Source organism: Prionailurus bengalensis, chromosome B3, assembly GCF_016509475.1.
Source record: "Prionailurus bengalensis isolate Pbe53 chromosome B3, Fcat_Pben_1.1_paternal_pri, whole genome shotgun sequence".
Taxonomy (NCBI): domain Eukaryota; kingdom Metazoa; phylum Chordata; class Mammalia; order Carnivora; family Felidae; genus Prionailurus; species Prionailurus bengalensis.
In genome coordinates, this window is record NC_057355.1 from 137,566,859 (window position 1) to 137,707,088 (window position 140,230).

Here is a 140,230-nt window from a genome sequence, read left to right on the forward strand (position 1 = left end):
CCTGGGTCACCCTTTAAAACTCAGAAACAAAGCTAAACCCAACTTAGCTGCTGGGAACATGTTTTCCATGCACATGAATGTGTCCATGGCAGGCCTGGGAGCTTTCTATTGCCTCTTGGCAGGAGAGAAAGGCCTCTCGCAACAAGACCACCATGTAGACCCTCCCACCCATCTTTCCTTCCCAGGGATGAGCCCCTGGTTGTGCCGGATGCTGGACAGCCTGCGGGGTGCAGCAGCTCCTGGCTGGCCCCTCACCATCTACGCAGAGCGAGGGCCACGTTGCGTCCCATCCCCCCATCACTGCGGTGACAAGGAGAAGGCAGATACCTCTCGCATGCACTCCCTGGTCCCGCCAGTGTGGACGCGGAGCTCACAGGGAGCGCGGTGGCTGCCCCAGGCGTGCAGCTGTTACCAATTTGGCAGGCGAAGAGCAGTGGACCGCTCCCAGGCTTCGGCTTTCACCTCGGCCTTGCTCCTTGGGGAATCCAAAGTGACCGGTGAGGTGACATCACAGAGGTGTCGGCCAGCCCCGCCACTCTGGGGTCGGCCCCGGGCTTGCCCTGATGAGGAGGGCCTGGGTTCTGGGTGTGATGGGGCAGGGCCGGGGGCAGACCTGGCATCCCGTTGCATGGTGAACTCCGCGACGGTGACACGTCCTCCCACTAGCCCGTGTCCCACACAGAACTGAGAGAAAAGAATGTTGGAACTGGAAGGCCCTAGGAGTTCATCCGCCCCAGCACCCTTTTTCTGAGGGAAGGGAAACCGAGCTGGACAGCGAGAGGAGTTGTCAAGGCTTTGCAGAGGCCACAGCTTCCAGAAACTCCTTCCCTGCTTCTCTGCAGCTCCCTCCCAAGCTTTCGGTGTGATCTTAGCGGTTGATCGTCACATCGTGCTGCAGACCCTACCACCCAAGTTGTTGGGCAAAGCGGCAGGAATCCCACCACACAGGAAGACGGGCTGGACTTCCTCGTGAGCACATTTACGATGCCTGTTACCCCTGCAGACTCCCAGAGATGCTCCGGTAGGGAGGATGTGGTTTACAATAGACCACAAGACCCACTGAGCAGCCGGAGGCTTCAAGTATAGGCAGTTTGGGTGTCAATGTCAATGTCATTGTGCCTCACTGTTCCCCCTCCCGAAGGTCAGGTTGGGGCCACTTCCTACAGAGCCCAGTGGCTAAAAGTCCAGACTCTGGAGTCACCGGCCAGCTCCACCGCCACTTGCTAGCTGGGTGACCTTGGACAGCTCACTTTACCTCTCTGAGCCTTGGCTTCCTGCTATATAAAATTGAAAGAAAAATGATAGTACCCGTAGCTCATAAGAAAATGTATTTATCTTCCTTAGAATAAAGCCTTATAAATGTTGGTGGTTTTTATTAGCTTAAACTTCCTGATAGAGACAGAGGGGATGGGGGGTGGCTGGAAACAGTGGTTCTTAACTGAGGACAATTTCCTCCCAGGGGACATTTGACAATTCCTGGAGACATTTTTGGTGGCCACAACTGAAGGGGGGTTGCTACTGGCATCTAGCGGGTAGAGGGCAGGGATGCTTCTAAACATCCTACAAAGCACAGAACAGCCTCCCCAGTGTGGAATTCACTGTCCAAATGTCCACAGTGCTGTGGGCCAGTGTGAATAGAATGAGGTCTGCACTGAGTGGATGAGGGGAAGGGGCAGGGGTCTCTCCTTTGCTCCTTGGGGGGCGGCTTTGGATTCCAGGAATAGCTGCCATCAGGAGGGCCGGGTGTTTGGATTTCAAATGCCCTTGACTATTATAGGCATGGCTCATTGAATGTGCTCGTAAACCAGCCCTGAAGGTCACTGCAGAGGGAAACGCCGTCAGGTTCGAGCAGGGAAAAAAGAACGGCCTTGGTGATCATTATGCAGTTTGGGGTTTCTCCATTTAGCAGGAAAGGGGGGACCCTAGGTGGGTCTCAGCCCTGCCGCGGCCGGGCTCCTACCGGCGGCTGGTGCATGTGGACACGTGCACACAAGCACACTATGCACACGGAGCTCACACTCTTCAAGTGAAGACAAGAGGTGCATTTGATCCACAAGCTGGCACGACAGTTGGCGAATGAGCTAGTCTTATAAAAATATTAAATCAGTGTTGAAGTCTCTTGTTCTTTAAAAATACGGCTCTCCATGTCTTTCTCGGTGCGTGTGTGCGTGCACAGGTGGGGTGGAAGGCAGCTGACACATTGACAAGAGCTCCTACCTAGCCACCAGGGTGCTGGGTCTCGGCCCCTCTGGAAAGTTCTATATGACTCTAGACAAATCGTTCCCCTCTCTGGGGCCCTAAATGGAGAAAGGGCACTGTTCGGAATACAGGGCCCTCCGAACTCTGAGTGTGAAACCGGAACGAGCAGTTATAAGTCAGCGCGTTCGTGTGTCTTTGTTCTCTGAGATCAAGAATTCTACGCGTAAATCAGTAGAAATGGAATTCAAATCAAGCCTACCTACGTATTTTCAAAACAGAAATTAAAAAATGGGATACGGATGATTTTGGAAGAGTCTGTGAATCGTGGGATTGGGCCCCTCATCACATGTAATTTCAAAAATAATGGCTGCTGGCCAGAACTCAGTTAATGTGCACAAGACACTCTCTCTCACATGTGCACACCCACGGTCTTGTACGTGCCCCACGGGGGCTGGCCCCCCGGAAGCCCCCGGGGACCCCTGGCACGAGCCTGACACGGGGAAGAAGGGCGTGTGATGTCTCACACCGTCCTGGGGGAAAGATGTGACCGTCTCCTTTTCACAGCTGAGGAAGTAGATCAGAGACTTTGAGATTCATGTCCAAGTTCAGTTAGTACAGGGTTCGGATTTTTAAGATTCCTTTCTCTTTCTCTGTTCTTCCTCTTTCTCCCTTACTTCCCAGTTTTCCGGGGGCCACAGCCGACAGCCAGCAGCAGCTGTAAACTGCACTGTCATAGCTCCTGGCCTGGTCCCCGAGGAGCATGTGACCCGGGCACGCACCCACGCCTGCCACAGCCAGAGTTCTGCTCAGGGGGTGGACGCCGGGCCTGCTGCAAGGTCCTGCCAGCCTCCGGGCTCCTGGGATGGGAGCCGACTTTTCTGTTGCCGCAGGGCCTGTTTTGTAGCCCCTTCTGGCCGGCCAGCTCGTCCCTCAGTCCTCGCCCTCCCCTCAGGGGCCCCGGGCCTATGTTGAACAGCAGCGCCTGGCCGACAGGATCAGGTGTCTGTTGTGCTACACGTCCCGGGAGAGAGAGGCTTGGGGCCTAAAGATCATCTGTGGGCTACAGTGCCCAGCGGCCTTTCTGACCCGGGGCAGTCGGTGCCTGTCTGGCTGAGGGCTGCTGCCTCCCCCGGGGCGGGGGGTAAACGGGAGAAAGGCAGATCCTGGGAGAATGTAAAGAGGCCGTGCGGCCCGGTGGTCTCGACGGGGCCTCTGAGGCCTCTGAGACCAGCCCCGCACACCTTCCTCGCCCCCCTTCTCCCTCGGTGCCCCCACCCTCGCTCCACCTGTCTGCACAGGCGTGCCCTTGGACCCTCTTGCACTTGGAATGCCCATTCCCTCCTGCCGTCAGGCGGGTTCTGCGGAGCAGTGGTGTGGGGCTGAGTGGCTGGATCGCCGGTGGCCCGCTGAGTGCCCCTTCTCTGCGCAGGCCCTTCTCACCTGTCGGTCAGGAGTCATAACTGGCACCTTCCTCGTGGGGCGGCTTGGGGTGACCCGAGTAACACGCCCAGACAGTCTGAGTCAGTGGCTGCTTGAGACAAGTGTTCAATAAATGCAACTATTACTATTTCTATCCTCAAGACGCAAATTAAATGCCAGGAGCCCTACTAAGAGCCAGAAGCAGTGTCAGCTGCTGAGATACACCAGAGCTACCTGTCAGGAGGCACAGCCTCAAAGAGAGGGAGGGAGGGGGGGGCAGGGAAGGGGGGAGGGGTGGGGACAAGGAGGAGGGGCAGGAGAAGGGCTGGAGCAGAGAGGGGAGGAGGAAGGAGGGGTGGGTTCAGGGAGGAGGGGTGAGAGGAGGGTCTGGGCAGGGAGGAGGGGTGGGGCAGAGGGAGGGTGGAAAGAGGCGGGGCAGAGAGGGGTAGAAAGGGAGGAGGGGTGGGTCAGGGAGGAGGAGTAGGGGAGGGATGGGGGCAGGGAGGAGGAGTGGGGGCAAGGAGAAGGGCAGGGAGGAGCGGGTAGGGGAGGCCTGCCAACGAAGGAGATGCCCGCCACCCTGAGTCTTGGCAGACGAAGCTTGTCTGGTGCACAGGTGGGTGCAGGGCACCCCAGGCGGAGGGTACGGCACGAGCCAAAGTTTGAGGCTGGGAGGGCTGTGGCCAGCTTGGCAAGGCCAGGAGATGGGCGTGGTCAGAGTAGGCTGTGGGGAGGGGCAAACGTGCAGGGCTGGATCTGGAGAGCTTTGTAAGGCCTGCTAAGGGCTTGGACTGTATGGGAGGGTGATGGGGGGGGGGGAGTGGTGGTTTGGGGGGGACTGGCCTACAAAGAACAGCCCTTAGGTGCCGGTCCATATATCAGGCCGAGACCAACTTTCCAGGTTGTAGCCTTGCTTTTCAGTCAGTGCCCCCCGTGTTGCTTAAAGCCTGTGGCCGTGGCACCTTGTGTTTGTTGCCACGGGCTCCAGAGTTCTGGAGGCCGGGAAGACCGAGATCAAAGTGTCGGCTGACCCGGTGTCTGCGAGGGGCCCCCACCCCTGCCTTGTAGATGGCTGGCTTCGAGTTTTATCCTCCAGGGGCAAGAGCAGCGTAGAGAGGTTTTTAAGCAGTTCAGAATTCCTATCTTTTCTTTCATTTCTACAGCCTAGTGCAAGACACAGGGGATCAGGATGGATGGGGCGGGGGTGGGGGGTGGGTGACGAGGAAGGAGAGAGGCGGAGGGAGACAGAGAGAAAGAGAGAGCTGGGGGTGGGCGAGGGGGAGACAGCTGTCTTTGTTGCGAAATACTTGGATGAAAATGTGGGGTGGACTTGACTCCCACCTCCTCAGGGCGACAGGGTGATGAATTTGGGCCAGGGAGGAGGACAGAGGGAGCAGGGGGTGTGGAGGACAGGCCGGGCTCCTGAGTGGTGGCCGCTATAGACCCCAAGTCTGCCGGAGGAGGGGCAGGTCTGGGTGGAGACAGCAGGGGGCTCATGGGCCCCAGGAATCGGTAGAAATCTTAGGGGAGGGTTTGGATGCAAGAGTCCAGAGAACCTGATGAGCTTGGAGTCAGTCACAGCCATCCCGTGAAGGTGAGAGGCACCCCCACCCCCGTGGACATCTGGCCACCTGTGCGTGGCCTCCACTCTGAGCCTCTTGCTGGGCTCTTAACAGAGCTTCCTAAAGGAGGATTGGGGGCCCGGGTGTGGTATCTGTGACTGTCCCTGTCCGTCTTGGCAAGGAGTGTCCTCTTTTAAGTACCACCAAGGGGACAGAGCCCAAGGGAGATTAAGAAACCCTAGTTTCCTTTTCTGGACAGAGCTGGCTTCCTCATTTGCTGTCAGGTCCCCGCTCTGTCCTTCTGTGCCCAGCTCTGTGCCCGGCAGGCTGACGGAGCATTGTCCAAGCGTCCTTGCCTTGTGGCTTTTGACTGGGTCCACCAATGGGAGGTCAGGTGGGCAGGACAAGAGGAAAGGGAGGCTATTTATTTCTCCAGCTTCTCCTCTGCTTTCCACCAGGGCTCTGACAAGGTTCCATCCTCCAAGGCTGCAGCGCCTGTTGACAGGCTAGACTCCGGATGCCTCCCTCTGTCTTGGTGCCCTTGATCCTGCCCACGCCTCTACCAATTCATTACTTCTCTTTATTTACTTTACGCGTGTGTCTGCTGCTGGGTTTTGCAGTTGGGGTCGTCAGATAAAACAGAGGGGGCCCAGTTCCATCTGAATTTCAGATAAGCAACGATACTCATAGTGTAAGTATGTCCTAAATATTGCATGGGACATACTTACCCTAAACAATTCCTTGCTTGTTTATCTGAAATTCATACTGAACTATATATACATTCTTTTTCTTTCCAAATCTGACAATTGTACTTGTAGGGTCCCTGACTAATACACTAACATGTCCCTAACGGGTCATGGGGCATTTCATGCCACGCAGAGACGGGACTAAGGGCTGCTTCCTTCTCAAGTTGGGACAGTGGGAGGCTGCCCTGGGGACCAGAATGGGGCCTAAAGATGAGACTGACCCAGACATCACCCCACTTGCTGGCAGCGGCCCCTAAAATGCCCCCGGAACGATGGACAGAGGCATTCCGGCCCCTTTCTCCCATGAGCAGGTCCTGGCCATTAGCAGTGACGTGGCCAAATTCTCAGCAACTTTGAGGTCACAGAGCCTTGAGGGTGTTGGCAACCAGGACAAGGACATTTGGAGAGAGAGGGCATTAGAAAGATCTGGAGTTCTTCCGTGAACTATAAACCGGGTTTGGGGTCAGATTGAATGCCCTTTCTATCACGACCCAACCCTGTGATTCTGGGCCTCAGTTTCCTCATCCATAGCATGGGACAGTGATTCCTATAGGACAGGCTGCAGGGAGATTAAGGACTGCTCAGGGCACTCAGACAGTAAGCAATCAGCACTCATTTGAGGCCTGCCCACCTCCTGAGGCCCAGCCTCTTGTCCTCTGAATTAGTAAATATTTGCTGCCTTAACAAATCCCAAAACATACAATGGCTCAAACACAATAGTGTATTCCTCGCTCTTGAAAATCCACACACAGCTGTCATTCTTCCTGGGCAAATGGCTCTCCACCCAGAGGTGATTCGGGGGCCCAGGCTGCATCTGTGGGTGGCTCCGCCATCGCCATCGGGGCCACCGGGGTCATGTGCGCTGAGGTACAAGCAGAAAGACCATGAAAGATGACACATGGAACATTCTACCAGTCGGGCCCGCCAGTGGTAGACGCTCCTCACGTTATATTGGCCAGCGCTTGGTCCCCTGGCCGCTTGTCCCTTCACACAGGCTGGGAAATGTTTTCTGGCCCCGTTCCCAGGAAGAAGGGGAAACGGGTCCTGTGGCAGCCAGCAGCCCCGGCCACACTTCCTTGCCCCCGGAAACGACTTGAGTGACAACACCCGGGAGGGGTTGCGAGGAGGCCCCAGGAGAAGGTAGCTCCAAAGAAATGAGGCTGTGAGTCTTGGTGTGGGTTCCCCCGGGGAACAGGCAAGAATTTGAGTTTACACGGTGAATGCAGGAAGGGATCCCACAAAACGTGGCGGGGGCGGGTAGGGAAGTGAAACAGAAGAGGGAAGTCAGCTAAGAGAGGGCGCGCTCTCGGGCCAGTGAGCCCTGTGGGCAGCCGAAGCTCAAAGCCGGCTGCAGACTGGAACGCCAGTGTGAGATGAGCCTCGGAGTCATCCTGTTACAGGAGGGGGACGTCAGTCAGTGGTTGAGGGCTGCTCCTGGGAGGGTGATAATTCCCTGGCACTTATGTGGCCTCTAATGTGGCAAAGGATGCTTGAGTGAGATATGCAGGTGCTACCAGGTGGAAGCCTGAAGGCGTGGACCAGGTGGTCCGGGCGGGGGGTCCCGGGCGGGGCATCCACAGTGTCTGCTACACGCAGCAAGTTTGCAAGGGACACTCGATTTCCTATCAAATGGCCCCTTGAAGCAACAGGGCAGGGGTCAGCTCCCAACCTGCAGTCAATGTCCATCACCTGCGCCCTGGTCCGATGGCTCCCAGAAGCTGGGTCAGAGAGCCTGGAGGCAGCTGTGTGGCCAAGGGGTGAGCACTTGACTCGGAGTCCACTGACCCAGTTTGGAGCCCAGGTCTGTCGCTTCCTGGCTCGAGACTTTGGGCAAGTATGTCATCTCTTGTAAGCCCGGTCCATTCTCTGTTCACTTAACGACACTCACTGGGTGCCCACTGAACATGTGGCCATGACCGTCCTGGGCCCTGAGGATACAGCCAAGAACACGGGCAGCCCAGCCCTCCGGGACTCACAGGCGCTTACAGCGCTGTGCCGTGGCCGTCCTCCAGGAAAACAGGCGGGGTGAGGGTCTGAAAAGCAGAGTACTCGCAATCCATTCTTGGAGGGCAAGTTCTGTTCTTTTGCAACAGTATTTACGAAGCGTCTCCCCAGACCCTGTGCCTGCTCCTGGAAGGTGTTCATTCCAGCCAGGTCCCTATGCTGGAGGCGCCCACAGGGTCCACCTGTAAAATGGGTGTGCTCACTGCCCCTCCGCTGACATTCTGGAGAGGGGAGATAGCAGAATGTGTGTGTATATTGCAGGGTCTGGTGCAAAATGAAAATGCAACGCCCTTGTTCAGAGATCGTCAAGAGTCTCAAGGCAGCAATGGCAGAGCATGAAACTAAGTATTTCTGAGTCTGGGACCCCATGTGCCTGCACCTCCGTGAAATCTTGCTGCAAACAAAAGATTTTCTAAAGTGTGAAGCCCGTAGGAAGGGTGGTGATTAACTGAGGACAGCAGGAGTCTGAATGAGCACACGGGGAAAAGGCACCCACTCTGAGTCCAAGCCCCATCCGCTGGCCAGAGACACTGAGTCAGAGCCTCCGTCCTCACAAAGGGCCAACTGGGCCTCTGACCTTAGCCAAGGCCCAGCCACCCTGTTCCCAGGTCAGAGGGGTTGGCAGCCTCAGGACGCAGGACTGGAGGCACAGACTGTCCGAGAATTGCAGGCTGCGTTTAGTGATACACAAGGACACCCGGGACTGGGGAAGCCTGTCTGGGCCTAGGTACCAGCTGCCCGGCTCCACACCGCCCCTGCTCAGGGAAAATGCTGCTCGGAGTGTGGCACTCCTGTGCATCCAGAAGCTATTGGTGCCCCCAGCGTGCTCAGCGGGGTTCACGGATGGCCCTCCTAGAAAGCCCTCACGATTTCACCTGGAAACACTCTCCTGGCTTTGGGATACTTAGAATGGCAAGGTCAAATGATGGCATTGAAACACACATTGACCTTGCTCCTCATCCCTGGGAGGTCCTTAAGACCCCCACAGTCTAGCCCCAAATTCTTAGCCTGTCTCTTAAGGTGTTTCCTGTTCCAGTCTAGACGCTCCGTAGTTCAGAAGTCTGGGTTCTCCAAGTCTCCGAAGGCTGAAATCAAGGCCCGGATCTTCTCTGGAGCCTCTGAGGAAGAATCTGCTTTCAGACTTGCTCACGTTGCTGATGGAGTCAGTTCCTTGCAGCCGCAGGACTGAGGTCCTCACTTTCTCGTTGCCTGTTGGCCGGGGACCCTTCTGGGCTCCCAGGTCTTTGCTCCATGATCCCTGCATCTCAGCCAGTGAGAACCTCCCTCACTTTGAATCTCTCTCCCACGGCAAATCTCTCGGGACCGGGATGCACCTGCTGGACCGGCCAGAGAAGTTTTCCAGGGCTCCTGTGATTAGACCGGACCCTCCAGGGGTCTCAGAGCCACTGATCAGAGCCTTAGTTACATTTGCAAATTCTCAGGAGGGCCTGCCCATCCTAGTCACAGTCTCAGGTGCTGGGCTGTGGGGCCAGGGCAGATCTGGTTCCCCTCCAGCCCTGCCCCCTCTCCCCCTGGCTTTCAGGGCGCTGCACTGTTCTGGTCCTCCTCCTCCTCCCTTGCTGCTACTCCCCACTGTCTCCACTTTTATGACCATCAAGACTCCCTTTAAAAAGCAATACTAAAAGGAGGGCTGGGTCCAGGCCACCCAGGGAGCTGGCAGAAGCCACCCCAGCTGGGGACACTCAGTCCCCACCCCCCACCCCCCAGTACAAGGCATTTTGTGTCCCAGAGGCTTAGGGCCTCGACCTCCAAGCTCAGCAAATGGAGTGACTGCCCAGGGTCAGGTAGTCCCCTGGTGGGGGGGGACGGGGGGCGGGGAGAGAGGTGCTCGGGAAAGTGCTGAGTCCACAGGGAGTCAGCTCTGACGGCTGCGTGTAAAGATGGGGTGGGTGACCCAAACAGACTGGCCCTTTTTCCAGCTCGGCTGGAGAGCGTTCAAGAGAGGGGCCTGGCCTTCACTAGAAATGGCTGTGGACCCGAAAGTTGCAGACGCTGGATCCGGGAGTGGCCAGGCACCAGGCAGGGTAATAGTAATCACAGTGGCTGGTTCGGGAGCACTTTCCCTGTGCCAGGTGCTAAGTCTATGTGTTTACCAGCTGACTTAGAGCCCATGAGTACTTAATGAGGTAGGTACTATTGCTGGCCCCATTTACAGGGGAAGAAACTGAGGCTCAGTGAAGTTAAGGGACTCATTCGAGGCCAGACATCACATCCGCCTTTAGTGCTCCTGCTGTGCCGAAATAGGCTCAATCAATCAACGTGGTGGAATAACAAGAGACTCCGGGGGCGGGGGTGGGGGGTGGGGGGGACGTGGTTGAGCCAGGACCAAAGGAAGGACACCATGGGAGACGTATTTGGGCAGATGTTAGCGGTGGTTCAGAGGTGGACAAGCCCACCTTGGGAGGGAATGAGCTGCCTGTCGTTGAATACATGCAAGCGAAGAGGCCATTCTCATTCTCTGAGGCTCTGCTAATAACAGACACTGTACTGAGCACCTTATACTTACTTAGTCGTCTTTAGACCCTAGTAGCTGCATCGCATAGGTACTGCTGTCCCCATTTGCAGATGAGGAAACTGAGGGTCAAAGACACTAAGAGACTCCTTGACGGTTCTGCAGAAGGTTAGTGGGGAGGTGTCACTCAGACCCAAAGCTGTGTATCTCCAAAGCTCTGTTTGTACCCACACATCTCCTGAGCACCTGCTGCTCTATTCTTCTGGACACTGAGACTCTAGCAGGCACAATTTCATACCAGTCCTGGCCTTCCTGGAGATCACACTCCAGGGAGATAGTCCAGAGTAATGAGAGCACTAAAATAGAGCTCAACAACAGTGAGGTGAGACCAAAGGTAAGCGGGGTCTGGGCTGTTCGACATGGTCAGGGAAGGTCACTCTGAGATGGTGGCATCTGAGCTAGACCTGAAAGGCAAAAAGGAGAAAGCATTAGGAACAGCTAGGAGAACAAGGCTCTGAGCAGAGGGAACTATAGGTGCAAAGGCCCTGGGGTAGGTCAGGGGGGAGAATAAGACCAATGTGGAAGGAATGGCCTGATTCCTGAAGGGATCTTCAGGACGTTTGCAAGCAGGACAGTAAACCATTGGTAGCTGGAAATCAGCCACGGTGAGAATATACGCACCATGGAAATTGGCAAAGGCCACAAACCCTGGCTTTGCCTCCTGGGTGACGGGCCGTCAAACATTTACCTGCCTAAGCACCAGTTTTAGGCAGAGAGATGGGAGGTTAGGTTTGCTGTTGAAGGAGAGCCCTCTGCTGGGTGGAGATGGCCAGTGGGGAAGGCCGTTGTGCTGGGTTTGGACCAGGGTGGCCCCGTGGATGGCATCGGGTGATTTTGGAGGCGGGACCAAGAAGCCTTGCTGACGGGACCATCATTACTGAAGCTCAGAGCAAGGGAGATGACGTGGCCAATGTCACACCCACCAGGGACATGGAGGAGGTGTGATCTGAGCCCAAGTCTGTGGGCCCCTAAACCCATTCTGTCCCCTACCCTTCAGTGTTTTCCACTGAGTTGCCATGAAGTCTTGCTGGGGACCGAGAAGAACTAGTTAATGACGTCCCTAGCTGCCATGCTTGCCTTCCTTACACCCGCCCACCCCCTACACCCACACCCAGGCCTCACAACACTCCACCCCTTCCCCGAAGCCACCTTTGGCAGTCAGCCCCAGCAACAAGGCTGTTAGCTGTTAGGAAAGGGTCCTGTGCCAGGGATCACGACCATTGTCACCTGGAGGGAGTAGAAAGGGAGTGACAGGAATCAAAACTAAGGCTGACTGGGGCGCCCGGGTGGCTCAGTCACTTAAGCGTCCGGCTTTGGCTCAGGTCATGATCTCACGGTTCGTGGGTTCGAGCCCCGTATCGGGCTCTGCGCTGACGGTGCGGAGCCTGCTTGGAATTCTCTCTCTCTTCCTCTCTCTCTGCCCCTCCCCGAATCACACACACACACACTCTCTCTCTCTCTCTCTCAAAATAAATAGATAACTTTCAAGACAAAAACTAAGTCTGATTGAACACCTACTACGTGCCAAGCACTGCGTTGCGTGCTGCTCTCAGAGTTATGATTGTAGAAGTTTCTCCGCATCTCTGCCCCTAAAGTAAGGCCTAAAAATATCATTCGTATCCTCCTAGACTCTCTCCTATGCGCACACACACACACACACACATACACGCACACAGATTTTTTTTGACAAACATGAGATGATGCTCGGTGTGGATTATGTCATCTAGTTCTAGGTTTTCGGGTGATGGCGGGGGGTCCGGAGCCGACGACCGAGAAGGAATCCTTGAAGATGTCTTTGGTGCAAAAAGGTGATTTTTTTTTTTTTAACGTTTATTTATTTTTGAGACAGAGAGAGACAGAGCATGAACGGGGGAGGGGCAGAGAGAGAGGGAGACACAGAATCGGAAACAGGCTCCAGGCTCTGAGCCATCAGCCCAGAGCCCGATGCGGGGCTCGAACTCCCGGACCGCGAGATCGTGACCTGGCTGAAGTCGGACGCTTAACCGACTGCGCCACCCAGGCGCCCCAAAAGGTGATTTTATTAAAGCATGGGGACAGGACCCCGTGGGCAGGAAGAGCTGCACTGGGGTTGAAAGAGTGGCTCCTTATACTCTATGGAGTTGGGGAGGCAAAGTCAAATGCGAGGCCCCCGGAGGGACTTTGATGTGCTAAAGAGGACTCCAAAAATACGCAAGATACTCGACCGACCGAGGATCTGCTATTGTTAAGCTAAGGGAGTTTTCTCTCTCGGAAGGCATTCACATTAGGAGGGTAGAGGGTTCCTGGAGAATGTTACACTCTGGATTCGCCTCAAGTATCTGTCAATGGGCTGCAGGTCAGGAGGAAATTTAATTTTACCGGCCATTTCCTTCTGCCTTCGTTCCCCACATCACTATGCAGGGGTGATGCTGCGAGTCTCTAGGTTTCTGGGGATTCGGCCGATGGGTAAGACTGTCCTTTTCTTGTCATTCACTAAGATATTTGCAAACTGAGGGGGACCCATGTCCCGTAGGACTGTGATCTCTATCCGCTGGCCATTTGTTTCCTTTCCTTTGTCCTTGAGGAGCCAGAAGTGCCTGAGGAATGTCACACGCATCCCGCCTGGGGGGGTGGGGGTGGGGCCGCTTGCTTGCACTTTGTCCCCAGCTCGCCCCAAGCTCCCTCATCACCGTTATCGCCTCCACTTTACGTTTCAAACCTGAGGCTCAGAGAGGTTATGTACTTTCCCTGAGGTCACACAGGTGGTAGCTCTCCTGAGCACCGCCCCCGTGGCTGGGGAAGGGCTGGCCGTGGGGCTTGGGGACATTTGGGGCCACAGGGCAGGCAGGGCTGGAAATCTGGGCAGGAGGCCTGATCTGACCGTCCCTTTTGCTGTTCTGGGAGACTCAAGCCCTGGGGTCAAATTCCAGCCCCAGGAGTGCTTGTTAAGGCTTCAACGGGTGCGGTTCTATGACCATTTAATTGTGTCTCTGCCCTTGAAACGCACCCCCCAGGCCCCAAGGTTCCCAGCTGTCTGTAACACACAGCCCGGTCTTAGATCTTCCTCCCCCACAGCCCAGGAGGTAGAGGAGGTCTAGGGGGTCTGGGACCTGGCCCCTCACTAGCTGTGTCCCCTTGATAGCTCCAGCCTTTCGTGGCCTCGGTCTCCTTTTCTCCTCTAAAGTTCCTCACAGTCCAGGATTCTTCCCCTACTCAGGGAAGGCTGGGGTCTGCAGCCTGCTGGGTGTGGGTAGGGATGGGAAGAAGATAGAAAGAGCCAGAACCCAGAAGAGATTCTGAGGCGGGCATTTGGGAGCAGGAGGTTGGGAGGGGGGAGGAGGGGAGGGGGCAGGGCAGGTGGAGTTTGGAAGGGAGTGGGGTAGAGTTAAATAATGGGTCCTGGGGCCACCTGGGCGGCTCAGTCGGTAAGCATCCGACTTCGGCTCAGGTCATGATCTCACAGTTCGTGGGTTCAAGCCCCCGTCGGGCTCTGTGCTGACAGCTCAGTGCCTGGAGCCTGCCTTGGATTCTGCGTCTCCCTCTCTGTGCCCCTCCCCGACTCATGCTCTGTCTCTCAAAAATAAATATACATTAAAAAAATAATAATAATAATACTAGGTTCCGGAATCACTCACTAGATGTGAGTCCAAATCCCTGCGCAGGACCTATGCCCGGGGCCTGCTCTCAGAAGAGCACATGGTTGGTTTTGTGTTCTACCATTGCCGTCTTGAAAAAATTCTTATTTATTTACTTATTTTGAAATTTTGTTTTCATATTTATTTTTGAGCAAGTGAGAGAGAGAGAGAGTGCCCGTGAGCCGGGGAGGGGCAGAGAAGGGAGACGGAGAATCCGAAGCGGGCTCCGCGCTGGCAGCCGAGAGCCCGATGTGGGGCTCGAACTCGTGATCCTCGAGATCACTGACCTGAGCCGAACATAGATGCCGAACCAACGGAGCCACCAGGGCGCCCCCAAATTCTTAATTTGTTAAATAAGGGGCCCGGCATTTTCAGGTCACACTGGGCTCCACGAGTTAAGCAGTCAGCCGTGCTGCCGGCTGTCAGCTGTGCGCCTTGGCAAGTTCCTTTGCCTCATAGACCCTAAGTTTTCTCCTCTGCAAAACAGAACCATGCTTCCACTACCTCAGAGGGTCTTTTCGAGAAGTAGATGAGAGATTCCAGGCAAAGCGCCAGGCGGAGGTCAATCCATAATAGTTGTCAATCCCTGGTAATTTCGGCAGCGTCGCTCTTTAGGGCCTCACAGGGAGACATATTTCCAGAGCAGCCCGTCTGTCCCCCAGCCTTGTGTGGGTACAGGACACTTGAGACCCAAACTAGAATCCTCTCTGGGAAGCAAACTGTTCCCCCGTCCCCACACCCCCCTGCCTGCGGCCATACTGGGTCAAGTGGTTCAGGGCCCCAGATGACCAGGAGATGGGATCCTAGGGTTTGGGAGCCTGGAGAAAGATGAGGTCTAGGGAGGCCTGCTCCCGGATCTGCTGAAGCCCAGGAGAGGGGCAGTCGTCTGCCCTGCACGTGTGAAGGCCCCACGCCCACAGGCGCTAACAGGGTCTCCCCCGGGAGCAGCCCTCCCTCACCCTATGACCCAGCTTGTGGCGTCCCCACTGGATCGGTTCCCAAGTCCCAGCAACTCAACCTCCGAGACTTTCTGAAGTCCCAGCTTCCTAGATTAACAGCTCAGCTCCTCGATTTCCCAACAGTGAGGCCTTGGGCGTGTGTCTCTCTGTGCCTCAGTTTCCCCCCAGCGAAAGGACAGCTCTGACCTCGTGGCGCGCCACGTGATGTTACGCCCTGCTTGGAAAGCACTTAGAAGTGTCCTGACAAATGTTAGACGCTAGAACTGCCCGCCTCCCTGCCTCACCTCCGCTCTGAGCCCGAGAGCATGCTCCAAAATGCCAGTCTGACCATGTCACGCCTTCTGCTGGGTCCCTCCAGCTGCCTGTTGTCTTCGGGGATAAAGCCCAGACTCGCCGGACTCCCCTGAGCCTCCGTGTGCTGAGCACCTGCTAAGCATCCATTTCCGGGTCTCCTGCCAAAGGCCTGGGATTTGCTCTGGGAAACTTCCAGCCCCCAGTGCAGTTCCTACGATGTGACTGTCAGTCAAGCCAAGGGGCAAGCACATGACCAAGCTTGGACAATTGGGTGCCCTCTCTAAGGACCTGTTTCTTGGGGATCTTGGGGATCGAGGGGTAGGAGAGGGTCCATTTGGGGGGATGTCCCCCCTGAGTTCCTGCTGCCTGGATCTCCAGGGTTGCCATGGGCCCCCACACTCTCCGAGCCTGGGTTTTAGCTCTCCTGCTGATGTTGTGGCCTCCCTCGCACCCTCCACTGACGTCCCCTTTGCCCGAGCAGACTACTGGTTTATGTCGCAGGCAACAGAGAGCCTGGCACGGACACTCTGGCTCCTGCTGACGGCTCCTCCGGCCGCAGCCACTCCGCTCCCACCCTGACCTTCGCCTTCTGCTTTTAAGGATCTGCTTCTAGTTCTCACAGACCTGGATGCTATTTCCTGCCTCTGAACCTTCGTCCCGGCTGTTCCTTCTGCCAAGAATATGTTCCCACCTTACTTTTCCTGGCTCGTCCTTATCCTCAAGAAGCACCTCAGTCGACTCTGGGAGACTCCTCCAGCCCTGCTCCCCACCCCCACCCTCAGGCCGGCTCTGACTCTCTGGGCAACCCCAGACCCCAGACCCCAGACCTCTGACCGTCTGCACCACATGAACCCAAGGCCAGCACCAGGCCCCGCTCTCCGTCCTTCCTCAGTCTGTGCTCCTCAGGTGTTTGAGGGGCTCTAGAACCATGGAGGTCAGACACAGACAGCTCTCTTGAGTCCTGCTCAGGGACTCCTGGGCCGGCAGGGACTCAATCCACTGCCCTCTGATGTGTGGGCCCTTGCGTAGGCCCCACTTCCTGCCCCTGCCCCCTCACCAGAGGCCCCAGCCCCTGCCCCGGGCTCCCCCAGCCACCTTTCCCCTCACTGTGGTCCCTCCCTCCCCCTAGCATTCTCGCCAGGGCTATCCAGGCTGCCCTCCGTGAGACCCTGGCTCTGAGCAAATGGGGCTTTGCTGGGGAGGCCTGGACAGTTAGTAGGGCACCAGGCCCGGCTCCCCCAAATGCCACGGGCCCAGCAGCTTCAACAGCAGGCAGCAGGGCCAAGCCATAAGGCAGGGGCTGGTCCCAGGTTGAGGACCTGAGGCCCCCTCCAGCATTCCCCCTCCCCTATCCTGGGCCAGGTGTGGTTCTGAGCCAGGGGCAGGGCTGAGTCGTTATCGGTTGCTCAGTGCCCCAGCTGGGGAACTGCACAGCCTGCAGCCATGCAAAGTCAGGTAGAAGGAGGTAACAGGGAGAGTCCTGGGGCACGCCAGTGGGATCTGGGGAGCCCGCGGAGTGGGGACATTAAAAATGACCTCTACCTTGCCTATAGTTGACCAGCCTGAAAGGACAAAAACAGCCCAAGTCTCCCTGGGGTCACTGATGCCTCTCCCCCTTCTCCTTGGGACCTGAACCAGGGAGGCAGGGGTAAGGCCACGGAGAATGCAGCCCGCCATCCACGGGTGGATCCTGCAGTGGACATGTCATGAGGACAGAAGCCAACGTTATGATGTCACAGCCCCGCTGTGGCTCTGTGCCCTTGGAGCTGTGAGTGAGTCAACCGGACCCCCTCCTCCTTCCCCAGGCTCACGTCTGATGCTCAGGCCTGGAAAGGCTCACCATGTAGCCCCTCACCTTCTCTCCCTGCTCCACGCACGTGCTATGGCTGGTCCAGCAGATGGCCAATGAATGGCAGGCTTAGGGAGACTTCCTTCTCCTTTGGGTCATAACTGGGAACCGGGCTTAGGCAAATGGTCTGGAAGCTCTTTGCAAGGCTGTGTGGAAACTACCTGTTACCTAGGCCACCTCCCCAGCCTGACTACGGGCTCACTGATCTGTCCCAGCCCCCACTGTCCTTTGATAAGCTCCTATCCGCTCACAGTGATGTCACTGAATGCATAAAGGGGTGGAGGGTGGGTGGGCAGGGTAGGTGACAAAGGTGTCCCCTCCCCATGCGGGCTGCTTTCTGAACCAGCCCCCAGCCCTGACCCTGGAACTCTCTTGTTGGGAACCAGCACCTGTTGGAAGGCCCGGGTATCTTGGTGAATTTGGCACTTGACGATGATGGGACCGATCCCAGTTATGGGGTGGTAAGGCCAATAATGCCACTATAGAAAGGCAAATCTGGCCCTTCCAGAGCTGGGGGTGCAGCTCAAAGACCCCAAACATTGGCTTTAGTGAGCTCAAGTCCATATCCAGTCCTGCCGTGTGTTCCTGGGCTGGTCACAGGCCCCCTTGGAGCCTCTGTCTCCTTTTCTAGGAAGCGGGAATGTACCCTGGCTTTTGAGGACCGTCGGGAAGGTCGGGAGAGAAAGCTGCTGTCCTGCTTGTTGCCATTGCTGTCCATCCTCTTCCCAACTGGCCCACGTGGCCCTCGTCCTCTAGCACAGCCGGGGCAGCGAGGGGCAATGCTGGTGGCCAGGGACACAGGCCAGTGTGACTGTCGACAAGGACAGGGCCCTGCAGGTGCTGTTACGGAACTCTGCCAGCCCCCGGCCAAGTACGAGTTGACCCAGGCCACGCTGGACCCCTGCCCCAGACCCAGCGCCACCCGTGGTGGGCTAAGTGGCCAGGACTGAGCGAACGTTGCAAGGGCCATCAGGGAAGGGACAAGGACACCTGGAAGAAAATGGGGAGGGGTGGCCCTGGTGAGGGCGGTGGGGGACCTTGGGCCATCCCACGCCCTCTGGAGGCTTCGCCTCCTGTCAGAGGCAGGGCTGTGGGTGGCCGTCCCCTGCACCTATCAGCTCAACCCAAGTCAACTTGCAAGGCGACCCTGGGTCCTCTCCCCTCAGGCAGCCCTCCGGTTTCAGCCTGCCCTTAAAAGCCTGAATTAGATGCAAAAGGCTGTGTCTGTGAGCAATTTTATGGAGAAAAGGTCCAACCCTTCCATCAGATTCTAGAATGGCTTCCCGACCCCACTATGGTTTAGCCCCATGATGCGCAGGGCCCACATGGCGTTTGTGGGGAAAGACAGTTTTCCCTGCATTTTCCAGGACTGTATGGATGACAAGATGGGGCACGAGAGGCAGAGAGGCCTGCCTTGGGTCACTCAGCAATCACTCAGAGATCCTACCACAGCCCCTGGAGTTTCAGCCAGCTGACCGGAGAGGGGAGGGGGCCTGCTCTGCCTCTGACCTCGACCCCTGACCTTGACGGGCGCAGAGCAGGAGCCTTACTGGAGACCCATCTTGCTCAGGGGCTCGCCTAAGAGACAAGTGTGGCTGGGCAGCAGTAAGCGGTCATCTCCCCTCTCGGGGTGCTGGGGCCCCCGACCTCGGACTAAGCACTCACCATGTGCTGGGCACCCCATGCGTAATCCCAGGGAAGGGCTTTCACTACTGTCGTTACAGATGGGCTGTCCAGGCACAGAAGTGAAGCTCCTGGCCAGGTCACCAGCTGGTAGGGGGGGCTCAGACTACCTCTAGGAGAGGCTCTGTAGAACCCCCCACCCCCCACCAGACAGACTGGACTCCACTCTCCCCCGTGCCTGACCACGGCAGCTCTTTGAACCGTTGTGGCTCAGTTAGCTCATCAGGAAATGGGTGGAGATGAGGGGTAGAGGCGGGGACTGGCCAGGGCAAGTCTGAGCAGGAGATCCAGGGAAAGCCTTGCAAGAGGTCATGACCTGGGAGCCTCCAAACAAGGCACTGGTGCCTGGCTCTTCCTGTCACTGAGATGTCCCTGCAGGCAGAGGAAGCTGAAGAGCGAGGTGGAGAAGCACAGACTTTTTTGAAGACTCTCTGACTGAGGTCCTTGAGAAGATCCCCAAGGATATGTATGGAGCTTCCCCTCCGAGGCCACCTCCCAACCTTGGGGCCAGGACACCGTGAGACTTGAACTCCACCTGCAGCATGAGGACCCGCAAAGGTCGAGGCCACAGGGGTTCAAAAGGGCACAGGTGCCCAGCGAGCCTGCCTGGTGAACCCCGGTGAGGCCACTGTGGCCTGTGGCAAGTTCTCGAGGTCCTGGTTTCTTTATCTGTACAAGGGGAGCCCCACCGGTCACGCGAATGGAGGAAGTCACCCTTCAGAAGCCCCGGCATTCAGCTGACGCCTGGTAAATGTTAGCTATTATCGCTACTATTTCGTGGGTCTTTGGTTTTGTTTCATGTGTCGCTATGACCGACGACAATGACACAGACACCGGAAATGGGCTTTGCATTTTGTTTTATCCTCATTCAACCCAGAGCCCACTGCCATCCGAGCCAGAAGCTTGTTAGGAAAGGGAAGGGGACACAAGCAGGTATTTTTCTCATCGTCATTATCTCAACATTACACCAATAAAAACAACTATTGCCGTTTATTAACTACTTATTCTGTGCCAAGCTCTTTAGTGAGTCTTTTTTTACCCCTCTGCGTGAGCTTCTGTTACCCAGGCCCAGAGACGTTAAGGAACTTGCCCCAAATGCCCAGCCAGGAAATACTGGGGCCGGGTCTCAGATTCTGGTCTGACTTCAGAGCCATTGCACTAAGCGCTGTGGAGCTGTGAGAGCCCCTCCCAAAACTCTGCCCCGGAGGTCAGGGCAGGCTTCGCGGAGGAGGTGGCCTCTCATTGGGCTCAAATGAGCTCAGCGAGGGGGAAGAGCACGGCAGGCAGGGGGAACAGCCACAGCCCTGCATGACGGGTTTGGGGATGGTGAGTTCCAGTATGCTGGAGCACCAGGACCTGGTTCGGGGAGTTGCTGGGAGATGGCGCCAGAAAGTTGAGCAGCACCAAAGAGCTTCGAGCACCAAGCCAAGGAGGGGTGAGGGCTCCGGGTCAGCGTGGGGCTTGACCAGACCCGGCACCCAGAGCTGCTTCTAAAGCAGCCTCCTGGTTTGGAGTCTTCCTAACTCAGCAGTTCAACCCTGCTCACCCCATCCGGGATGGGTTACCACCAAAGCCGGGGACCGTATCACTCAGGACAGCAACAAATCCTATCCCCTTCTCGTGGGCTCCCCCAGTCAGCACTTTTTCCTGGGGGACAGTCTCCTGTCTCACCGGGCAGTCCGGATCCGGAATCCGGGTTCTTGGCCGCTGGGCGCTCCTTCTCTTGAAGGGGCAGGAGGTGGGCGATGAGGCCGGACAGTTGCTGGACCAGTCCTGCCATCTGGGAGTAAGCCCTGCGTGGATTGTCTGGCACCTGTCAACTTTGGGACTCCAGCTGGGATTTCGGGACCTCAGCAGAAGTCCCACCTGCCTCATTAGCATCACCACTGCAGGGGGCAGGTGGGGGCTGGGCTCTCGGTGCCCACCCATCCCTCCGGGGCACTGTCTCCACAGGCCACAGTGAAGGGGAGGGGCCGGAGGAGGCCCTCGTGGAGACCGTGGTGGAGCACTACGGGAAGCTCTTCGCCATCAACCAGGACATCCAGAAGCATCTGGAGGCCTTCTCCAAGAGGAACCAGGTCGTCCACCAGAGCCTGGGGTCTCTAGAGGAGAGTCATAGGGCTCTTACCCCGGTAACAGCTATCTGAAGCCTGGCCCTTTGCCTTTAGCCCATAAAACCGGGGCCATAGGGGTCTCCTCTGCACCTGCGAGGAAGTCTCGGAGCATTGGTGGGCTGCTGAGAGGGTCTGGGTGAGGCTGTCACTCCAGAGCCTTGTTCTGTCTCCCTTTCCGTCCCCTTTCCCCAGGCTGACCCCTGACAGTGCTTATGCTTAAACGTGTTCTTGGGGGTAGAAAAGCCACGAATTCTAGATTCAAACAGACTGGGTGCGGATCCCAGTTCAGTCTTTGACTAGCTGAGTAAGTGTGTACCCTGTCTGAGCCTCAGTTTGTTTATCTGTCAGATGGCAATGCAAACTAGCTAGGAGGTTGTCCTGAGGCACGGGACACAGACGGTGCCCAAGTTCGTGCCCCAAGAAGTCACCTGTCTCTCCCTTCTGGTTCATCTTATAATAAATAGAACTTTTGCCAGGAGGGCCGGCCATTCCAGAGGAAACTGCGCCAGGCAAAGGCGTGGCATGATGAATTTGCATGCCGAAGCTGGGGCCTGGGGACTCGGAGGGGAAGGGGACTCGGAGAGGAGGGCTGAGGGTGGGTTGGTTTGCAGCGAGCCTCTGCCCCCTAGTGGCAGCACTGAAAACCTACACCATTTGGCACCTTTTCGCCTCCGGAGAACCGGACCCTTTATGGGCAGCCTGGCAAGGTGAGGGCGCTTTACCTGCTGTATCTCATTTAAATCTCACCCCAGCGCCTGGAGGTAAGTGCTTTCATTCCTAGCGCTGAGACAAGGGGAGGTGAGTAAGGCTGAGCGTTCAAGTGCCGGGTTGGATCTCATCTTTCTTTAAAATGTTAATATTTTGTTCATCATGGATTAAAAAAATGTTTTTTAATGTTTATTTATTGTTGGGGGGGAGGGACAGAGAGAGAGGGAGACACAGAATCCGAAGCAGGCCCCAGGCTCCGAGCTGGCAGCGCAGAGCCCGATGCGGGGCTCGAACTGGCGGACTGTGAGGTCATGACCTGAGCCGAAGTCCGATGCATAACCGACTGGGCCACCCGGGCGCCCCTTAATTTTGATTTTTAGACAACAAGTGAATTAAAATGTTCTTCACTGTAATTTATCTTAATTAATTAAGCATAAGCTGAGTTTTTCGATGCCACCTTGAATTTTGCAACTTAGACCGAGGTGGGTTTTTCTTCCCACTTTCCAGAGGAGGAAAGGAAGACTCAGAGAAGTGAGGACACCTGTGTAGGTCCAGGGCCGAGCCCGCATCCCATGGGGCCTTGCGGGGGGGGGGTGTGGCCAGCACTGCATCGACCAGAGCAGGCTGGGCTTCAGGAAGCTTTCGCCGGCCTTGCTCCACGGTGCCCTCCTAGCAGCCTCGGAGCCCAGAAGGGCACAGACTCTTGGGTCTGGTTATGGGAGGAAGCGAGCATTAAGCCCCGGTCAGCCTGGACATGCTCTTTTGGGCATTTCCTGGTACCTTGAACAGCCAGACCACCCAGGACTTCCCCTTCCTCCCTCCCCCCCATCAGGCTCAGATCTCCCTGGGCAGTGAGCTCCTCCGGACCAGGCCCGGGGCAGATGCCCCAGGAGGGTTTGCGGCACCCAGATGACCCAGCCCCTCCCCCCGCAGAGCCTCAAGATTCCGCTGTGTCAGCTGCAAAAGAGGTGTCGCCGCAAGCAGGAACAGCGGTGACAGTTGGAACACCATGTTGCCTACCAGAGAGACGTGGACAGCTGTGATGTGAGCCCACTCTGTGGGATGGGGGTGGGGGCAGGGCTGGGGGCTGCTGTCTCCTCAATAAGCATCACCCCCTCCCCAACACCACCACACACACCCCTGCTTACCTCACCCTGGTGACTGTCAGCTTTCAAAGGGCTTCTCTAAGATGGGGCAGAGGTTACTTTACAGATGGGAACACTGAGATCACAGATAGGTAAGGGCCAAGCTCTACCAAGAACCAGTACCCGGGCTTGGCATGGGCTGGGTGCTTACCCGGTCCTCCGATAATGCTTGTAGGTAATAACAGAACGATGGCTTTTAAGTGAGATCGTCAGTAATTCCTAGGACTGTCTGATGGTAGGCAGGTAGTACTTGGCACAAGGCCTTGCCCGGGACAGGCCCTCCTAAATGCTGCTTGGTTCTTACCTCTATCTGTTTCACAGATGAGAAGAGTGATTATTCGGAAAGAGTAAGCCATGCCCGAAATCCGTGACCAGAGGCCAGGATTTCTGGACTTAAGCTCTCGAGCTCCTGCTTACTGGCCTTTGGAATGGGGACTGGTTACCCTCCGGCCCCTGGGTCCTCACTAAAATCAGAGCCTGTACCTTCCAGCCTCAGGGGCTGCTGGGAAGACACCAGGACCAAGGCCTGGGGCACACTGCACCTGGACTGAGTGTGGTCAGCGAATCCAGGGCCTTCTCGGGCCCCATGGGATCCCGGAAGACGCGATGGTTGGGATCTACAGGTGGCTGACCTCCAGCCAAGGGGCTTAGAGGGGGAGTGGACTGGCCACTGTTTACAGAGCCCCTTCTGGGTCTTTCTCTTCAAGGTGGGAAGCAAGGCTGTCACCGCTGACCACAGCCCCAGAGACCTGAAGCCCAGGACTCCGGGGCTGCCCAGAGTGAGGAGCTCTGGGTTCCTCCAGCCCCCTTCCCAGCCCCTGCTCCAGGTGTGGACCGTGGGGGTCTCCGGCCAGGAGGACCCTCTGGGAAGTTAGTTCAATGTCTCTCATGGCAGGGGAGGACACTCAGGTCCTGCGGTGGGAGGGACTCATCCAAGGCCCTTTGGGAGTGGACCAGGGAGCACAGACCAGGATGAGAAGGTGGCTTCTCTGGTCTGAGTGAGCTGGGGAGGAGGAATGGTGGGAGAGGATTGGGACCTCTTCCTCCTCCTCCCCCTCCTCCTCCTTCTCCTTCTCCTCCTACAGGAAGAGCTGCTCAACTACATGCACGTGGCCATCAACAACATGGTCCAGCAGTGTTCGCCCTCCGCCCACAGCGTGCCCAAGAGCAGGGACCTCTTCTCCAAGCTCGACCTGATTCAGGTGAGGCCTCCCTGCCACCCCAGGTGGGCAATCTCAGCCTGTTCAGGGCCTCCGCTCATGGTGCATTCACGTTTAGCCCCCGTGAGTCCGTCCCTCCGTGGCTACACGCGCTCCTGGGGCAGTAGGTCCTGGTGTCTCTATTGGTACTCAAGAAACTTGTGATGAGTTCCCGTTAGGTATAGGATCAGAGGCAGGTGCAAAGGAACTCCTGTCCTGCCCGGTCTTTCTCTGTGCATATCACACACACACACACACACACACTGTACACACTCACATTCACACGTGCTCTCTACACACCTAACAATACACGTGAAATATACAGACACACCTGCAAACAAACACACCCAAGATGCACACAGGTGTGGCCACACATTTACACTCACGTGTGCACTCGGGGAGGGCGCATTTCAGTGACTGAGGGAGCCTCTGTGCAGGGTCTTCAGTTTCCACTTTGGACTCTTGGTCAAGTCCACTGAGCCTCCCCTTGTCACCGCCCCCCCCCCCAGGACCCCCCCACCACCACCACCTGTCATTCGCTGAAGTTGCAGTAGCCGGGAACATGTCAGACCGGCTTCTACTGACCACAGAGCGTGTCTTTTTCTTCTTTTTAATAATAGCTTCATTGGGATATGATTCACATACCGTAACATTTACCCTTTTATTTTATTTTATTTTATTTTATTTTATTTTATTTTTATTTTTTTTTCAACGTTTATTTATTTTTGAGACAGAGAGAGACAGAACATGAACAGGGGAGGGGCAGAGACAGAGGAAGACACAGAATCTGAAACAGGCTGCAGGCTCTGAGCGGTCAGCACAGAGCCCGACGCGGGGCTCAAACTCACGGACCGTGAGATCATGACCTGAGCCGAAGTCCCGAAGCCGGGCGCTTAACCGACCAAGCCACCCAGGCGCCCCAACATTTACCCTTTTAAAGCGTACCCTCCAGTGTTTCTAATTCAGCCAGAATTATGCAACCATCACTACTCTCCAGAACATTGCATCACCCCCACAAGATACATTTTGCATCTGGTTTCTCGCACTTAACGTTTTCAAGGTTGATCTACGTCATATAGTGTGAATCAAGACTTCGTTCCTTTTTAGGACTGGATAATATCCCATTGCGTGTGGACACACCACATTTTCTTTATCCATCAGTGATGGCCGTTTGGGTTGTTTCTGCTTTTTGGCCGTTGTGGACAATGCCGCTGTGGGCATTCACGTACACGTGTTTGGGTGGACATACGTTTTCGGTTATCTTGGCGACATACCTAGGTGTAGAGCTGCTGAACCATATGGCAACTCTGTATTTAAATCTTTGCAAATATTATCATCAGCTGCAAACTCTTTGCCCAAAGTGTCAGTGATTTTACAATCCTGTGACCGATGTGTGTGTGAGGGTCCGTTTTCTCCACATCCTGTCCACACTTGGAATTGTCTGTCTTTCGTAATGCAGCCATCCCGGTGGGTGTGAAGTCCTAGCTCGTCGTGGTTTTGCTCTGCGTTTCCCTGGTGACAGTAGCATTGAGCGTCTCTTTGGTGCTCATTGCCGATTCGTGTCTCTTCTTTGAAGAAATGTCTATTCAGATCGTTGGCCGATTTTTAAATCAGATTATTTGGGTGTTGTTTTTTTTTTTTATTGCATTCTAAGATATATTCTAGATACAAGTCCCTTACCAAATATACAATTTTCAAATATTTCCTCTCATTCTGTGGGTTGTGTTTTTCATTGGATGGTGTGCTGTGAAGCACAAAGGCTTTTAATTTTGATGAAATCCAAGTGAGCTACTTTTTCCCCCTTGGGTTACTTGCCTTTAGGCGTCGCATCTAAGAAACTATCACAAGGGGCGCCTGGGTGGCTCAGTCGGTTAAGCGTCCGACTTCATCTCAGGTCGCGATCTCGCGGTCCGTGAGTTCGAGCCCCGCGACGGGCTCTGGGCGGATGGCTCGGAGCCTGGAGCCTGCTTCCGATTCTGTGTCTCCCTCTCTCTCTGCCCCTCCCCCGTTCATGCCCTGTCTCTCTCTCTCTCTCTCTGTCTCAAAAATAAATAAACGTAAAAAAAAAAAGAAAAAGAAACTATCACAAAAACTGTAATCCAAAGTCATGAAGATTTGTACCTAAATTTCCTTATAAGAAATTTATAGTTTTTGCTCTAATATGTAGGTTTATGATCCATTTTCAGTTAAAACGTTTGTATATGGTATAAGAGTCCGATTTCACTCTTTTGCATAAACATATTCAGTTGTCCTGATAACATTTGTTGGAAGAAAAAAAAACAAAACTACCCTCCCCTGTTGCATTGGCCTCTCCTCTCTCTTGTCAAAACTCTACTGACCGTGAACGTGAAGGTTAATTTCTGGACTCTCAATTCTATTCCGTTGGTCTAGATGTCTACCCAATGCCAATACCGCACTATCTTGATGACTATAGCTTTGTCGTCAGTCTTGAAATCGGGAGCTCTGAGTCCTCCAACTTTGTCCTTTTCTGAGGTGGTTTGATTCTTCCAGCAGGGCATGGTGGCGTCACGAGTGGAAGCTCAGTGGCCGCGTGGGTTTCAGGAATGGTGTGATCCGAGGCTCCCTGGCTCGTCAAAGATTCCTCCTTTCCACACACTGCTGGCTGCCCTCTTCAATCCTGGCTTCATTCTAGGTCACAACTCGCTCTCCGTACTTGAGGCAGGCTCAGTGGAGACGTTCAAAACACAGGATGCTTGGTTCCTCTGGAACCCGGAACGCCCGCCCCGCCCCGCCCCTCCCCAGGGTTGCCATAGCAACAGCCAACAGTCAGCAAGCCTGCGCCTCCGTTGAGAAGGACTCCTCACAAGCACTTCACATGTATCAGGGCTGCTCAGCGGCCCAGCTCCAGGGACACCATTCACCACGTTGGCTTCCCCTGGGGCAAAACTCATGTTATTCATATTCACATTGTGATATGAGCGATGTCGTTTTCAATAAGGGCACGTTTGTCTACATACTCACAGTACATTAATTTCATCTTCTTCGGAAGAAAAAGGAAGAAATTACACGGTGATGTCAAGGGGTCCCGTGGGTCTCCTGCAACAATCACTCAACCGAGACGTATTGAGTCGCCCACATGTGCTCAGCGTTGTGCTAAGAGTTGGAGGTAGAAGGTCCTTCAGGAACGAATGCCTCTAAGAGAGGGAGGCTGGGGGCAGTCAGGGTGGGCTTCTTGGAGGAAGCGGTGAAAAGAGGCAAGCGGCCGCATCAGGAAGCCACACAAGTACTTGGACTCAGTCATCTAGCTTTGCTACCACTGGGCTGTGCAGCTTCAGGCAGGTCACTTAACCTCTCTGAGCCTCAGTTTGGTCATTTGCCAACCGTCACCTATAGCACATCCTTGGCAGGGCGCTTGTGAGAGTTAAAGGAAGTGTAGGTAACCTTTGATGGTGCTTTGGTCCCTGGGAAGTGGTGTCAAAGCACCTTCAGGCGACAGAGATTTCTTTTTCCTCCCAGGAATTTATGTTGGACAAAATGGAGACGGTGAGATTTATATCACTGCGCGTGGAACCCAGAGTGTGCTGGTCAGCGGACAGTTACAAGAGTGAGGGCCTCAGAAGATACCCCAGGTCCTTCAGGAAATGCCCAAGGGATCGAGATTCGATCCCCCAAACGCCCTTTCCCAGCACCCAGACTTCAGCACGCTCCAGCCCGTACGGACCAGGCCGGCCACCAAGCCAGCCCTGCTAGCCTCAGGACCATCTTCTTAGCCCCTCGGCCTCCGTTTGTCACCACAGTGCCCCCAAGTGGGTGGGAGTCAGCCTGTTCCCCCGCACTGGGGGATTGGCAGGCAACAAGGCTGCGGACCGGGGAAGAGAGAGAGGCAGTTCGCCGGGCGGGAGGCAGCGGGAGGTCAGGGGGGGACCTGCCAGGCTGGACTTGCACCTGGGAGCCAGGGCCGCACTGTCAAGGTCGTCAGTGGGTTTGTCTAAGAAGAGCTCTGGATAGGTGGCTAGCTTTTAGGAATATGCGCGTCACAGAAACTCCCTTAAAGAGCCCCTCAGGGCCTAGGAGGCGCTCTCGAGAGCTCGCCTTGCCCACTGCAGACCGGGGAGCCCGGCAGGCTGGGGGTCCTGAATTTGTTCATCGGGGGCGTCTCCTCAGAAGCAGACGCAGGGTCAGTGCCCTCTGCGTTTCCCGAGGGTCCCAGAGCTGCCCGGAGTGGATGCTGCTCTCGGGGAGAGCTTGGCAAGGCAGAACCCCTCCCTCTCCAGCCTGCCTGGAAAGTTGGGTGAATGGGCATCTAAGGGAGTCCCCCTCCCCCTCCCCAGCCGGATGTCCTTAGGCTGGGGGTGGAAGAGCTTGGTCTGGATGAAAGCACTGGTTTGACACCCTCCTGGTGACCGCCCGCCTGGAAAGAATTCACGTCTGGGGGCCGGCCTGCCTCGGCTTTTTGGTGTGAATAAAAGTCGCAAGTTGAGAGCAACTGACCAGCTGCGAACCAGCGAGTTAACTTTCAAAGAAGAGTTTCAGAAAAGATGCTGCTGTTCGGTCCACAAACGCCGAGGGTCGTCATTTTCCAGGTGCTGTTGGGAGAGGGGACAGGCGGCTCAGAGGGAGGGACGGGAGGAGCAGGAGTAGGACTTAGCTGCGGAATTAGCGAGAGGAGCTACATACAGTGAGGCTGAGTGTGGTCTGGTCTTCTGAGCAGCTTGAAGGGGAACCAAGGGGAGACCGTTGTTTCAAGTTCTGGTCTCACAGGCCTTTGGAGCAAAGAGGACATCTCAGGTAGGCTGGAGTCAGATTCGAGAAGGCGGAGGTCATGGTGGGGGGCGGGGCTCAGAAAGTGAAGGGATCACGAGGGGAGGGGTTTCCAGTCTGGCTGGAGCCGGAAGAACCTGATGGGCGGTCTGAGAAGGTGGACTGCGGAACCATCGTGGGGTCCACAGGCCCAGCTACAAGGTTTGGACATCGGTCCAGAGGCCACACATGGGGATGGCTTGGTCTTGGGCGGCTACACCAGAAGACCACAGACTGGGGGCTTAAACAACGGACGTTTATCTCTCGTACTTATGGAGACCGGAGGTCCCAGATCAAAGCACTGGTGGAATAGCAGTCTGGCAGGGGTCTGCGTCCTGCTTCATAGACGGCCGTCTTCTCGTTGTGTCCTCACAGGGTGAAAGGGGCAAAGCAGCTCTATGGGGGTCTCTCTCATAAGGGCACAAATCCCATTCCTGGGGGCGCCACCCTCATGATCTAACACCTCCTAACACACTGGAGACTGGAATGTGACCATGTGAATTTGGGGTGAGGGGACGCAAGCATTCAGTCCCTTGAAGGGAGCCTCCCACATTCCTGCCGTCCTCTGTTCTCCCTCTCCCCGCAACATCTGCTTTCCAAAGACACCTAGAGTATCCCGTCCATCTCCCTGTAACGTGGGCACATGCTGGGCCAACGATTCTTGGACGCGAACGTTTTGTCCGGAAGACATGTGACCACACAGAGTGTGTCCCCGCTCCCGGAGCTTCTGATTCAACAATCTGGGGTCTTAGAGGCCTTAGAATTTGCATTTTTTTTTTTTACGTTTATTTATTTTGAGAGAGAGAGTGGGAGAGAGAGAATCCCAAGCAGTCTCTGCACTGTCAGTGCAGAGCCCGACGTGGGGCTTGAACCCACGACTGTGAGGTCATGACCTGAGCCGAAATCAAGAGTCAGATGCTTAACCGACTGAGCCACCCAGGCACCCCTAGAATTTGCAGTTCTAGCATGTTCTCACGAGGTGCTGATGCTGGAGGTCCCAGGACCACACCTTGAGAACCGCTGCTTTAGAATTACGGCAAATCCTAACTGCCTAAGGTGGTTCTGCTCCTCCTTGAGCACAACCACCACCACCACCACCACCACCACCCCCCCCCATGCCTGGGTCTCAGTGTCCCGCCTGCGTGATGGGCCTGGACCTGGCAGCCTGGGAGGGCCGTCCCCACCCTGTCTAACCTCCCAGAAGGTACCGGACATGCACTCGCTTCTAGGCCCGGGGCACGGTCCTGTGGCTTCCTGGCTTTGCCTGTGAGGGCTCTGAGGAGTGCTTCCTTCTTCCTGTCCCCTGCCATCCGCATGCTGTGCACCGGTTGTGACTGTGTAGGTCTGGTTCAGATGTTTTGTCACACGCCTCGGGGAGGAGGACGATCAGAGCAGATGCCTGGGGTGACAGTGGCCCGGCCATCAATCTACATTTGCAACGGGCAGCTGAGTCTTTTAGGAGCTCCCAGCCTCCACGGCGAGGGGCTTGGCTCATGAAAGAGACAGATGGGGCCCAGGGCTTAGCCGTGCTGCTGCGGGCATGTACCCGAACGCTGGGGTTCAGTCCTTTCTGGGCTTTTATGTCCGACAGAAGCTCTCTCCGCCCAGACCCTATCCCTTTAAGGCACGTTTTCTTGGGTTCCCTGTCAGCTGGAGAAAGGCCTTCAAGTGCATTTGGAGAAAAAAAAAAAAAAGCAGTAGTTCAGGTACCTTAGGAGATGTCACTTCATCTGACCTCCCATTCAGACCCCGAGACCCCAAGACACCAGTTGGTCCGGGCTTGGACATTTTGTGAGACTGAGAGCTCATTACCTGTCAATGAATTCCAGCTTTAAGTAACTCCAAGTGTGAGAAGATTCTTCCCGCAGACCATCCTGGGAGAGCTGGATTGTTAGCAAGTGGCTGGTGCTGGGAAAAAAAATGGTGGGAAAATCAAATTATGTCCTCTTTTTAGACCACACACACCAAGGTATACCAGTTCCTTTGAGTGGTTGTTTTCCAACTCTCGTGTTCATTAAAACCACCGTGACATTTGCTAAGCACGGAGACATCTAGAGATTGTTCTTGAAGATGCTGGTTCTGACGTGGGGCCCGGAAATCTGGATTTTTAACAAGCTCCTGGGTGGTTCAGATGAGATGGTTCTCCCATCGTAGGGAGAGAAATACTGGGTATCTAAATGCCAAAAAGAAGGAAATCTGGTCTGTGTTGACCTACTCTTCAGTTGGGAAGCATGAAAGCCACAGAAGTGATACCTGAAAATAATTTGATCACATAAAAATTAAAAACGTGGGGCGCCTGAGTGGTTGAGCGTCCGACTTCGGCTCAGGTCATGATCTCACACTCTGTGAGTTCGAGCCCCGCGTCCGGCTCTGTGCTGACAGCTCAGAGCCTGGAGCCTGCTTTGAGTTCTGTGTCTCCCTCTCTCTCTGCCCCTCCCCTGCTCATGCTCTGTGTCTCTCTGTCTCTCAATAATAAATGAACGTTAAAAAAAAAAAAATTAAAACGCATCTACCTCAGAACGCATCCAAATATCTAAAGACAATAAACTAGAGGGAAATGATGACAAATTTGGAAAAGGATCAGTGTTTTAAAGAGCTCTCACAAAGTAGAACAGACAATTGTTCATATTCAGAAAAAAACAAAATGAATAAAAATGGCTATAAACATGAAAAATATTTCACCTTACAAAAAGTAGAATTAAACAATGTAATTTCTGTCCATAAGAAGATTCAAACTAATGATACACTAATGCTTGTAAGACAGGCTGTCTAACAGTGTGATACTGTTTGCATGTATTTTCTAGAGAGCAATTTGATTAGAGGTCTCAAGAGGCTTAAGAAAATGTTTACGTCCTTTGGCTCAATAATTCCAAGCCGAGAAATTTAAGCGAAGAACACCAGAGCTATTTGCTTCCAAAATGACAGCCCAACTCAACTTGGCTTCAGCCAAAAAGAGAATGCATTGGCTTATAAAAACTAGAAGGTCAGGGACAGCTTCAGGCAGAGCTTGATCAGGAGCTCAGTGTCAACCCAGTCTCTCTCTCTGGGCTTTGCTCTTCTGCATCTTGGCTTCATTCTCCAGTTCCATGTAAACAACCTCAGCCCTGCATCCTCCAAAGCTGAAGTCAGAGCAAGAAAGAGAGAATGTCCCTTTGTGGTAAGTCTCAGGGTTCACTCTGATTGACTCACCTTGGGTCAGATGCCTCTCTTTAATCCCTGACTGGCCAAGCCTGGGTCAAATTTTTGAGTTTAGGAGAGGTGGAATATCTTTTATGGCTAGAGTCATTCCCCTGGAGCCAGTGGTGGATGCCACATGAACTACGTGGGCTGAAAGAAGGGGACGTGTGGTTCCCCCAAAGGGGAACCAGGCTACCGTTATCGCAGGGAGGCGGGACCTGATGCCGCTCCGGCAAACCCCAGAAGTGCCCGTTACAGATGCCAGCAGAGTGTTTAAGATGCCACCGCATCGTTATTTAGAGTAGCCAAACTTCAAACAACCTAAGTATCTCGGAGGAAGAGTTTAATAAATAATGCCCCAACTTTAGGATCTGATAATTCTGCAGCCATTAAATTACATGTTTTCAAAGACAGTGTTAGGAAAAATATAGGACGTAAAGTTAAGTGGAAAAAGGGATTCAAAAAATAGAATATAAGCCCCATTTGATAAAATGTATATATGCAAAAGAATGGAAGGATATACACTACATTAGTGCTTCTAAGTGGGAGGCCCCTGACCCTCAGGGTGTTAATTTCCACCTAGTGCAGCAGATTGAATTGGGTCGTGAAATAGATAGGGGTCCCAAAGTGTCCTCTCTCCCGGGGTTGTGTCTACTTCCTTGGGCTTGCCAGAGGCTCGTGGTGGGCAGAACACTCCTCTCCACCTCTTGGCCGGGCTGGCCACGTGACTTGCTTTGGCCAATAGGATATTAGTGAACTGGGACACAATCAGAGGCTTAAAACATGATCGTGCCGTGGGGCTTGGGGTTTAGCGCTGGTAAGCTCTGCCATGGAGAGAGGTGTGCCTCTGGGAGCCCCTTGATTCCAGAGGGACGAGAGCCACGTGGAGCAGACATGGACCCAACATGCAGTTTGGATCCACGAAAATTGTCCAATCCTCAGCCAACGCTGACTGAGAAACAAATGTTTATAATTGCAAGCCAGTGAAGCTGAGGTCGTTGGTTACACAGTATTATAGTGGTGGCTGCTGGATACACCCACACACTCCCTCAGATTCCCTACTGGCTCCAACCCAAGGATCCCCAGTGTGGGGGCGGCCGGTCCACCTGCTGGCCGTGCATTGGGCGCCTGAGGGACGCTGGGATGTACAGAGGTGGCTTAGAGCTCTGTTCTGCCACATTAACCATGGTTAGCTTTGGATCATGGGACTCTAATCTTCCATTTTCCTCTTTATACTTTTGTAGATTTTCCGGAGTTGCTGCAAAGAGCGTGGTTCACTTTTATAACCAGAAAAAGAAAGCTTTGCTGAAGAATTGGAGAGATTAATTGGAAACTAACTCCTCTTGGCATCTCACGAATCCTCCCTTCGGTGTCCCTGAGGAAAAGGCTCGCTGTCCATTCATTCACCTGTAGGACCATCTTCAAGACGGAGGACAGGGTTCTTGGCTTCTGAATATTGTTTTCGGTGACTCTGGCTCCACTCTGAATTGGTCCCCATTGGCCTCTAGCCTCAAAACGTGGTGTCTTAAGCTGAGTCCCGTTGTCCAGCTAGGGAAGTTGGCCAGACGGGGATGACAGGAGACACCTGGAAGAGGCTGCCTTGCCGTGGCCCCAGCTGCAAAGGCACAGGGCACTCCGGCCGTCATTCCCAGCCATGCCCTACCCAACCCCGCTCTTGGCCTGGAAACAGCCGGTCTACTTAGAGGCTTGTGCTCCAAGGCTGTAAGTGCTGGCCAAGCCACCTGGCCCCAGCATGTGCCCCAGTGTCATTACTAGGCGTCTCCAGAAGACGCTGCATTGTTTCCATGTCCCTTGGTGCTGAGGCTCGTTTGTCCCTGGCTGCCGGCTGCTTGGGTTCTCTGCACGGTTCAGTGCTGTGGGGGATGCTGCATTCAGAGTCCAGACAGTGTGAGCCCTGGGTCCCCAGCTGCTCTCCAGCACTGTGCAGGGGGGGGATATGAGGGCCCGAGCTGCGTCTCCTTGGCTCCTCCCCCTCCGTGCCCAGGCGGGCCTGGTGCAAACCAGGTGTTCAGTGTTGCACAGGAGGGGGTGGGTGTGAATCCAGAGAGGCTCCTGATGGTCTCTGCACAGTGAGAACTTCCTGATGCGGCCCCAGAACTTACAGGCCACTGTACCTCACCCGAGTCACCCCTACAGCCCAGGAGCTGGAAAGCATTGGTTTTCTGGGTCCATCTTACAGAAAGTTCCGGAGCTGTAGCTCTGTGGTTATGTGGCTCGCCCAAGGTCCACACAGCGCTTAGCGGTTGGAGCTGGGACGTTAGCTCTGGCCCTTTGGCTCCAGATGGAACGGCTGTCATTTTGGAAACACAAAGAACACGAAGAACAAGAGTTAACATGCACCGGATGCTTGCTGTGCGCCAGGCACCTTGCTAAGCTCGTCGTAGCTCGCGCAGTCTTCCTACCAACCCTGAGAGCGACAGTCCCCGTTGTCCAGGTGAGGAAACAGGCTCAGAGAGGCGAAAGGCTTGTCTGAAGTTGCACAGCCCAGGGGCAAGGCCCACGTCCGTCTCCTTTCAGAGCTGGTGCTCTGAGCTGAAGGGAGCGTGGCGGGGGGGGGCTGCGGATCACGTAGCAGAACGGGAGGCGGCCAAGTTCAAATCTGGAACAGCCCCCAGGTGGAATCAAGAGACAGGGTGCTACCGTAGACCCCTGCCACTCAGTGGGGTCCGGGCCCCGCGTCATCGTGGCATCACCTGGGATTTGCGAGAAAGGCAGAATCTGCATTTTAACAAGAACCCAGGGGATCCCGATGCACGGTAAAGTGCTGGTCTAATTTGCTCGGAGGGGAGCCTGGCACCACCCCCATGCGGGGATGTGGCTCCGAGGCGGCACCAGCTCTCAGCATCAGGGGTTCCGTGCAGGGGCCGTGAACTGAGAGGAGCAGCGCCTCCGGCCTGAGCCCCCACCGGACAGCCGCAGGTTCAAGCTGCGGGACCGCGGGGGGTAAACTGCCTGCCATCCCGTGAATGCCCTGAGGGGCTTCCTTCTGCCCCCACTGTCCTTACCCCGCCCCTCTCTGCCCCTGCCACCTCCAGCCTCACCTCCTCCACGAAGCCTCCCCAGCTGTCCCTGCCCTAGGCAGAGTGAGCAGAGCCCAACTCTGGGCTTCCAGCCTCTCCTACAAGGATCTCGAGAGCACCTGCCCGCCCCCCCCCCCCGCCCCCGGAGGTGGCACTTAGTCGTTTACACTTACGTCTCCCCCACCGGAAGGAGAAGTTCTCCAGACAAAAGGCTCATCTTTTTCATTGAGGCCTATGTGACATACAACATTATGTTAGTTTCAGGTGTCCCGGGAAGGGCTTCATCTTAATCAACTTAAGCCTGACACGGAAGAGGCCCTCAGCTAATATGTGCTGGGTGAATGCCTCCTCATATGCTTGGGGTAAATGACGAATGAATGAATGGATGTCTTAAGCAAAGGAGTAAATCTCTAAGTGAAACTTTTAAGGAACGTGTAGGAGACAAAAGAGAGGGGTGCGCGAGGGGCAGAGGGATCTTGGCTTCCACTTGGCCCTCAGGTTATCCGTGTCGTATTCCCAGGGCCATGCCACCTCCCAGGGCGAGCCCTAATAAACCAGGCCAGAGTTTCGGGGTTCTCCAGGGGAATTACTTGGGGGGAAGACCTCCCTCTCCCCGCTCTCCACAGCATCATAAATCATGGGAATGCTGCCTCCAGGCACCCCGGGATGGTGCCACGGAACGGGGGGGAAGGGGACCTTGGGACGGCCAGCACCCCACCCCCATCCCAGGCCAGGGATGGCGCCCACCTCTTGGGAGCCAGCAGAGCCTTGCTGTTGCTTGAGCCGCTCAGGCCTCCTTCACACGTGGAGTTGGGATGGATGAGGTAGAAGGCAACAGAAAAATGGGATCAGCCCCGTGTCAGGTCTACGCTGGGCATGAAGCCTGCTTAAAATTCCCCCTTCCTGGGGCTCCCGGCTGGCTCAGTCCGTTAAGCACCTGACTTCGGCTCAGGTCGTGATCTCTGAGTTCGAGCCCCGCATCGGGCTCTGGGCTGACAGCTCAGAGCCTGGAGCCTGCTTTAAGTTCTGTGTCTCCCTGTCTCTCTGCCCCTCCCGTGCTCGAGCTATGTCTCTCTCTCAAAAATAAACATTTAAAAAAATTAAAAAAAAAAAAAAGTTGGAGAGATGTCTTTGACTTAAAAAAAAAAAAAGATTCTCTCTCCCTCTGCTCCTCTCTCTCTCTCTCTCTCTCGGTCTCCCTCTCTAAAAAGAAAAAAGATTTCAAAAAGGTGATCTAAGACCTTTATATGATTTGAATTTTACTATTGAGTCCTGCATAGGATATGGTGGGGGCTCTTATTCCTATAATGGCTGCTTTTCATTTTTCTCTTTCCTGTGATCTCAGCTAAGAAATAATTTGGGGCAAAAGGCTGCCACCTAGAAGATGAACAAATTTTAATTCTCCTTCAGCAAGGGTGAGAAGGTGAGAATTGTGAGTCACACGGCCAGCCTGAGAGGACCATCTGCTCAAAGTCCTTCCGGGAGGGGCAGGGTTTCTCTAAGGCAGCCGAAACTGATACTTCAACTCAGAGAGGTACAGCAAGTCCCTCCGGGAGGCACAGCAAACAGGTGGCAGAGCCCAAGTCTGACTAACCGCAAAGCGAGGGCACTTTTCCTAATTAAAGTTTCCAGAACTTTCCCCCAAATGCCTCTCGCGGCAGAGGAGAGTGAACCCATTTTCGGGGGCCTGGTGCTCACACTCGAGGGGAACTGAGTATCTTTGTGCTTTTGCGTTTCATCTGAAAATTTTATAAAAGCCAATTTGCATTATGTTTCAGAATACATTGTTCTTATAAAAAAAAAAAAAAAAAGATGTTTTCTCCCTGCCAAATATCTCCGAGGACAGCAGATGATCTGGGATGCCGCAGTGTTTACGCTGCACTTCAGGTTCTGCCTGGCAGAGCTCGGTGGCCCCCCGGGACCTGGGTGGACGAGCCCACACTTACCCCATAAACCTCCATTATCTGTAAACACAAGCTCTCCAGGGCCAGGCTTTCCTGAGCTTTGCTCTCTGGGGCCCTAGAGAGTTTCCAGGGATCACAGAGCCCTGAACTCTTCTGTTTATCACGTCCTGGGAGATGGTATTCACGCGATTCACCCAGGCACCAAGCCCCGCTCAGTCTCATTGAGGCTATGGGGTCTCCCCTCCCTTCCACACAAGGCTGAAGGCCTGGGTTACCACCTTGCACCGCACCCTGTCCTCTCCCTTCCCAGAAGCACTTGCCATAGTTGGTGATGAGACGCTGGCTTGTGTGACGAGAGCAGCAGAGAGGACGGTGGGGTGGAACACCCACGATGCTAGGTGGGGGCGTGAGGAGGTGACGGGGGGGTCACCCCCACAGTTACCCAGAGTTACAAGTTTCATTAACCCCGTTTCATAGAGGAGCAGACTGTGGCTGAGAGCAAGAGAGGCTGTATCAGTCATCTGATGCTGCGTAACAAGTCACCCCAAAACTTAGCTGAAAATAACGAACATCTATCTCATTATTCCTGGGGTCGGGCATCTGGGCAGGGCTGGGTCCTCTGACTCAGGGTCCACGAGGCTTCAGTCCAGCCTGGGGTTTCACCTGAAGGCCCGACCGGGGGACAGTCAGCATCCAGGCTCACGCACGGCCGGCTGGCAGAGGAAGCTCCCCACGGGCTGTGGGACTGGGGGCCTCAGCTCCTCACTGGCTGTCGGCTGAGGGTCTCCCTCAGCGCCTTCCCTGTGGATCTTTCCACAGGGCAGCTCACCAGGGGAGCAAGCAAGACAGAGGCCAGTCTGTGGGTATCCTGATCCCAGAGGTGACATTTGGTCACTTTTGTTGTCGTCTTCCTCACAAGCCAGTCACTGAGTCCAGCCCACGCTGGAGGGGAGAGGGTCACGCAGGGTGAGAGCACAGGAGGCAGGTTGTTGGGGGCCATTAGAGGCTGCCTGTCACAGAGGTCACGCACCCTGCCCGGGGTCTCATAACCAGGGCCACTCAGGAGCTGGGCTCTCTGCCCCATCTCAGGATGGCCAGGACAGGGCTTGGGACTGGCAGCTCTCACCAAGCCCAGGCCCCCCACCCAGCACTGGCTGCAGCCTTCTGTAAACCACACCCAGTGCCTTCTCCTCCCTTGGAAGCCGAGAGTGCCTCCAGCCCAGCCCAGGAGGCTGCCGGGATACAACACTTCCTATGTTAGCTTTCAAACCCCAGGCGTTGGGGGGGGGGGGGGGGGCAGGTGGGCAATAGGCTGGAAAACTGGCCTATCTGGTCCTCTCCTGGGGCTGTAGGTCATGTTTCATCTGAAAAGTGAGCCAGAGACATGGTGTAACCTAACCTTATAACATGATTTCTCTTCCCAATTTCCTTGTCTCACCTTTGGAAAGCCTGTCGTGGGACTGGCTCCCTGGAGCCCTCTCTGAGGGTTCTTCCAGAAAGACCACATTCCTTTTTGTTGGCCCTGCACGAAAGTTAACTCTGTGTGTCCCAGCTCCCGGGGCTGGTGGAAAATGGAATCTCAGACATTTGTGGGGGTCCCTCCCCATCCTCTGTCCAGCCCTGTGGGGGCTGTGTGGTCCTGGGTCACCCACCGCAGAGGAACCGGCGGTGACGTCCCCATGAAAATGGAAGCTGAGTGAGGGCAGCGATTCTTGTCAGTTTTGTGCACAGATGTGCATGGTCCGTGCCCGGCACGCATCTGCCCGTGGGATGTGCGGTAGATCTGTGCCCAGTGTTGAAAGAAGGGACTTCCTGTAGCTGCACCTAACGTACACGGCACCTTGGCGGGAGGGACCGAGGGACCTCCGCCAGCCAGGTCAGGGTCCTGTGTTCCCTTGGGCGACGTGAGAGGGAGCAGTGCCCCTGCTCTGGGCCACCCGCCTCCACCCCTTCCCAGATTCCAGAATGTTCTCCCTATTCAGCCAGACCTGCCTCTCCATTCTCCAGTCTTCCCACTTCCACTGTTTTTCCTGGAAATCCCTTTTCGCAAGAATGAAAGCCTCTTTCTCAACCCTGCTCCTGGGGGTCGACAGGCTGCCAGGGCAGCCCGCGGCCTCCAGGGGGGCGGTTTGGGGGAGGGGAAGGGGGCTAACTGGCTCTGCTTCCTCCTGATCATCCCCAGCGGGGAAACGACACACAGGTTTGTATCCCAGCAAGTTTTCCAGCTCGGAGTAGCAGGCTGTGCACGACGGGGCGGGGGCAGCGAGGAGGGGGCGCGGACCTCCTGCGTGGAAGGGCAAGCACTTTAAGCCCAGATCCCCCTGCCCTGCCGTGCCAGGCCTGTGGTTTACAGGGCAGGGAAAGGGTGCCAGGAAGATGGGCCTACACTACCACATCTCCTGCCACCCGAGCCCCAAGTCTGTCTCACTGATCAGGGAGACGGCAGACACCCGCCTCTCAGGTGCGCGGACACAAACCCCCTTGGGGCTCCTCCCCGCCAAACGCAAACTCTTACCTTGTCCCCCACGTAGGCTTCAAGGACGGACGAGACTCAGGCCCCAGTAACTACCATGCAAAGCCCACAAAGTTTGGGCACCAAGCAGAGTGTCAAGTGCTTTTCATGGCCATCTCATTTAGTCTTCCCGACTGACCTTTGAGATCAGGTACAAATATCCCCACTTTACCGACAAGGAAACTGAGGCCCAGGGAGGTGTGGCTTGCTCAAGAGCTATTACATGGGAATCGGGACACGAATATTTTTTTTAAGTTTATTTATTTTTGGGGGGGAGGAGCAGAGAGAGAGAGAGGACACCCCCCCCAGGCCAGCTCCACGCTGGTAGCGCAGAGCGCCACGAGGAACTCGGACGCGCAACCGTGAGATCATGACCTGAACCAAAATCGAGAGTCAGACGCTTAACCGACCGAGCCACCCAGGCACGCCCCCACCGCCGGATTTTTCCTTTTTTTTTTTTTATGACACGAATATTCATGGCACTGCCCACACTTGTAATGACCATGTCCTACCACCCCCGCCAAGTCACAGCCATGAGGCATGAGCACCACAGAAGGACAGGCACGGCGTGGTGGAAACTCAGAGCAATTCGTGCCCAGCCCAGCAGTCTGGGAGGACTTCGCACGGAGCCTGGGAAACGGGCCTCCAGGAGGAGCGAAGGCGGAGAGGTGTGAGAGCAGCACAGGGAAGGTTCTGGGCGCCGGAAGCCATCCTCTGAAGCTCACGTCTTGAGGAAGTGGGCAAAACAGGAAGCAAGGGGCTGAGAAAGGTGTGCCGGGGTCACACTGTACATGGTGAAGCTGGGGGGCCCGGCCTGGAGCACTCTCTGGGCCTGAGCGGCCTGAGGAAGGCCAAACTGAGAGTCACGTGGGCCACGGGGCAGGCCCCAAAAGGACGGTTCACATTTTCCACTCAGACCCGGCCCGAAAACCAGCTGGACTCTTGATGTCTTCCAAGTGGCCCTTAGAGAGCTCAGGAAGCAGGCTGATTAGTTAGGACTAAGGAGATTACATTGTTTCCCCCGCTCATTCCAGCCGCTGTTAAGCAAAGAATCCATTACACATGTACTGAGATGCTGGGCGAGATTTTTTTTTGTTGTTTAAAAGGCTCACTACTAAAAATATTTTTTAAGGATCTGTTTGTTTGTTTGTTTTTCCGAACTACGCAGATTGTCCGACGCTCTCAGTAAGTGAGGAATCAGAGGCCCAGAGAGGGCCTGGAAGTCATCTAAGGCCACACAGCAGTGAATGGCGGAGTCTAGAGCCAGTCTGGGGCCCAGCGTTCCTTGTGAGCTCCAGATGCTCCTTTCATACGTGGGTGCCAGCTTGGTTTGGACCTTCCATGGCCTGGAGAGAGGCAGGAGGTGGGCCAAGAGCTCCTAGAAGCCTCAGCTCACTCGGGATCCTCCTCCTTGAGGCCCTAAATGCCTCAGCTGTCGAGTTTGACCAGGGCTAAGCCTGACACAGGGACCCAGACAATGCCCCGAGGGCCCTTCCCTCCCTTCCTCAGCAAAGACTCCTCACCTGCTCCCCGTGGAAGCACGCCTGGCGCGGTGATTCCTGCCCTGAGTGAAGCCTGACAGAGCTTGGAGCGAGCACTGGATGAGGAGTCAAAAGTCTGGGGAGTCCAGTCTCACTGGGCCACTTTGTAGCTCAACGGTACTGGGCGCTTCTGTTACCTCTCCGACTCCCTGGGCCATAAAAAACAAAGACCAAAAGCAAATAGGGGTGTGGGAGTGCACATCCCCACGACCACATGCATGGTTCCTCAACAGAATGAATTCAAAACCAGCTCCAGAGTCAGGCTGCCTGGGACTGAATCCCACTGTGTGCTGAGCGGATTTGGGCAAGTACCTTACTGTCCCCGTGCCTCAGTTTCCTCATGTGGAAAACAGGGATCATAGAGATGACAGTAATAGGATCTTTCCCCATACACCAGTTGTGAGGAAATTAAGTAGGATAATATGGGTTGAGTTGAGGACAGTGCCCAGTATACAGTAAGTGCTCAATAAAAATTAGCCTCTGCTGTTATTGCTCCTTGAGCCATGATTAACCCCCAGATTCCCCACCTACTAAATGATACGCACTTGTAAGACACAGATGTCTATCCAATAGCCGAGCCTGGTGCCTGGGGCAGGAGAGTGAGCGTGGGAATGGGGATGGCTGACTACACTCCTGAAAATATTCACACCTGTAAAATGGGCACATGCAATACACTGGACCCCCCCCCTTCCCCGGAAACCCTCCCTCCCCCACCCACAGCATCTCCTCCAGGGGTGGAGGGCCGGTGAATGAATCTTTGAATGATACATATTCCTGTGTTTGATGTTCAGTAATAACGAGCTTGTATACAGGCTGAGTCACCAAACCTGATTCACGTCTATGCCATACATGTAGGGCCATGCAATTCCAGAGGCACAGAATCAACGATCCGGGAAATTCATTCATTCAACAACCATTAATTGAGTGCCTGGCAACCTACTGATTCATGAGTTGGGAGTGGGTGAAATATTATTTAGAAGCTACACAAGGGCAGGCAGGTAACTTAATGTTATTGGGCACGTGTTCCCTAAGCACCTGTCCTCTGATCTTGAGCAAACTATACTTAGGTGGCCTTGTTGAGGAATTAATGAGAGCCAACTAATCTTTCAGAAGACGTCAATTTGCAGTTTTGGTCAAAAGCCCTTCAGCCTTTACAAACTAAAACCTGTCTTTCTGGGTTGGGCGAACGCCTTTGCTAGTTAAAAGCCTTCGATGTCTTTAAAAGGGGGCGGTTCCCTGTCAAAGGGACCTTAAAGCATAGGCGGAAGGCGAGTGAAGTCCCACCCACTTTCTGTGACGTCCTGTGCTCCGACTTCTGATTGCCCGTCTCAGACGTCAATCACGGAGCGTGTGTCTTGCTGGGACACAGTGAAGGTCTAACCTGTGGTTTGCGGAGCGGTCGGGTGTATTCTCCGTTCGCCCCCACGCCCTCGAGGCCCCCGCCTCGACCTACTGGCGGAGCCCGCCAGTGGTTCCTGCGGCGCCCTCCCGCACCGGATCGCTCCTCGCTGGGGCGGGACCTGTCCCGACGGCTCCGGTCGCTATGGTCAGTGATCGTGGCGGGGGGGGGGGGGGGAAGCGGGGCGCGGTAGGCAGGCTCGCCGCCCGGGCGCAGGTGCGCTCGCGGGACCCGGGACCGGGGACCAGCGCCAGATTCGGCCCCCAGCGCGGGTCCCGCAGTGTTCGGACCTCTGGGAATAGTGAGTCGGGATGGATGTTGGGGGCCCCCGTCTTTCTTGGAAAGGCCTTGCAGGGCCCGGCAAGGGCCTCGCCGTCCCCCGTGGGTGCCCAGGGAAGGGGACCCAGCCCGGCCTCAAGGGCCCCCGGTCCCCGGCTCTCACGTCCCCGGTGTCCCCGCGGGTGCGGCCTGAGGGCGCAAAGTTGGCGTCCTCCACGGGAGCCAGGAACTGGGAGGCTCCAGGGCTAAGGGTCGCCCCCTTTGTTAAGTAGCCCCTCGGTGGGCAGCTCACGGCCCCCCTCACCCAAGGTCTCTGCCATCGGAGACCTCCCCCTCCAAGCCCCACACGTGACCTAGGTGCTGCCGGAGCAGCTGGTCGCTGGACATCCTCCGCATCCCACGGATCAACAGGTGGTGTTTGCAGTTAGGACCCACATGGAGAGGTTGCCTCAAGTTGTGAGGCACGTGAATTAGGGGTCCAGGCAAAGGAAAGACTGGAGGAACCCCGGATGCAGAGTACTGTTGGAGCAGAAATGGCCCCAGAGACACTCTGAGCCAGGCCAAACCTGGAACTTGGGTAGGTGGGGAGACTGAGGCCCAGAGAAGGAAGGGGGGCTGGGACTGATTGTCGAAGACCTGCGACTTGAACCCAAGCCTCTGGACTCCCAGTCCAGTGCTCTTTGTGTTACATTAGTCCACCTTCCCGGTCGCGGGTGGGGGCGGTGAGGGGTCAGGCAGTCTGCAAGGGAGACTAGGTGTGTGACTCCCGGAAACCCCTTCCGTCTTGGGCCCCCTGCTCCAGGGAGCCTGTAGAGCGTAAGGGCTCTTAGGTGGCTTGGGGTCACACAGCCCTGAGTTCAGATGCCACCTCCGCCCCTTGGAAAGCCAGGAGGCTTTGATTGGTCTTTCCACCACTCCCCCCACCCCCACGCCCAGCACTGTTTTGCACATCTGTACAATGGGCCGCCCCAAGGACCCTGCCAGTCGCCCCATGTGGAGAGCTTGGCCCAGCTAACTAGCTCTGTCGGTTTCTGTGACAAGAGTCCTGGAAGTGAACGTACACAGATGTCTGGTTCTTCTTGGCCTCCTTCCCTCCCTCCCATGTCTGCTCAGGGAAATGGTCACCCCTTCAGGATGCTGCTGGGCCGGGGCACAGGTCAAAGGCTGGTCATGGCCTGGCACATTCTGCGTCTGGCGTGGGCAGCCAGGTCACCTAAGGCGGGGCTGTCCTGACAAACCAGCCTGCTGCTGGGCGTGGTGGAGGGCCTCTGGGGCATCTAGAAGCATCCACTTCCTGCTTCTACCCAAGGGTTGCCGTGGCCCGCCTGCGCCTGGAAGGGGCCAGATGTTTCTGTATCGCCCACTAGGGAGTGGCAGGGGCTGGGGTAATGATGGGTTTAAAACGCCACCCTGGAGCTGGAGGCTGGCATGCCTTCTGGCCGCCATTGGGAAGCTGAGAGGGCGGGGACGGTGGGGGCTGGGCCGTGAACTTTTGGGCCTTGTGCTACACGGGGAGGCCCCTGACTCCACTTTCCCCCTGACCTGGATTCCCAAAAAGCATCAACCTTTCACCCCGTGATGGGGAAGGCTTGGGGTGCCTCGGAGAGGGGTAAAGTGGTTAACGCACCGAATAGGATGCCTGCCTGGGAATCCCGGGGTGGGGGAGGGCTGTGCAGGGTCTGTTCTCTTTTGCCTACCCAGCATTTATTGAGCACCTACTGTTAGCCATGCACCGTGCTATGTGGGCTGTGTGGTGGTGATGTTTCCACGTGGTGTGAATGGTGCTGGATGTGTGGGGAGCAGAGGAATGCCCTTGGGAAATAAAGCGTCTTCTTCCCTCTCCCATTTCAAAGTCACTGGGCTAAGCTCGAGGAAGGGTCCCAGGGCCCCTTAGGAAGGCAGGGGCCCAGATGAAGTCCAGGCCTGGGGCTGCCGCTGGCAGGGGCCGTAGGTAGTGGGGGCTCACTCAAAACGCATTTAACATTTGGTGAATAAATGAGTAAGGGTCCGAGGCGAACAGGAAAACCACAGGGCCCTTCAACGCTTTGTTCTTTTATTTGTCAAATAAGCCCCCGGCAGGCACCCTAGTCAGGCCCCGTGATGGACAGAGATGAGTCGGGTTAGGGGCCTGACCTCTCGTAGGAACTCACTGCCTGTTGGTCAAGACAGAGCTGGACACAAGCAATTCCTGAGCTACTGATCATGGCCTAAGAGGCCTGACCAAGGGCTTTGGGAGCACGGCCGGAAGCTGGTGCACTCGGAGGGTGCAGGGGATATCAGGGAAGGCTTCACAAGGGGGTCTTTTGCATGGGGTTTTGAAGCATATACGGGAGTGTTCAGGAAGGATTTGAGGAAGAGTACATTCCAGGCAGGGTGGGACAGCTTGCTTAAAGGCCTGGAAACTTGGCTAAGAATGGAATATTCTGGGAAAGGTCTGTGTGGATGCAGGGAGCTGAGAGGAAGGAAGAGAGAGGAGTCTAGACACGCAGGTCGAGTCAGAACATACTGAGAAAGGCTTCACAGGCTATGCTGCGGGATCTGGGTTTTATTCTGCCGGTGGGAGAGGGAGCGAGAACCATAGCGTATTTCTGACAAGGAAAAAGGTGGTTGACTTGGGTGACGTCTCGGTCCACGCAAAGGATACGGGGTTGGAGGAAGCCAGGCCGGATGAGACCACCTGGGAGAATAAGGTCAGTGAGGCCGGATGTTGTAGGACCCGGGAGGTTGTCGGCGGGGCGGAGGGTTGAGTCTCTTCCCAAGTGAGGGAAGCCCCTGGAGGGAATTGAGGGAGGGAAGCTGTGCCCTCGGCCGGATTTCATGTTAAGCGGCCTGTGCTGGCTGCTGCGGAGGATGGTCGGGAAGGGGGGCTGGAGCAGAAGCTAGGAGGTCAACGGGGCGGATAGTGGCAGCTCGGACGGGACCCAGAAGCAGAGCCGACGGGGAAGAGAGGGGTCCTGGGTTTGACGTGAGCTCTGGCCGGATGACGTGAGCTCTGGGCCTTTTGGGGAGCTGGAGCCCCCTGGCGGGGAGGCAGGTGTGGAGCGAGAGAACCCTTAGGGCTCGGTCATCGGGGGATGCCGGCCAAACATCCTGGTGGCTGGTGGCCGTTTGAAGCCGGAGCTTCAGGGAGAGGTCAGGGCCAGAGATGAAGATCTGAGGGTCCTTTACGCGATGTTGTATGAGGGCCGGTGTCAAATGAGGGGTGGCTGGGGTCTGAGTTCGGGGTCTCCATGAGGTTAGCCAACAACTGTGAGCCAGGAGGGGTGGGAGCCCAGAGGCAGGGCCTTCCCCGTTTCCTTAGCTGAACAGGTGAGAAGGGGCATGCGGGTGCTGGGCTGAGTAGCAGCCCCCTGAAGATGTCCACGCCAAATCTCCAGAACCTGGGGACGGGCTCCTTCACGTGGCAACAAGGGCATCACAGGTGTGATGAGGTTACGGGTATTGAGATGGGTGAGTGCCCTGTATCACCCAGGCGGGTCCAATGATGTAATCACAAGGGTCCTTATAAGCCGGGAGGGGTGGGTGGGGGGAGAGCCACATAAGGGAAGCGGGAGGGTCAGGGTGAGGAATCGTGACAGTGGAAGGAGGGGATCACGAAGCCAAGGAACGCAGGTAGCTTCTAGAAAGGAGAAAAGGTAAGGAAATGGCTTTTCCCCCAGAGCCTTCAGAAATGCAAGATAATAAATCTGTGGTTTCTTTTTTTTTTTTTTAAGTTTATTTATTTTTGAGACAGGGAGAGACAGAGCATGAACAGGGGAGGGGCAGAGAGAGAGGGAGCCACAGAATCGGAAGCAGGCTCCAGGCTCTGAGCCATCAGCCCAGAGCCCGACGCGGGGCTCGAACTCACGGACCGCGAGATCGTGACCTGACTGAAGTCGGACGCTCAACCGACTGAGCCACCCAGGTGCCCCTAAATCTGTGGTTTCTAATCACTGAGTTTGTGCTAGCTTGTCACAGCGGTGACAGGAAACCAGTTCAGGGCACTAGGTCTTTCCTAAATCTTTGGCCTCCAAACATTTAGATCACTCACCCGTTAAAAAATTGATCATTCTGTACGTTCATGTATTATATGTCATACCCTAATGTAGACAGTTCAAAGGGCATTCCTTCCAGCTCCGGCAGCAGCCACGGTGGAGACCCTGGCCCCAGGCAGTCAAGACCAGGCCTGGAGCCCTCCGGGTGCCTCTGGAAGCAACGGGGACCTTCTGAGGGGGGGAGGGGAATGGGCCAGGTTCTGAGCCCTGTTGGCAGGTGGCCCTGGAGGCTCTGGCCTCTACTGTGAAGGAGCTGGTGGCTTGAGGTCAGGCCACGCGGTGAGTTGGGGCTTCTGGGGTGCTGGGTCTGGTTAACGAGACTGAGTCAGCCCACGGTCAGCCTTGCTGGTGCAGCAGCCGTGGAGGGAGGTCCGGCTGGCTGAGGGCCGGCCTTGGCCGCCGGGGCCCAGGGTCGGCCTGTGAGAGCCCTCCTGGCACCTCAGAGCCTGGGCTAGGGGGTGTCCACAGATGCTCTAAAGGGTTCTTTGATGGGGCGGTGGTGATAGAGGTGTGAGCCCGAGGCCTGACAGTTGAGGAGCTAGCGGGATATGACAAGAGGGCACGTGTCAGGGCCAAGTAGCTTCTGTTCGTGGAGGGTGAGAAGGTGCAGAAAGGCAGCCGGGTCTGTTGAATACTTTTGATGTGCTGGGTGAGCTGCGTCCAAGTCCCTACCCGAGATCGCCACGCTGTGTGACCTCAGGCAAATGGCTCGACCTCTCTGTGCCTCCGTTGCTATTTGTAAAACAGATATTGCGAGGCTTAAATGAGATAATCCACAGCACCTGCCATAGTGAATGCCCAGCAGAGGTGGCTTCATTCATTCCCCAAGCTGTCACTGAGCACCTGCTGGGCACCAGCGGCTGTTCCAAGCACTTGGGGCCCACACACTCGTGAACCAAAGTGACCAAGGACCGTGATCTTTTGGGGTTTTATTCTCCTGTGTCGTTTCTCCTGAAAGCCCAGGGAGTCTGGATTCAGACCGTGAGCTGCACCTATTCCAGGAGGAGCCTACTGAGAGCTCATGGGAGGGCAGGGGTCTTGCTTGGGGTCACACGTCATGTCATGAGACGAGCCTTTAGGGCTGGTTGGACAGAGCTGCCAGAGCCCCTCCATTTCGCTCCGCCCCTCCCTGTCCTGCAGCCCATGTCAGCCCATCCCATCATCTCCCGGGGGTACCTGGAGATCCTCGAACAGCACTGGGCACGTGGGGTCCCCATGGGCAGGGGTGCAGAGCTGTGGGATCAGACCTCCCCATCCCCGCTTGAAGGCATCTTCTCCAGAAGCTTTCAGGGCTTCGAACCAAAGTGGCTGGATGCGTGGATTGGGGTATAGGTGGAGGGCTGGTCTGAGGCCGGTGGAGGCAACTCTTGGGGCTACATGCCCGGGTTTTCAGTCTATAGAGAGGCTTTGGAGAGAAGACCAGAGGAAAATGGGGAATCTGCCTTTCCCTGAGTTTGGAGGGGGTGTAGACTCGAGGCGGGATCTGCTCACCCGGGTAGGTGGTTTAATTTCCACCTGGGCTCTGAGGCTGCAGGTGAACACCAGGCCAGGGAGTCCGTGTCCAGGCTCCCAGTGTGGACTCAGACCTGGTCTGAATGCCAAACTCACATGCTAGCGGGGCTGGTTCCCAGGGCTGCTGGGTAAGAGCCAGTGATGGGAGAAATGTCCTTTTCTCGACTTAACCTGCTACACACCATTTCCAAACAGAGTTCCCAACTGCCTGACTTATTTACCATGTATTTGCAAACCAGCAGTTAAGGGCTAAAACCGTAGCAGGTGGCCTGATTAGGTCTGATGGGACATTGTTAGGTGTGGCCTGTCCTTTTTTCTGTAACATCCTGGAAGTTTTCAGCCACGATTAAAATAAAATTTAAAAAAAAGCATCAATGAGAGTTAGCCAGTGTCAAACCCAGAGCATTCTACCTGATTTATGGGCCAGTAAATTGAGGCTGTGCCTGGGTTCTCCCTGGAGTTTGAGACTAGTTTTTCCCCAGAGCTGTGACCAGGGCCATGCTGGTGGGGAGGTGACTCCAGCTGACTTGGGCCTTCTGGATGCCTGCCAGGCTGGGACTTGAAGGCGCCAAGGTAGAAACCCTCTTGCCCACCCCTCCCCTGCCCCGTAGCCCAATAAATACACCTGTGGCCACTAGGGGGCGCTGGAGCTAACATGAGGCTCCATCACCCGTGGTAGATAGAGGAAGACCACTGGGCAACCATTTCTCGGGAGGGCTAAATCTTAAATAGCACTGAGTGAAGAAAAATAAAAAGGCCACGATATCTGTAGAGTAATATGTATACACATTTAAAACACATGCAAACATAAAATAATGTAAATACAGGAAGGAGGACAAAACAGACCCTTAAATACAGAAAACAAACAGGGTTGCTGGAGGGGTGGGGGGGATGGGCTAAATGGGGAAGGGGCACTAAGGAAGACACTTGTCGGGATGAGCACTGGGTGTTATACATTGGGGATGAATCACTAGATCTACTGTTGAAATCATCACACTCTATGCTAACTAACTTGGATGTAAATTAAAAAATAAAACAAAAAGTAAAATGCATGCAAACAAAACAACTCCGTGGTTTGAAGAAAACCAATACATTCCACTTACATGAGGTCCCTAGGATGGGCAAATTCAGAGACCAAGAACAGAATGGTGGGTTCAGGGACTGGGATGGGGGCGTGGGGTGCAGGGAATGAGGAGTTGGTGTTTAGTGGGTAGAGTTTCAGGTGGGGATAGAAGGTTCTGGAAAGGGATGGTGGAGATGGTCGCACAACAGTGTGGACATACTTAATGCCACCAAACTGTACGCTTAAAAGTGGCTATGGGGGTATATTTTATGTTGGGTATATTTTACTGCCATAAAAAGATGGGTACATATTGACTGACATACCACAGGGACCACCCATAGAAGATGGGGCTTGGCAACGGGAATGAAGGGGAAGCCAGTGTTGACCGCGGGTCTCTCTAACCCCAAGTGTGATGAGCTTGGCTCTCAGTGCCGAGAGCAACCCCCCCCCCCAAAGTGCTATTTGACAGTTTCCCTTTAAATTAAGTAGCTTACGTAAATTTGCCCCAAATGCCAACTTTATTTTTTTTTTTTTAAATGTTTATCTTTGAGGGAAAGGGAGAATCCCGATCAGGCTCCCCACAGTCAGTGCAGAGCCCAGTGTGGTGCTTGATCCCACGAACTGTGACATCATGACCTGAGCCAAAATCCGAAGTCAGACTCTTAACTGACTGAGCCACCCAGCTGCCCCCAAAAGGCCAAGTTTACCCTGGGGCAAGTAGAAACCCTGCATTGGCTTCCCTGGTACGAGACGCATGTCCCTTTCCTTGATCTAGTGTTCATGTTCTCATTTTTGACTTGTTGGCAGCTTTCTACCTCAAGTGCTTGTCCTTACGTAGTTCAGATTAATTCCTTAAACTCCCTTCCACACGCCCTTCGCTCCCCCACTAACTCCATGTTCCCCCACCCCACCATTTGGTTGGGTTTTGTTTGGGGCAGGCCAGGCATCAAAGTAGGCATCAAATACTGGTTGTACTGCTTTTTAAATTTTTTTTTCAACGTTTTTATTTATTTTTGGGACAGAGAGAGACAGAGCATGAACGGGGGAGGGGCAGAGAGAGAGGGAGACACAGAATCGGAAACAGGCTCCAGGCTCCGAGCCATCAGCCCAGAGCCCTACGCGGGGCTCAAACTCACGGACCGCGAGATCGTGATCTGGCTGAAGTCGGACGCTTAACCGACTGCGCCACCCAGGCGCCCCTGGTTGTACTGCTTTTTAATCCATGTTTAGAAAGACCTGAGCCAACAGTTTAAGTCTGCTGTCCGTAAAACCGGACTTCTGTTAGTGAGGTGGTTAATGGGACTCTGGAGTAAAATAAGACTGTGGGCGAGAGGGTGCTGCAGAGTCGGGGCACCTGCTGTGTTTAAACATACCTGGGTGCCACCTTACTTTTCCCCCCAGGCAGCAAAGGTGGACTTCCTATTCTGAAACTTACGGGGTCCCGTGGGTATTTGCTCCATTAGCGCACAGTAGGAGCGCAAAATCAACTGCTCGCCAGCACCTGTTGTCATGCCAGTAACGGAAATCTTCCGTGATTTAGAATAGATCAAATCACGTCAACTTTTAAAGATACACCAAGGAAGTTAATAAAGCTGGCTTGTTTCTTAAGTGAGCTCTGTGCCCAACGTAGGACTTGAATTCATGACCCAGACATCAAGAGTCACAGCTCCATGGACTGGGCCAGCCAGGTGCCCCCAAAGCTGGCTTGTGTTACATCTAAAAAGGATCCCAAATAAAAATGGAATACTTGGGGGCATCTGCCTGGCTCAGCTGGCAGAGTTGTGACTCTTGATCTCCAGGTCGTGAGCTCGAGTCCCACACTGGGCATCCAGCTTACTTGAAAAAGAAAATGGAACACGTTTAGGCTCCCTGCTCGCTGGTCAAAAGAGGCTAGTAGAGCATTAAAGGCATTAAAGGTATACTGGAAGCCAACTTGCTCCTTGGCGTGATTAGGTTGGAAGGGAATTGAATAGAGAATAACTTTCCCTCCAGATGCCTCAATGCCTTTTAACCCCGTGTGCGGACAACACCTGTAAACCGTCTCTTGTTCCCCCCGTGACGAGTGTCCTCGGCTTGGGGGATACTGCTGTAGACCGTGAGCTGGTAGAGAGCTATGCTGTCTGCCCAGCTGGGGCCACAGTCTAGCAGCCTTGATCCCTCAGGAGCTCTGTCTGCCTGGCAGTTTTGGCTTGGTAGAGCGTCCATGGGTCTCAGTCAGATCTGCATTAAATCCCTTCCTGGCACGAGGGACCTGACCTTGTCAGTAGAGCGGGTAGGGTAATTGTTCTCTGGGGTTAAATGTGCTAACGGGGATATGTAAGGCTCTGTCCCAGACCATGGCACGTAGCGGGTATACGATCATGGCGCCTCTTCTTTCCTACATCTTGGGCTTAGCATAGCAGCAGAACATCAAACCATTCTCTGTGTATTGGCTTTCAGCCTCACGGCCACAGGATGGCTGCTGTAATACAGACGTTGCATCTGCACTGAAGGCAGGAAGGAAGAGGAAGGGGTAGGACCTGTGAGCTTGGTTCCTTTTCTCTAAAACTGAAAGTCATTTTCTACCACTCTGCCTGGAGTAAAACAGGAACCCTGTTAAGTAGGGAGGAAATGGGCGGTGACTGATGGAAAAGCAACCCCGCAGCATCTGCCCCCAAATGGTCATTGGACTTCCGATGGTTTCCCTGCCCCTGTCATGTCAGAGCTGACGTGAGGAAGGAGCCCGAAGCTAAGTTAATTTTGCAAAGAAGGATGGATATGGAATGGAAGCTTCCAGAAGGAAAACTCAGAATCTCTTCCTCCCACTCCCACCCAGGCATTTGCAGGGCCTGTTCCCTCCTTTAGAAACCCTTTTTATCCTGTTCTTCTTGGGACAACACAATCCTCCTTCTCCACCCTTAGGTTTTTCTCTGGTTGGCCTGACACCCCCCCCCCCCGCCCCAAATCCAGGAGAAGACATGTTTGGGGTCACCAGAAAGGGAGAGAAGGAATATAGTGTGAGCTCAAGGGAGAGCCCAAGCCAGACTTGGATGGGGTGGGGCAGCCAGGGAGATTTCATGGAGGAGGTGGCTTTTATTCGTTTAACAAACCTCTCATCCCCTGCTCTGTTCCAGGCCCTGTGAGGGGCCCTGGGGAATCAGGTAGGTGTTCTACACCAAGGGAGGCCTATGTGGCTTCGGAGACCTGGATGGCAGGGAGCATCCGGGCCCCGAGAAATGTCCCGAACCAGCCAAAGCGCTTCTCTGTCCTGGCTGCTGGGTACAGGAATCAGAGCCAAAGAAGCTCACTGTGAGACAGAAGCTTGAGTCCGTCCAGTGTGGAGACGGGTAGCCCTGCGAGTCCCTTCCACCTCATCGTATGATCTCGTGGCCCAGCTCCCTGCTTCCGGTGGTGAGCTTTGGAGAAATCTAATCATCAGAAACCCAGACGCCTTTCCAGGTGGAAAGGGGCTTGTGACCTCAAGGCTCCTCTGTGAGCCCTGTGGTGCGGAGCTGAGGTCACTGTCGAGTCCATGGGGAGGCAGAGAGGCTGCCCGGGAAAGGGCCTCCCGGTTGGAGGCGTGAAGTTAAAGTGGTGACGACTCTGTCCAAAATGACGGCAGCAAATGGATGGGAAACTGGATTTCCATTCCCAGAAATCCCCAGTAACCCCAACCTTTCACCTGCGTGCCGTGGCGTAACTTGGCTCCTTGGGTTGTTTGTGTGCAGGTACCGGGCCTCCCATCTTAAATTCAACAACACGTGGCTTTAACACCAGTTCCTCTTCCGTTATTTTCGTGCTGAGATCAGAGCCGTTCCGGGGGGTGGGCTGGAGGCAGGGATGCGTCTCCCACTTGTCTGGGCAGGAACAGCATGAGGCAGGGAGGAGGCTGGCAGGGAGTTGGCTACTGAAACGGAGAGGTCTCTTGCCCTTACCGCTCCCCTGCAGATTTCTTCCCGGCAGAGCCCCGCCTCTGGGTTGGAGCGGACCGACCGACTCCTTCCGAGCTGCAGTGTGGACTGTGACCGGTAGGTGGCGCCTCTGCCAGAGGTTCTCACTTGTTTCTGGCTTGTCGGACAGCGCTCGGGGCAAGCTGGACGGTCAGGAATTGTTGGCAAACAAAAGAAAGAATGAATGAGGCAGTAAGGACAGGAGACGAGGGGACACCTCGTGCTCCAGCATGAAGGCTTACTAGGTTTGAGGGGTGATGCTCTAAAATGAACCCAGCCGGAAGTTATTTGATGGGGCGGACCCCGACTCCCTTGTCCAGGGAACAGGGCATCCAGGACGCTGGGAGCATCCTCACGCGTGCCTTTTGTGGGAAGGTAACGTTCACTAGGTCACGTGACCAGCAGCTCGGAGGCTTCCTCCTTGGTGGAAGTCCATCAGTTGCTTTGAAATGGTCACAGCTTTGCTGCTTTTTCTTTCAGAGTGAAACATCTTTCGACCTAATATCAGAAAAATGTGACATTCTGTCAATTCTTCGGGATCATCCTGAAAACAGGATTTACCAGAGGAAAATCCAGGTGAGGCAGAGGTTCAGGAGGAGAGGATCTTGGATCAAAGGGGCTGGAGCTGGGACCAGAGGTGAAGGTGCCACTTTGAAGGCAGAAAGGCTGAGCACTGGGGCTGGGCTCCCAGGCAAATTAAAGGGCTCCCAGAATATTTCGATGCTGGGCATTTGCCTTAATGAGAAATCTTTTAGTTGCCAAAAGAAACACACAAAAAAAACATAGACAGTGATTTATTTTAAAGCTAGGTGCTGTCCTAAGTGCTTTACGTACTCACTGAGACCTCGTTACGATATTGCAGGGTCAGTACTTGTGGCATCCACGTTTGACGGCTGAGGAAACCGAGGCCCAGAAATGAGATGGCAGGTCCACAGTCCCGTAGCTAGTGCGTGGACAAGCTGCGTTCGGACCGGGCAGCCTGGTCTCTCTCTCGCCAGCTGCATCCATAACCAGGGCGTTAGGGCATCTCTCGGCGGGGAAGGGCCACTCCAGCTGGGCTACGCAAATGGGGAGTTTGCTGGAAGGATCAGGGACAGCTCACAGAAGCAGGGCAGTAGGGGGAGCCTGGGCGCCGTCCGTCTCTGGGGGACGGCAGAACTCTGCTTCTGTCCTGTGGCCGTGGGGAGCACCCCCGGGGGCAGGGGCAGGGGCTGGATGGCACAGACCCGTGTGCCCTGGCGCCCACTCAGGAGAGGAGGTGGGGTTCCCCAGGGAGCATGGTCTTCCTGCTGGCCTGCCTGGGATGGGCCCCGTCAGCTCCAAGCCGCCTCGTCGCTGTGGTGGGAGCAGGGACTCCCCGGCGCCGTGAAGGCCGTGCCCTGCTGTCAAAACCCCGACTGTAGCCCCACGAGGCAGCAAAGGGGCCTCCGGGCCATTTCAGAGGGTAATGGGCAGCCAGGAGCAGAGCCGGAGGTGGGTGGCGTGGGGAGGCCGCAGCTTTTGAGAAATGTTGGAAGGACTGGGCGGACGGTTGGTTCTGTCTGCGGGGGCCTTTTCTACCGGCTCTGCAGACTCCTGGCCCTCCAGTCACACCCCACCCAAGGCCTCCGCTCACCCATGCCGCCCCCGCCACGCACACCACTTCTCCTCCAGGAAGCCTTCCCAGACTTCCGAAGTCTGGTGTAGATGCCACTGCTCTGAGACGCCCCCGTGCTTCCCCTGTTCTGTCTGTCCCTCTCCCGCAGACTGTAGGCTGCCTGAGGGCGGGCCATGACTCCCGCCCGCCACAAGGACGTGCTCAGCATCGTTTAACTTCTGTGATGAAGCCAGGAGACCGGGAAGGGGCGGCCGGTCTGAGAGGACCGGGGGACACGGGGGCCTGGGTCCCCACAGGACGTGACGCGAGGGTCAGCGGTGTTGCGGATGTCCCCATTTCCTTCTCTGTCCCACAGGAACTCAGCAAGAGGTTCACTGAGATCCGCAAGACCAAGGGGGACGGCAACTGCTTCTACCGGGCCTTGGGCTATTCCTACCTGGAGTCTCTGCTGGGGAAGAGCAGGGACATCCTCAGGTGAGTGGCCTCAAGGGAGCGCTGGGCCCCGAACCCCACCCCACCCCCGCCGGGCGGCTTTCCCGGGCACAGCCCGCCTCACCGGGGAGTGGGCAGCCGTGGCGGAGGTGGGGGCAGCCCGGCGTCCGGGGGTGGAACCAGTGAGCTCACAGGTGCCTCCAGCCCTCTGGCCCGAGTCCGCCTGGGTGGGTCGCGCCAGCTGCCTTCCTGAAGATTCCAGGAGAAAGCAAAGGAGCTCTGCCCGTTTGGCCGCCCGTTTCTGGGTGCGCGTAACCAGGCGTCTAGCTCGTCAGGCCTGGTTCTTGACGGGCTGCCGAGGAAGGCCTCTGTCCAGCAGCTGCCCCCAGAGCGACCCTCTAGGCCTTTGTCTGGGCTTCGGTCAGGGCTTCTCTAGCGTCACCATTTGTTCAACCCGCCTGGATCCTGTCGGGTGTGGTTCTGGTCCAGTCTGGGGCACGGCCCGCGGTTCTGTTTCTCTTGAGCTCCCGGAGGCACCGCTGCTGCTGGGTCTCAGACCACACTTTGAGCAGCAAGGAGCTAAGAGATCTACTTCTTGACCTTGGAGCTCTCACTGCCCTGAGAGTCTGATGGCCACTCTGCGACGCATACAGGACCAGAGCAGACACAGGTCACAGAGCACCTGGGTTGGATCCGTGGACCCTGGTGCCAGACCCACTTTGCCGTCTCCCCGCAGCCCTGAGGGTTGAGACAGTACAGTACAGGGACTTCCCCCGCCACCCGTGTCCCCCAGAGTTGTGCCATGCCGAGGCCCGGGGCCCTGAGGCCAGACCTCACTCTCTTGCTTACTTGCTGTGTGACTTTGGGCGAGTTACCCGGCCTCTCTGAGCCTCCGTTTCCACCATCTGTGGAAGGTGGATAATTTTGCACACTTAGGGTGTTGTTGGGAGGACCCAGCACGGTGATGCTGGCAAAGCCCAGCCCTTATGTGTCTGTACCAGCCCGGCATGCTGTTTACCTTCACCCTACACTCCTTCCAGGGCACCCTCTTCCCTCCCTGCAGTCATCACCCAGCAGGGCATCACAGAGACCCTGTTGCAGGCCCTGGGGATGCAGCAGAGAAGAGACAAAATTCCCTACCTGTGGAGCAGGCAGGCCAGCAGAAAACAGAGAACATGTGAGGTGCCAGGTGCTGCTCAGTGTCGTAGGAAAAAAACTAGGCGGGGAAGGCGGCCCAGTTGTCTGGGGCTGGGGGGTTGCAGTTTTAAGTAGGGGTTGGAGGTGAGGGGTGGGGGGGCTCGTGGGCCTCTATATAGAGACCTTGAGTGTCCGCTTGAATGAGGTGGAGCCGCTGAGGGTTTGAGCAGAGGCTCGCCTGGCCTGCTACCCGCAGGACAGACTGGGAGGCTGCAGCAAGGAGCGTGCTCAGGGAGAGGAGAGGACGCTGGCTTTGTGAGCAGGTGGAAGGAATTGGTCGGGTTCCAGATTCCCGTGGGGGTGGCTGGTGGCTGTGGTGCCGGAGCTGAGGGGAGCCCAGGAGGGCTGCCGGGTGTTCGGCCTGAGCGTTCCCAGGATGGGAAAGCCGCTTGCCGCAGAGGGGACGAGGGAAGATGGGGAGCTCTGTTCTGGTGATGCAGGGTCCAAAATATCTGTGAGCCTTCCAGCGGGGGTACCCAGGGGGCAGTAGGATGTACGAGGTTCGTGTTACCCTGTTTTACAGCTGAGTACACGGAGCCTCAGGAAGGTTACAAGACTTGCCCAGGGTCACACGAAAGCTGCCTTGCAGCCTAGAGAGCCTGTGTTCCACGTCCCAACGCTGTCCTCCTTGCCACGCTCACCTCAAGGGGTGGGAGCCCCGGCTGGGGTGTTTGCCCACTTGGCTGGGCCCGTGTGCCGCTCCTCAGTGCTTGGTACAGGGGGTGGGGGGTGTTCAGCAGTCAAGGCGAGGAATGAATGTGGGAGGGCGGCCGAGGTTCAGGGAACCCAGGGAGGGAAGGGGGCCCAAAGCCTAAGAGCAACTGCCAGCAGGGGTTCCCCACGCCTGCCCTGGCCACAGCAGGCCTTCACCTCCTGGTCTAGATGTCTCTGCTCCACACACACACCATCCCTCTTTCCTCACCACCCCCTCTCCCAAAACGAGGCACCTAAACCACCTCCTCATGCCATTAGTCCCTCGTGACACCCCCTGACCCGGGTCCCCCATGTCCCACTAGAGTCTGGCCTCCCTTCTCAGGGCTGCAGTTTGGCCGGTGCCAGCGGGTTCCCCAGAGCCCCCCCCCCCCCCCACCTTGCGTGGGCCACTACCCTCCCTCCAGCCCAGTGACTTGTCACTCATCATCTCCGCTGCTAAACTGGGTCTGGGGGGCGTGGCAGCTGCTGGGCTCCTCACCACACCCCCATGAGTACCAGCACTGATCTCAGAAGGGGGCTGTGCCATTGGGGGCCCACGGTGGGAGCAGAGAGGGGGATCAAGGGCCTTTGGAAGGGTCTGAAGGATTGTCAGTGCCGGCAAAGGTTTAATGGCCGCGGGGCACGAAGGCCCATTTTGTGGTATGAATACTCCTGTTGTGACTAGTTTTCAAGCTACTGTCATGGGTCGCTGGCGGGGGGGGGGGGGGGGGGGGGGGGGGGAGAAACACAAGCTGCAGCATATGTCGTGCAGTCCACGACAGAAAGACAACCTCAAAAGCAGAGATAGTTAGGAAACTGAGTTTGGATATTTACCTGTGTGTCTCAGTAGAATTCATTTTATCGTTAAGTTTGATTTTTATCGTTAGATAAAATTCAGTAGAATTCATTATCTGTGTGTCTCAGTAGAATTCATTTTATCGTTAAAACCTTGATTTTTTTTTTTTTTCCTTTGAGGGCGGGCACAAGTGAGCGAGGGGCAGAGAGAGACAGAAGCGGGGCTCGAGCCCAATTGGAACTCCTGAACCATGAGATCATGACCTGAGCCAAAGTCAAATGCTTAATGACTAAGCCACCCAGGCAACCCCTACACAGCTTGATTTATGTTTTTAAAGTATATTCAAATTAGAGAGAGACTGTGGGGCAGAGAAAGAGAATCCAAAGCAGGCTCTAAGCTCTGAGTTGTCTGCACAGAGCCTGATGCAGGGCTTCAACTCATGGACCAGGAGATCACGACCTGAGCCGAAGTCGGCCACCCAATTGACTAAGCCACCCAGGTGCCCCACCTTGATTTTTAAATAGCGGCTGTTTAATAACTGGCTGCCAAATCTTGAAAATTGAACAGTTAGCTATTGTGAGTAGGTACAGGCCACTGATTGAGGGGATCGGGTGCTACAGAGTGAAATGCGAATGGGAGTGGCTGGGGAGGGGGGTGGAGGGAGACTGAAAAGGGAGGAGAGGTTGGGGAGCTAGGCAGGGCCCACCCCGCCAGACATTTGTGCTGAGGAGCTGTGTCCTGAGGGAGAGGGCTGTGCTAGGTGACTCCAGAGGTCCCTGTGAGGGGACCGGGAGCACAGGAAGGCTGGGAGTGGCCCAGGCCGCAGATGGTAAGGATACGGCAGGAACCACGGGGATGGGAAGGAGGACAGAGTTCAACATGACTGGGAGTGGATGGTGATGACCCCAACCTCCTATTCTGTGAAATGGGTGTAATGCCCCCTTTCCTGGGATCGTACACACTGGGGAGGACAGCAAAGTCCGTGTGGGATCCACAGGGAGGTGCTGTGAAAGGTGGGCATTCAGCTATTAGTGACACGCGCCGCCTCGGGTATGTGAGGGGCAGCGGGTGAGAGCGGGAGGCACTGACCAGCACAGCTGTGCTCCAGAAGCGTTCCACGTGAGCCCCAATCCACCCCCTTCAGGTTCAAAGAGCGCGTCCTGCAGACCCCAAATGACCTTCTAGCTGCCGGTTTTGAAGAGCACCAGTTCCGAAACTTCTTTAATGCTGTGAGTCAACCTGGGCAGGACGGCTGAGGGACCAGGTTCTCCCACACTGGCCGAGCAGACAGCCGCCGGCATTGGCCAGAGCCCGTCACGGCCCACGGCTCTGTGGCTCTGCCCGTCTGGCTCCTCCCAGCTGGGGAGGGCCTGGCACTTGCTTCCTGCTTGTGGGGATGTGGGGGGACAGGGCCCTGCCCTCCTGGAGAGGAGGTACCTCCTTTGGGAGGTAGCTCTCAAGCTGGAAACTTCCCCCAGCCTCCTTCACGCACCCCCTCGTGAAGGGGGCAAGGGGGCGGGGTTGGAGGATTCAGTTCTGACTCTGTAAATAAGAATCCTAACCACCACAGTGATGGAAGGAGATCCCAACTGCTGTTCCCCAGATATGGCTCTGGGCTGAGGTGCTCACGGCAGAGTACCCTTCTTACTTTGGTCCCAGATCGATTTAGTTTGGTACCTCAACTTGAGGATTTAAGAACAGAAATCCACATGGAGGGGGAGGATCCTGGGGACAGGGCCCCTCGGAGGAGGGCAGGTCTTGCCCGGGCCTCCCCTGACTGATAGCCCGTGGCGCAGTTTTACAGCGTGGTGGAACTCGTAGAGAAGGACGGCTCGGTGTCCAGCCTGCTGAAGGTGTTCAATGACCAGAGCACCTCAGACCGAATCGTGCAGTTTTTGCGCCTGCTCACCTCGGCCTTCATCAAGAACCGCGCGGACTTCTTCCGACACTTCATCGATGAGGAGATGGACATCGAGGACTTCTGCACTCACGTAGGTCCTCAGGGTCTCAGGCTTTGGGGACTTAGTCCCCAGGCCCGGGCTCTGCTGTGCAACACCCACCTCCTGGGATTGTACATACTGGGGAGGACAGACGAGTCCGTGTATGGGCTGCAGGGAAGTGCTGGGCAAGGCCCTCTGCCCTCAAGAGACTTGAGCACCAGCATCCCTAGGCAGGGGACCTGAAGTCACGGCTGCATTTGTAATTGCAGAACAAGACGAGCAAGCCAGAAACAGACCCTACTTGAGCTGCCTAAACTGTGTGGCTCGGGGCCAGTACTGTCCCTGCCTGCGCCTCAGGTTCCCCATCTGAGAAATGAGGGCCTCGGATTGGACCGTTTACAGAACCGCGGAGTAGCAGCCCCAGAGTCACCTTTGTCTTAAGATGTGTTTGGCCTATGATGCATTTATCTGAAAGCGTAGCCAACATTTAAACATTGGGCAGTTTTCAGGACGAAGGGGATTCCTCTCCAAGATCCAGCTCTCAGGGCCTTGTTCTTGCGTGGCAACAATCAGCAGGAGCCGAGGGGCAGGCACCTGCCCTAGTTACGGGGGACCCACTCGCCAGCCTGCCACCATCTCTGTCCTCTCTGTTGCCTCTTCAGCATCTGGACTCACTCGCCTGGCCTCTGTTAAATCCCTTCACGCCAGTCCTCTTCTGCTCTGACGTTCTTTCGTTCTGTGCATTAAGAAGCCAGGCTTAAATATTCCTGTGCCCCCTTCCCGATTCCTCAAGGTAGTATAGGATGCTCTTCCCACACACACCTAGACCCCAGAATCCAGATCTAGGTTCAGGCCTCGCAGTCGTAGCAGATTCCTGGCTGTTACCTCCTCCCTGATGAGTTGTCGTTAAGATGACCTCCCAGCACAGACGCTGTGACCCGGGGCCACCAAAGCCAGGGCTGGGTTTCTCCCTCGTCCTCCTTCCTAAACTGGGTTTTTGCATCTTGGCTTTTGCAGGAAGTGGAGCCCATGGCCATGGAGTGTGACCACATCCAGATCACAGCCCTGTCTCAGGCACTGAACATCGCCCTACAGGTGGAGTATGTGGACGAGATGGACACGGCCCTGAACCACCACGTGTTCCCCGAGGCTGCCACCCCTTCCGTTTACCTGCTCTATAAAACATCCCACTACAACATCCTTTATGCAGCCGATAAATGTGAATTACTTTTAGGACACGCAGTGGAGCCTGCCACCTAACGGGACTACATTCCAAACGGAACATTCTGACTTTTCACTTTTTTAAAGCAACTTAGACTACAGTTAGAAAACGTACAGCCTTTTGGGCCAAGTGACCGGCAATGTGGCCCACCCGTCACGGACTGTGGTAACTTGGTGATATTCTTAGTATTTATTGTCATGGAGGATCAAATGCTTTCTAACTCAGGGCTACAAAGCCAGAATCCCTGGCTCTGCTCTCAGGTCCCTGAGACCCTGGGGAGGTCACCTCCCCTCTCTGGGCCTGTTTCTTCATCTGGACAAGGATGCTGCCAGTGCTGACATTCCGCACTCTTCTGCCTTCTGACATTCTGCATTCTTCTGAAAAGAGGGCCCTCTGGTGTCCTTTTCACCAGGGGTGATACCTCTCTGTTGGGAGGAAAAGCTCAAGATCGGCCGTCCTCGGTGACTTACCAGTTCCACCAGTCAGCTGTTGGACTGGACTGTGGTGGATGGCTGACTGAAGCACTGGCCAGTTGAGGCCAACCTGAACGTAAGGACTTCAGCATGGTTCCAGACATTCACGATGGGCCTGTTCCCTCCCCCTAACTTGAGGGGAAAAAAAGACTTTATGCCAAAGTCTAGAAAGGGGCCTTCAGCATGAAGCTCAAGTTGTTGTGGCCCCTCTACCTCTCTCACTCAGGTCCAGGACTGCCTGCCCCTGGGCAGGCCCTTCAGGATTCAGCAGCCAGCGCCACCTTAGCACAGGCTCAAGGAACACTGGGGTCTGGGACCAGGAAGTGGTCTCACCATCCCCATCACAGCCTGGAAGTAGAACCCAGATAATCCTCCAGGTGGAGACCCCACACGCAGCCACAGACTCCAGCTGGGCAGGGCAGACGAGTTTTGCAAGGCTGTCTGTGGCTTTTCTTTTTCCCCCTTCTTGGTTTGTGGGCTGGCGGGAAATCAGGTGGGAAAGAATGGAGACAAGACAAGGAAATGGGGAGTGGGGGAGATTTCTGTTGTGGAAACTGCCTGGAAGCCTAGAGCCCTGGCTGGCAGTTGCCTCCTTCATCCGCCTGGACCTGCCCCTTAACACCTTGTCACCTTGCTGCCCCGGGACCTCAAAGAGCCCTGGTTGACTTGGGGTACAGGTGGCGAGCTCTTACAGGGGGTACTTCCCTGACCCAAGGACTTTGCTCGCAGGTTCCATTCTGCAGGGATTCGGGAGAATCCACTGGTGCTACAGTGCATGTCTGTTGCCAGCCAGACCGTGCACAGAACTAGGCAGCAGGCTGCTCCGAGGTGGGGCACACAGACTTCTGCCTTTGTGAAGACAGATGTGAGGGTGCTTTAATTCCAGGCAGGGACCCTGGTTCCCCTGTAGCCCTTAGCTCGAGTTTAAACCCAAGGGCTCACGCTCAGTGATTATGTCACCTTTCCACAGGAATGTAAAGCTGACCTTGATCTCTGAATTGGTTATGTGCCACCCAGCCAGGGTCTATGACCAATACACCGGAAGAAGGGGGATGGGAAGGAGGACATTACAGGACTTGTGACGATCAGGATCACCATATTCAAACTGAAGGGTATGAATACAGTACCGAGCTGAATGGCCCTGCTCCAAGGGGCTGCGAGATGGCCCGGGCCTCCAGCTGGGCTCTCGGGCACAGCATTAGTAGCACTGGCTGCCACTTCTCAGGATGTGTGGTGTCTTCCCAAGAGCAGATTTCTCTTTGGCAGACCGGCTGGAGAAATTCCCTCTCAGACTTCCTATTCTGTGCTTCCAGGTCTGAGAGTCCGCCAGTGCTCCTATGGGACCCTCTTCCCAGGAGATCCTACTAGTTTAGAATCAGAACGTTAGAGAAAGGCAAATGATGCTCATGCTCTTACTCTGCGCTCTCCCCTTTTTTCCCAAAACCACTGGCCCAAGCCAAGCCATGGCTTGCTTCCTTCATGTCTGCACTCAGATCTTCTATGAAGGCAAAGCACCAGTGGAGAAAGGAAGTTGCAGAATTCAGTAACTTGTTAAAATCCAGTCATTCATGGAAATCACTTGGCCTGTCTGCAGCAGCCAGTCATGCTGGCATGACTTTTCTGGATAATTCTCCACCCCACCTCACAAAGCCATCTCTTTCCAAACTAAAATCAGGCAGGGAAGTTGCTTTGAGAGTCTGTCCTTGCAACTGCACATTTATTACTTTCTTTCCAAAGGGAACTTTATAAATGGGAATGTTTAACAACAAAAAGAACAAACTGTCCTTGCTTTTAACTAGGTTCCTATTTTAAGCACAAAGGGGCTCTGTACCCAGACTGCCTGGGTTCAAATCCCACCTTTTCACTTACGAGCTATTTGACCTCGGCCAAGTACTTCACCTCTCTGAGCTCCAATTCTCACACTGGTGAAACAAACAATACCTACACGTCACAGGATCACTGGTTAAAGTGGAACAAGACTGTGAGGAGAGCTTTGAGACCTGACACAGTGCTCTACAAGTAGGGGAGCGGCAGAACTCTTGCTGCAATGTGGAGAAATGCCACCTTAGGATGGAAACTGGCTTCCCAAAAGGGAAGTGTCAGGAAACAGTAGACAAGGCTAAGAAACGTTCTCACCCCGAGCAAAGTGGGGGCAGGAGCTGTGACTGAGTAGCTGCCCTGGGTGGGGGAGCCCAGGTCCTGTGGGGTATTGGCCAGGCCCGACAGCTTCTCCAGCACTGGGTGGAAACGTTTTCTTAGCATTAAAATGGTTTCCGTGACAACTTTCGTCCTAGTTTCTTAGTACTTGGTACCTGGCATGCAGTGAAGATCAGCTCTCCCACAGGGCTTCTGTGTATGAGTAAATCAGCAGGGGAGAGGGGCTCCTCCTCTAGTGGAAGGTCCAGATACTCAGGATGTTCTGCCCTTGAACTGGAGGTGCCAAAGAAACCACAGGACTCTCCAAAGCTTTACCTCAAGTCAGAACTGCTTGGGAGGCTAACCTTCTCTTTTAAAACCTACCCCTTTAGGGGCACTCAGTCGGTTGAGCGTCCAATTTCAGCTCGGGTCATGGTCTCAGTTGGTGAGTTCGAGCCCCGCGTTGGGCTCTGTGCTGACAGCTCGGAGCCGGGAGCCTGCTTCCGATTCTGTGTCTCCCTCTCTCTGCTCCTCCCCTGTTCGCACGCTGTCTCTCTCTCAAAGATAAAGATTAAAAACAAAAACCTACCCCTTTAACATATCACCCCACCAAAAAATGAAAAGAATCTCCTGTTAGGAGACAAGAACAGGATGTCAACAGACATCAGTGGATCTGTGATCCATTCACGACTCAGGTGCTAAGATTCCTTAAACCTGTTTAAACCTCCCCTGTACTATTCAGATAATGGAGAGTCCCCTGCCTCTTCCAACAGTTGTCACTCAAGAACTGATCTGTCAGACTAGGACTGTTTTCTACTACAATCTCCTCTCCAGGTGACTGGTGACCCTGGGGAGACATTCCTTGGCAACACTGCTGTCTGTCCTTTTAAGACTGAAGCAGTTTTCTGAACTTGTCCTGAGCCCATAAGTTAATACTCACAGTTCTAACCCCAGGTCTGCCACCTGGCTGCTCTGCGATCCTGAGCACGTCTTAAGTGCTCAGTATCCACCTTCTCAACTACAAAAAGGTACTGGGACTTGTATCTCAGGACCTTGTCACGTTAAATGATAAAATGGATGAAAGTGCCTACTGGCGTTTAGTACTTGGTCAACACTCAATGATCCCCGATTTTGAGTTCAGGCCAGCTGTCCCGCTGCAGTTACACAGCGGGGCTGAGAGAACACCGCCGCCATCCTGCCAACCTTGTCAACCATGAAGCCGAGGAGACACCTGTTTAGAAGCCCAGGCTTAGCTGTGAAGAAATCTATGCTTCTCTGGCAATTGTGGCTATTTACCCAGACTAAGCCAGAGAAAGCTCGGGTGGCACCAAAAGGTCACCAGTTCCCTCAGCAGGTACTTACACGATGCCCTGACCTAAGCCCCAGGGCTGCAAGGGATCATAAAAACAGCCTATGCTGTCAAGGAGCTTGGGAGAGACAATACAATGTGCCACGTGCTAGGAAGAGGGTGAGCACGGCTACTGTGGGAGCCACAGGACGCTATGTCCTCCTGGGGGCTCAGGGACCCAAAGTACACACCGCAGTGCTCAGGGACGGGAAAGGAAAGCAGGCGGAGGGACAAGCTTGTATAAAAGGCTCAGGATAAGGGAAGCGGCACGTGGGACCCACGGGCAACAATCCGTTCAGTCACACAGAGGAGGGGAGCGAAAAGGCGGGAGAAACTGGCTAGCACCAGAGCCCGAGTGCCTCGCAATGCCAGACTCGGCACGCTGTCACTGGCCTCCCACAAGTGGCTCTGACGTTAAGGAAGCCTGTATTCTCTTGAAACCCGAGGATGGCAGCCTCTTCCCTGCCCATCTTGCAGAGTGGCTCAGACAAGGCAAAAGCTGAGTGAGCGGTAGAGGGCTAAAGAGCCGTTAGGGGTCTGCTGTGGAGAAAAGCAGCAACACAAGCGAAGGCGTACTGCTCCATCCACACCGTCCAGTGGGACGACACACACCCCACATGCAGCCTGCAGCCAAAGGATTAGCGTGGCTACGTTCCAGCTAAAAACTCAGGATACCATGCTGGTTCTGACCACCGTTTTTAATTGAGAAAACCAAGCTGAACGTACAAGAAGCCTGTACACACTGGAATACAGAAATATATAAGCCGCTGCATAGAATTCTTACTCCAAACACAAATGTGCACAAGGTCTCGCCTGCAGTGGGCGCTGGCAAGGAAGAGGGAGATTTCTATAACCGGGGTGGACAGTGGAGTGGAATGCAAAGTGGGCAGGTTTTCCATACAACCAGAGAACACAGAAACAACGTGCCGTCACCCACAGACTCTGACCTGGAGCGTGGTTAATTTGCACTTGTACTTGGCTGCGGCTGTTCCTGCTGCTGCTCTTTCGGCTTCTTCTTCTTCTTCTTCTTCTGTTTGGCCAGGCAGCCCAAAGCAGACTCACCATCTCTTGGGGCAGACGTGAGCGTGGGCAGCCTGCCAGACTGAGTTGGATACTTGGTTTTCAGGTCATCTTTGAACAACGGCTGGGAGAGTAAATGGCGCAGCTCCTTCTTCAAGACCTTCATCTGCTTTTGTCTCCTACGCTCTTCTTGCTGGTCAGTTTTTCTTCCTTAAAACACAATACAAAACATCATATTTATTGTGATTTGTAGAAGCATTTTGTTTCCCTCGATGGATACTTGTAATGAAAAATGTTTTAGGGGTACATGGGTGGCTCAGTTGGTTATGCATCCAACTTCGGCTCAGGTCACGATCTCACGGTTGGTGGGTTCGAGACCTGCATCGGGCTCTGTGCTGACAGCTCGGAGCCTGGGGCCTGGTTCGGATTCTGTGTCTCCCTCTCTCTCTGCCCCTCCCCTGCTCATGCTCTCTCTCTGTCTCAAAAATAAAACGTTAAAAAAAATTTTTTTTTTTTTTTTTTTAAGAAAAATGTTTTAGAACTTTTGGAGAACCAAGGCTCAAAACTTCTCTATGGAAGCTAGTGTTGGCTAACTTCCAACACCATTTAGGAGGGGGATACTCAGGGCCACCGTTGTCTTCACTCAAAAAAAAAGTCTCTAAGACCAGAATCCTCTCCATTTTACAGTCAAGGTTACTTGCTGAAGGTCACAGAGCTAGCTAGCTAGCTGTCAAACTGAGATTAAAACCCAGGTTTCCTGACTTGAAAACCAATTTTCTTCCTATGACCATTGTGACTCAATAGGTACAAAGCCTCCAGGAGACTGTGAACACCGTCCGCAGCCCAGCTCTCCTGTACCTCACCACCAGCACTGACTACACCTGTGGAGGCCGGCACAGTCAAGGCCTCCACACCAGCCTGTCCTCAGGAAGGGAAGCCAGGGCCTGACCTGTCAACAGCCCACGCCTGAGCTAACAGAAGGAACAGCTCCTTGTCACCAAGCCCGCTGGTTTGGTTCCCAGCTTCCATATTGAGCAGACAGCTTAAGTCAGCCTCCCAATCTGTTGGCTTTGGCACCGAGAAAGCCAACACCTCAGCTGAGCTGCCCACCTGTGGGATGGAAAGAACACTGGATCTAACTCTGGTGTCATCAGTTCTAGATTTGGTTCTACCGCTTCTCAGACTCAAGAGCTTTCCTAGAGCAGGGACCACACAGAGTCATCCCTGGATCCTTAGGCTCTTGCCCACATTCAGAATAGGGGCTCAGGAAAGGCCCAGTAGTAGAGCTGTTTCCCTGTGCAAACTGCTCCTTTTCCGTGAGCCTCTGGTTTCCATATGTAAAAGGACAGTAATTCCTGCTGTTTCTGTCCGGAGACCATGAAGGTCAGAGGAGATGATAAACAGTAACAACAACGATCATAAATACCTGAAAATGTACCAAATACTTTCTATTTGCTAGGCACTGTGACAGGCACTTTACACTCATCAACTCAAGCCATCTTTGCAATAACCCCAGGAGGTAGGAACTTTAGGACCTGTGTCTTACACATGACGACAGCCTAGGTACAAAAGAGAGGTTAAGGAACTCAACCTGGTCACACAGCCAGTTGAGGGAATGGACCAGCACTGGCTGCCAGGCCACAGAGCCTACCCCTAATGTTGCTATACTCCACTGCCTTTCCACATGAAGGAGGCAGCCGAAGGCTCCAGACAAATGAGACAGAGGGAACAAAGGCCAAGGGCCGTAGGCTCATCTGGGACTGAAGCCTGTTACAAAGAAAGAAAAGGCATCTTGCTGATTTTAAAAGGACCCATGGTTGTGAGGAGGTTCCAACCAGACAAAAGTTGAAGGGAAAACGCTGAATGTATCCTTCAAATCCCACCCAGCCCACTCACCCTTATACATCTCTTCTTCCAGCTCAATCTCAAGGGCAGCTGCTGCCTGCTCGATCCAAGAGTTGTGCAGACACGCCTGGAAGTTCCGATATTCAGCTTTCTCAATCTGCCGAGCTAAATGTATTCGTTCCTGGGGGAAAGGAGTAGAGAGTGTTCATCTGACAGAAGGTTCAGCCTCTAGGAAGCAAAGGCTCATAGAAGTTGTGGTTTTCAAAAAAGCCCCTGAGATCAGCTCCCATCAAAATGAATCTGTTCTGGTTCCTGACAAAAGCAAAGAGGGCAATCAGTGCACGAGTGGGCACAAATGAAATCACAAGAGCCAGCTTTCCCAATGACAAACCTGAACAGCCCCACCTGGTGGAAGCTCGCCGCAGTTGGACTGCCAATCTCCAGGTGTCCAGAGGGAACTCTTTTCCCCAGACACCACCGACAGCTCCCAAGCTGAGCTGGGACCCTGAACCACCCCAATAGTCCTGAGTTAGGGCCCCACTGTGACTGATCACAGGGTCGACAAAGTCAGAGAACTGCCTTCTCTCTTCCATGTCGTCCTTTGCCAAAAACATTTCAACTCTCCTGCTTGTGGGTGTTGGGGCCAGGCTGCAATGCCAGGAAACACGGGAAAAATGGAAGAGACCTTGTGGTGTGGGGGGAAAGGAGCCACAGGAAGCCAGGGTGGCTCCCAACCTTCCTAACGGGAAATCCTCTGTCATCTCCATTCTTCCAAGCTCACCTCCCACTGTATTTCCCCACACGGCTAACACTCCTTTCGAGCCAGAGGAACCAACAGTCCTTGAACTGTTTCATGCTTTTGCTCCCTCAATTCCTGGAATTCTGTCTGCTCTCTACCTCTCTACAGGCGAGAAGCTTGGAGGAAACCTCCTCTCCTACCAATATAACCATAATGCCCACCAGTGCCACGGTGTTCCATTTGTACCTAAACTTCAGCACGGGCTCAGCCTGCCTCACGAGCCAGTGGATCTCTATGGAAGAAAACCCACCCCGCTTTGGTACCTGACACACGATGGCCCACAGTTAGCAGCACCTACTCAGCTGAATGCATACTGAGTTAAAATGTAAAACCCCAGGGCGCCTGGGTGGCTCAGTCGGTTGAGCGTCCGACTTCAGCCAGGTCACGATCTCGCGGCCCGTGAGTTCGAGCCCCGCGTGGGGCTCTGGGCTGATGGCTCAGAGCCTGGAGCCTGCTTCCATTCTGTGTCTCCCCCTCTCTCTGCCCCTCCCCCGTTCATGCTCTCTCTCTGTCTCAAAAATAAATAAAACGTTAAAAAAAAATTAAAAAAAAAAAAAAAGTAAAACCCCAAAGGTAGGAATTACTGGCATTTGCTTCAGGAATGTGACAAACCTTTAGTATGTGCCTCAGCGAGACAAGCTGACCTTACTTCCCTACAACCACCGGATGCAATGTCCAGGCAGCCACACTCATGGTCCTTGTCCAGTGGACAGGGAGTAGCAGAGGCTCCAGGGGCAGGCAGTGAAGAAAGGGCTCAAGAAGAAAATCCCCTAGGTTTTTGCACACTCATCAATTTCTCTCTCCCACCACATCCAGTGTCCCCATTCTTTTTAACGAATCTGCCTGTTAGCTGTTGGCAGAATCATTACTTAGTTTCTAAGGTTTCTACTGCCAGAGCCTCCCAGCAAGGTGAGGCTGCGGCGTGATCCCTTCCCTCGTTAGCACTGGGTTTGTAACTTTTATTTCTACCTTGACTGCATCCATGTACTTTGTCTGCACAGGAAACAGTGGGATGTCCTCATCTTTCTTGAGGGTTTTATAAATCTTCTTAAAGTTGATCACATCCTCAGGCCCAATCAGCATAAGGCTGAGGCCTTCATTGGTGGCCCGAGCAGTTCGACCACTTCGGTGCACATAGATCTCCGAGGTGCGAGGAACCTGCCAAAAGCAGAACCGGGAAGTCAACGTGTGGCCGTCCCCCAACATGCTCTTCCCCTCAGGGCCACCAGCCCAATGCTGGACCTCCCTCCCTCCCAGTCAGGCAGCAGAAACCTCTCCAGCAATGTGGACCGATCCAGCCCTTCTCCCTTAGTCCTAATTCTTCAGCCCATTCACTGTGCAGGGTCTGCCTTCCCATGGCCCCTGTTCTGCCCTCCCCTGCTTCCAGACCCTCGTGACCACCCAAAAGAACAATGACAGTCACTTCTTATTTCTTCTCTCGTCCTCCCCACTTTCCCTGACCCAACCCAAAACTGCCATTGTAATCTTCCTGAGCCAAAGCTCTGACCACAATTCCCACTCTAACTAAAGAAACTCTGCGGGTTCTTCAGTAACTCTACATGAATGATTGAACATGGTAATCAGAACCAACATTTACTGAGTGGTTACAATGGGCCAGGCAATTTTAAGCATTTGCATGTATTATCTCACTTACTCCTCACAAACAGCAACACAAAATAGATGCTTTCGTGATTATCCGTATTATAGACCAGGAAACTGAAACACACAGATGTTAAGCAATACCCCCTAATAAACAGTGGAGCCACAATTTGAACCACAGCGGTCCAACTTCAAAGTCTATGCTGACCTCTGGGCTCCACTGCCTCCACTCTAATATATACTGGACATGTCACCCACAGGTGTGGATGGGCACTGACAATCCCTTCCCACTCCTGTGGCACACACCACTGATCAACAACAGCCTTCTCCACCGAGTCCAGATAACACGATCATTTCCAATGCAGCTCTCAGCGCCGCTATGAACTGTTCATAATGGTGCTAGAAATGAGGTCTACTGGCCATTCTTCACTTTGTTCCCCCAACATATACCCCAACTCACGGCCAACTGCCTACTTCCACACGTTCCTTCCTCCTTCCACCTCTACATACCCAGATCCTCCCCATTCTTAAATGCAAAGCATCTTTTACAAAGTTCTTTCCGACCTCCCAAACTGGAAGTTACTTTTCTCTCCCATTGTATTTTACAACTTTCTAACACCTTCTGCCTTAAATTACGGCTATGGTCGTTTCATCTCCTCTAGTGGACTTGATACTTCTCTGGGGCCAGGACTATGCTTTGTTCATCTGGATATCTCCCACAAAGACTGACTCAGCCTCTTTCGCCCAAAAAAGGATGAAGAAAGATTTGCTAAACGGAATTGGCAGCCTGAAAGACTTTTTAAAGCACGAGGAATTAGAAAGGAGAAATAATAATGCCAGATAGCTACCATTTACTGGGTACTTAGCACTGTGGGAGGTGTTCATCAGCAGGAGCCCATTTAATTCTCATCATCACCCTAGGGTTTCAGCAGCATTATGACTCCCAGTTTACAAACAATGACACTGAAAACCAGAGATGCCAAGTAACGTGCCCAAAGCTAACCAACTATGAAGCAGGCCACAAGCATTCAAACGCTCCAAGTGTGGTTTTGGAGCCCATATTCCTCACCACCACACTATGCTAATATTCACCAGGTGCATGCATAATTAATGTCAGTATCAATAGCAGCTGACATTTAGTAAGTGCTTAGGATGTGCCTTGTGTTTTTCTAAGCTCTTCACACATAATAACTTAGTTCACTTTAATAAGAACTCAGAGGGGCGCCTGGGTGGCTCCGTCGGTTAATCATCCGACTTCAGCTCAGGTCATAATCTCACAGTTTGTGAGTTCAAGCCCCAGGTGGGGCTCTGTGCTGACTGCTCAGAGTCTGAAGCCTGCTTCGGATTCTGTGTCCCCTCTCTCTGCCTGCCCCTCCCCTACTCATGCTCTGTCTCTCTCTCTCGAAAATAAACATTAGAATAAAAAAAAAAAACTTAGAAAAGTAGATACTATAATAACTTCCATTTAACAAATAAAAACATACGGTTTAAAGAGATTAAAATAGCTTGCGTAAAGTTACATGGCTGGGATTTAAGCCCAGGAAGGTCTTAAGCTACCACACTCTTCTATTTCTCTATACCAGGATAGCCAGTTTACATGCTACTATGCCCATTCCATGAAAGAAAACAAGACTCTAACCTGCCGGTAAGTATCAATTAGTTTGTCCAAATCAGAGAAAAGGACGATGTGACATCAGAAATGCCAAGAGGTTTTTTAAGAATAAATCTCATGAGGGGCGCCAGGGTGGCTCAGTCGGTTAAGGGTCCGACTTCGGCTCAGGTCATGATCTCATGGTTCATGAGTTCGAGCCCCGAGTGGGGCTCTGTGTTGACAGCGTGGAACCTAGAGCCTGGTTCAGATTCTGTGCCTCGCTCTCTGCCCCTTCCCCACTCCTGCGTGCACGTACTCTCTCTCTTAAAAATAAGCAAACGTTAGAAAAAATTAAAAAAAAAAAAAAAAGAATAAATCTCACAAACTCTTGAATGCAGAGAACAACTGGAGAGTTGACTGGGTGGGTGGGTGGGGGGGTGATGGGCACTGAGGAGGGCCCTTGTTGGGATGAGCACTGGGTATTGTATGTAAGCGATGAATCACGAGAATCTACCCCCAAAGCCAAGAGCACACTGTATACGCTGCATGTTAGCCAACTTGACAATAAATTATATATTAAAAAAAAAAAGAAATCTCACGAGTATTCTGAAAGTGACAGCAGTTAGTCGGTCACTAGACGCCAGTGGTACTCTGCTGCATGAGGCCCTGGGACCAACAATTCCTCCTCCCTCCTGCTCCCTCCCCAAACCTTCACCTAAAAAATTCCCCAGTCAGGGGCGCCTGGGTGGCTCAGTCGGTTGAGCGTCCGACTTCAGCCAGGTCACGATCTCGCGGTCCGGGAGTTCGAGCCCCACGTCAGGCTCTGGGCTGATGGCTCGGAGCCTGGAGCCTGTTTCGGATTCTGTGTCTCCCTCTCTCTCTGCCCCTCCCACGTTCATGCTCTGTCTCTCTCTGTCCCAAAAATAAATAAAAAACGTTGAAAAAAAAAAAAAATTCCCCAGTTAGCACAACAAAGTCTCTACTGCCCTACCTGGTAATGGATGACATGCTGGACTTTAGGGATATCCAGACCCCGAGCTGCCACATCTGTTGCCAGGAGAACACAACTGTGGTGGAGAGACAAAGCTCATTAATAACAACTAACAGCTCTCATTAATCAAATTCTTACCACCTGCTGAATACACTAGATAAAGAAACTGAGGCTCAGACAGATTAACTCCCAAGGCATAAACACGGCCGTTCACTTGTGAAGCCAGGATCCAAAGTGGGGTCTCGCTGACCACAATCGACAAGCCACACCCTGCAATAAAAGGCTACCTTCAGTAACTTAAATGAGGTCAAGCCCATTCTAGGTCAGGGACCTCGTCTTCTATCACCGTCCCACTTACTTCCCTCACATACACTTTCCTCGCTTTCCTTCAAACATGCCAAACATGCTCTGGCCTCTAAGCCATTAAACTTGCTACACCTTAGGCCTTACAAGGTATTCCTCAGACATTCCGGTTTCCTTGCTTTGTCCACACTCTGCTACAATCCCTCCTTCTTAGAGAAACCTCCCTGACCATACCCCACAGTCTGCACAACTCTGCTCCTCAGCACTCAGCAACACCTTACAAACTACAGACTTGCTTTTCAATTTATCATCTCCCTCCACTGGAACATAAACCTCATAACAGTAAGGACTCTGCACTAGTCACTGTTCTATTACCTAGAACAGTGCCCGGTTGATAGTAAGCATGACATAATTTCACTGGGTAATGCTTCTTAATGTGTGCGTACTTCAAAGAAAGTCAAAAGCACCTGAGGTATGTATGTCTTCAAAACGTAAGATTCTGGGCTTTTCAGAATCCCCACTCCCTATAGCTCTGATGTAGGGCACAAGAATGTGATGCAAATTAAAATTTATGAAACATTAAACCGCAGCTCTAAGTCAATGGCGGCAACTTTTTCTGTAAAGTGCCAGATGGTAAATCACTTTGGGCTTTGAAACTACTCAACTTTTGCTGTTCTCTGTGCAAAAGCAGCCAGAAACAATAAATAAATGGGCCTTGCTGTGTTCCAATAACACTGTACTTATAAAAACAAGCAGTGAGCCAGATTTGGTCCATGGGCCATCGTTTCCTACTCTCTGATCAAGTAAACCACTAAATTCTATCTGGCAACATTCCAAGGGAGGTAAACCAAACACTTGTTCTGGAAACTAATCACTCTGTAACCGGACAAAACACTGTGCAGAAGTCAATCAAGACTCAACCTCAACCTTCACAGGCCCTTATCCTGACGACATGCACACTGCTGTCTGAGCATCAGTCTGGCCCAAAAAGAGATGCACAGTGACAGCACAGTAGGACACAGCATGCACTCTGGGCCTGACACGCTTGTCTGAGGCCCAGCTCTGTCACTTTCAGGATGAGAAACCTTGGGCAAGCTTTCCTAGATCTTACTGTTTTCAATCTATAAAATGAGAATAATGATAATAAATGATACGAAATAAGTATTAAAGCTAACGTTTAGCAAGTGCACACTATGGGCCAAGCATTGTTCTAAATGCTTTATATGTATAAATTAATTTAACCTATGCGACAACCTCTCAATTAGCTTCTATTATTATACTGTTATGCTAATTATGAGAGAAGTGAAACACAACTGAAGTAATTTGGTCAGCTAGAAGTGGCACAGCCAAGGTCTTGACCTCAAGCAATCTGATTCTCTCTTTTTAACCACGAATCTACTCTGCTCCTTCTCAAGGATGTTAGAATTCAATGAATGTGGTCATGTATTTAAAACGCCAGCATAATACTTACTGATTCATTAAGTGTTCAGTAACAGTTGGTATTATCGTCACCATTACTCATTATTTTTTGAGAGAGAGCAGGAGCAGAAGAGCAGAGAGAGAAGCAGAGAGAAAATCGTAAGCAAGCTCTGTGCTCGATCCTACAACTATGAGATTACCTAAGTCAAAATCAAGAGCTTAACCGACTGAGCCACCCAGGAGCCCCTACCATTACTCATTGTTAAGAAAGTTTCTGTTGGGCATTATTAGCAACTAAATGCATTAGTGAGAGTAAGCCTGCTTCATGATGTGCAAAAAAGGGCTACCTTCTACCGATAAGGCCTCCATGTCAGAAGGTAGCTTCCCACCCTCTCCCACCGTCCTGGCAACCTTGATGTAATGGCTAGAGCCTGGGTTCTGGGTACAGGCCTGACTTACTCTTCCAGACGGGCAAACTGCTCCAGGTTTCTGAGCCTCTGCTTCTGGTGCATGCAGGCATGTAGGGTCAGTGGCATGATATCTAGGACTTTGAGGAGCCCAGAGAGGCGTTTGATGCAGGAGATGCTGTTGGCAAACACTAACGTGCGGCCCGGATACTGCATCAGGAAGTAGTACAGATAGAAGTCTTTCTCATCAGCCTCACAGTGAATCTTGGTCTCTGTCAGTGTCTCCACTGTGGCCTCATTTCTGGTGAGATCAATGACCTTGGGCTTGCCCCTCATACCAATCTTCTGCACGAGGAGATCAAGTTTGGCAGTTTTGTCAATTTTCTTCGTGTGCTTCTTATGAAGGATTCGAGCAGGAGCTTGATGTACCAGGGTCAGCGTGGCAGAAAAAATAAGGGTCTGTCTCTTTGGATTGTATTGGGAGTCACTGAGCATCTCTAGCAGCTGTGAGAGCTCAGCAAAGTGGCCTTTCTCAACCATCCGATCAGCCTCATCGACCACAAGGCACCTGCAGATCCAGACAGATCCACATAACCTGGTTAGTGGCAGGAGTCATTCACAGCACACTCGACTACCATCGCAGCTCTCAACAGAGACACACACACGTGCCACCACCTCCAGGGCTCAACTAACCTTCCTCATGCACACTGGGTTTTCTAAAGGCCCAAGTCTGGCTGGCACCACACTGTGGCACGCAGTGATAAGGAGAAGGTATTGCATATACTACCATGCCACCCCAGGTCCACTTCAGAAAGGGAGGGAAAGGGAAAGGAGAGGTACTGTCACTTACCTGAGCTGCTTAAGATTGCTCAAATGAGGGTGCTTTTCTTTAATTAGCTCCCACAGCCGGCCCGGAGTGGCAATCACAATCTCGGGCTGGCGGTTCAGCATCCTCTGTTGTTTCTGCGTAGACATTCCACCAACCAAGATAGCAGTTTTAATTCCTATGGTACACAAAATATGAGAGACCCTGTTATTCAGTCTGGCTGCTTGTTTTCTGACAAGGCTGACACAGGTGCTCCCAAATTAGCAGAGGCGATCAACCACCAGGACAGCTCCCGTCTCTTTTTGGATAGCGCTAAAAGAGTGGGCCTGGCCTAACCGTTGGTGTCACTCCTAGAAGGCACATCAAGTCTTCTATGGTCTAGGCCTTGCCTGCTTCCCCAACCTCATTTCTTTCTACTCCCTCCCCTCTATCAACAACAGAAGACCTGGATTCAAACCCAGGCATATTTACATCCAAAGTTCCCGGAAAACTGAGCAGCAGCGCACAATGCTGGGAAAGATGTCACTCTGCAGCTATCCCACACCTCTCTAGGAACCCTGCCATCCCCCTCAATTAGAATGACTCTGAACCTCCTCTAATAGCCTACTGTTCTGTTCTCTTCTCTCGCGGAGGACTTCTCAAGGTATCCAATGTGGAAAGAACACAGAGGATCATGCAGGCGAAGTGCCTAGCAAAATGCCTGGCACACAGTAAGAGCTTGGTAAGTACTGCTGCTTTTAGTATAAAGTTAAAATTCACACTGTGCAGCCCATCCCAAAAGGAATTCCCTCAAAGAGTAAGTTCAACACCCCAAGCCAGAGGTTGGCAAACTTTTTCTGAAAGGGTCGATAGTAAACATTTTGGCCTAGTGAGCTAAATGGCCCCTACTGCATTCTGCCTTGATAGTGCAAAAGCAGCCACAGACACAATGTAAACAAATGGGTATGGCTGCACTTTCTTTACACTTTGCCCATCTCTGCCCTAAGCATCCACCATATGCAATAAATAACTAACTACCCATGCATCTAGAACGGCATTAGCTGTGTGTCATTCTTAGGAGAACTGACAAAGCATCAAACAATTTCTGTAAGGCTTAATTCTCCGGCAGGAGAGAAAGATTTCCCCTAAAGGGTAGGAGCCACAGTTCATTCACCTTTGCCACCCCGGCATCTAGGATCCTCTAGGATCCTCGGAAATATTTATTAAATGGAATTAAACAAACCTCACCTGTAAACTTGGCCACGGCATCAATATGTTGCTTAACCTGGACAGCGAGCTCCCTGGTAGGAGTCAGAACCAGTCCAAGTAAAGGGCGCTTCGGATGTGCTTTACAGGTGGCGGTTTTGCCACCCAGCTCTTGCTTTAACCCTCCAGTCTGCTCTTCATCCAGCTTTTCCTCTTTGCCTTCATCCTGCTTGGGGATGGCCTTCTCCCTGATCAGGGAAGAAGGTCCTTCACCAGCATCATCATCACAGAGGGGCAGCGCCCGGTCCGACACGGCAGCTCCAGTCTCGGTCTTGCTGGGTGGCGCTCTAGCCTTCACTCCAGCTTCACTGGGCAGGGCTTCTCCCTCAATTCCAATCTCATCAGGCAAAACTCCAGACTCAGTTCCGGCCTCGGTCCCGGCCTCGCTAGGTAATGCTCCTGGGTTCCCTAGAGTTGCAGTGGGCTTCTTTTTCACCTGCCACTGCAGTACCGCATGGATCATCGGAATGGCAAAGGCAAGGGTTTTTCCACTTCCTTAGAAGTAAAACAAAAACAAAAACGGTGTGAATCAACAAACGCACATACCTTTTCTCTGGGGCTCTTTTACACAGACTAAGGGATCCTGAAATAGCCAAGTGCCAGGCTGACCAACCCCAAGCTCCTCCACCCAGCAGATTCCCCCACAGCACTGCAACCAGAGGCATCTGGAATTAAAAGCCGAAAAAGAGTCTGGCAGACTAGCCCTGAGGCCTAAGGTCACCCATGTGAACTACACACAAAGTCCACACACTGAAACTCTAAACAGATAGACATGTTTTGTGTGTGCGTGTTGTCACTGTTGTGAAGAAACAACACGACGTTAGGGTGTGAGGAATGGAAACCTGTGTATGGTTTTCCAAGACCTTAGATGGAGAAGGTGGGAGTAGAAGACAATTTTTTTAGTTTTTGAGAAAACTTTAAATCAGCACACTTTTCTCTATGTTTGAACATGGTCAAACTGACCTTTGAATGTATATGACGCCCTAACTCACATCCTCTAGGTGGTTAATACAAACCAACAAGACACCGCAAGTTGAGAATTTAAAGTAGTTCCAAAGTTATAATGCCCCAAGCAAAAGCAAATAAATGATCTCTGGAGGAAGAAACCTTTATCATAAGCCTCAAAGAATTTTCTCTAGTAATTTTCAGAGGAAAATGAGCAGCTCTCAGTCAAAAAAAATAATAATAATAACCCACAAGAAAACAAGGTATACTATGAGCAAGAACTGTAAGAGAGCAAAACAGACCCATCAGCACTTCAGATAAAATGGCACTTTTCATCAGAAACCATCAAAGCTAGAAGACAGTACTACATCTTTATTTGAACACCTGAAAAAAAAATCTGACAACATAGAACTCTACACTTCGCAGAAATTCCTTTCAAAACAAATGTAAAATAAAGACATTTTGGCACACAGAAGCTGAATAGTTTATCATCAGCAGGACCTGGACTACAGGAAGTACTAAAGGGAGCATCTTCCGTGCAAAAGATGCTACTGGATGCGATTCTGGATCTGTACAAAGGAAGAGCCCCCAAAATGGTGATGGTAACATGGGTAAACACGAAAGATGTCCTTTTCTTATTTAAACGTATTTTTTAAGTTTAAACTTATTTAAACTTAAAATTATTATACATAAAAACGTATTTTGGATTTCTAAAGTATTAGCAAAAAGCACAAAGGAGAGGAGAAATAGAAATATATTTTTGTAGGGTTCTTGTACTATATATAAAATAGTATATTATTACTTGAAGAGCATAACATATTAAAGATATATACTATGAATCCAAAAGCAATCACTAAAAGGAAATAACAGAGTTACAGCTAATAATAAAAGATATAAAATGTCATCACAAAAAATATTCAATCCCAAAGAAGAGGAAAAAGAGAATAGCAAATAGCAAAACAACATATTACAACCCAACCATTACCAATAATCAAATTAAATATAAATGACCTCAACAAATAAGACTGTCAGACTTAAGAGGAAGACCCAAGTATATGCTGTCTACAAGGATGCCATTTTGTTTTATTTTTTTCCTTACAAGTCTCAGTTTAACATAAAGCATATTTTATAAAGATGAAAAGCCAGTGAAAAGGTACATAGGGCAAGGTCTGGAAAGGTCCCAAGTGCAAGGGCTTCTGTCCCTGTGGAATGGGGGCACACCACCCTCCCAGCACACAGATATGTTCATCAACCTGGAAGCTCCAAGACACCCACTTTATTTAAAAAAATTTTTTTTTCAACGTGTATTTATTTTTGGGACAGAGAGAGACAGAGCATGAATGGGGGAGGGGCAGAGAGAGAGGGAGACACAGAATCAGAAACAGGCTCCAGGCTCTGAGCCATCAGCCCAGAGCCCGACGCGGGGCTCGAACACACGGACCGCGAGATCGCGACCTGGCTGAAGTCGGACGCTTAACCGACTGCGCCACCCAGGCACCCCAAAGACACCCACTTTAAATACAAAGACATAAGTAGGTTAAAAGTACAAGTGTGGGGCGCCAGGGTGGCTCAGTCGGTTGGGCGTCTGACTTCAGCTCAGGTCATGATCTCACAGTCCGTGAGTTCGAGCCCCGCATCGGGCTCTGTGTTGATGGCTCAGAGCCTGGAGCGGGCTTCGGATTCTATGTCTTCCTCTCTCTCTGCCCCTCCCCTGCTCATGCTCTCTCTCTGTCTCAAAAATAAATAAAAACATTAAAAAAAAAAAGTACAAGTATGAGGGAAGCCTGGCTGGCTCAGTTGGTAGAGCATGTGACTCATTCTCAGGGCTGCAAATTCAAGCCATACATTGGGTGTAAAGATTACTTTAAAATAAAATCTTTTTTCAAAAGTACAAGTATGAAAAAAACCACACCATGCTAACATGAATCAAAATAAAGCTGGAAAAGGTACATTAATATGAGAGAAGATTTTAGAAAAAACAAGACTGGGGATAAAGAGGGCCATTTCATAATGGAAGGAACAAAGTCATTTAAAAGATGTAACAGTCCTAAACATGTAAACACAAGTAAAACAGAGCTTCACAACACAGGAAACAAAAACTAACAGAACTGTAAAGAAAATTATCACTCAAGGAAAAATAAGTAACACAAATATTCTAATATATTAAAGCTATTAAATTTGTAGTTAAAACCCATCCTACTAAAAGTGCAGGCACAGATAAATTCTACTAAATAAGGTAGAAAAAAAAAAAACCAATTCTATACAAACTTTCAGAAAATTGAGAATACTAAAGTCATTCTGAGGCCTGAATGACTCTGTGACTCCAAAACCAAAGACATTATAAGAAAACTACAAGCTAACATCTCATGAAAAGAAATTAAAAACTTATCAACAAAATTTAGCAAATCAAATCCAACAATATATAAATGGAATAACACACCGTGACCAAGTTTGGGTTATCCCAAGTATGTAAGTTTGGATTAGTATTTGAAAATCAGTGTACTTCACCATTATCAACAGACTCAAAATGAAAACCACTTATCTTTGTTTTTTAATGTTTATTTATTTTGAGGTAGAGTGCAAGCAGGGGAGGGCAGAGGGAGAGAGAAAGTCTCAAGCTGGCTCCATGCTCAGAGCTCAATCCCACAACCTGTGAGATCATGACCTGAGCCGAAATCAAGTGCTGGACGCCCAACTGATTGAGCCACTCAGGTGCCCCAAAAAACCAGTTGTCTTAATAAATGTAGAAAGAGGGGCGCCTGGGTGGCTCAGTCGGTTGAGCGTCCGACTTCAGCTCAGGTCACGATCTCACGGTTCGTGAGTTCGAGCCCCGCGTCAGGCTCTGGGCTGGTGGCTCAGAGCCTGGAGCCTGCTTCCGATTCTGTGTCTCCCTCTCTCTCTGACCCTCCCCCATTCATGCTCTGTCTCTCTCTGTCTCAAAAATAAATAAACATTAAAAAAAAAATTTTTTCTTAAAATAAAAATAGGGGCGCCTGGGTGGCGCAGTCGGTTAAGCGTCCGACTTCAGCCAGGTCACGATCTCGCGGTCCGTGAGTTCGAGCCCCGCATCTGGCTCGGTGCTGACAGCTCAGAGCCTGGAGGCTGCTTTGGAGTCTGTGTCTCCCTCTCTCTCTCTCCCCCTCCCCTGCTTGTGCTCTGTCTCTCTCTGTCAAAAATAAACAAACATTAAAAAAAAAATTTTTTTTAAAGTTCAGCAAAGTAGGAGCTGAGAAGAATTTTCTCAATCTGATAAAAGGCAACTAAAACCTGATATCATACTTAATGATGATACTTAACAATAGTGCTCACTATACCATTTCAATTCAAAATTGTACTGGAGATTTTAGTGCGATAAGACAAAAATAAAAGGCATCTAGGCTGGATGATAACATCATCTTTGTAGAAAATGTGCTGTAATCTTCAAGAAACTACTTGATGGTACCACTTGGAGGGTGTAAGTCAATATACAAAGACATCATATTTCTATTTGTTAGCAACAACCTGAAATAGAAAATTTTAAGTTGCCATTTACAATGGCATCAGGGGCGCAGGGGTGGCTCAGTCAGCTGAGTGTCCGACTTCAGCTCAGGTCATGATCTCATGGGTCATGGGTTCGAGCCCCATGTTGGCCTCTGTGCAGACAGCTCAGAGCCTGGAGCCTGCTTCAGATTCTGTGGCTCCCTCCCTCTCTGCCCCTCCCCTGCTTGCACTCTCTTTCTCTCAGATAAACATTAAAAAAAAATTGTTTTAAATGGGCAGGAGAACTGACAAGACGCCACCAAGGCATCACCAAGGAATCCACCAAGGAATATGGATGACAAACAGGCACTTGAAAAGATGCTCAAAGATTAGCCAGGGTTAAAGACTGTACATACCAAGTGTTGGCAAAAACATGGACCAATTCAAACTCTCATAACTTGGTGGGTACGTAAAATGGTATAATCAGTTTGGAAAACTCCTAAAAAGTTACACTTACCGTAAGACCTAGCCATTTCACAGGTATTTACCCAAAAGAAATGAAAGCATATACACATACAAGGACTAATACACCAATATCTATGGTAGGTGTTTTTTTACTGTTTATTTTTGAGAGAGACAGAGAGCGCGCGCGTGCGCACACACACAAGTTGTCTTAATAAATGTAGAAAGGCAGGGGCAGGGCAGGGCAGGGAGAGGAGGAGACAGAGGATCCAAAGTGGGCTCTGTGCTGACAGCAGAGAGCCCAATGCAAGGTTCAAACTCACAAACTGTGAGATCATGACCTAAGCCAAAATCAAGAGTCGGATACATAACCGATTAAGCCACCCGGGCGCCCCTACAATAGTTTTATTTGTGATAGCCCAAAACTACAAAGAACAAAAATATCCATCAATGGATAACCAAACTGTGCTTTATCCACGTCCTGGAATACTACTCATCAATAAAAAAGAATGAACTATTGGTACTTGTAATAACATGGTTGAATCTCAAACTATGCTGCAAGAGCCAAAACACCCACCTCCCCCGAAAGTCCATATTGTATGATTCCATTATATAAAAGTCTTGAAAACACAAACTAATCTCCAGTGCTAGAACGCATATCAGAAGTTGTCCGGGAATGAACAAGGAGCAGGACCCAGGAAAAGAGAGATTACAAAAAGGGCCCAAAGCATCTCGTGGGGGTGACGGAAACATTCATTATCTGTGCGGGGAGCAGTTTGTTCACGGCCCCGTAAGTCTTTGTGAATCTTAGACCTGCAGAATCCCAGCATGCCACAGAGATAAGCTGATAGGAGCTGAGGTACGAATCCAAATGTCAGGGTCTGGCAACAGTGTGCTGCACGACCTTGCCTCTGCTTCCAGAAACCCACTTCCAGGCCTCCGCACATACCAAGGCAGTAGAGCAGAATGCTCAAGAGCACACAGACCTCATCTAGAATCCAGGCACTACCACTTTTCAGCTGTGCAGTTTTAGGGACACGGTCCGCTGTGAGGCTGAGTTTCCTCACCAGTAACACGAGAACAATGCAATCTATCTCAGGGTGGTCGTAAGAACTGAATTCATCAATGTAACGTACTTAACACAGTGCCTGATACATTTTATCTAAGAAAATGTTCTAAATCATTATTGCTACTTCCATTCCCCTGAGGCTTCCTTACTCTTCCATCTATGTGACTCTTATACAGGACCTCACCCTTAGTACCCTGACCACTCTTTCCAGAAATCCAAGGCACAAAGTGTCCAGATGGTCTAGTCCTATGCAAAGAATAGCCACTAGCCACGTATGGCTATCGAGCACTTAAAATACGGTTACTCTGTAAGAGTTTTACTTTTTTTTTTTTTTAAGTTTATTGATTTATTTTGAGAGACAGAGCATGAGCAGAGGAAGGGTAGAGAGAGAAAGGGAGAGACAATCCCAAGCAGGCTCCACACTGTCAGTGCAGAGCCCGATGTGGGGCTTGAACTCATGAACAGCAAGATCACGACCTGAGCCAAAACCAAGTGTCAGATCTTAACCAACTGAGCCACCCAGGCACCCCAAAACGTGATCACTCTACATTTGAGCTGCAAGCTCAAAATGTCAGACTTTGAAAACTTACTATAGAAATAAGAATATAAAACATCTCATAATTTTACAATGAATTACATTAACTGAAATATATTTTAAAGTTAATTTTTACCTGTTTCTTTTTACCTTTTCAAAATATGGCTCCTAGGAAATTTAAAATTACAGACGTGGCTCACGTTACATGTACGTTTCTTCTGGTTACCTCCGGTCTAGCCGGACTTAGCTCCAGGTAGTACAAGCTCTGCCCTCCAGTCGGTAGTTTCATCTATTGAGGGCAAGTCAACCTGCCATTGCTTCACAAAGCCTTAGATGGCCCAGGGAATGAGGGAACTTTAAACAATGCCTAGACCCAACAGTACCTCATGCCAACACCTACCTACAAAATCCACCTAATGGTTATCTACCACACACTCAAATATTTCCAAGGACGTGAGCTCACCAACTCCCTAAGCAGCCCTTGTACCTTTGGACAACTCCTGTGAATCAGACCCTTATTCCTTACACTAATGAAGATCTACCTCTCAGGAGGGCTGAACTTAGCCCTACTTTACCCCTCTGAGCCATTTAGAAATGCTCAAGAACGGGAAACTACCATGTGCAGATCGCTCACAATACACTGTGTAAACTACTGTAACTTTACATTTAACCCATAAAGCAAAAAAAGCAGGTACTGCTGGGAGCTATAGGGGTCAGAGAGATAAAGTGACCTGTCCAAGGTACCAATTACAAAGTGGCAGATTTCAGGGGTCCCTGGGGGGCTCAGTCGGTTGAGCGTCCGACTTCAGCTCAGGTCCTGATCTCACAGTTTGTGAGTTCGAGTCCCACGTCGGGCTCTGTGCTGACAGCTCAGAGCCTGGAGCCTGTTTCAGATTGTGTCTCCCCCTCTCTCTGCCCATCCCCTGCTCGTGCTCTGTCTCTCTCCCTCTCCCTCTCAAAAATAAACAAACACTTAAAAAAAATTTTTAAAAAGTGGCAGATTTCAACCCAGAGCTGGCTGACTTCTAAACACCCTCATTCAACACTGCTTTTGTGGTTATATCCCCAAATTCCCCTCTCCCACCTCCATCCAACCTGTTAGCAGCCACAAGATCAACCCAGAAGCAATCTTGCCCTGGCCAGCTAAGGATGCCCCTACCTGTCTCAGCAGCCCCAAGGATGTCCAGTTTGTCACGGATGGCAGGTGCCAAGGTCAGAGCTTGGATTGGCGTAGGTGCAGAGAAGCCTAGGAAGCTGAGGGCTCGGAGAACCGGCTTGGGTACAAAAAGATCTTTCCAGGCTGTTACATCTGCCTTCTGGTCATGCATCTCAGGCACCCATGTCTTTGCCTTTTTGGGCACCTTTGGAATAATACTCTGGGAAGACTCCAGCTTTTTTTTCCCTTTCTTTTTCTTCTTTTTTGGAACAGTCCGGGCTGAGCTTTCTGATACCATCTCCTCTACCTCTGGATCAGGACAAACTGTGCCATGTCCCTGGGGCTCTGGCGCAGCATCTCTGACCTCAGACTCTTTCTCGGCACTGGTCCCTCTAGTCTCCGTGTCTTTATTCTTCTTGAACTTCATCTTTTTCTTTGAGGAGCTAGACTCTCCTTCCTCATCTCCTGAAACAGCTTGTGCCTTTCTCTTCTTGGGCCCCTCCTTTGAGAAAAGACTGGAGGAGTTCTTGGCAGGGGAGACCAACTGGTAATCTGTCAGTTCCTCAAAGCACACCAAGTCATCCATCTGTCCGTCTGCAAACATATTTGGGTCAATCTTCACCTGCTTCCATTTCCCCACAACTTTGATTCCCTTCGTCTGAAATTTGCCATAGCTTGGCGGCTTTGGCCTTGATTTTGTCTCCTTCAACTTCATGGCTACTGAAAAGAAAAGGAAGGAAACGTTCCATTAAGTTGGCAACTGAGAAGCACAGGGTTCTGAGGCGACAAATATTTTCTAAGCGTATCAGGCCCTGCAAAGAAGTGAGGACACAGAGATAGAGACGATCAAATTAGAGAAGAAACACAGCGACAGATTAGGCAGCGGGGCCCGGAATAGAGGGGACACAGGAGATGGGCAGACACGTGCTGCATCTGGTTTGGATTCCAGATCCAATACGTAACTGCCCGTGTGCCACGGACACTTCCGCCTAATCCTCTCGGAACGTCAGTGTTCTCATCTTGCAAAAAGGGAGAGGCGCCTGCTAATATCTAAGTCACAAAAATGTTTTACGCAAATAAAGAAAATTACGTAGAGCCCGGAGAAAAAAGCCTTCCACAGCCAAGCCATTTTGAAGGCCGAATTAAGAAAGGAGGCGGCTTGGGGCGCCTGGGTGGCTCAGTCGGTTGGGCGGCCGACTTTTGCTCAGGTCACGATCTCGCGGTCCGGGAGTTCGAGCCCCGCGTCGGGCTCTGTGCTGACAGCTCGGAGCCTGGAGCCTGTTTCAGATTCTGTGTCTCCCTCTCTCTCTGCCCCTCCCCCGTTCATGCTCTGTCTCTCTCTGTCTCAAAAATAAATAAACATTAAAAAAGAAAAAGAAATAAACATTGGGGCACCTGGGTGGCTCGGTCAGTTAAGCGTTGGACTTTGGCTCAGGTCATGATTTCACAGTTCATGAGTTCGAGCCCCACGTCGGGCTCTGTGCTGACAGCTCGGAGCCTGGAGCCTGTTTCAGATTCTGTGTCTCCCTCTCTCTGACCCTCCCCCGTTCATGCTCTGTCTCTCTCTGTCTCAAAAATAAATAAACATTAAAAAAAAATTTTTTTAAAAAGAAATGAGGAGGCTTGGTGGGAGGGCATAGGAGGCCAGCTTTAGGATCCGGGCACAGACCTTTCCTCCCCCTCACGCCTCGCTCCAAGAAGGCAAAACGCCTATTCCACCATTCCGGCCTTTGCCCACCCAGCTTTGGCATTACATTTTAAGTCACTTAAAATACATTTCAACGGAGGCCGCTTGAGTGCAACTCGATCCATCTCCTCCCTTTCCAGAAAGGGCCAGGAAAAAGGACAGATCCTGGAAGGAAGGATAAAGGTGAAGCGTAGTTCAGATTTGGGCCTGTGGCGGACGTCTCACTCCCTGTGAGCCTCCGTGTCCTCGCCCGTAAAATGGGGATGACGAAGGGGTCTGTCTCAGGGGATCGGTACACCATTACCAGGTGGCGCACGTCAGCACCCGCTGGCCATGGCGGCTGAGCGCCCGGCACGTCAGCACGCAAGGAGGCTTCCCTCACCGCACCTGCGACGCCACGACCGCAAACCACCGGCTTCCACGACGACGGCGGTGGGGGTGCTCAGGCCCAGAGGCGCGAGCTGCTCGGCCCCGCCTCAGGCACGACAAGCGCACTAAGCGGACAGACCGAGGCCACCGCCGAGCCAGGAGGCCCACTGCAGGGGCCCCCGGCGCGGGGCCGACGGCCGCCCTCTCGGGGCCCGAGAACCCAGCGGCTTAGACAGACCCGCAGCGGAAGCCCCGGGCCCGACCCCAGTCCGGGTACTGACCGCCTGGAGAAGCCGCCGCGGCTGCTTCGCACACGCCGGCGGACCGCCTCGCACACCTCCACCGCTCTCCCTCAGCTGCAGCGTCGTCCGCAGTTCCGGGGCGGGGCCTGTACTCACGGACGCATGCGCCCTGCGGCAGGAAGTCCCGCCCCCATCTAGGCGCCGCTACGTGATTCGCTACGGCTGCATCGCGGACTCCTGCAGGGCGAGGGCGGGGGCGGGGCGGGGGCGGGGACACGGGGCGCCTGGCGATCCGAGAGGTGCGATTGCGTCTCGCACGCTGGGTAAGCGTCTCTGCCGTTCTGCGTCCAACGGGTTCAGTGTTGGCTCCTTGGCCGACAAGGAGCGCAAGTTTTCTTATATATTTTTTTTAATATTTTTAACGTTTATTTATTTTTTAACGTTTATTTATTTTTGAGACAGAGAGAGAGCATGAACGGGGGAGGGTCAGAGAGAGAGGGAGACACAGAATCCGAAGCAGGTTCCAGGCTCCGAGCTGTCAGCACAGAGCCAGACGAGGGACTCGAACTCCCAAACTGCGAGATCATGACCTGAGCCGAAGTCGGACACTCAACTGACTGAGCCACCCAGGCGCCCCTCTTGCATTCTTGGTCTAGCTTCGGTGCACTGGCTCCCCACGAATGAAGTACCTAGTGCGTGCCTGGAGCCTTTTGCAAACGTTTTAGCATCTAATTTGCAGCCCCAACCAGCCTGTATCGGAGGGGCTGTTTTGTCAAGTTTTTTCATGCCTCGCCTGTTGCTCACTGATGGTCAGGTCAGACGTTGCCCTGTCTCCAAAGCTCATGCTTTAATCACCAAGCTAGATTGGCTCCTTTGTTATATGCAGAGAAATCGGCTTCACGGTAGATGATGTTCCTTTCAATGTGGGCATCACCACACCACCTGGGAAACATTTCCCATATGGTGTCCCTGTCTGGTGATCTTGGAAAGTCCTAAAGGAATTCATAAAGTTTAGGTCAAGTGAGCCTCCCCACCCCATCTTGGAACCTCCAGGGGACAGAACTTAATTCATTTCTTGAGGAAAATTGCCAGGGTCCCCAAGAGGCTGGATGGCATAAAGCCTGTGCCCAAGTGGTGTCTGAAGGAGTCTGATGCCTAGAGACTGAAGCTGTCTAGATGACACTGTGACGAGGAAGGGTGCATGTCCCTACTACATGGCAGGAAAAAGGGTCCTGTCCCCTCTGAGCTAGTTACACACGTTGGAGGATTGCAGCATTGTCCTGAGAGAACCTTGCCTAACAGGGCTGTGTGGTGGGAAAAGGGTCCTCAACAGAAACAGGCTAGAAATAGAGCCCCTGTGGTGGGACTTGGGTGACCTGTTGAGGGGTCAAAACGGGGCATGGTGGAGATTCTCAATGGAGGCCTCTGAAAAACTGACAAAAGCATCTGTATTAGGGTTCTCCAGAGAAATAGAGGCAACAGGATATGTATATACAGAGAGAAATTTATTTTAAGAGAGTGGCTCACAGTGATTGTGGAGGTTTGACATATCCAAACTCAGATAAGGTAGGCCAGCCAAAGAGTCCAAAGGCAGCCAATGGGCAGAATCCTTTCTTACTGAGGGGATGCAGTCTTTGTTTTATTAAAGCCTTCAACTGGTTAGATGGGGCCCACCATCACTGTGGAAGGTAATCTGTGTTCCTCAAAATCCACAGATTTAAATGCTAATGTAATCCAAAAAGACACCTTCACAGAAACATCTAGAATAATGTCCGACGGAATATCCAGGCACAGTGGCCCATCCCAGTGGAGGCAGGAAATTAACCATCAGAGCATGCCAGGAGAGAAAAGGGTAGTTTTTGTTGGGACGTCTTCCATGGTGGAGGAGACAACTCTGAGGGACAGCCAAGACAGATTTGCAAGCACCAGCTAAGTTAAGGTAGTCTTTTGCCCCTTTATTCCTTGCAGCTTTGCTCAGTTGACCCTGAAGTCACCAAAAGCAGCTGCATGGGGAGGAAGTAAAAGAGGGGTGAGGAGCAGATTACTTCCCCTCTCCCCAGCTCTTTGTTTCAGAGCTTGGATCAGACCTAAGCCAGGGAAAAGAGAGAAGTTATAAATTTGCACGTGAGGTGGAAATTTTGACATCGTGTCAGATGGCATTTTTGGGTCTTCTTTTTTTCACAAGACAACGGGGTGTTGTTCCCCCTGATTATTATGGATGAGACATTAAAATGGCATTCTGTCTGAGTCCATTTTTTAGTGAAGGCACAAATACTGAGAAGAAAATGTAAGTGCAGAGTTTCCTTGCTTGGTTCCTTGGAGAGTGTTAGACCTAGCAAGGAAATTGTCTCAACATCAGTTTCAGGACACTTAGCTCAAAGCCTGCTTCAAAGTACAAAAGGATCGAAATTGAAGAGGCTGGGAGAGAGAATGTCTTTGCTGAACATTGCTTAAAACTTGTGGCCAAGGTTGAGTGAAATATAATTCAGACTTACAATAATTTAGTTCAACAAGCATCTCCTTCTTTAGGATTCCCTGAGTGTTCTGTATAGAGTACTTTCAGCTCTGTATTTGATTGGGAGATTTACCTTCTTGTCTTCTCTTAGGTTACAAGTTCCCCAAGGAATTCCCCTCAGCTTTGTCTTGGTGTCCCCTAAAATATCTAGTCCGTGTCTGGCTGACTTAGGGGGTCATAGCTGTTTGTGGATGAATGAATGAGAAAACAGTTGACCTTAGCTTGAAGACAGGTTCCCCCTATCCACTTTTGTCATTGAACCCAGCACCAAAAGTGACAATGAGTACTGACCTCGTCAGATAGTATCTGTTCATAGTTCATAGCAGCTTTATTTGTTACAAAAACTAGTAACAACCAAAATGTCCTAAGATAGGTGAATGGTTAAAGTGTGGTATGCGGTAATCATTTTGTGATATCTACATATATTAAGCCGTTAGGTTGTACACCTTAAACTTATACAATGTTGTGTGTCAATTATATCTCAATAAAGCTGGGGGGGAGGAACCTATGGTACATCTATTCAACATTAGAAAGGAATGAACTGGTGGTACACACAACTTGGATGGGTCTAAAGGGCATCATGTCGAGTGAAAAAAGCCCACGTCTAAAGGGCATATCGCAGGGGTGCCTGGGTGGCTCCGTCGGTTAAGCGCCTGACTCTCTTGGTTTCAGCTCAGGTCATGAACTCACGGTTCGTGAGTTCGAGCCCCACATGGGGCTCTGTGCTGACAGTCCAGAGCCTGCTTGGGATTCCCTCTCCCTCTCTCTCTGCCCCTCCCTTGCTCTCCCTCTCTCTCTCTCTCTCAAAATAAATAAACTTCAAAAAATTAAATAAACGGAATATAACAGTCTTGAAAAGACAAAATTATAGGATGGAGAACAGATTAGCAGTTCCCAGAGATTAGGAAGGAGGACATGGTTAGAGGGCGAGTGTGACTCAAAAGGAGTAGCACAAGGGAAATCTTTGCGGTGACGGGATAGTTCTGTGTCTTGATTGAAATTGTGGTTACACGTGTAATAAAATGACGGGACTCTACACACACCTTCTACCAATGCAAATCTCCTAGTTTTGATCTTGGATTAGCACTACAGGTGATGTAGTCACCGGAGGAAATTGGGTGAAGGGCGCGTAGAACCTCCCGGTACCAGCTTTGCAACTCCCTGTAATTCTACAATTACTTCAAAATTAAAAAGTTTTTGAAAGAACTACATTGCTCACATTGTATTCTTACCAAAAACTGTTTAACCTGAATCTAATCACGAGGACACAGTCAGGCAGATCTGGATTGTGGAATATTCTATAAGACGACTGGCTTCTTCAACACAGTCATGGAAAACGAGACAAATCTAGGGTACCACTTTTATTCAGCATAGTACTGGAAGTCCTAGGCATCCAAATTGGTAGGGAAGAAGTAAAACTTTTGTATTTGCAGATGACATGATGCTGTCTATAGAAAACCCTAAAGACACCACCAAAAAACTACCAGAACTGATCAATGAATTCAGTAAAGTTGCAGGATACAAAGTTAATATACAGAAATCTGTTACATTTCTACATGGTAAATAATGAAGGGGTAGAAAAAGAAACTAAGAAAATAATTTCATTTATACTTTGCACCAAAAATAATAAAATACCTAGGAATAAACTTAACCAAAGAGGCGAACGACCTGTGCTCTGAGAACTATAAACATTGATGGAAGAAATCAAAGACAACACAAAGAAATGGAAAGACATCCCATGCTCATGGATTGGAAAGAGTGAATATTGTTAAAATGTCTGTACTACCCAAAGCAATCTACACACTTAATGCAATCCCTATCAAAATACCAACAGCATTCTTTACAGAACTAGAACAAGTAATCCTAAAATTTTTATGGAACCACAAAAGACCCCAAGTAGCCAAAGCCATCTCAGAAGAGAAAAACAAGACTGAAGGTATCATAATTCCAGACTTCAAGTTATATGACAAAACTGTAGTAATCAAAACAATATGGTACTGGCCCCAGAATAGACACATAGGTCAATGGAACAGATGAGAAAACCCAGAAATAAACACACAATTATATGGTCAATTAATCTTCAACATAGGAGGAAAGAATATCCAATGGGAAAAAGACAGTCTAATTCAACAAAGAGAGAGCTGTCCAGTTGGGAAAACTGGACAGCAACATGTACAAGAATGAAAACTGGACCACTTTCTTACACCGTACACAAAAATAAACTCAAAATAGATTAAAGACCTAAATGTGAAACTTGAACCCATAAAAATCCTAGAAGAGTGCACAGGCAGTAATTTCTCTGACATAGGCAGTAGTAGTATCTTTCTAGAAATGTCTCCCGGGGCCAGGGAAATACAAGCAAAAATAAACTGGCGGGACTACATCAAAATAAAAAGCTTCTGTACAGCAAAGGACACAAAACTAAAAGGCAACCTGCTGACTGGGAGAATATATTTGCAAATGACATATCCAATAAAGGGTTAGTATCCAAAATATAGGAAGAACTGATACAACTCGGGGCACCGGGTGGCTCATTCTTTTAAGCTTCCAACTCTGGCTCAGGTCACGATCTGGTGGTTCATGAGTTCAAGCCCTGCATAAGGCTCTCTGCTGTCAGCACAGAGCCTGCTTCAGATTCTCCATCTCCCTCTCTCTCTGCCTCTCCCTTGCTCTCTCTCTCAAAAAATATATAAACTTAAAAAAAAAAAAAAACTCAAAAAGAACTGATACAACTCAACACCCAAAAAACAAATAATCCAATTAAAAAAACGGGCAGAAGACGTGAACAGACATTTCTCCAAGGAAGACGTCCAGAGGGCCAACAAACACATGAAAAGGTGCTCAGTATCACTCATCATCAGGAAAATACAGATCACTAGAATGAGCTATCACCTCACACCTATTAGAATGGCTAAACTCAAAACACAATGAACAACAGGTGTGGGCGAGGATGTGGCGAAAAAGGAACCTTCATGCGCTCTTGGTGGGAATGCAAACTGATGCAACCACAGTGGACAACAGTATGGAGTTGCCTCAAAAAGTTAAAAATAGAACTACCTTAGGATGCAGTAATTACACTACTGTTTACCCAAAAAATACAAAAACATGAATCCAAAGAGATACACACAGCCCTATATTTATTGCAGCATTATTTACATTAGCCAAAATTTAGAAGCAACCTAAATGTCCAACAGACGAATGGACGAAGACGATGTGGTATACGTACACACAATGGAATATTACTCAGCCATAAAAAAGACTGAAATCTTGCCATTTGCAGCAACATGGATGGATCTGGAGGGTATTATGCTAAGTAAAATAAATCCGTCAGAGGAAGACAAATACCATCTGATTTCACACATACGTGGAATTTAAGGAATAAATAGGCAAAACAAACAAGACCGTGAGAGGCAAACCAAGAAACAGACTTTTAACTATAGAGAACAAACTCATGGTTACCAGACGGAGGGGGGATGGGAGGTGCATAAAACTGGTGATGGAGATTAAAGGGCACGCTTATCATAATGATCCAGGTTTTAGAGGCCTGAAGCTTACATAATTGGGGAGGGAGAGCTCTTTTAAAAAAATTATAGTTACAATGTCATCCAAAACCAGGGGAGTAGGGCTGAGGGAAGTCCGATTGGAAAGAGACAACTGTCTTAACCAATTACTTTTAGAATATCATACTTTTGCAAATAGTGAGGCTAGTGATGTGAGCACATGACCAGAATCGCTCTCGGGGTCTTAGAAGGAGCCAGCACAAGCAAGGGTCCCCGAGCTCAGATTTCTTTTTTCACTCCGTGGCAAACCTGCCTTTGCTTCTATCATCAGTGGTGGCACAGAATTCTATTTTGTGGAGGCACGAAATTTTTACTCCATATTCCCTATTGTTTCAAACAATTGGCTTGCTGTCATCAGTAACACCATGATGACCATTCACGGGCTGATATTTTTGTGCGTGTGTCTGACTCTTTTCTTAAAATGAGTTCCAAGACGCAAAATTTCTGAGTCAAATGGAATGGAAGCTTTTATTATCTGTCTCGTGTTGCTAGCCGGAAAGTATGCCTCAGAATACACACCACCCAGCACAGCAGGAGAGGGTTCGCCTCGCTTTGCCCAGGCAAACACTGCATGTTTTCAGTTAATTACTACCTGCAGCAGATATTGAAGAGGTTCTCAATCATCTCTCTTTCATCCCCTGTTCTAAGTTCTCCACGACGGAGAGCTAACGTCCATGTTCCCCAGACTCCCATGTAGCACCAGTTCTGTGCATAACCTGGATCGTGCCACATAGTCCCCCCTGTGCAAGAACTGGAAAGTGGGAGGGGGACAGGGCTTTAGCTGCCAATCACAGTAGTGGGACCTTGGTTTCCAGAAACAGCAGGATGCTTAAGACCTGAGCCCAAATCAAGAGTTGGATGCTTAACCGACTGAGCCACCCAGACACCCCTTGATGTCTCAGTTTCTTGATGCTGGTAGTGGTTACTGCACCGTTGGTGGTCCAGATCTTCAGTGTCATTCTGAGGATGGAATTTCAACCTTGAACCTCCTCCTCCAATCTTGAAACTATTTGAAGGCACCTAATTCCCTGTGTTAAAACCCATTGTGCTTAAGTGAGCTGGAGTGACTTATGCTACCATAGTTAAACCTTGACTAATAAACCAATAATAGATGCCACACACACACACACACACACACACACACGTACGCACACACACACACAGTTATCTGCTTTAAAAAGCAATTTTACTATTAGTGAGATTGCACATCTTTTCATATATTTATTGGCCATATGTAATTCTCTCCTTGGAGACTACCTCTTCTTGTCTTCGGGTTTCTTTTTGGAGAAAGTTCTTTTCAAGGGCACCTGGGTGGCTCCATCAGTTAAGTGTCCGACTCTTGATCTCAGCTTGGGTCTTGATCTTAGGGTCATGAGTTCAAGCCTCATGTCAGACTCCATGCTGGTCATGGAGCCAACTTAAAAAAAGAATAAGGAAGAAAGAAAATAAATAGTTCCTTTCAAAAACTGATTCATAAAAACGCTTGACAATGCAGAAAGTAACAGTGCAAAGGTTTGGGATTTTTTTTCCCCCTTGGTAGGTCACTTGCTCTCATCCTTGTTCATGGTTTTTTTAATGGCAGATGTCGTCTGATGGAACCACTTTTTCCTGTCCCACAGGTTGTCTTTCTAGTTGTCTTCTAGTGACAGGAAATTCAGAGAAACCACTTTGCCTGTTTCTCCCCATGGGGAATGTCCTTGATGTCATGAATGCCGCCAGGAAGGCAGAGCCAATACCAACCCATCCAGAGACTTTTCCTGCAAGCTAGCTCTGCAAACCTCTCCCCCGCTTGTCCCAAGGACGGTGGTTATGCAGGATCTCAGTGAGACTGGACCAGTTTTTGCCAAACTGTTCAGGTTGCTGTTCCAAAGCTAAAGAGGGCTGGGCCGGGCCCTGGGTCTGGCCACCTCATTTCCTTGTGTTGCATAAGAGGCAAAGCCTCATTGCTTAGGACAATCAAGGATGTCCTGCCCCCCGATTCTGCCATTTCTTTCATTTCCTGCCCCTCCTTTCCTCCTCAACCTCACACTGAGATTCTCGCTTTCCTCTCTCTCCTCCTTATTCATGTGCCCATTCAAAACCCACTTACAGAGCTCCTGAGTACTAACCCAAGAGAAAAAGACGGAAAATCTATCCTTCCGTGGAACTTATTCCACTAGAAACAGTAAATGGAATAATAGGTCTATTTTCTGAGTGTCCCTGTGTCACCACCACACTCAGGCACATCAAGACTAATGAACTGTTCCCAGGTCACAACTAGCAAGGATTCCAACCCAGGCCATTGGCTCAGAGATCATGCTGTTAACCACCAACCCATGCTTCCATATGGGATTAGGGCCGCGTTCCTTTCAGTTCTGAGCTCTGTTCTCTTTGCATTGAGCTCCCCCATCTAAGTGGCTTTCTAGTCCCAGGTCTGGCAGGTCATCTAGAGCTGGCAGACAATTCTATCCGGAGCTTGAGTCTCTGGCCCTTGGTTCAGGTCGCAATTCCCCAGCTCTTTGGGATTCCTTTCCGGAGTTGCAGTCTGCAGTCCCCACTTCCTGGTCTGCTGGTTTCGTCCACAATGGAATTGCTGGGGGGGTGCACTACCTCTCTTGGCCCGTCACCTCTTGGTTCCCACTGGCGGGCTTAGGCACACACGTTCGTGCACCTTATGTAGATAAAAGCTATTGCTAACAGGCGTCTCCAAAGCCGAAAAGCCACAAAAATTGGTGGGCACGGGTCAAGAACCTAAGAGCTATCAGAGCAATCACTCCCAAACCCAAAGACTCCTGCGCTAGGATAAGTGGGTCATGGCACAGGTTAAATTGACACTAGGTCACCGGCCAGCCTCAAGAAAATTTCCATGCGGCGAGGAACACTGTAAGACACTGTACAATCCTCAACCCAGCTGCACACCCCTTGCAGGGATTTGTTCAGCCCTGGGAAGCCCAAAGTCTTAGCCAAAAATATCCTTAAACTCTAAAGAGTCACGTGATCCATTTTCTGGCACACCTGCTTTTTTTTTTTTTAACGTCTAAGAACTGTAGTCCCGGAAGCTAGAAGGATCTGCCAAAGTGGCAAAGTCTTTACTAAGCTTATTTTGTGTCCTGAGAAATTGTCTTGGTAACCATCAGGTTGGGCGCCCCAAACTGTGGCTAGATAGAAACATGGATTGCACCCCTTTTTCGGCTAGGGTCCTAGCAAACTGCTGCTAGCCCTTGAGGAAAATTACAATGGCCACCACAAGGAACGTTCCAATTAGATAAGATCATTTAAGAAGTGCACTTAAAAGTCCTTAAATTAAAAAAAAAAAAAAAAAAGTCTCCAAATTAGGGGCGCCTGGGTGGCTCAGTTGGTTAAACATCTGACTCTTGATTTCAGTTCAGGTCTTGATCTCACGGCTCAGGGATTTGAGACCAGCATCAGGCTCTGTGCTGACAGCTCAGAGCCTGGAACCTGCTTTGGATTCTGTCTCCCTCTCTCTGCCCCTCCCCTGCTCGTTCTCTGTCTCTCAACAAAATAAATAAACGTTAAAAAACAACAACAAAACCTTGTAAACGTTAAGAAAAAAACAAAAAACAAAAAACAAAAAAAACCTTGTCAAATTCTGGTAAATATCAGAGCAGCAGATTGGGCTAAAGGTGAAAATTGCTACCAGAGTCAGCTCTCTTGGATCTCTGCCTGCAGTACCTTGTAGAAAAAAGAACACAAAGTATCTTTTGCACCTTCTCTGAGAGTGCCTCCGGAGTCCAAGGGGTTTTTTTTCAATATAAGACAGAGAAACTAGAGGGACCTCATGGAAAGAACTGGTTTTTACTTACACCCCCATCTTACACACGCCTTATGGTTCAGATCATGAATGTCCTCCCTGTAAAGGTCAAGGAGTTAATGATTTCTTTGGGGTCTTCTAGCACAATCGATAACATCTAAGCAGTGACTGGGCCAGGTAGTCATTTGGATGTATATTTTCCAAGACCTCTGACTCCAGACACCTTGACCCCAGGACCCCTGGCTCCAGGGCATAAGTGACTTATGGAGGACACCCGAGCACTCATGCTTGTTTTGACCAGTTCCTGGATGCCTGAGAAGACATGTACACTGGACCACATCCTCAGGAAAAACGCTAGACCCCAAGCAAAGGGGAATCTCCCTCTCTCTCTCTTTCCTTTCCCTTGTGAGTCTCCCAGACAGTCCATCTGTTATACTCTATCACTTACCCTATTCAATAAACTCTGCTCTCGCTTCTGCTCAGCCTGTGTTTGATTTCTACCCTGTGTGATGCCAAGGACCATCTTGGCTGATCCTTTGGGATCCTCTCTGGGTCCCCGGACCCAGTCAGCCTGCATCAAATCCTGCCAGAAATGTTTACTGTTTGTCTCAGCTTAAAAACAAAAAAACAAACAAACAAACAAAACCTACACAGTAGTGCTGCGGTCAGAAATTGGCCAAGTTGCAAAACATGCTACAAAAATTTTTTCAATGTTTATTTATTTTTGAGAGAGACAGAGTGAGCAAGGTGGGGAGGGGGGCAGAGAGAGAAGGAGACACAGAATCCAAAGCAGGCTCCAGGCTCTGAGCTGTCAGCACAGAGCCCCATGCGGGGCTTGAACCTGTGAACTGCGAGATCATGGCCTGGGCGGAAGTTGGATGCTCAACAGACTGAGCCACCCACGTGTGCCTGTTAAAAAAATTTTTAACCTTCCTCCCCTAAGCTAAAATGAAACTAAGTACCCAGAAGGAAAGTAAAACCTTCCCAAGCCTTTGTAAAAGTATTTACTGAAACAGATAAAGTAGTTAGATGGGTGGACCAACCTGTGATATTTAAACTGCAACCTGGGGCACCTGGGGCGCCTGGGTGACTCAGTCGGGACAGTTCAGAGCCAGGAGCATGCTTCGGATTCTGTGTCTCCCTCTCTCTCTGCCCCTCCCCAGCTCGTGCTCTGTCTGTCTCTGTCTCAAAAATAAATAAACATTTAAAAAAATTAAAAAAAAAAAAGTCAGGGACAAAACTGCTCGCGGCTACCCAGTCGTGAGCCCTCTCACTCTTGAGTTGGGCTTTTTCTCAATAAATTCAGTTGCTTTGCTCACTCCCTGTTGTCTGCAAGATTCATTCTTGGACTCCGTGAGACAAGGACCAGCATCCTGTAACATTGGCAGACCTCTGGCTCCCGCTGGTTCTCAGTTCTAGATGGGTCATCAGCCGGTGCCGGTCTCGGTGACACCTGGTCTGCACTACAACACAGCTGACCGCTCACATCCCCGCCTAACATGAATGACTACTGCGTCTTGCTGTCTACATCCAGTTTGGCGCCCCCTCCCCATCCCCCCCCCAACACACAATGTCTATTGCCTGGCGAGCCCGAAAGCCCTAACAGTTCTATTACAGTTTCGTTTTCCAGTAAAAACAAAACCTACCTCATTGGCTGTGCTTCAGTCAGAAGGGAGTCGTGTTATAAATATCCTGAGTCATATCTTCTGGAAACACATCCAAGGTTTCAGGCTCAGACTTCTGGGTCCGAGACCCGTTTTGAGAAAATCTGCCTCTCTGGGTAATACAGGGAGGGCTGGGCAGGGGCTCTTTCCCCTGACCTCCGAGGGCAGGTGGGCGGGGGCTCCGTGAGTGGGAGGGAAGCTCTTGTGGATCCATTTGGTGAAGGTTCTTTCGTTCAGCATCACGGCAGTTGGGGTGGGGAGGGGAGGGACTCCAGCCCCAACCGCCCCTGGGCTCTGGGGCTCTGACACGATGAGCCTTGTTTGAGCCTGGGTGGCAATTGGCTAAGCAGGGGAAAAAGACAAGCGTCGGGAGGAACCAAATCGGAACCATTCCAAGCCCAGGCTTTGGAAGCAGCTGGACTTGGGGCAGATCACCTGCCAGCTCTGTGGCAGAGATGTGTTGTCAATCTATAAAATGGGGATCATAAGCTCTCTTTTCTCATCATCTTAAGTGAGGAGATGACGCAAGAACAGAAACCTAGAGCAACTTGACTACAATCTATGCCTTTAAGGCGTAATTGGTTCTTATTTCCTAATTCTGGCATCTTTTAAACGGCTCTGTGGAACTTTAGGAAAGTCCTGGGAAGAGCTGAGAAGTTGGTGCTGGGGTTTTGGGGAGGAAGGAAGCAGCCTGGTTGGAGAAATGAAGTCCACTCGCCAGCCTCCCTTAACCCTTTCCAGGCTGCTGCCTGGTGGAGTTTTGAAGTGATGGGGGGGGGTCCAGAACTGACGGCCAAGAAAGAATTCTTGAAGAAGTCTTTGGTCCAGAAAGGGTGATTTTAGGAAAGCACGGGGGGGCAGGAGAACTGCCCTGGGGTTGTGCAGGTTAACTGGTTATATGCTATGGAGTTGGGGCCGATAAAGTCAAGATAAAGTTTCTTTTAAAAAAAATTTTTTTAGGGGCGCCTGGGTGGCGCAGTCGGTTGGGCGTCCGACTTCGGCCAGGTCACGATCTCGCGGTCCGTGAGTTCGAGCCCCGCGTCAGGCTCTGGGCTGATGGCTCGGAGCCTGGAGCCTGTTCCCGATTCTGTGTCTCCCTCTCTCTCTGCCCCTCCCCCGTTCATGCTCTGTCTCTCTCTGTCCCAAAAATAAATAAAAAACGTTGAAAAAAATTTAAAAAAAAAAAAAATTTTTTAATGTTTATTTATTTTTGAGCGAGAGAGTGAGGGAGGGGCAGAGAGAGAGGGAGACATAGAATCAGAAACAGGTGAGCTGTCAGCCCAGAGCCTGACGTGGCGCTCAAACTGAAGGTGATGTCATGACCTGAGCCAAAGTCCGTGCTTAATGGACTGAGCCACCGAGGCACCCCACAAGAGGAAGTTTCTTAAAGGGATTTCCTCATGCCAAAGAAGACTCACAGATTACTGGAGGCCTAGCTATGGTCAAACTAAAGTGGATTTTCCCTCTGGCAAGGCATTAGCATTAAGATAGTAGGGAGGTCCTGGAGATTAGCCAATAATAAGATGGCCCCTTTCTTGAAGTATTACTAAAATATTTGTAAACTAAAGGAGACTCTAATCAGTTTAACCTTTTGTTTTCTGACCTGTCCTTTGTTCTTGGGCTGCTGGGAGTGCCTGAGGAATATATTTCACTCAGATCCCACCTGGGAGTGGTTTGTGGGGTGTTAGCTTGCCTTATGCTCCCTTATCACTGTCGTCAGAAGCTCAGAACAGCCCCTCGGGACCGCTTGAACCCCTTGAGTTTTCAAAGCTGTAGGCACACCCCCAGTTCTGGTGTTCTCCTCCCCCCCATCCAACTCCACCCTGTTAAAAAAGAAACAAACCCAGATTGGATTCATTGCCCGCCCCCCCGCCCCCCAACAGCGCACCAAGACTTAATTACAATTTCAACCTCTCCCAGGAATGTGACCTTTTAAGAGTCCATCTGTCCTTTCCTGATCAGCCCTAGTGAAGTCATCTGCCAGGTACAAACCCTGACGTTCCCTTCTCCTGAAAAAGATGTCCCGGCCTGAAACAATCCTTTTCTTTTGCTAATGATGTCTTGCCTCACTCTCCTTCTTACAGGAAAGCCTTCATTTTTGTGCAGCTTCTCAGGGCATCTCTCTACTTGCTAGATGGGCTGTTGCCCTGTAACTGGGGTGCGGGGGTTCAAGAGCACCTGGCTCTGGGGGTGGGGGCAGAGCCCAAACAGATCTGGCTTGGCCACTCACCACTGGCAACATCCAAAAGCAGAGAGATGAGCCGTGGAGAAACAAGAAAGGGATTTATTTCAGTGAGGGCACCATCAGGAAGACAGTGGACTACTGTCCCAAAGGCCATCTCTAAAGTGCCAAAATACTTCAAGGTTTAGATATGGAAAATGTGGACAAAGTCCGTGAGTACTGCAGATGGTCAGTAAAGGTCCGGTCCTCACTGTCTTGGGGTCAGTCTTGGGGTCTTTATTGCTGGAGGGGATAGTTTCCGGTTCTCACAGCAGGATGCTTGGCCCACAGTCTCCAGCCTGAGTTGAAAGATAAGCTGTTGGGGCACCTGGGTAGCTCCGTGGGTTAAGTGTCCAACTTCAACTCAGATCGTGATCGCAAGATCACATGATCTCATGGTTCATGAGTTCGAGCCCCGCATTGGGCTCTGTGCTGATAGCTCAGAACCTGGAGCCTACTTTAGATTCTGTGTCTCCCTCTCTCTCTGCCCCTCCCCTGCTGCTTGCGCTTTGTCTCTCTCTCTCTCTCTCAAAAATAAACATTAAAAACAATTAAAAAAAAAAAAAAGATGGGGGCGCCTGGGTGGCGCAGTCGGTTAAGCGGCCGACTTCAGCCAGGTCACGATCTCGCGGTCTGTGAGTTCAAGCCCCGCGTCAGGCTCTGGGCTGATGGCTCAGAGCCTGGAGCCTGTTTCCGATTCTGTGTCTCCCTCTCTCTCTGCCCCTCCCCCCATTCATGCTCTGTCTCTCTCTGTCCCAAAAATAAATAAACGTTGAAAAAAAAAATTAAAAAAAAAAAAAAGATAAGCTGTAAGGAGGAACCTAATCAATTAGAAAGGAAAAACTGAGGTCAGAATGGAGGTAATTGAAGTCCCTTCAGGCGGATACATGATTTGCTTAATAAAGCCAATTAGATCTTCAAATTTACTTGGGTTGAATTTTGTGGTTTAACAGCCTTTCAGCAGATTTGAATCTGGTGGGTGCCAGTCACTCTCTGTACCATGGAAGTCGTCCAGATAGCCACCTTAGCCTCTTCCCTGGCTTCTAAGATGGTGGCATCCAAGGTGATGGCAGTGAGCCTGGCCCAAGCCACCTCAGCAGCCTGTGGTAGTGCCTTCGCCGGACTTCCGTCCGCAGGTGAGTGTTCAGGGAGGAGCTGGTGTGGGGCGAGGAGGTAGACGGGGAGGGACAGAGTCCATTTCTGGCTTTACCTCCTTTAGGTTTTTACCTATGTGTCCAACGAGACTTTCATAGCAGTTTGAGAACCCTGTGGGGTCTCAGATCCAGAGCATTGATTTTAACGAAATTCTTCAGTTTGGGCCTGTTTTCTTCATTAGTTTCTGGGAGCTCTGTCTCCCGTCTTAGCTATTTATTCTTGCTGCTTATTTTCCCTTTAGCCTCTGTTATATAACAAAAACTCAACCGAGTACCTTTTAACAGAATTTTTAAAAGTCTATTTATTTATTTTGAGAGAGGGAGAGAGCATGTGCGCGCGCGCGCGCGCGCACACCCACGTATGTGGGGGAGGGGCAGAGAGAATCCCAAGCAGGCCCTTGCTGTCAGCGCAGATCCCGACTTGGGCTCAATCTCACAAACTCCTGAGATGATGACCTGAGCTGAAATCAAGGATCCAACACTTAACTGCTTGACCACTGAGCCCCTCAGGCGCCCTCAGCTGAGTACATTTTAAAGGTCTAGTTGGCTTTATTATGAGTCAGTTCATGAATCTGGCAACATCCCAACTAGCAGGTCTATGGAACACGAAAAGTTCTCAAAGGCAGAGAGAGAGAGAGAGAGAGAGAGAGCAGAAAAAAAATTATTAGCAGAGAGTCCATTGTTTTAGGCAAGGTCACCCTCCTAAGGGGAAGGGAAGGGGTCCATCAGTAAATTTCCTAGTGCTCTCTGTGAAATTCCCATGTTGACCGGCTAAGGGTTATATTCCTGGGGCGCTGAAACTGCCTTCAGGTTAGGTGGGAAGTCTTGGTTTACACTTGGGGCTTTAACCTAAGTGATGCCATTTTGGGCCTGTGGTTTTCTTTTAGCCCCCCTCCCCTGCCAATAACTCCCCTCCCCCCAAAGTCAACCTTTCTTATATGCTTAAAGTGTTTCCGTTTTTCATACCGCATTTATTTTTGCAAATGGGTGTTGGCTTTTGTTTGCAAGTTTAATTTATATGCAGAATAGTGCATTGCCGACCTTATTCTGTTGCTTTTTCTGCACTGAGAACCACGTTTTTGAAATTGTCAGTGTCAGTAGGTGAGTGTCTAATACTTGCTTCCAGTTCTTGCAAAGTGCTCCTGTGTGCCACTTCCCTTTCTGTCTCCTGGGGGGGACACCTGGGGCCCTCCCACCTCCCCCAGCACAAGCAGCAGCTCAGGATGGAATGGGGAGGACCGGGCCCCTGACCACTGCCGACCTCTGACCTCTGACACTGTGCATTCACCCTCTGTTCTTCCGCGGGGAGTCACCCTGTCATCCACAGCTGCCCTGAGCCAGGCCACAGCTTCCCTGGGATCTCTGCTGGGGACACTGAGTGGCTCCTCCCTGGTGGAATCCCCTGCTGCGGCCTTGACCATCTCCCCACTTGGAGGTAACTGACCCTGGAGAACAAAGCCCCCTTTCAGGGCCCCCACTCAGTGCTTGGAAGTGTGACAAGGAATAGGGCCTGGGCCACTGCCAGCAGCCCTCCCTGTTCGCTAGCAACATAAGGACTCCTGAGCTTGTGATAAGCAATCCATAAAATAATAAGAAAGCTAGATGTTATCAGACACTGGGCCCTCCTACTCTCTATGTTTAGCACTTAACATTTACCAATTGGTTTAATTATCATAACAATCACAGAGGAAGACTGTGGGGGGCCGGGCCCCGGCGCCAGGCTGAGACCGGGTCGAGCAACGTTCCCCGTGGACTCAAGCCAACCCGGTGGTTCCCCCTCCCGTTCCCCCACTTTCAAGGGCATACGAAAGCCTTGTCAAGGCTGAGAAAGTTAATTCCTGAAGCCTGTGGTCTGCAGGTGTTGGCAGTAATGCTACCTCCCTTTTTCTACCCCGAGTCAGATAGAAACAAACATGGGAATTGTGTTTTGCTAGCAATCTTATCAACAAGGTCTTGTTATGACCCGTCTAGAAAATGCACAAGAAACACAGAACTAAATGTTTTGGTGGGCAGCAATTATGTGAAACCTGTTTATTCTTAGAATGACCTAACCCATAAGAGTCTGGTTATAAAAGATTGTGTACAGCCACAATAAAGCCGTCACTTGGGCCATCAGCCCAGGGGACCCTCCTGTTCCCAAACTTTCTCTTCTCTCTTTTTTTCTTGCATTCCCCTACCCTCAGGACCCTGACCTCGGTGTTTGTCGCGCCGGCCGCGACAGAAGACAACGCTGACCCTCATGTATGAATGAAGGAACCTTGGCCAAAAGCCCTGGACCAGGAGGTGGGGTTGCTCTCAAGCCTGGGATAGGAAGTAGAATCAAAATGCAAATCTGGTCTAGGGAGGAGGCCTCAGGGAGGGGCAGCTTCTGGAAGGACCTGGCCACCCTCTGCATGGATGACTAGTGGGGGCGCCCAGCAGCGGGCTAACCAGGCGAACAGCACCCATTTCCCATGGGCCTTCTGTGTACGTAGGGGACCAGACAGGCCAAGCTCTCGGCCAGCCTGGCGTCACCTTTCCTGCCAAACAATAATGTCGAATAGCAAATACCTTCTAACTGGCCTTTTTGTTTTTTGTAAATATTTTTTAATAATTTTTTTAAGTTTATCTATTTTTAAACTAACTTTTTTTTTTTTAATTTATTTTTGGGACAGAGAGAGACAGAGCATGAACGAGGGAGGGGCAGAGAGAGAGGGAGACACAGAATCGGAAACAGGCTCCAGGCTCTGAGCCATCAGCCCAGAGCCCGACGCGGGGCTCGAACTCACGGACCGCGAGATCGTGACCTGGCTGAAGTCGGACGCTTAACCGACTGCGCCACCCAGGCGCCCCTATTTATCTATTTTGAGAGAGACAGAGAGAGCACGAATGGCGGGGAAGGGAAGAGAGAGAAGGAGAATCCCAAGCAGGCTCCACGTGGTCAGCCCAGAGCCCGACGCGGGGCTTGAACTCACGAAACCGTGAGAATGTGACCTGAGCCCAAATCAAGAGTCAGATGCTTAGCCCACTGAGCCACCGGATGCCCCTCTATCCAGGCTTTTGATTCTTGAGTCTCTGACTCCTTACACCCCAGGTGGCCCCTCTGGTTTAACTTTTTTTTTTTACCATCACCCCAAGTCTCTCTTCCTGGGGAGCTGGATGAGTTCGTTCCTGCACATCTTTCTATCTTTTCCAGTCCTAGCCCCTACAGCTGCAGCAGACATCTGCGGGGGTTTGTTTGGTTTTGTTTGAAACAAACCAGCCTTAGAAGGCAGAGAGAAAGAAAAAGTTCTGATCTCCCCACAAACAGCCAACCGATCAATTCACAGACAGACCAAAAACAACAACAACAACAGCAACAACAAAAAACAAAAACCCACAAAGCAGAAACTGTATGTGGTGATAATTGGGTTTTCTGAAACAAGGACTTTGAAGCCTGTCTCCAGATAACTTGAGGTCGAGGCATGCAAATCCCTTCGGGGCAGGTCATTTACATCTGGAATCGGACTCCCCAGCAATCCTCACCAAGTTCAGGGCTGTGGGAGCCACCTTCCCAAGAAACCCCCCTTGTCCGAGTGAAGCAGGGAGGGGGACAGGTGCAGTCATTTCCTCCTGTCTCCCAAGCTGGGCAGCGCCCTCCCCATAGGTGGGCTGTAGGCTCAGGGAGCAAAGGGGAGGCCAGTATGGATCCACTCACAAAATGTTCTTTCGGTTTCTAGTCAAGGTTGGCGCAGCTGTGATGGGAGGAGGTGAGTCTCTGCAAGGAAGAGGTTCAAGTCCTTATCTGCCCCCCCAGCCCCAAGGACTTGGGGAGCAACCATCCTCCTCCAGGCCCAGGTTTGCCTCAGCCTCGTGTGGATTGGTAGAGATGGGCAGGAAGCAAGGAACTGGAAACAAGAAATGAAGGGGCCTCTGTAGTAGGATGATTTCTCAGCATGGTGCCCAGTGACCCTCACCCTTTTTAAAAAAAAATTTGTTTTCATGTTTATTTATTTTTGAGGTTGAGAGAGAGAGAGGGACACAGCGTGAGTGGGGAAGGGGCAGAGAGAGATGGAGACACAGAACTCAAAGCAGGCTCCAGGCTCTGAGCTGTCAGCACAGAACCTGATGCAGGGCTTGAACCCGTGAGATCTTGACCTGACCCGAAGTCAGATGCTCAACTGACTGAGTCACCTAGGCACCCTGACCCTCACCCTTCTATACTCCTCCCACCCTTGGAGTGCCGGGGGTGGGGGGTGGGGGGTCATGTGAACATGGTAAGATACCACTCCCATAATCATGTTAAGTTATATGACAGAAGGGAGGCCAAGCAGATGTGTCTAATCTATTCACATGAGCCCTTTATTTTTTAATATTTTAATTTTTTAAAATATTTATTTAGTTTTGAGAGAGAGAGAGAGAGAATAAGGGGGGGAGGGCCAGAGAGAAACGGAGACACAGAATCCAAAGCAGGCTCCAGGCTCTGAGCTGTCAGCACAGAGCCCAACACCGAGCTCGAACTCACGAACCATGAGATCATGACCTGAGCCAAAGTTGGACGCCCAACTGACCGAGCCACCCAGGTGCCCAGTCACATGAACCCTTTAAAAGCAGAGAATGTTCTCTGCTCTTCACAGAGGAGGAATCAGAGATTGGATTGGAGGGGGATTTGAAGTTTCTTACCACGGGTTCCGAATGAGAGCCCAGTCTGGCTGAACACTTGATTTTGGTCTTGTAAAACCTAGACAGAGAACTCAGGCCCTCCTGGACTTTTGACCTGCGCTAAAATGTAAGAACTGGGCATTATTTTAAGCGCTGACTTTGTGGTCATTTGTGAGGCAGGTTAGAAAAGCAGCAGAGACCTGCTATTGCCTTTCCCTTCACCAGGCCGAGGGGTGTTCCCTCGGGAGCTGAATGAACACGCTCAGGCAACCCCAGGATTCCTGAAATTCCTGGCTTCACTTGGTGCCCAACTCTGGGTCCTGCGCCTGTGAGATTCCAGGGGCCCCTGCCTGCCCGCAGGCGCCCCCGCTATCAGGGGAAGCCAGGCCCCTCCACGGCTAACCATCTTCGGGCACACGATGGCCGGCATGCTGCAGGGAGGAGCATAGGGAGGCACATTCTCACTGTGCGGGTCTAGGATGGCCTCCTGTCCAGATGGGCGTCTTCAGCAGCACCGTAGAGGCTGCTGGGAGTTGCTCAATGTCTACCCCTTCCTTCTGGCTCACGTGATTTCTGGGCCTGATTTCCGGCTAGGTGCATGATCTCCAGGGGAAGGACTGCCATTTTCAGTCTCTCTTGCTGCTGGGTGTGCTCACTCAGCTGGGTTCTTCTGGCCGGTGAAAGATGAGTGGAACGAAGTATACGATGCTCTGGGGATAAGCAGTTACAGGGGAGCCGGTGGACCCGCCTTTGCCCCTCGTCCCCTTCCCGTGACTTCTGCTGCAGGCGGGGGAGTGGCCATCATGAGCCAGCGGATGACAGCAGCACCTTAAGGAAGGCAGGACAAGACTGCAGGAACCTGGGCCCCCAGGAGCAGAGCCACCCTCTCCCCCACACCCCAGCCGAGACTCATGACCGAGTAACAGAAAGAAACTTCCCTTGTTCGAGTCAAGAGGGTCTCTTTCACACGAAGCAGACATATATTCTAATGAACACAGTTGGGTATCTTGATGAGCATAGAAGAATCAGTCCAACAGAGGGTTGCATTTACCTGTTCCTTCTCCATACACCACTAAAATAACGGTAACAGACCAAAGATGTTTAGAACCACAAGGGCAAAGAGGAGCGGGAAGGTGACAGTAACACTACATTAGGAGCTGGAAATCACACAGCCACGTGGTTCCCCACTTAGCAGTCCCGAGAAAGCTGAATCTTAAGTTGTCAGTGGAGGAGGGGAGAAAGAGGCAGCTCTGCCCGGGATGACCCCCCAGGGCTCAGCTTCTGGAAGGTGGCGTTGCGGTGGGCCAGCACAAGTCTGTTGGATGTCTGTTACAGGAATGAGGCAGATCCCCAGAGATCCCCTCCAGCAGACCACTGGCACTTGATTTTTGGCAAGGCTGGGTCTCTGGGACAAGGGGCACCAGGTACTGCTGAGAGCAGGACCTTCGTACTAGAACTGAGTTCTCCTACAAGCATTGAGACCCTCGAGCTTCATCGATAGGTCCCCAGAATGCTGGTGGCCAGGTTACAACGCTCAGAATAAAGGGAGGAAGATTCTTCTCGGGAGTCTTACCAGCCCAGGAAAAGAAATGCTCACATTCTGACACGTGGGGAGAGGGGCACTCGTTGAAAGTCTCAGCCAGATGAAGGTGTGGTCCCCGAGCGGATAAGAGCCACCCCTGCCGGAGTCCAGCTCCAGCAGGTCCGGGGGTTCCCGGAGGATGAAAGGCGTCGGCAAAAAAGTGAAAATAAAACAAAACAAAAATAAAAACAAAAACAAAAAACTAAAATAAAAAGCTAAAATAAAAAACTAAACTAAAATAAAATAATAAAATACAAACTAAAATAAAACAAAACAAAAATAAAAACAAAAACAAAAAACTAAAATAGAAAGCTAAACTAAACTAAACTAAACTAAAATAATAAAATACAAACTAAAATAAAACTAAAATAAAATAAAAACTAAACTAAAATAAAAACTGAATAAAAATGGACACACAACAGCAGTGTGTTGAACTGGCCGATTTATTGCAGTAAACGCGGCACTATATATGAGAATGATTTCCTTGTAACATACGTCATCTACGTTTTTCTAACATTACCCAATTCTAAAATTGTCCCTTTGTATAATCACCCAATAAGGAATAACATGATTGTATTGTCATAACGTTCCCTCCTGCCCTTGGCTTATTGATTAATTTCTTTTATTGTTTTTATCATGTATCTATGTTTATCTATAATGTGTAAAGTATTTGCTTTGCTGTTCTCACGAAAGGCCATTTATCTCTCAACACCTCAAGTGGAACAGTTACAGGGACATGACCTCTTAGTTGTTTCCCTGAACCCTTTGTGGTTTTGAAGAACAAAAGCGTTCGCCTGGGTCCGAGGTGCCAGGAGGGGGCCAAGAGGGCCTTAGAAACTCACGCCTTATACATTCTCAGAGAGACAATGCACCTAGGAACCAATGAACCATTCTGTACTTTAACCGACTAGGTTCAATCACCATCTGGAATGCCTCCGGGGGGCCAGGTGGGCCTAGGGGTCAGAGTGACCTGTGTCCATAGATACGCTCCTTAGTTACCGGAGTGGGGCTTTCGGATCCATATGTCTCTCCTTCGTTGGCCGCCTTTGCTGGCAAATGCATGAGGCTGTCCTTCTTGCAAGTAGAGGAGTCTCCATGGGGAATGGCAAGGGCTAAACGTAAGGCCGCACAATTTCTTGTGGAATCTTATTTTCTTCCCTAATGGTTTTTTTTTTTTTCTTCCAGGGGGCCTGCCGAGGGCCATTCCCCCAACAGACAATACCCCAGGTAGTTTTAAGGCCAAATTACCTAAAAGCGGGAGTACCAGAAGCTTCCCTGTCGGCGGGCCGCCCTGCAGTCACCAGTCCGTCCACAGCCCGGGCCCTGCCACTCAGGCTGGGTAGCTCGGCTTCCAGCACACCCCTGCAGGAGAGCCTGACACCAGACATCTAGAAAGGCTCAGACACGAAAGAGAAACAGTGTTTCTGGCCCTCTCTCTCCTTTCGCCCCGAGCCCTGAGACACTCACCTTCTGACCGAAATGCAGCTTCATCACAGGCTTCCCCACCGGAGAGGAGAGGGACCCAGGGGGGACCACAGTGGCTGGGCTGAGAGTGTGGAAAGCAGTGGGCACAGAGAGGGATCCCGAGGTGAGGGGAATGCAGCTGGCCCAGGAAGGTTGCGGGTGGAGATGCTATGACTTGCATTAGCACCCAGTCTGGGCGAGAGAAGAAGGGGAGCCCTGCCACCGTCCTCCTGAGTCCCCACAGTGACTTCGGAGACACCTCTAAGGCACCCCGGATACTCACAGAGCAACTTAAAAGGGCTGGAACAGGAGGATCGAGACAAATAACATTAAAAACAGATCTACTATGGGGGGGCGCGTGGGTAGCTCAGTTGGTTGAGCGTGCGACTTCAGTTCAGGTCATGATCTCACAGTTCGTGATTTCCAGCCCCGCGTCGGGCTCTGTGCCGACAGCTCAGAGCCCGGAGTCTGCTTCAGATTCCGTGTCTCCCTCTCTCTCTGCCCTTCCCCTGCTTGCTCTCTCTCTCATATTCTCTCTCAAAAATAAATAAATATTAAAAAATATTAAAGGGGCACCTGGGTGGCTCTGTCGGTTGAGCGTCCAACTTCAGCTCAGGTCATGATCTCACAGTTTGTGGGTTCGAGCCCCGCGTTGGGCTCTGTGCTGACAGCTCAGAGCCTGGAACCTGCTTCGGATTCTGTGTCTCCCTCTCTCTGCCCCTCCCCCACTTGTGCTCTGTCTCTCTCTGTCCCTCAAAAATAAATAAATAAATGTAAAAAAATTGAAAAAAATAAAAAGAACCCAGATCTACTATGGGGTGCTTGAGTTGCTCAGTCGGTTAAGCATCCGACTTTCGGTTTTTGGCTCAGGTTATGATCTCTCAGTTTGAGTTGGAGCCCCTGCTTGGGATTCTCTCTCTCCCTCTCTCTCTGCCCCCCCCCCCCCAAATAAGTAAATACACTTTAAAAAAATTAACAGATCTACTACGGTCAAGACATTGCCCATGACTCATCACATAAAATCTGCACCCCAAGATTTCTGCTGCCCCTATTTTATAGATCTTGTTAAAAGATCTTGCGAAGAAATGATCCAGAGTCCCTAACTCTTGCTGCTGTTGAAGATGGGCATCTTTCCACAGGCTGAGAATGGCTGGCTTTGTGGCTTATTTCCAGATTGGGAACCTTGAACTGGCTTCTTGCCCACCAGCTCTCTCCCAGCCGCCTCCTCCAGCAACCAGCCTGTATTCAGAGAGATAAGATTATTTACCTGATGAACCAAACCATTTCAAATTGCTGAAGAAGTTCAAGGTAGGGTGGGGGAGGTGGACGACTTCACCAGTTTCAGCCATCTTTGGGCCAGCCCCAGCCCAACTCTCTCGAGTGTCTTTGGTAACAGCGATTTTCTGGAGGAAAAGGTAATTGCAAAGGAACATTTGTCTTTTTTTTTGAAAAATTTTAACAGATGTTTATTTATTTTGAGAGATAGAGTGCGTGCGTGTGCGCATGAGCACGGGAGGGGCAGAGAGAGAGGCGCACCGAGCCCGATGCGGGGCTCAATGTCACGAACTGTGAGATCATGACCGGAGCCAAAATTGGGAGTCAGACAACGTAACAGACGGAGCCAGCCAGGTGCCCTGAGAAGGAACATTTTTCAAACTGAAATTGTGCCAGGCTTTTTTCCTGACAGTTGCAAAGACTGAGGGACCGTCCACTCGTTTGAGTGACCTACCCTACAATCCTTAACCAGCCTCAGAGCCTGAGCTGTGTTCTCTGCTGGAAAGCTGACAGATCTGGACCTGGTTGCGGTCCAGTCCGGACCAGGGCGGGGGGGTCACTGTGAGACAGACTGTAGTGGCTCTTGTGTGAGCCTCATTCTGCAGCAAGGAGATGAATAAGGCCTGAACACAGCCAAGTTTCAGGAACAGTCTAATGGAGCACTGTGGCTGTTTTGGGTTCAGCCCTGGGGGCTCCCGAGTGGCCTGAAGAGAGGGAGGGACGTTGTCTTGGGCTGAGGCTCCACCACGAAGACTCAAGTGCCAGCGGTGTGTTTGGGAGGTGACCCTAGGGGGCACCAAGAGGGGATGAAAGATGAGGTGGAGAAAGACCCGGGGCCATGAAAGGGTCCATTCATGAGTGAGTCTGCACTGTGGGCAACTGAGATTCGATTCTCCGGAGACCCCTGGGAGACCCCGGGGAGTCTAGGGTAGGCCTGAGTTGTCCCACCTGAGGGGTGTTCATCCCCAACTAAAACCCATCATTGGCTGAAGTCTCTTCTGCGGGAGCCGACACCCTGCTTCCAGCCTGTCTTGTCAGCCAGGTCTGGGGGCCTGGGAAGGGGTCATCGGCGCTGGCAGTAGGGGACAGAAAGGGCTAGAGGGTGAGTGCCAGGGGGTACGGGGGCAAGGCTCCAACCGTCCGCTGCGCAAGCTCAGTGGAGACCAGGAAGTGAACAGTGTTTATGTCAGGAGACAAGTGCGCCTCTTCCCCTAGGAGTACCCCGGAGCTCCGTCTTGCCGGAAGTTGCGCAGGGTGTGGATTTAGGTGTTGCTATGGCTACCACGGGACTAGCTTCACCTTGTGTTTCCCTTGGGAGCCGGTGTTTCTCAGCGTCTGCTCCATTCTCAGCTTTAGGCTTCCTTTTGGCGTGTGGTGTGTGCATTTCAGCGAGGGTCTCCCTGGACACCTGCTCCCCCCCCCAACCGTGCAGACGTCTGTTGCCTGTTACTTGCCAGGCTGGCGGCGGGGATAGTGGCATTCTCTGCGGTCCCATCGGGCTTCAGTCTGGGCAAGTCTGGGGAGGGGCTTTTCTCAGTAGCTCTGTCCCTCCCCCGGTTGTGGGTGGGTTCGCTCTGCTCCCAGGAGGGTTTAGCACCCCGACCTTGGGGGTGGAGGTATTCTTCTTTTCTCCCCCTCCAGCTACGGTGATTTTCACCTGTGTCCTGGGAGCTTAGGGGTTTACTGCCCGACCCCCAGCAGCATGAGGCTCTCGTCCCCCAGGGGAGCAGGGAGGTAAGGCGGTCGCTCCCTCCACCCCCAGCCTCCTCTCCGCGAGGCAAGTGTTCTGTGGGTTTCTGCCTGCCCACAAGTCTTTCTTGCGAGCACCCAGCAGACCTGCCAGCTCTGAGGGGTTCAAGAAAAGTTACTTACTTTTATTTTAAAGTTGATATACATTTTATAAAATTGCTTTCTGTAGGTCGTGGGGGAACGAGCTTAAGAATTCCCTGAGCCTGCACCGATGGGTTAACAAGGCGTAAAGAATTAGAAAGCCACAGGATGAACGCACCCAAGTTTGGGTAAACAAGATTGAGTCAACAGGGCAAAGGCCAGCCAGTATAGGACAAAGGTATAGGAATAGAAAAGCCTTGGGATGAAAGCATCAAAAATGAGGTAAACAAGATTAGGGATTCAGGGCGGAAATGCCCCCCAACTTAACACAATCGCAGAAAGGTGCTTTCACAGGAAGGACAAAAACAGGAAAACAGGACTGTAGACCACAGCAGCCGAAGTTGCCCCGAAAGGAACTAACAGCAAAAGAAAGGTGCCTTGTTAACCCTGAGGTAGCATGCTCTTTCTTGTCCCCTAGGCCAGTTGAGGTAAACAGAGGTGGTGCCCCATGCCTGCTGTAAACAACCTTCCTCCCAGTGCCAGGGTTTTGTTTTGTATTGACCCAAACCCCTAACACCGCATATCTTCAAAACCCCCTTTGAGCTAATGTTCATGGTTTCATTGTCTCTCTTTGCACGTCCATCACGCTTGTAAGCCTTCCGATCTTAATAAAAACGGAGCAAAGACCCTTCTTCGGGGCTCTTGTCTCCTCCTGGACACTAGCCTCTCTCACATTGCAATCCTGCGTCCGCTCTCTTGAACTCCAGACCCAGAGTCTACCACAGTAGGTTGTCTGGATTTTTCGTGTTGTAGGTTGGGAGTGACGCTCTCTCCAGCTTTCTACATCCTAAGTGGCCTCTCCTTTGGATACGTCCCCAAGTGGGAGTCTACAAAATGCAGAGGGTGCCCCTAGAGGCCCCCAGACTATTTACTGGGGTGTAAGCAGAAGTTCTAGAATTTCTATTTCTATTTATGTTATATCTCATTCTTAAAAACAAACAAACAAACAAACAAACAAACAAACAGCAACTCCAGAGAAGAGACCTTTCTGGCAGGAAGTAAGCCCTCACTTTGGACATGAGTGGAAACAGGGGATACCAATCGCACCTGTTGCCAGGGTAGGAATTGGAGGATTTTTCCAGACATGGCGTAGTGACCATTCGTGATTCAGTCTCCTTGCCTGGAAGCGCCCAGAGCCCCACTGTGACATTCAACATACTAAGTTGTCCTGGTGATTTGCTTGCCAGCCTCCCCACGGGACTTTGAGGTCAGGCAGGGAAAGGCCGGTGTCTTGTTCACATCCTGATATGAGCAAGACACTGGCCTTTCCCTGCCTGACCTCAAAGTCAGGATGTCTAGTGTCCATACATAAGGAAGGGCAAAGTGCTCTGTCGTCAGTGGCTCAATATGTATCCTGGCTACCCCTGACCCCAGCTGCCCAATGGGAACTTTTGTCAACCCCCATCACTAAATGAGGGGGGAAAGTGAGGCCCACAGAAGGCCAAAGAATGGTCCTGGGTGTATACAGCCTGGATGTGGTCATCGCTTGTGAGACTAGGATGAATCAAAGCCTCCTGCCAACTGGTTCTGTGCTTAGCCTGCCTCTACCCCCTCCACAAGGCAGGTGGGGAGGATGGGGTGATTTGGACAACTCCAGTCCCCCCCCCCCCCAACAGGGCTGCAAGGAGCAAAGACGTGGAGGTGCATCCACACACGATTTTTATTTCTCCTGTTTCTCTGAACTGAGCGGGGGGTTTGGAGGTTGAACTTGGGATTCAGTTTCTCCTGGCTGTTCCCCTTCAGACCCGGGTTCTGCTGGGGAAGAGGAAGAAGGTTCCTTTTTTGAGCCTCCCAGCAAGGCTCCAAAAGCTGACCCAATGGAGGCCAGGAGGATGTTGGATGATGTGGAGAGTCCAGCCGCCCCTGAGGAATAGACAGAGGGTGAGTCCTGGAACCTGCAGTGGCCAGTGGCCCCGACCCCTCTGGATGTCTGAGGCCCAGAGACCTGGATCCCTCCACTAGGTTCTGAAACCCCCAGGGCTCCACTTTGGGGAGACGATGCTGGAGGTGGCAAAGACAGGAGAGGGAGTGAATCTATGGGAAGTTAGAGACAGAGGACAGTCAGCCAAAGATCCAGTGAGCGACCGGTCCCCTCACCTTACACAGGAGGCCACTGAGGCCCGGAGGGGAAAGGACCCACCTAGGCCACCCCCGTGTCAGATTTGGGTAGGGCTGTACCCAGAGCCCTGGGCTCCTTCCCTTCTTCTCCCTCTCAGAGCCCCTTACCCCTGCATTCTCACCAAACTTCACTCAGAAGGAGCCAGAAAGAGGACAGTGAGGGACAAAGGACCCGGGAGGATGAGAACCACGGAACTGGAGGGAGCTGAGCCCTCCCTCAGGCTTAGCCTCTGGGGTGAACGCCCTCCTCTCTCTGCTCCTCTCCCCACTATCCTGCCCTCCCCCACCCCTCCCCCGACCTGTCCACCGCCCACCCAACACTTACCCACCGACTGAAGCGTCGCCACCAGGCTGCCTGCGGCGACTCCACCCCCGTTGGCGACCGCGGCGGCGGACATCATCTTGGCCGCTAGGGACGAGGCGGCGATTCCCGCCCCGGTGAAGCCCATGGCTCCCAGCACCACGGGCACGGCCCCCACGGCCACGACTGCGGGGAACAGGTGCTGGGTCGGGGCGCGGGCCAGGGGACGGGACCCCTCCCGAACTCCTTGGCAGTTTCAGGGGCCTGTCTGCTCTGAACATCGATGGGACTGGCAGCTCGGTGGGGCGGGGGGGGGGGGGTCCCAAAGCAAAGAGAAAGGGGGGGATGTGGAGTCAGGTGGGGGACAAAGAGGTCACGGGAGGCCCACCCAGGAAGTGGCAGTGAGATACCGGGGAAGTCACTGCCCGTCACTGTGTGTGCGTGTGTGTGTAAATGTGGGAGGTGAAATATACCACTGCAGTTTGTATCAACAACACCCCCAGTCAAAGGAAATCTCTACGCGCTCGTTAGAAGGCCTAAGGGTGCAGCCAGGCCCCGGATCAGGCGTCCTCTTCCCGGGAGCACTGTGAGCGCGGCTCTCTGCTCCTAACATTGACCCCGGCGGCCCTCCCAACCCGCATCTCCGCAGTCCCCTCCCCGGCGACGCAGGGGATCCAGGCGACTCACCTCCTCCCACTGCAGCGGCAGCCGCCCGTTCTTGGGACACGAAAAGGGAAGAGAGACGGAGAGTGAGTTAGCTAGTTAATAGGTGGAGGGAACGAAGGAAAACAGCGGGGCGTCTGGCCCGTCCTAGGTTGGGGGTCAGGGAGGCCTGCTCCCCACCCCAGCCCAGGCTGCCAGCTCCCTGCAAAGCTAGACTCACTCATCATGGTGCCGCCTTCCTTGTCCTCGCGGAGCTCTGGAAACATCTAAGCACCAGCGGGGGTGATTTCATGATTTCCAATGGAAAGTCGGCCTGCCCCTCGCGGGGCAGGCCCTTCGGCGCGGTCAGCCCCTAGCAAAACCCAGAGCCAGTCCTGCCCCGCCCTCCGCCCCGCCCCACCGCAGCCCGCCCCGCCCCGCCCCGCCCCGCCCCACCGCAGCCCGCCCCGCCCCGCCCCGCCCCAGCCCCCAAGCCCCGCCCCGCAGCCCCACTCCTCTGCTTCTCCGCCGGCCTGTCCCTCCAGCTGAGCGTCCCCCTCCTCCCCTGGCTCTTCTGCCCGCTGGTGGTTTCCCTCCTTCTTGGTGGCCCCGTCAAAGAGAAAAGCGTCCCAAAGCATCTGAACAACAGAGAAATGGTTTCCAGCAATAAAGAAACAAAGAAAGATAAAATAACAATGTGAAGAAAAAACACGGGTGACTCCTGAAAAACATGGATTTGAACAACATAAATCCACATATATGCGGATTTTTAATAGTACAGTGCTGTAAATACATTTTATCTTCTTGTGATTTTCTTAAAATTTTTTTTTAAATGTTTATTTATTTTAGAGAGAGAGACAGAGCAGGAGCAGAAGAGGGGAAGAGTGAGGGAGACACAGAATCTAAAGCAGGCTCCAGGCTCTGAGCTGTCAGCACAGAGCCCGATTAGTGGCTCGAACTCAACAACAGTGAGCTCATGACCTGAGCCGAAGTTGGACGCTTAACTGACTGACTGAGCCACTTAGGCGCCCCTCTTGTGAGTTTCTTTTCTCTAGCTTACTTTATTGTGAGAACGCAGTGTATAATGCATACGACACAAAATAGCTGCAAATTGACTGTTTAGCTGGTTGGGGAGGCTTCTGATCAACAGTAGGCTATTACTAGTTAAGTTTTGAGGGAGTCAAAGTTATAGGCAGATTTCCCACTGTGTAAGGTGTTGGTGCCCCAACCCTCCCTCTTCCATGTTCAAGAGTCAACCACATTTCATTTCATTTCCAGAGGGAGACACATTTTGGCACATTTCCTTCCAGTCTACCTCACCAAGTTTGCCCAGTTTCTGTCACACTCGGAAAACGTAACCCCCTTACCAAGTTCCGATAACAGTGTGCACACTACCTTGCAAGCTCCCCATTTAATGGGTCATTTAAATTTCCCCAGGCTGCTTAATATTCTTCCACAGGATTTTCTTTAAAGTCAAGTTTATTGAGATATAATTTACACACGGTAAAATTCAACCTTTCAGTGGACACATCTATGGGTTTGGGCAAACTTTTACGGTCGAGGAACCACCAGCTCAGACGTGGAGCATTTTCTTTCTTTTTTTTTTTCAAGTTTATTTTTATTTATTTTTTTTTTGAGAGAGAGCTAGAGAGGTAGCGGAGGGGCAGAGAGAGAGGGAGACAGAATCCCAAGCAGGCCCAGGCTGTCAGCACAGTGCCTGATGCGGGGCTTGAACTCACCAACTATGAGATCGTGACCTGAGCCGAAGTCAAAGTCAAGAGTCGTGCTTAACTGACTGAGCCACCCCAGGCTCCCCGGAGCATTTTCAACATCATCACCCTCTCCCCACACCTTGTCTCATGCTCCTTTGTAGTCAGTCTTGCTGGACCCCAGCCCCTGGTGACCACTCATCTGTTTTTATGTCCCTACACGTTTGCCTTTTCTAGAACTTGTATGTGTTTTGTACTTATCATCAAACAGCTATCCCGTGAATGTGCTGTAGTTCAATGTATCAGCACCCCCCCCCAAGGGTTTAAATTCTTTCCAATTTTTGTTCTTATAAGTGCTGATAAGTGCTTATAAGTTCTTATGAGTTCTTATAAGTGGCAGGAAGTGCTTAGGTCACCATGCACAAATAGTTTTTTTTTTTTTTTTAATTTTTTTTTCAACGTTTATTTATTTTTGGGACAGAGAGAGACAGAGCATGAACGGGGGAGGGGCAGAGAGAGAGGGAGACACAGAATCGGAAACAGGCTCCAGGCTCTGAGCCATCAGCCCAGAGCCTGACTCGGGGCTCGAACTCACGGACCGCGAGATCGTGACCTGGTTGAAGTCGGACGCTTAACCGACTGCGCCACCCAGGCGCCCCAATAGTTTTTTGATAATATGTTCCTACAGGTAGAGTTGTTGGGTCGGACACTATGCATTTCTTATGGAACTTGATATTTATTGTTAGGATGCTCTCCAAAAATATTGTGTCAGTTTACCCATCTCTCAAAAGTATGTGAGAAGATCTATTTTTTTTCCTATTCCTCACCAACAGTAACCTTTGTCAATAAAAAAAAAAAGATTTGCGGTGAAAGGTGGAAAATTGTGACTTATTTACATTTCTTTTACCACTAATGAAGTGCGAAAATAAAAGGAAACCTCGCTAAAATGGAGTTGCGAGGCCAGCAGGGGGCGCTCTCACGCCCTACCGCTCCTCGTCAATTGCAGACCCCCAACCGGAAGAGACCTACTTTCCAAATAGATACTACTTTGGTTACTGCTTTACTACCCCAGGCGGAGGAAGGTTTTCCGCCTACTCTGGCAACAGCCCAGCCAAAAAGAGAGCCACACAACAGAGCCAATGAAGAGCCAGTCTGCTTTGAACTTCTAGTTGACTCCAACGGACTTTTTGTTTATATAACAGCCCTCCCAACTTACCCATTCCCTTTTACCCATTACCCAAAGAGCTTATTTCTTTGTTCCCCAGGCTTGCCTATGGCTTTGCCATAGGTTCTGTGTCAGGGATTGTAATTCTCCGCTATTCCTGAATAGACCAATTTTTACTGATAAAATATGTGGCAGTTTTATTTTTAAAGTTAATAGAGGCTTTTTTTTTTTTAAATGTGTATTTATTTTTGAGAGAGAGAGAAACAGAGCACTAGTGGGGGAGGGACAGAGAGAGAAGGAGACACAGAATCCGAAGCAGGTTCCAGGCCCTGAGCTGTCAGTACAGCGCCCTACACGGGGCTGAAACTCATGAACTGCGAGATCATGGCCTGAGCTAAGCCCCGATGCTTAACCAACTAAGCCACGCAGGCGTCCCAACAGAGGCTAACTATTTTTAAGTTTATTAGGCGTATGCAGTCCTTGTTTTGTAAGTTATCTTCTCACATTCTTTTTCCTACGGAGGTGTTATTTTTTTTTTTCCCTTTGCAGATATATAGGAATTATATATTAACTCTCTTAATCCCTTCTTACGGATGTTGCCGAATTTTGTTTCAAGTTCATTACTTATTTTTTGCCCTTTTTAACACAAACCTTTTTCATACGTATACAGATTTGCCGATCCTTTATTATTTTTATCTTTGTGTGCTTAAAAGGGTTGTTCTCGTTAGCTATCAGGTACATCATCACCTGTTTTGTCTTTAGGTTATTCTGGGGTTTCATTTTTAAGTCCATCTGGAATTCAGTTTGGCACATAGAGGGTGCTTTGCATATACCTATACATGTCTTAGCTGTTCTCATATCATTTATTAAATCATCTTTCATTTCCTCTCTGACCTGAAATTCTATCTTTTTTTTTTTTAATTTTTTTTCAACGTTTATTTTATTTATTTTTGGGACAGAGAGAGACAGAGCATGAACGGGGGAGGGGCAGAGAGAGAGGGAGACACAGAATGGGAAACAGGCTCCAGGCTCTGAGCCATCAGCCCAGAGCCCGACGCGGGGCTCGAACTCACGGACCGCGAGATCGTGACCTGGCTGAAGTCGGACGCTTAACCGACTGCGCCACCCAGGCGCCCCTGAAATTCTATCTTTATATTCAAAATGCACGTACTGGTATATGTATACCAGGATAGGTGTTTTGGAATTTTCTGTTTCGATGAACTATCTCTTTTGGCAACAGTATCACCCTGTTGTGACGTTTATAAACTTATGTTCGATTTAATATCTGCTCATTTTGATTTAGGTTTAAAAAATATTCTGGGGGCGCCTGGGTGGCTCAGTCGGTTGGGCGTCCGACTTCAGCTCAGGTCACTATCTCACGGTCCGTGAGTTCGAGCCCCGCGTGGGGCTCTGGGCTGATGGCTCAGAGCCTGGAGCCTGCTTCCGATTCTGTGTCTCCCTCTCTCTCTCTGCCCCTCCCCCGTTCATGCTCTGTCTCTCTCTGTCTCAAAAATAAATGAAACGTTAAAAAAAATTTTAAAAAATATTCTGGCTCTTCCTACCTTTTAATTCTTCAGATGAACTTTAAAAATATTTCTTCAATTTCCAAAAAAAAAAAACTTCCTCTTTTGATTGACATTTAGTTTTTAAATTTTTTAAATGTTTTTATTTATTTTTGTGGCAGAGAGAGACAGAGCATGAGCAGGGGAGGGGCAGAGAGAGAGGGAGACACAGAATCGGAAGCAGGCTCCGGGCTCTGAGCTGTCAGCACAGAGCCCGATGCCGGGCTCGAACCCCCAGACTGTGAGATCATGACCTGAGCCGAAGTCGGACGCTCAACCGACTGAGCCACCCAGGCGCCCCAATAAGCTTTATTTTTAAAGGAAGTTTTAGATTTACAAAAAAATTGCAGATAGTACAGAGAGTTCAAATATACCCCACACCCAGGTTCCTTATCATCGATATCCTATATTAACAGGGTAATTTGTTAGAATTTATGATCCAATGTTGGCACATTATTGTGAAGTAAAGCCCATCCTTTATTCAGATTTCTTTCGTTTTGACCTAATGTTCTTATGTTCCAGGATCCCATCCAGGACATCACATTACATTTAGTCATTGTGTCTCCTTAAACTCCTCTTAGCTGTGACAGTGTTTCAGACTTTGCTTTTTTCTTTTTTTCTTTTGATGACCTTCACAGTTTTGAGGCGTACTGGTCAGGTGGTTTGGAGAATGTTCCTTCAGTAGGATTTGTCTGAATTCTCCCCCTCGTAATTAGATTAGAGAGATGGGTTTGGGGGAGGAAGACCACAGAGGTAGAGTGCCATTCTTGTCACATCGTGTCAAACGTACATGCTATCAACAGGACTTACCATGGTGGAGGTTGACTTGAGCACTTGGCTGAGTAAGGGAGTTTTTGCCAGGTTCCTCTGTGAAGTCGCTTTTACCCATTCCTTTCCCTACTGTTCTTTTGGGAAGGAAGAAACTGCAGCCCACACTTAGATTGGGGAATTACACCTCACCGGTTTGAGGGTGGAGTATCTTCATAACTTATTTGTGGTTCTCTGCACAGGAGATTGGTCACTTCTTCCCTTTTTCTTTATTTCATTAATTTAAATTTTTTAGAGAGAGGGCAGGGGAGAGGGGCAGAGGAGAGAGAGAGAGAGAGAGAGAGAGAGAGAGAGAGAGAGAGAATCTCAAGCAGGTTCCATGCCCAGCGTGGAGTCCGACTCAAGGCTCGATCCCACGACCCTGAGACCGTGACCTAGGCTGAAATCAAGAGTCAGAAGCTCAAAAGACTGAGCCACCCAGGCGCCCCTGTCAGTATGGACGCATTAGTATTTATTTTATACTTTGTTGCATAATTCGATATTGCTTTAATTATTGTTTTGCTCAAGTTTTTCCAGCTTCGGCCACTGGCAGTCTTTCCGTTGGTGCTTGTGTCTCTTTGACATACGTCCATCGATGTGGGTGGGTGTGTGCACGTGTGTGTGTGTGTGTGTTTAGCACTTCATTGCTTTGTGGCACTACAAGCGGCTCCAGACTTATTTTGTATATTTCCCATCCCGGTCCTAGTACTGGAGTCCCGGTTTCTTTTATTGGAGCACGTAATTAGGAATATGTGCAAGCTAGGTGTGCTCATTGCTACTGGGCTATCATTGCTTCTAAGACCCTCTTAGCTACAGAGCAAAGAGATATACGCGTGTATACTAACCCATATGGGTACACCTGTCTCTACTGTATTTTCATTTGTGACCACTTGTATCAATGTTGAACTAAACATGAGCTCATACTGATACCTCAGACCCTAATGCATTACCACATGGATCATTCTTGCTTCCTCTCTTCTTCTTCCTTTTCTTTTTTTTTTAATTTGGGGGGGGGGGCGGGCAGCAGGAGAGGGACAGAGAGAGAGAGAAAAATCTTAAGCAGCCTCCATGTTCAGCGAGGAGGCTCCACGTTCATCCAGGAAAGGGATGTGGGGCTCGATCCCATGACCCTGGCTCGATCCCATGACCCTGAGCCAAAATCAAGAGTGGGACGCTCAACCCACTGAGCATCCAAGCACCCTGCTTCCTCTTCTTTCTTATCTGTTAACTCCCACTCTAGTAGGGAAAAACACTGCTCTTTCCTTCCATCATCCACTTACTTAATTTTTCAGTTCCACGATATAATAGCGGTATCAGAGTTGTTGGTCCATGACTATTTCTTTTTATGAAGTTTAAAGATACTTTGTAATGCTTTCCACTATCCTGAAATGAAATTCATAGATAATATCATCTAGCTACATGCAATATATCGCCCAAACTGCAATTCGAAAGAGAAATAAAAGGCAATTACTTATAATAAAATAACGCATATTTCAATATCTATGTGCTTAAGCACTATTATACCAGAAAAATATAATGAATAAGTTGCTTGTGTCTATTTAAGTTTTTCAAAAATTTTTTAAACATTTATTTATTCTTATTTATTTATTTTTTTTTTAATTTTTTTTTTAACGTTTATTTATTTTTGGGACAGAGAGAGACAGAGCATGAACGGGGGAGGGGCAGAGAGAGAGGGAGACACAGAATCGGAAACAGGCTCCAGGCTCCGAGCCATCAGCCCAGAGCCCGATGCGGGGCTCGAACTCACAGACCGCGAGATCGTGACCTGGCTGAAGTCGGACGCTTAACCGACTGCGCCACCCAGGCGCCCCGAACATTTATTTATTTTTGAGAGACAGAGAGAGACAGAGCATTGAGCAGGAGAGAGAGAGGGAGGCACAGAATCCGAAGCAGGCTCCAGGCTCTGAGCTTGTCAGCACAAAACCCGATGCGGGGCTCGAACCCACGAACTGCGAGATCATCCCCTGAGCTGGTCAGATGCTTAACCGACTGAGCCACCCAGGCGCCCCATGTCTACTTAAGTTTTGATACAATATAATATTCATCTGAAAGTTCTTTTTTTATGTTTGATAATTTGAAACAAATGCTTCAGAAACATATCTATATATCTTTATCCATTTATCTATATATAGTCACCATGAATGTGGCAGCTGCAAATACAGACTGATTCAAGTACCATGAATAACATTGCCACCAGCAACACGATTTTCCAAAATGGTATATAATTCTGGCACCAATTATAACGTGCGGGGGATTTTCCTCCACATCACCAAGTCATTCTCTGACACCAGCTGGGTGTCCTCCAATTCAACTCAGTCCTGACACATCTCCGGGGAGATAGGGTCACATCCCATAGGTTAAGAGCGCAGTCCCACAAGACAGTTCTCCACTTCAGATGCCAGTTACAAGTACAGATTGTTACTTTGTGATATTGCCCAAGTGGCTATACATCAGAGGTTTCCATGACCCCCTCCTTGGGTTTGGATTAATTTTCTAGAGCAGTTCACAGGACTCCGGGAACCGGTTTTCTCGCTAGATTGCCAGTTTGTTACAAAAGACAGTCAAGCTATGAATCAACAGCCAGATCAGGAGCGACGTAGGGCGACGTCCCCAGCAAAGAAGCTTCTGTCTTCATGGAGTTCGGGGCCTGGCCCGGTGGCAGGTGAAAGCATTCTGGTTCAGCAAAACCTGAAGCTCTCTGGACCCTCTCGTTGGGGGTTTTTTATAAAGGCTTCATTACTTAGGCATGATTGAATCAATCATTGATCATCGGTGATTGCTTCAACTTCCAGTCCCTCACCGGTCCCTGGAAATGAGGGGGTGGGGCTGAAAGTTCCAGCCCTGTATTTCGTAGTTCATTGCTCTGGTCCCAGCACGCCCCACCCCTTTAGGAGATTTCCAAAAGGAGTTGCCACATTAACAAAAGCTTAGCAGTGTTTGAGGGGGTTGTTGTGAATAACAAGACAGACACTTCACCTTCATGGCCCTGAAGTGACTTCAGGAATTGAGGACAAGAGACCAACTATTATGACAAAAGAAAGATTCTCCGTTGCTCTTACGGCTCAGGAATTCAAGGAAATGTGAGGCCGGGAACCTTGTTCTAAGTCCACTATATATATTTAGTATAAATGACAATATCACACATGGTGGGAAAGTTCAGTTTAAAGTTCAGACCAAACCAAAGTACAATCTCCCTGATTTGCAAGAAAGTTGCAATTACTGAAAAATTCTATCTACGTTAAAACTACAAAAAAATCCGTACAAAATACGGTAACGTTCTAGGCTCAGATAGTTATTAGTTTTTTGTTTACATGAAGGGACTTTTGAAATTTCTACAGGATAACTTTTAGCTGTGAGAGATGGTCCTGCATCCCTGGTCCCTAAGTACATAGGTACTGGTAACATACATCCGTCATTGTGCCTAATTAAACTAAATTAAACTAAGCTAAACTAAGCTAAGCTAAACTAAGCTAAGATAAACTAAACAAGATAAAGTAAAGTAAAGCAAAGCAAAATAAAGTAAAATAAAATAAAAAGTAAAATAAAATAAAATAAAACAAAATAAAATAAAAATCTCCAAGATGTCCTCTAGGGGGCAGTAGCATCCTGTTAAAAACTATCCTCTTCGCCAGTAACTTAAAAAAACCTAGGGATCTTAGGGATGTTTATAATTATTGAAAGAAAACAGAAAATAAAATGAACCAATGAAAATCTTATTTGGGGCATTCATTTTAAGAACAATTTGTGCATATTGAGTATTTAACTTGTGTGGAAGAACTTGGTACGTGTGACAGAATTCAGATTCCAATTTTAATGGTGTACTTCAGTCAGAGATTTAATCTTGTGATTATAAAGTTGAAAAAGATTCTATTTGTCAACCAACGTTGCAGATAAGTATTGTTTAAGAATACCTACATTTAAAAATGGTATGAGACTATTTTATTGGATTTATACGATTTACCACTGTTTATAGGAAGATTTTGCTCGTTAGAGACACACTTTCTTTAAAAGGGAAATGGACTATAAATGCTAAAAAGCAGACAACGGGCCTAAATAGAGTCACTTATGCTAAGCCCCACAGCACCAAACTGAGATTTAACTTAATGACAGTTTTGGCTCTCCCCAAAGTGGAATCTTTTTTTCTTTTTTTTTTCTTTTTTAAAAAATGTTTATTTATTATTTGAGAGAGAGAGAATGAGAGAGAGAGTGACAGCATGAGTGGGGGAGGAGCAAAGAGAGAGGGAGACACAGAAACCGAAGCAGGCTCCAGGCTCTGAGCTGTCAGCACAGAGCCTGACGTGGGGCTCGAACCCACAGACCATGAGATCATGACCTGAGCTAAAGTCCAGTGACTTTAGCTGAGCCACCCAGGCGCCCCAAGGAAGCTTCCACGATCTTACAAAAGTTTTCTATGAAGAAAATCAGCAACAAATACAATTCTTTGTGCTAATATACTGAATATACTGAGTACATTCGTCTTCAGATTGGGAGGAGGCGGGGATGTACACTTTCACCGTTTCTATCCAGTGTCTGTGGAGGTCCCCCCCACCCCCCTCCCCACCCCGCATAATGACAGAAGGGGAGTGCGTGGGGAGAAAGGCATGAGGTCGGAGAGGAAGCAATAAAGCTTTCTTCTTGCATAGCATGATTGTTTACGTTACAAAGTCCTAAGGACTCCCCGCCCCCAAAGCTGCTAAAACTAACAAGTGAACTCAACAAAATTGTCCAAATCGGTTGTATTTACAAAAACCAGCATGGCAGCAAAAGTCAAAGTGACACTTCATAAGCTCAAAAGGTTTTCAAATGACACAACAGCATCGAAACTGGAAACCATTCGGGAATATACTATCAAAGGACGTGCAAGACATGTACATCGAACCCGAAAAACACTGTTGAGGGAAATCGAAGGGACCCTGCCCGAAAATGGAGAGATTACGCCATACTCACGGGTTGGAAGACAGAATTTTCAGGTGCCAGCGCTTTACATGCTGGCCTGTAGATTCGGTGCAACCCATCGACTCCACTCCAACGGTTCACTCAAGAGAAGTGAAGACATCTGGCCACCTTTCTAGACTTGCACATGACGTCCCAAACGGCTTTATTCAGGATAGTCCCCTGCTGACAAGAACCCCGGATTGGCATTACCGAGTGAATTATATAAGAATTCATGTTCACGAGAACATTTAGACATTCTAGATATGCCAAGTGGAAAAAAAAAAAAATCAGAGCCCTTTGGCTTCCCACCACTAACCCCTGTTCACGTTTCCGATGCACGCTTTTCTCCCCATTTTGCCTGACTGCAGGGTAGTCCTCAGGCCTGCCTCTAGCTGAGGCCTCCTGCCTTTGCTTTTCTGGAAATTACGCTGCGGTGCGAGTCGATCATCCAACTCATAACAGAGCGAATGAATTTGCCCGGGATGTGTCATCCTTCAAGAGATGGTGGCAGCTCTGGGCGCCGAGCCAAGATTCCTGAGCCCTTAGGTCCTACCCTCTTACCATTACCAGCAGCCACCCAGTGGAGGGGGTCTGGGGGAGAGTTAGAGCCCTGGGTTTGAGTGCCCCCTTGAGGCAGCACCTCAAACGGAAGCCTACTCGCATGTGGGCAGGAGACGCGCTTACCACACCTGCTTGGCTGGGATGGAGATTTGTTTCGAGGGCTGGAAAAGGCTTGGCACGAATCTCAAGCTGAATGGACTGCAAGGGTGGCTCCCTTCATTGGAGCAAACGTTCTACTCCATTCTACTGGGCGAGCAGAAATCTCACAGCGAAAGGGGTTTTCCAGTACCTTCTTTTTTAGGATGTCTCCCCTGCTCTCAGGCATGCCATTAAATGTTGTTTCTTCTCCATTCACAGGGCGGGCTCCTGGAATCCATGTTTGTGAACAGGGCCTCACTTCCTGGACCACAGCGATGGGACCTGGGTGGGCACTTGGCAACTCGGGCCCGAGCGGGGTTCTTTCCCTGGAAATTTGGAAAGAGCAAAACAGAGAACTAACTGGACAGCCGGGTCTACAGTAACATGGGAAATGGGGCAGCTGTTTATTTAGTTCTCTTTGATCTGGTCCCTGTGGGCCGAGTAAGAGAGGCTGCAGAAAGAAACCAGAGAGTGAGAGAAAGAGAGAGCCCTTTCTGTATTTTCCTTTCTAGAAGCCCCTGAGGCCTGGCTGCATCCCGATTTGGGGCTCTGAGCTACTTGTAGGACCTACTGTGTGCACTTCCCTAGGTCTTAAGCTACCAGAAGTCCTGCCAACGTCTGGCCTTGGTGCCTGTCTCTAGTGCTGCTCATTCATTTATTCGTTCAGCAGATAATTATTGCCCATGTCTACGTACCAGAAAGTACTGCTACAGACACTGGAGAAAGAGCAGTGAACAACAAAAAAAGTTTTTACTGTCATGTAGGGGAGATGAAAATTAGAAAGACAAACACGTAAGGACCTGACACGTCAGATTGTGTTGAGGCAATGAAAAGTGAAGTGGAGTAAGAGGAACAGTGAATGTAGACAGAGGAGCCAGTAAAGGCATCTCTGCTTAAGTGGGACTTGAGCAAAGACCTAAAGGAACTGGAGAAGCAGAGGGAGCCGTGTAGCAGTTTGGGGAAGAGCATTGTACAGTGAGAACAGTACGTGCAAAGGGCCTGGGGGCAGCAGGTGTTTGAAGAACGCCAAGGCAGTGGATGTGACTAATGGAACGAGTGAGGGCTGAAGACGAGGTCAGAGGGGTGGAAGGGGGGAGGTGAGGGTGAGGCTGTGTGGGTGTTGGGGGTGGGTGGCACAGGGCCTTGTGGGACTTTGGCTCTTGCTCTCGGTTAGATAGGGAACGATTGGAGGGTTTTCGGTACATGTTATGATTCTCCTACGTTTTAAAAAAAATGTGATAATCAGACATGGGTGTTTATTTCGGGAACCTGGGAGATCCATTGGAAGAGTATGAATTGCAAAAGCACCCTTAGAGCTGGGGGTTAACACTCCTGGAAAGTGCAGGTCTGGGTCCTTGGGAGCAACTGGGATGTATTTATAGGAAGAATAAAGACCCCCCCCTCCCCCCAATGCACTGGGTTTGGGTGCTAGCCACTTGGTATCTCTTGGCTTTTGTCCATTCGATTTCTTCTCTTTTAGGGGCTTTTATCTTTCTTCTCCCATGAGACAGAGCTGGAAGGTGGGCCGGGTCTGCTCTCCTCTTGCTTGGGAGGAGACACCCCCTCACCCTGCCCAGCCCTCCCTCACTGGCCAAGGGGGACTGAGGGGCTGCGGGGAGGGGTGTCTGCAGTGCGCCCAGACCCGGGGCTCACCGAGCAGCGGCCTGCCCAGGCCTTTGCATTCTAAACAATCCGGAACCTTCCTCCTGCTCACGATACAAGTCCTCTCTCTCATTTTATTGACACGTAGGGTCCTCACAGTGCATCTTTCATTGTCCCAGTTTTCATGGACGTTTGTATTGAGAAATCGTATTTTTATGGAAGAAACAAATATAAAAAATATGAGAATATAAATTTGCCGTCCAAATGCCATGATAAAGGGCAACAGAGGCTGGGTGGGGGAGGGGATTGGGGCAACCCAGAGAGATCCCGTCCGGTGTCAGGGAGGGGTCGGATCTGAGATGCTAACCTGCCGGATGCGGGCCCGGTAGGGCCAGCTCTTCCGAATTTTGGAGACAAGCGAAGTCTCTGGACAACCTTGCATGAAGACGGCATCAGTATCCATAGCAACAACCACACCACACCCTGGTGGGGGCTCCAGGCTTCCAGGAGAAAGGCTTTCTTCCGCCTGCAGTCTTCCCCTTCGATGCCCCCGGGAGCTAGGCTGGTGTCCTCCTGGAATGGCCTTTGCGTGGAGGGGACCAGCTTATTTTATGGTTCCCTTGGTCTGTTCCTTGCCGTTCTGGGGAGTTGGGAAAAGCACCTACTGGTCTGTGGAATGAAGCCTCCTGGCCCCAAAGTGGGGTTAGTGGAGCCCGTGTTAAAGTGGAGTTCATTGATTTATTCAGCACATACTTATTTAGATATTCTACAAGCCAAATACGCTCTGTCTAGTTACTAGACTTCTTCCTGCTCTCTCGGGCTCCTCCCTCCTAAAAGCTGGTACCTGCCTTGTTCCCGCCACAGGAGATGGGCTCGGTCCTGGCTCTCCCTTGCTGCCTTGGCCATGTCCAGCCTTCCAAAGCTGTGCCAGTGTCTCTGTGAGGGGTAACTTCTCATCCCTGATCTTCTCTCTCCTCCAGCGCAGATCTGGTCCTCCTGGACCCTTGCGGTCCTGCTTGCTCCCAGTCCTCCATTTCCTTTCCTGCATCCCTGAGACTCCCCTCCTTCTGGGCTTGGTTTGACCTTGGTTCTCAGGATCCCGAGCGGGCTATGTGACACCAGGGTCCGTCATCACGATGTGTGCCTGTAGCTGAGAACACCCCACGGGGCCGTGCCAGTCTTTAGCTGCGGTGAGTGCACACGGGACACCTCTTCTCTCGGTCCTGTTCTCTTCTCTCTCCCTATTTCTTCCCCCCCCCATTCTATTTTTCATTTCTATCACAGGGTGTATGGGTTTGCTACAGCCTCAAGAATGCTGCATAATCAGCTATCCCCAACTACAGGGGCTTAAAACAACAATCATTTCCCCGCCACCCCCCCCCCCCTTGTGGCCCTGTAGGCACACTGGGGCAGTCCTGATGATTCAGGCTTTGGCTGGGCCGGGTGACTCTGCTTCAAGAGTCACACGGCAACAGCAGCAGCTTTGTTTTTCACTGACAGGTTTCACTGCGGGTTAGGAGGGGCGGCTCTGATCCACGTGTGTTTCTTCCGGAGTCCAGCTTGATGGGGCAGCAGCTACCCAAAGGGAGTTCTTTCTGGGGTGATGGCAGAAGCATGCAAGGCCCCTTAAGACCCGTGCTTAGAACTGTCTTGCTGTCACTCGCTTCCATCTTCTTCCATTGGCCAAAGCAAGTCACGCGGTCAAGCCCCAAATCAAGGAGTATGGAATTACTCTGCCCCAAATGAGGCCATGGCGAGGACGTGGGTACAGGGCGGGCTGCGGAATTGGGGCCGGTCATTTAATCTCTCACACGTGGTCAGCGCTGGATACATACTGTTTATCCCACGTTGACTCGTGTATATCTTCTAGGTCTTGAATGCGTCCCCAGGAGCATTTAAAACCACTGTCTGCGAGGACTTTAACTTGATTTCCTCAAGGGACAGGCTTTGGCTGCAGAAAGCAGAGGGCCGCGCTGCCTGTGGTGCTTGAAAAAATAGAAGAGCTCTTTCTGGAAAAAAAACAAAAACAAAAAACCCCCCAAACAACTAAAAACCTCCACCCGCCGTGACTCGGGGCTTTTAAGATCTGGGTCCGGGGCTCCGTCCCTGTGGATCAGCGACATCCATTAGCACAGCCATTAGAATGCAGCTGCCAGGGCTGAGGCCAAGGACGAGGCCTCTGGGCCAGAGCGAAGCTTTCGATTCCTCTGCAAGACTGCAGGGAAAAGACTCATAAGAAGCCCGTGCCAAGAGCAGCGCTCACGTTATCTCATTTAATGCCTGCCGCAGCCCTGGAAAGGGGTATTTTTAAACCCACGAAATGGAGCACTTACATCTGTGCAATTATAATGCCTCTCCCTGGGTAATGACTTGAATGGAATTTTGTCGAATGTGATGCAGTCCATTTCCCAGCATTGCTGGAAAATTTTGAAACACGGGTCAAGTACCCTCACCTTCAAGTGATGTCAGGAAGCTTGCTTAATAGCAAATCCAGGGCAATAAGAATATCACCCATTAAGGGACAGGCAAGGTCTCTGAGACAGCCCGCAGGACCTCGTCATCTGCCCCCTCTGCCATCCGGATACGGCTGCTTTCTGCTGCCCCCATGCACTTGCCGATGTCGGTCTGGGGTCTCTAGGTACTCTGCCTGCTATGCGCCTTGGTCTGGAAGCAGGCTGAGACGCCCCCAGCCCTCCTGGAGGAACGGGAGACCCTCACCGCCCCCGGCCTCGGGACATCTCTTTCCACCTGTGTTGGTTGTCCCCTTTGGTCTCCTGCAAGCGAAGCGGGAGCTGTCCGCTCGCTCTTCGGTGGCCTTTGGTCAACAGCTGACTTGAGAGCTCACGTCAAGAGGCTTCGGTGGCTGGGGGGCAGAGATGGGGCGGAGGTGACCCAGGGCAGGCAGAAGGGAGCACGGAGCGATTTCCTACTCTTCTCTCTCGTTTTGTCTTGTTCTCCGTGTCCCGTTCTCCGATTCCCTCCCTGACTCCTTACGTTCCTGTCACTGCACCCGCTAAGGGCCTCCTGCCATCCTGCCCTTTGCGCGCAATCGGATTCTGGAGAGGGGCCTGCATTTCTTACAAGCTTCCAGGTGATGCCCATGCTGCTGGTCCAGGGACCACACTTTGAGGAGCCAGAGGATAGTTTTCTACAAAGAACTTCTACGTATGTTATTCCTCCCGGTCTCTGCCACGACCCAGACGGGCTGGCAGGCCCGGAGCCCGTGCACTTATATTTTACAGGCGAGGTTCGACTCTGCAGCGGCTACCAAGCGTCCATGTGGTTGACGGCCCTGCCTCTGAGGGCAGCCTTGAAATTGGGGTGACCGTCCTATTATTCCGAGGTCCCATTGTTCCTGGCCTGGGGAGGTGCCCCGGTAAGATGAAAGGTTCTGGAAAAGTGGTGCGTGGCCGTAGGCGGAGAGCGCACACGTCTCGGAGGGCAGAGCTCCCGGTTTCCCCGTGCGAGATCAGGTGTCCCTGGCAGTGGAAATGGGCCGCATAAATTATACATACAAGTAATAGAGGCTGCTGCAATCCGCCAGGAGTTCTTGCGACGGCCTGGATGATGGATCGCCTTGCTGGGGCTTGGGGGGCTGCGCCGAGGGCACCGAGACAGAACTCGAGAAGGGAGGGGAGGCTGAAGCCAGGCGTCCAACTCCTGCACTTCCTGTCAGCAGGGACATGTGCTTTTCCGGCCGGCCAAAGCTTGCTGGCCTTTGGCAAAGGACCTACCTACGCAGAGTTGCAGGTCGTGGGCAGGAAAAGAAGGATGAAGAGGGTCCCATCAACGAGTGATGATTTTGGTCCGTCCCGGCGAGTCTGAGGATTCTGGTAGGAGGTAGGAGGTGAGAGAGGCTGAGAGCCCCCCCCCCCCCCAACGGCACAGCTGGGGAAACGGAGGCCCTGTGACGGGGACACCTGCCTGAGGCCACCCGGCTTATCGAGGGCAGCGCTGGGGCCAGGGTGCTGGGTTCCCAATTGTGGCCTCAAGTTTCGCCCCCACTTCGTCTCTCTGCTTTGTCATGGACCAGCTCTTGTCTGACTTTTCCGAAGCGGGACAAAGCGCTCTGGGTTCAAAACAGGTGGCAGTGGGGAGCGGACTGTATGGTCTTGGGGAGAAGGACTCGTTCGGGGGGTGCACGTGGAAGAAGCAAAATTCTGGCATCTGGGAAAGACACCAATTTGCCAGGTCATCGCCCCTTTTGATCTCTCTTCTCGGGCCACCGTTCAGCTGGCATTTCAACATGCCTCGCGTGGGAGTACGTCATTTATTCCTCGGCCCCTCAGTAAATGCCATCAGTCAAACGGAGCAGATGAGCTGTGTGCTCAGGCCTGTCTCCCTCCAGCTCCTCGTTTTCTGCCCGGAGAAGCCGGACCCGACGTCTCCTCTCTGCCAGCCAGTCCCGCACCTGCGCTGGCCACCCGGAGATCAGTGCCACCGTCTCTGCCCTCGGCGACCGCTGTTGCAATGCTCTCCTGTAAAGAACGCGAATGTAGGGGCGCCTGGGTGGTGCAGTCGGTGAAGCGTCCGACTTCAGCCAGGTCACGATCTCGCGGTCCATGGGTTCGAGCCCCGCGTCGGGCTCTGGGGCTGATGGCTCAGAGCCTGGAGCCTGTTTCCGATTCTGTCTCCCTCTCTCTCTGCCCCTCCCCCGTTCATGCTCTGTCTCTCTCTGTCCCAAAAATAAATAAAAACGTTGAAAAAAAAAAAAAAAAGAACGCGAATGTGACCGCAGCCCACGCTTTCTAGAGTGGTGCTACTCGGCGTGCCTGTCGGCTTCCACAAAAAGAGCTTGCATCACGTCACTGGTAAAGTCTTACTATGAGCGGGAGAAGTCACCTTAGCAAAATAGCTGATGTACCTTCTAGCCTGAGGCTCTGTCTCCCCAGAGGCCAAATGATAATCGTAGGCTGCTGGGCTGCGGAGCACGTGGCGAGGAGCCTTTTCTAGAGCACGTTCTGTCCATCAGGCACACGCTAACCACTGTGTGTATTCACGGAGTGCATAAACACGCATGTATCCACATAGACATATACATGTGTGTGCATTAATTTCATTCTTTAAATTATGCCGTAAAAGTAACTTTTTCTCCCTTTCCGTGTATAGTTCCGTGAGTTTGAACACTTGTACAAGCGCATGTAACCCCCACCCTAATCAAGATACAGAACAGATCCATCACTCCAGTCAACTCCCTCCTTCTAGGCCTTTGCAGGTGACTTCACCCCATCGGGACCCCCTGGCAACCACTGGAAGGCAGACGTAAGAGGGGGAGCTAACTCGGACCCCTCAGAGGAAGTCGCTGTCCTAGGGAAAGCAGGAGCATGGATGCCTGTGACTCCATAGAGCAGAACTCAGTGACAGTAAACTATGATCATGTCCCTTTCCTTGAGGGCAGGACCTCCAAACTCTGCTCACATCGAACTGCAAAGGATCCGGGGAACAGGTCCTTTGTCCTGGATGGCCATCGTCTCCAGTCTCTCCTACAAACTAGGAGGGGGTGACTGCTATAGTCTCTGCCACAACCATGAAGTTCAAGAAATGTCTCCTTTATTTTTTTGAAACAAATGAAATGTGGGGCTCCCTCCAGCACACCCCGGCTCTGCTCTCCAGAGCAACGTGGGGAGACAGACCCTTGGAGTTTTGCATCGTTCGCTCGCTGCTCAGCGCCGCTGACCTGGGTGGCTCTTCGCCTTCTAGGGGACACTGTGGCTCTGGGGCTCTGAGGAGGGGACAGAAGGTACTCCTTCCTGAGGGGACTCTGCCCTGCTGTGAAGGCCATGGCCTTCACAGACTGGCCTGTGCGGCACCCTCGTCCAGGACCATTGCTTTAGGGCCCTACCTGGCATTCTTGAGGAATACTCCAAATCCCAGGGGTTCCTGACATAGTCTCAGGAGCCTCGAGGTTAAATATTTAACACTGGTATGAATTTGGGGCACCTGAGTGGCTCGGTCGGTTAAGCGTCCCTTCGGCTCAGGTCATGGTCTCATAGCTCGTGAGTTCGAGCCCCGCGTCGGGCTCTGTGCTGACAGCTCGGAGCCTGAAGCCTGCTTTGGATTCCGTGTCTCCCTCTCTCTCTGCCCCTCTCCCACTTGTGCCTTGTCTCTCTCTGTCTCTGTCTCTCTCTCTCTCAAATATAAACACTAAAAAAAAATTAAGATCAGCATGAATTTTTAAGTTCACACTAATAGTGATCTTTAAATATACACATGTACATACAATGGTCTTTATTTTTAATTTTTATTTAAAAAATTTCTTAATGTGTATTTTTGAAAGAGAGAGACAGACAGAACACGAGTGGGGGAGGGGCAGAGAGAGAAGGAGACACAAATGGACACTTTATCTGAGAAGCCAACAAAGGTGAGTGGCGTTTCACATGTGGCAGGAGGGATAGGAGGAGGGAAGGGGGGAGGGGTTCGCATGTTCAGACAGGACTGGGATCGGGAGGGAGTCTGCCTTCCTGCCCCTCCTGCGGCCAGCCAGTTCTCATCAATCATGTCCTTTGAGAAAGGCCAGAAGGAGGCCTCCAAGGTCATCTATGTCAATGGCCACCATTCTTTTTTTTTTTTTTTTAATGTTTTATTAATTTTTGAGACAGAGAGAGACAGAGCGTGAGCAGGGGAGGGGCAGAGAGAGAGAGAGCGAGACCCAGCATCCGAAGCAGGCTCCGGGCTCTGAGCTGTCAGCACAGAGCCCGACGCGGGGTTCCAACTCACGAACCGCGAGATCGTGACCTGAGGCGAAGTCGGATGCTTAACCGACTGAGCCACCCAGGCGCCCCAATGGCCACCATTCTTAAGCTCCCTGCTTGACAGGCATGTGAAGGCCCATTATCTCGGGTAATCGCCACAATCCTGCAAAGTAGGTGTTATTACCCTTTTTTTTATAGATGAGAAAACGGAGTCCAGAGAGGTTAAGTAACTTGCCCAAGGTCACACAGCTGACAGCTGGTAGAGCTGAGGCTCAATGCCAAACCCAACGAGCTTCCTGCTCCGTGTTGCCTTCCACGTCCATAACAGAGACACAAAACACAGGGAGTGTAGAAGACTGTAACGGACCACGCGCATCCATAATGGGGAGACCCGGACTAGAGTGGGGAGGAGCGTTAAGGTGATCTGAGATCGTTCCAGGAGGAGAGCGTAAATTGAACTTTGAAGGGCAAGGCGAATTGCTATTAGAGGAGCAAAGGGAAAAACATTCATGGCCGGGGAACAGCATAACTGAGGGTACAGAGGCAGGGATGAGCACGTATCCAGCACAAGCAGAGGCAACGATCCTGGTGAGAGCAGGAGGCTCAGCTGGGAGGGAATTGCAATAAAAAAATATGGGGGCCGGGACGGTGGACTGGTGTCCATGGAACTTAGGCATCAGCTCACGTTCTTCCCAGAAACGCAAAGGGACGGAAGCGGTGATTCAGGAAGATTAAAATCCGAGGTACAGAGCTGACCCCCCTACAGAGGAGACTCTGGAGAGCGCACGTGCTACAGCTCTGTAAGTTAGGTATTCCTTTAAAAAACATTTTTTTTAAATGTTTATTTATTTTTGAGAGAGAGAGAGACAGAGCGTGAGCGTGGGAGGGGTAGAGAGAGAGGGAGACACAGAATCTGAAGCAGGCTCCGGGCTCCGAGCAGTCAGCACAGAGCCCGACGCGGGGCTTGAACTCACGAGCTGTGAGATCCTGACCTGAGCCGAAATCAGCCGCCCAACCGACGGAGCCACCCAGGCGCTAAATTAGGTATTCCTAACAAGTGACTTCGAAACCCCATCATCGTCCGTTTTGCTTCTAGCATCAGGTATATTTTTAAAAAGGTTGTCATTCAAATCGTAGCTAACACATACAGTAGGTGTTTTTCCCTTTTTCTGACTTAATGAGTTCCAATGACACTTACATTGCTTTTCTGGAAAACTACTGCCCCCCCCCCCAAACCCCGCCATAAAACCTACAAGCATGTACACGCCCACGTGGCTGTGAGAGGCGCCTTGTTGCTTTGACAATGGACATAGTGAGCACCTGTAGCTAGCGCCCTGCCATCTGCACTCCCCCTACCCCCCACTGGCCAGAACCCCCACCAGGTGCTAAAAAGGAGGGCTTGGTCTGAGGAGCCTCAGGACACTGATGCCCAGACTCGGCCCCCCCCCCCCCCCCCCCACCGCCCCCGGTGCCAGGCTCTGCTTAGGCCCACAGTGGAAGCCTGGAAGGTGGCTTTCATTTGGTTTTTATAAAATCGTCCAATCAAAGTTCAACAAGCATCAACAAGCCTCCCCCAGGGCTCTAGAAATGAGCAGGCTGGAGAGAGGTGAAAGCAGTGGCTGAGACAGTGAGGGGTCGCCTGAGATGCCTGAGTGGGTGCTAGTCCGAGGCCGTGGGAGTTCATGTCCACCAAGTAGGAGGCTCTGGGCTAGGCAGAGGGTGGATGCAGCGGTCAGAGGTCAAGTGTGCTCTCGAGTGGAGAAGCCACAGTTTGAGCCCTTCGGTGTCACCTCCTCAAGGACCCCTTCTCCGACACAGACACACTGGTCCCCTTCAGGAATAGGTGCCTTTGCTGGGGGCCCCCCAGCCCCACGTGTTACATCCAGCATGTTGTTCACCACACTGAATTGTCATTTGCTAACTTACCTGTCTCTCATGCTCTCTCCAGGGCTAGTGTGCCATTGCCTGGATCGATGTTTTAAACAACTGACAGTGAAGTGGGGTCAGGGAATTCAAAGCCAGCAGCGGGCGTGAACAAATAATGTTGAGTTATCTTAAGACCACTTGCTTTCTTAAGAGAAGTGATTTGGGACATATCCTTCAGAAACGCAGAAAGAAAGCATCTCGTGGGCGTTTGGGGGCTCAGGGGGATTGTGGATTTCTGGGAAACTAGAACCACTGACAGGCTAATGGATGCCCAGCCACCTGGGACACGCTGGATGGTGGGGCAGAGCTACCAGCGGGAAACACCGATCACCTCTGACCCCCTCACTCCTGGGGAGGAGAATGCAGCCATGTGCCCATTAGGAGAGGGGAGTGGCGGGGCGCCTGGGTGGCTCAGTGCGCTAAGCGGCCGACTCGGGCTCAGGTCATGAGTTCGAACCCCGCGTCGGGCTCCGTGCTGACAGCTCAGAGCCTGGAGCCTGCTTCGGATACTGTGTCTCCTCTCTCTCTGCCTCTCCCCCACTCATGTACGTGCTCTCTCTCTCTCTCTCAAAAATAAAAATCAACATCAAAAAAAAAAAAAAAGGAGAGGGGAGTGGCTTAGGGCCGCATGAGCACAGCCATGGGAATGTTGCCCCTCACTCACCCGGTCTACGGATGTAATGTAAGTGTCCGTGCTTGACCAACGTGAGAGCCACTACTTGAAAGGGAAAGAGAACAGCAGATGATTTGCTGTCACCCAGTTGGTAGGCTTTTGTGGATTGTCATGTCAAGAATCCTTTGCCGTTCCTCCACGTGATCTCAATTCTTCCTTGACCTCTCTGTTCTTTCCCCTCGTTCTGGAAAAATATTTTTTAGGCCTTGGGACAATAATAGACTAACTGTATAGGTGATGAAAATGCATTGCCACATTCCCTTCTCCGGCGTTAAGTTCACTCCAATTATGTGGCCATAATGAGTTGACACAAGACACAGAGTGGTCATACGCTCATACCAGGCAGTCACGGTTTCTTAGCAACAAACTAGAAACTGTTAAGTAGGCCTTGTTTGTGTCTGGGCTCATGCGTATTGGTAGCGTAGTCACTGCTGAATGCGGACGGACAATTTGTGCGCGCGTTGATTTCTTCTCTGGGCGCCATTGCAACGTACCCACCGAATATAGAGTTTGAAAGGTTATAGTATTCCTGAAATTGTTTCATGGGTTCGGAACTAATTTGAAGAGAAGCTAATCTTATGTGCTTATGCTTACCATTTAATGCATGCTGTGCTCTGAGTAATAACAATTTTCATGGAGTAGCATAGATTGCCTGTTCTTTTTTTTTTTTTTTTAATCTTTATTTTTGAGAGAGAGAGAGAGAGACAGCATGTGAGCAGGGGAGGAGCAGAGAGAGAGGGAGACACAGAATCTGAAGCAGGCTCCAGGCTCTGAGCTGTCAGCACAGAGCCCGACGCGGGGCTCGAACTCCCAAACTGTGAGATCATGACCTGAGCCGAAGTCGGACACTCAACCGACTGAGCCACCCAGGCGCCCCTAGATTGCCTGGTCTTAAGCTCTGCCTTAGTTTCTAAATCCATCAAGCCCTCCTATTTCCTGTTGTTCGAATGATCTTCGAGGACCTACTTCATTTCCATTTTACCTCCTCCAGTAGAGGTTTGGAGAGAAGTTCCGGGTCAGTCGGTTCGGATTAGGACTCAGATCCAGATCCGGCCCATGGTGCCGTGCCTGTGGAGAGGTTTCCGGTTTGAAACCTGAACCCCTATATATATTGTGACTCATCAAGCATGGTGGCCAGAAGGTTCTTAGGTGTCCGAGATGCGTGTTATCACTCCCTTACAGGCCAGCATCAAATGGCCATTGTTCTGGCAGACCCTACCTCTGGGTCAAGATGTGGGAGGGAATAAAGCCAGACCCTAGACCCTACAGGGCCCACTGCCTGCCACTCACTGGTATTCTATTAGTGTTGCTGAATGAATGCAGAAGTGAATGAATGAATGAATGAGTGAGTGATTCTAATTTCATTCACAGCCATGGTTTACGCGTGCCAAGCAAACTGGAGCAGGACATAATGGTTCCCATTACCCAACACTTGGGAGATTATTTTGCTGTAAACAACAGCACTTTTGCATTGTCACCAGAGAATTGTAAGTTCTCATTGTCTGAATTATTGTTCTCAATAATTATTGTGGTGCCACAGGGAGGGAAATGGAGCTGCCCCCTCTTATGAAACAGTGAGCCAGCGTGAGTCAGGAAGGAGCATTGGTGCGTATTGTTGCAAACAGGTGGCAGTGGACCGCCTCCCTCTGTCTGCCAAGACAGACGCTATCACGGTGCACAGCGTGAGAGATCCTTGCACGGTCTGGCTGAGAAATTGTGTGAAGGCATTTGACACCGGCTGAGTCCATTTCATCCTGAATGTGAGCCATTCTCACGGGGGCTCACTTCTGAGGTGCGCGAGTCTTTTGGGCCACAGCATCTATTTATAGCCGCGTCTCCAAATAGAAATTAACAAAAGCTCGGCTTCATCTCCCCACCCAAACCCTCTGGAAGCACCTCGCTGTGCATTCTGTATCTCCAATTTGTACCTGAATGCGAGATCTAGAGAGACCCTTGTGCTAGCGGACCATTATTCACTGTCTCATTTGTGTCCTTTCATTAAGCGTTTCTATTTTTTCTCTCTTCTGATAGATACTCATCATTTTTTTTTGCCAAGTGCCAGACACGCCGGGAGATGCAAAAATGAATGTCATTCTTCACGGTGAAGAAGCCCCACTCACGGGACACAGTACCTTTGTCTGGGGGAAGGACAGGTTTTATTTAAGGTTTATTGGCAGAGGAGGGGCCTTTACAAATCAGCAAAGCCAACAACTCAACACGGAATATTGGACGTCACTGTCTTTAAAAGTCTTTCCACTATCAGGCCTTGTGTTTTGGCCAACCCTTCTCTCCCCTTTCTCTCAGAGGGGGAGACTTTCATTCCTACTCCCCAAATAATTCCGGGAATACCTTGGACGGCTAAAGATTCATTGATGCAATCTCCACGAACGGCAAGCATCCACCAGGGGTCTTAATCCCTCTGCTCCCTGTCTTTCTAAGGGGAAGGAGTGAGTAGCATAAAGATTTGATTTACCCATGGATGTAAGTTACACCACACACTCCCCGCCTTTACCTTAGAAATAACTCTTGAGTGGGGCACCTGGGTGGCTCAGTTGGTTAAGCGTCCGACATTGGCTCAGGTCATGATCTCAAAGTTCGTGGGTTCGAGCCCTGCGTCGGGCTCTGTGCTGACAGCTCGGAGCCTGGGGCCTGCTTTGGATTCTGTGTCTCCCTCTCTCTCTGCTCCTCCCCCGCTCATG

General features: G+C 51.5%; 4 protein-coding genes across 7 annotated transcripts; 2 read left to right on the forward strand and 2 right to left on the reverse strand.

Annotated features, from left to right (window-relative positions):
* The first annotated feature begins 18,486 nt into the window (after positions 1-18,486).
* Positions 18,487-27,759, forward strand: CCDC197 (coiled-coil domain containing 197). Its single transcript, XM_043554554.1, is given in 8 exon segments — positions 18,487-18,513; positions 19,113-19,280; positions 19,282-19,328; positions 20,823-20,994; positions 22,618-22,728; positions 23,537-23,608; positions 23,915-24,031; positions 27,506-27,759. Coding segments are annotated over 8 exon segments (948 nt in total). The 3' UTR covers positions 27,740-27,759.
* A 14,449-nt stretch (positions 27,760-42,208) lies between these two features.
* On the forward strand, positions 42,209-63,809 carry OTUB2 (OTU deubiquitinase, ubiquitin aldehyde binding 2). Of its 2 annotated transcripts, XM_043556925.1 has the most exons (6): positions 42,209-42,510; positions 53,661-53,756; positions 55,133-55,251; positions 59,040-59,124; positions 59,692-59,886; positions 60,853-63,809. In XM_043556925.1, the coding sequence occupies exons 1-6, from the start codon at positions 42,508-42,510 to the stop codon at positions 61,093-61,095; spliced, it is 741 nt and encodes a 246-aa protein (XP_043412860.1). In that variant the 5' UTR covers positions 42,209-42,507; the 3' UTR covers positions 61,096-63,809. The 2 variants fall into 2 exon arrangements, with proteins under 2 accessions (XP_043412860.1, XP_043412859.1); XM_043556924.1 differs by lacking the exon at positions 42,209-42,510 and having other exon boundaries at positions 53,450-53,756; positions 60,853-61,406.
* A 1,885-nt stretch (positions 63,810-65,694) lies between these two features.
* DDX24 (DEAD-box helicase 24) lies at positions 65,695-98,604 on the reverse strand. Of its 3 annotated transcripts, none has more exons than XM_043556923.1 (9): positions 98,456-98,604; positions 84,689-85,405; positions 77,042-77,554; positions 75,839-75,992; positions 75,041-75,556; positions 72,860-72,935; positions 69,648-69,836; positions 67,931-68,060; positions 65,695-66,244 (listed from the first exon to the last, which is right to left on the reverse strand). In XM_043556923.1, exons 2-9 carry the CDS (start codon positions 85,398-85,400, stop codon positions 65,973-65,975), a joined length of 2,562 nt encoding a protein of 853 aa, XP_043412858.1. In that variant the 5' UTR covers positions 85,401-85,405; positions 98,456-98,604; the 3' UTR covers positions 65,695-65,972. The 3 variants fall into 3 exon arrangements, with proteins under 3 accessions (XP_043412858.1, XP_043412856.1, XP_043412857.1); XM_043556921.1 differs by lacking the exon at positions 98,456-98,604 and adding an exon at positions 87,023-87,154; XM_043556922.1 differs by lacking the exon at positions 98,456-98,604 and adding an exon at positions 87,023-87,153 and having other exon boundaries at positions 84,689-85,402.
* Positions 98,605-114,321: 15,717 nt separating this feature from the next.
* On the reverse strand, positions 114,322-116,125 carry IFI27L2 (interferon alpha inducible protein 27 like 2). Its single transcript, XM_043556926.1, has 4 exons — positions 115,982-116,125; positions 115,786-115,815; positions 115,123-115,284; positions 114,322-114,542 (listed from the first exon to the last, which is right to left on the reverse strand). Exons 1-4 carry the CDS (start codon positions 116,025-116,027, stop codon positions 114,340-114,342), a joined length of 441 nt encoding a protein of 146 aa, XP_043412861.1. The 5' UTR covers positions 116,028-116,125; the 3' UTR covers positions 114,322-114,339.
* Between the last annotated feature and the right edge of the window lie 24,105 nt (positions 116,126-140,230).

Excerpts from the sequence above, each read along its gene's own strand:
- OTUB2 (XM_043556924.1), top strand. The coding sequence starts at position 53,472 with ATGGGGCGGACCCCGACTCCCTTGTCCAGGGAACAGGGCATCCAGGAC. Across the intron at positions 53,757-55,132 it reads TTTACCAGAGGAAAATCCAG|GAACTCAGCAAGAGGTTCAC; the intron begins GTGAGGCAGAGG and ends TCTGTCCCACAG. Across the intron at positions 59,887-60,852 it reads TCGAGGACTTCTGCACTCAC|GAAGTGGAGCCCATGGCCAT; the intron begins GTAGGTCCTCAG and ends TGGCTTTTGCAG.
- DDX24 (XM_043556923.1), bottom strand. The coding sequence starts at position 85,400 with ATGAAGTTGAAGGAGACAAAATCAAGGCCAAAGCCGCCAAGCTATGGC. Across the intron at positions 77,555-84,688 it reads CCTTGGGGCTGCTGAGACAG|GAAGTGGAAAAACCCTTGCC; the intron begins GTAGGGGCATCC and ends TTTACTTCTAAG. Across the intron at positions 72,936-75,040 it reads CAGTTTGCCCGTCTGGAAGA|TTGTGTTCTCCTGGCAACAG; the intron begins GTAAGTCAGGCC and ends TCTCCACCACAG.
- IFI27L2 (XM_043556926.1), bottom strand. The coding sequence starts at position 116,027 with ATGTTTCCAGAGCTCCGCGAGGACAAGGAAGGCGGCACCATGATGA. Across the intron at positions 115,816-115,981 it reads GGAAGGCGGCACCATGATGA|AACGGGCGGCTGCCGCTGCA; the intron begins GTGAGTCTAGCT and ends TCGTGTCCCAAG. Across the intron at positions 114,543-115,122 it reads GGCGACGCTTCAGTCGGTGG|GGGCGGCTGGACTCTCCACA; the intron begins GTAAGTGTTGGG and ends TCTATTCCTCAG.